General features: G+C 30.1%; 1 protein-coding gene across 1 annotated transcript; it reads right to left on the bottom strand.

Annotated features, from left to right (window-relative positions):
• Positions 1-27,488: 27,488 nt before the first annotated feature.
• On the bottom strand, positions 27,489-108,370 carry LOC126266267 (uncharacterized). The gene is made up of 5 exons (XM_049969938.1): positions 108,180-108,370; positions 99,922-100,063; positions 97,313-97,406; positions 54,557-54,595; positions 27,489-27,785 (listed from the first exon to the last, which is right to left on the bottom strand). Exons 1-5 carry the CDS (start codon positions 108,368-108,370, stop codon positions 27,718-27,720), a joined length of 534 nt encoding a protein of 177 aa, XP_049825895.1. The 3' UTR covers positions 27,489-27,717.
• Positions 108,371-127,814: the final 19,444 nt, after the last annotated feature.

Below are 127,814 nucleotides of genomic sequence, written 5' to 3'. Positions count from 1 at the left end.
AAATATTTCAAATTTGGAAAATAAGATACAAAAAAAATTCTGTTCACAATGCCACAACCAATTTGATTTTATATGTTTCTTTAGACCAGAGTATTTAATGAGTGGCAAAAATTTTGCGCAGTTCCATTTTATTAAACATAATTTAACAATTTAATTTAATTAAATTTAGAGAAACTATCACTGGTTTACTGAAAAACAAGTAAAATATTGAATTTCTTTTTTAGTTTATAATTTTGTTGTTTTCTTTTTAATTTAATTAAATTTAGTCAAATTATCACTGGTTTACTAAAAACCAAGTAAAATTTTGAATTTCTTTTTTAGTTTATAATTTTATACAAATTGTTTTCTTTTTAATTTAATTAAATTTAGTCAAATTATCACTGGTTTACTAAAAAACAAATAAAATTTTGAAATTTTTATTAGTTTATTTTTTTATACAAATTTTTTTCTTTTGTTTTATTATATATATTACCTCTTACAAGTTCATAAGTTCCTAATTCTGTGGTATGTTGTATTTAGTGACCTAAACCTAAATTTCATTGAACCATCTTTTTTCAGTTTATGCAAATTTAGTTTACAGTACTTCATTTGATAATTTCACGAAGTTACAGCAAGTTTTCGAAGGAGTTAGAAGTCCGTGGCGACAGCGATGTCATAACTGCAATGAAATAGAAGAAGGCTAAATAATATTTATACCATTTTATTCCCTTTTATATTTACTCAGTTTATTTATTATATCTTTTTATTAATTTAACAATCACCATTACACTACAAAATAAATAATACAGACATAGATTCATCAGTACTTTTATTACTTTTAAAGCTTTGTGTTTTTATGTTTTTTACCAATTAATTGAGGTAAACTAATGTGTCAGCAAGAAATAAACTTCGATATCTCCAAAACCATATATTGTGGATCCATATTGGTTTGCATACATTTTTTTGAATTTTAAAATAATTAGAATTTCTTAAGGTCTTGATTAAATAACTGATTTATGCAAAGTTAATTAAAAGTTAATTTTTAAGCGGTTAAGATTTATTAAGACTACTCTCTCTTAGATCTTTTTCTTTCTTACCTCTTTACAGCTTCGATTTCTCACATTTTAGTTAACTTTATGTGGTGGGTATTGGTTATCCTCCAACTTTGTGCGCCATCTAATGTTAAACTTCAAAATAAAATAACAATAAAGTAGGGGGACTCGAAAAAAGTTGTAACAATTGACAAAAGTAAGAGCCAAATCTATATTCTGCATTTATAGTTTACAGTAGTTCATGACTTCCTTCGTATGTCTAATCATGGAAAAGCCTATAAATATAAAAGGGGGTTGTGTCATGTGAGTGTTTTGTTTTGGGAAGCATAATTCCCATTGCTCAATGTGTATGGTGTTATCGAATATTTTTGGGGGGAGTGTTTCACATTTATTATAAATTATTTACGCATAAATGCATTTATTTGCCTTAATTACAATAATATATGGCACAAATATTTTTTCACAGAGATAAACATTTGTGATAGCTCAAAGGTGGGACCTTTGAGGTCTTTCAGATAATGAAACTCAATCTGACCAAGAAGATGAGGATGCAATAGAGGAGTTGCATAAAGAGAAAAACTCATTTCAAAATAGCCTCCATATTTCATCCCCTAAAAGTAAAATTTATTTGTCGCTAATTTTTTTAATTTCCTTTCGTATAATTAATGTTAAATAATAAAGCCAAACCGAAAATTAGGATTTTCTCATCCACACCGTAAGTAAACTGGTAGTACACGAACTAGAGGTAATTCAGATGATGATTTTCCATGCTATATAAGTTAGGTAAATTTGATCATGTGGGGGATGTCACTATAACTAGTCGAAACTTGATTACCGTACGCCACTGCGGACCTCCCACTGATCCCGATATGCTCTTAATATTGCTAATTGCAAATTCTCAGGCTTCGCGACTGGAGAAGTTCGCCGAGATGTCTGTACTAAATCAATATCTAGTTATATGTTTCAGTAGGTGGTAATTATTTACGCTGGACCAGATGCTGCATTTGACAGAAAATTTCTATACACTTCAAATTGAATCGTTACGTTTGAAATGCTAATTGCCTTTCACAAATCAATCAATCATTCTTGATAAACAATAAACCATGTACCATTAATTTTCTTACGTTCATTTGATGGCGGTGGTGTTACTTATGTCCATCAATTGTGTAAATTCGGACGAATTCATTGTGAACAATTAACGGAAGTGGATTATTAAGTAGTCCGGACCGTTCATTCTCTAGAAACACTAATTTGAAACGTTAATCAGGAGAATTTGGCCGTGAATGTTTGGTTTAGTTGGTGGTACAAAGCATCTGCACGGAACGGAACATAATGCAGTACTTTATTATTACCAGTATACCTAATTAATTTTAAAATATTCCAAACCCAAACAAAAAACCTGATTGTGCAGCGGCATTCATTTTGTATATCGATGCAGGGTGGTTCGGAGAGGGGTGGTGTTATTGGGGGGGCCGTGGCTGCAGCCGAGCTCAGCTAAGAGTTGCAATCACGTCTTGCAACATTAGGAATTCATTTGCATGCAATTTCCGACCGTATTCCCCATTACCATACGAATGCCGAGCTCATGCCACATACTAATCACGTGCGGTCTTAAAGTTTCGGCTTTCGATAGACGTATTGATTCGGATGGGGCGCCCCAAACGGGTTTACTCTGATGAGCTCCCGTCACGAACTGCATGCACATCTGAAACAAATTGTGCATGTGTACACTGCATCTACTTATGCATTACCACAGCAAATGGAGACTCATTTGCATTTGGTAACTTATCAACCAAATTATTTACTAAAAAATGCCATTTAATTTGTGGTGTGACCACATTTCTAACATCAAAGGAGACGAAAGTTATGAGCGTTTATTATTCACGCATTCCTTGAACAAAATTTCCAACAAATTCAAATAAACGGCTTGGCTAATTAATTTGAAAACTTTAAATAACCTTTATAATGTCGGCCGGAACAATGCGAACACCGGTCAAAGCATAAATTGAGATGAAATGAAGAAGACGATTGCAATTAGAGTTTTAGTGCAGTGATAGAAATGTACCTACTCGAACCAATCATTACGATTCCATTAACTCCGCTAACTACATCAAACATGCAATTCAGGGAAATTCCGCAAACACTTCATTAATTGGAATAGGAAGTCACACGAAAATAACCTTAAACCTCCGCTTTAATTCCTTTCTCAACACGGGATTTTTCGCAATTAATTCAAGGAGGATTAGTGAACTATTGACGCCGTCCGAATTAAATGACACTTGCGCCAATACCAAACAACGGAATTCAATATAGTTAATTGTTTAATCAGCCCATAACGAATAGTTTTTCAACAGGCGAAAACTTGTAACCGTCGACTAATTGCGTCAGAAAAGTGAGTGGCAATAAAAAGGAAAAGTCTCATGAACAGCAAGACGCCGGGTCTCGTGTGGTCAAACAGCTCACCACATCGTATTTCAGACGACTTTTCGTCGCTGCGCTTTCGCCTAAATTAATCATTTATGAATGTTGCTCTTCTCGCAAAGTTAAAAGGCCCAATCATAAAGTTATAGAAATTTTGGTCAGAACTTGTTTTTGGGTAGCTTAGTATAAATTATGTATTTCAATAAAGTTTTGCAGGATGAATGGTCTGGAATTATAAAAGGAAATTGCGTTTATTTTGGCTCGGGCGATGAATAGCGACAATATCCGGCGCCCGATTTTACCGGCCAAAGTAGTGATTAAGCTAAATATGTGTCGTTAAATAATTATATTTAAATTATTTTAATGTAATTTGTTTATGTAAGTTTAAACCTGAAACATTTATTTTACTGAATTTTTCTTCAATCACTATAATTATGTGTTTCCAAACACTTGTCAACTTCATTAACCTCACTTTTTATGAGTATAAAACGTCAAAAATAAAATCAGTTTTGGGTATATATTTATATATTTACTGTATATAAGACCACTGTCAATTTTTGGTTAATAATGAAATTTATCTCTGATTCATATTAGTGTCTTCAGATGATGACCGTTCCTTCAACATTTCCTGAATCTGCCATATCTTCAGCCGCGTATCCTGATTAGGAATCTCCTTGACACGTATTCTGCAACTTTTGGTAATATTGAACTTGTACTTATTACCGTTTTCCGGACGTTTGTTCAGCACCTCCGGATCATTGTTCATTATGGCAATAGCTTCGTAAATCGACGTGGCAACAATTCCTTCGCTAGACATCGTCTTAAAGTTTTCAATGAGTGCTTCTTCGTCTTCCGTGAATCGCTTCGGTTTTATCTGGAGTCCTTTGTCAGAATTTTCGTTCATCTCCAAGCCAGTCATATCGAAATATTCCTCATCGATTTCTGCATCGACGAATGGTCGATCTTCGGAATCGTCGCTGCGGTTGTATTTTGTAGCCAATTCGTCATACCCGGTGTCACCATCTTCCCAGCATGCATATTCGTCTTCCTGCTCCACGTGCTCTTTCACATATAGCCGTTCGGCAGGTTTCTCGTTTGCGTTCGCAATTCCTTCACCTTCGTTTTGTTCCATATTAAAAAGCTTTCATAAATTATATAATAGAATAAAAATTGCTTCAGAAAAAAAAATCTGACAAATAAATCTGCGTTTGACAAACTAAAGTGACGTTAAATTTACATGGCTATCATGATCTTCAATACAGTATAATTTTTACATTGTCACTAACACATTATCATAATATAAAACAAAGTTTCCACATTTTGATTTAAATATTTATGATCTCGTAAGTCAAAGTAAATTTAATAGATTCTTCTTCTGAATCTTTTAGTCCTTCTTCATTTTTAACTTATCTTCACAAGATATGATGATGATATTAAGGTTATGACCAACATGTTTAAAAAACAACATTTTTGGATCTTCAAATATATGATTAATTGTCGATCCTATCTCCCAATATTTTCATAGAATTCTCATAATTATTACTTTAATTATGGCTACCCATCCCGATACAAGGCTACTTAAATTACATTAAAATATTTTAAACTAAAAATATTTATGTTCTCCAAGAAACTAATCATTTTAATGATTATATTTCACGTTATGAATGTTCTCATTCATATTCAATGATTTTCTTTGAGAAAATCCATTTATCCTTCCAAAGAAATAATTGAGAAGTATTGCTAAATTTTTGTCTAATAATTTAATTTTAGAAATACACGCGGTAGATGACATTACACTCTAGAATCTTCAAAATGTCCATAAATTATCTCTCTTAGTCTCAATATCTTCCCAAAATAAATAATTTTTACTTCAACATTTTAATTATTACAACTTACTTCTTTTCTATAAATTAAAGAAGATTTGCATTTACTGATGACTATGTCTTTTTCTTTATTATTTTTGATTTCCTTCGGAGAAATGTTATCACAGAAAATGTTTTCTCGTCTCTAGGTTGTGTTATTTAAATGACGAACTGCCAAAGGGAGATTGACCAATTTATGCTTCCAAAGAAATTATTGAGAGATCCAACAATGTTTTTTTTTTAAATAAGAAACGGTGAATGAAATCACACTAGAATCTTTTTCTCATATTTCTTAATTTTTTTTTCTCATTTCTTTTTTTTTCTAATTTTTAGTTTCTTTTTCACTGTTCAGAGTTACTCAACTAAACATATCATAATAATTATTATTATAACCATGGCTACCCATCCCTTTAAAATGTTGTTTAAGGGTATATCAAAAGTATTCTCAACTAAAATCTATATTCCAGAGTTATTATGTTAACATGTTCTTGATACGTATTTGAACAATAAATTTTATCCATGTGTTGATGAAGTTTATTTAATGTTAGCGATTAAATTTACAACTTTTAATAGTCAATAAGACAATGAAACTTCCAAAAAAAACAATCTTACAGTCATTTTAGAAAGTATATTAGATGACATTAAATAACGAATTAAGGAATTAAATAGAGGATTATTATTAAATCACTTTTCACCAACATTCAGCATTGGCAAAGAGGATAAATTTTTCAAGAAATAATCCGACGTCGGTTTTGAACAATCTTAGATTTAAATAGCCGTAGCATCATTATCGCAACAGGCTGCACCGCTTCCCGAACATAATCCGGCCGGTCGGTGCACGGGCAAGCGAGCGAGCGAACCCGTGGCGGTGGCGGCGGCGGCGGCGTCGGCGTCAGGAACAAGAGCACGAGGCCCCCGAAACTCATGTATATTAATGACCAGAACTGTACCGGCAAATCTTATTGCGAGCGGTAAGCCGATACCAAGGGACCGCACCCGGTCCGACGGCCATCTTGCTTCCTCACCACCCCTCCGGCTTTCAGGATTTTCCGTCCTTTTCGTGCATCCTTGCCCCGTTCTCGTCGGTCACTCCTTCTGGGGGTGCCGGCACTAGGGACCGCGGCGGAGGAGCGCGCCAATATTAAATGCCGGTGCCCACACGGTCTTTTCCAGATAATTACCCTTTTTATAGCAATAGGTGTTGTAAATTGCTAAATATCTTTTAAAAATGCATAGTACTAAAATGAACAATTTTTATGTTTCTTATTATTTTAATTAAATATTTATAATTACTAAATTAAATAAATAAAAACAAAAAGTTAAATTCTTATTTAAAATTCTTTATTACTTTATTTCTTTAAATTTATAAAAATATATATTAAAATATGTGAAAATATAACGAACAAATTCGTTATTTTTTATTTGATATAATAACTTTGATTAATACAATTTATATTTAAATATTTAATAAGTTTTTGTAGTGTGTCCCCCTTCCTGATAACTCTTGAATAGATCAAATCGACTTCGAATAAAAAAATGTTGTCAATCTAATTAGATTTTGACATAATGTTGACTCGTGACAAATTGCACAGTGCCATATGGGCACTTCAACTATTTTTTTGATGGAATGAATTTTGTGATACTTGAAAGGTACTTTTATTCTCCATTCAAGGCTATTTTGGTTCTGGAGTATTTATTACAAAGAATTTCTACAAAAAATAGGTATAAGACAGTTTTAGTGTCTAGTTTGCTTCTGAATTATTTATTGCTTTACTGGGCATGATAAATAATGTTATGTATTAGAAGGTACATTAATGCAAAATGTTTTAAATACATTGAAATAAAAAATATGGTGTATATAAATACATTAATAAAAACTAGACAAGAATAAAAATTAAAAAAGTTAGGTTTAATAATTTCTATTCCTGTTAAAGTAAAATAAATTATATTTAATGTTTTATAATTAGTATATTAGTATAAATGGTGAATAGAAAATAATACAAGAAAGGAGAAAAAATTCAGGTCTTGATGTAATTAATAATTTATATATATTTTTTTAAGCAAATAAAAGAAATACAATTTTGATTTTGCTTATCTTAACTGTGATAAACAATTATAGTATCAATTATATAAAAAAATATTGATATCAGTATTAAATAAATAAAAAAAAATATTAAAAAATAAATATGTAGAAAATTAATCATTAGTAATTATAAAAGAAGTATTAATATAATACGTTTAAACTGTATTAAAAAGATAGTTTGAATGTGGTTTTTATAATTTATTTAGAAAATTTTATTTATTCATATAAATATAAAAAAGTATATTTAAGAATAATTATTGGAAAATAGATATGTAAATAATTAAATCAAATATTAAAACTGAATTTGACGTTTAATTGTAACATAATCTCTATTTTTCATTAAATATTTTATTCTTGTTGTATATTTATCTGAAACCAATAATATAAAAAAAAATAATATTTAAGCGTAAGTAATCGAAAATAAATATATAAATAATTAATATCACAAGTCGTAGTAATTATAAAAAAATATAATGCCTTTCTACTTTTGGTTTAATATTTGATTTGAGTATCCCATTTCTCTGAAACTCATGATCTGTACGATTCCATAATTGTCTGTCCTGTCCTCCCCAACAGGGTTTAGAGCCCCTTTACTTCTGTGGCCAACTGGTCTGCCCCTTCCTTGCTCTTGAGTCGATACTATGCAGAGCCTCGTTGTAAGAATCTGCCTGAAGAATCTGCCTCGGACTTATAGTTCGGTACAAACGAAAAGCGACCTTACGCCACCACCAAATAAGGACCAATGTCGTCTATTTAGGGGAGGGACGTATAACTTCAAGAACTCTTTCGGCTCCTGGCGAGGCCGTAATAGTTACGAATGGATCTAAATTTCCTCGAATTAAGTTAAATTAGTTTTAGGCCCTGTGAAAACATATTAGATCTGTATCTTGTAGAATTAATACCGGAGTGGAATTTTCAGGTTTGGCGTGGGGACCGGACGAAATTGGACGCATAAAAGTAAATAGCGGGGATCGGACGGATAGTTTTAATGCGTTATCGAAGCAAATGGTCCACTTATAACGCATTATTGTATGTATTATGATTTTTATGACGAGTTTTCAAAAGTTATAAAATTTTTTGGGTATGTTACAAAAGGAATTATTGATTCACATGCTATTAAAAGTAATTGCTGAGTAGAGAGACAGATAAAAAAAGATACTTTAAGAAATTTTTTACACTTTCAAATTAATACTAACGAAATAGTTATTTTCAATAAAACTTCTTCAGTCCGTGTTATTATTATTATTAAAATTCGTTTCACATCAAATTTTGGAAGCAGTTATTAAAAGGACAATTCGAACCAAATTTAATCATAAAAAATTGTGTATCAAAACGCAGTATAATAAATTTTAAACACACTGCTTTTTTGTCGGTTTTTCAGTTTTCCTCTATCGTTGTCGCCTCTACATAATTATTTTTCCAGACGTTATTGTACCTATTGGAACGAACATAATCATAATAATGGCCAAGCATTTTTTTTTCATATTTTTCCTAATAGTATACATGCGTAGGTGTAAACAAGAAAATTGTGTTAAAAATATCATCGATGATTATTGTTTCTTAATGGTAAAGTGCATTAATTATAATAAGATATATATACAAAATTTTAATTTTAATGTACAAGAAAATTAGTAAAAACACAAGTTTTCTAAATTTAAGCTTTAATCATTAAAAATACTTTATATTTTATTTAGAATAATTACACTACATTTTTTCATTTTTAAATAAATATTTTATACATAACTTAAAAAAATGTTCGGTACTCTTTGATCGTACATTTACAGGTATTACCATTGTGAGGCATACATTCAGTGAGAGCCATATCGACGATGATCGTTTGAAATTAACTCCTCTTGAATTAATAACCACAGTTCATTTAAATTTGTTGGTTTTTAGTGTTCAATGTTGTCCCATAAGTTTTCAATTGGCTTTAGATCTTTTAACCAATTTTAAACAACTTTAGACGCATGTTTTGGATCATTATTATGCATAAAAATCCATATAACTGATAAATTATCGGTGCTAAATTGTTTCATTTATCTCTTATGATATTTCTATACATTTCTATACATGGTTTATTTTACTAATAATTTTCTATAATGGTCCTATAACATGCCTAGAAAACTATTCCTCCACCGTGTTTCAAAGTTTTTATAGTCTCTCTATCTAAGGTCGAAACTTTTATTTGGAGGACGTCGAACGTATTGTTTTCCATCAGATTCATACTTTTCGCCAAAATTCTGGAGAATAATTAATATATTATGATTTTAGTCTTGTTTGAATATTCTTATTTATTACTAATTGTATACATTCTTGTAAGTTTCGTCCATTCAGCCCACGTATAATTATTGTACTAGAGACACATTAATATATTATGACTCAATTAATTATTTTTTTATTTGGCTGAAAGGCAAGAAAAGATTTCTTACACCGATTCTTCCAATTTGTCTGCCTATAAATTATATATAAATAAATACAAATATAATTTTTTTTTGTTAAGAGGTTTTCTTATTGTATTCTCAATTAAGTGTGTTGTTAATAGCCTAATAAACAATTTCTCCGGAGAATTTTAAGTTTTTAGCGATGTCATCAGTATTTATACCTTAAAGTTTCGCCTTCCCTGGAGTGCAGCGTTTCTTTCTTCCCATCTCAATTGTTTTGAAAATGTGTGAAAAAAAACATAAAATATTTTAATTTTTTTACTGACTTGGCAAAATTGCGATTAAATCCTTTTATAAAATATCTAACAAAATGTTTAATTTTAAATTTTGGCCACCACTGTATTTCAATACGCTCACAACTTTTTGAAAAATGGGTAGTTTATTTTATTCTTTTAAAAAAATCTTTATAGACTTGTTGTTTGTAAGTAAATATTGTAAAAATTCAGGAATGCAAATATTTCATTTTAATGGTGCAGAAACCCTTAAGACTAAAGCTTAAAAAGTTCCCCAACCAAGTGCAACCGTAAGATCAATAATTTTGATAGATCTTTATATCCATGTATGATGCCGTAATAGACAGGACGGAAAATGTACCAGACAAAACCGAATCGCAATTTGCAAAAGAGTCCGCACCGAACTATACGAAAATTCCTGGAGAAACCTAATTAGGCTCGAGCGCAACCTGAAGTTATTCGAACCCGAATCCAAGTAATTTGTAGTGATTTTAATTAGAGGAGAATATTAACAGTGTGTAGTAGTTTATAAACGATTCGCAGGACTCTATTCGGGGGGGCACGGCCGAGCTAAGCCAGATTTGCCGCAGCCAACCCGGTTGAGTGATGTAGACGACCCCTGAAATTCCTTTGCGACACCTAAAACCCCTCGTATTAATATACCACACAATCCTGGCAGCCGAGACCGATAGCACAAATTTACATGTCACTGTTATACCATCCCGGGCCGGGAGTTGCCTTACAGCCACGATCTTGATGCCCGCTGGAAGGAAATTACCTACGTGTCTGTACGTCGGACCAAACCAATGGCAAATGGGGTAATAAGTCACTTTTCATTTGCATCCGTAATTGAATATTAACCGGACTAAGTGCGTCCATCGAATGTTTATCAGATACGATATAGCTTAAGTGTTTGTCACTCACTTCGCCGTCGATATTCACTTGCCGCGTTAAACGATCTTTCCAGTCGGACGTTCCTTTCAAATTAATAAATGTTAATGGAGCGAAGAGCAAGGGCAAATCCACTAAACAATTTCTTATCTAATTAATTGTACGTACGGTTTGAATTGGTTTCTTTGTGGAGGAAAACGAGTGGTTGGTGGCTGTGCGGTCATTTAGACAGCAGATAGATAAAGACGGGGAAACGCACGGTGATCTAAAATTACACTTCCATTGAAATTATTCATGGCATCCAAAATCTATTGTATTCATATTAAATACATTTTCAATTGTTCTTTGGGTAATTAATGTTAATAAAACTAATAAGTAGAATAATGGAATGGAAGACTGAAAAATGATCCATATATAATCCTTTTACAGACAATTCATATTGGTAATTTGCTAAAGATTTATAAAATTGCTGGTAGAACGGCATAAAAAGGATTGTAAACAATTGCAAGATCATTAAAATTCGAATCATTGTGAGTGGGTAGGAGGCAGGAGGCAAAAGGACCGGAGCGGACCGACCGCGGCGGAGGAGAACATGCGGAGTAGTGTAGGATAGTGCAGATGAGTAATGGATATATTGGAACATAAAGGCTTAATTTCACAGGAGGGTTATTGTGTAATAAAGCATTGTTCTCCGGAGAAATGGATTACAATATTCCGACCTGTCTATGAACCCTGCCCGCTTCTTCTTCTTCCGCACGAGTTAAACTACTTCGGGGGCCGGCGGCCATTGTGGTAGGCTTCCGAGACATGTCAACGTCAAAACCATAATCGAAACGTTATCGGGAACCGTAAAACGTCCGTATCAGGTGCAACTGAAGCGATAAGTGTGTGATGATACTTTTATCGCTCGTTAAGTTATTGCATTAACTCACCAAGTGCCCTTTTATGACCATTCAAAGATAATGTGCTCTCAAATAATGTCGTAAAAATCACTATAAAAAGCTAATCCAGTTGATTATGTGATCAACGTTTATCCACTTGTGTTAATGAAAAGTGACAGAAGGAATAACGTTCATAATATAATTTACTAAAATGATTTCCTTCTTGCTTGAATAGAAAAACTTGAGAAAACTCTACTCAATATGTGCACGTTGCAGCTGCCGCCACTTTAAATGCACAATTTTATTATTGATTAAACATCGTCCAAAATAGAGTTTCTGAAATGGCACTATGCCTAGGCAACAAGAAGTTTGTGAGCTGTTCGTCGGGGCTTAAGTCGGGGGCGTTCAACATATAGTATTGATTAATATGCGGGGATAACAGTACGAAATTAATTAAAGGAGTTTGCAACCTTCATTAATAACCAGAAAGGAGTAACTCTTGTTCAACACCCGGCATGCCGCAGGGGTTGCCAACAGTGCCACGACTTCAAAATCCTAACCTCGCACCGATGTTACATTAATAACGTGTCACGAAACTTTCTTCTTTACTTAATCACGCTCGGAAATGTTCGGAACGTACAAAGTTGTTAATTGTTGAAAGTTTTTTATAAGAATATTTAACTCACCCTTTGATCACTTTGATGTTTCGTGTACGCAGTCACGACACAAGCACCGGTCAGTTCAATTATATTTGAGGTACTGAAGCTGGTACTGGATTATACGTGAGTGTAACCAGCATCCAAAAATGTTTCTCAAGATACTTCTTTTTGTAACCGGTTTCTAAGACTAAAGGTCATCTTGAACCGCTCTTGGTCAGTACTATTGAGCGACAGGTTGAATAAAGGGTGCATAATAATTAGGCTCAACTTCTTTCCCGTATATGTAAATAGTCCAAACTGGTTTATAAACTTAAATTTCAAATATTTTTCTCATATTAAACATTTTATTTTCAATCATATAATTATTTTCGTATTGTAATCCTCGTAACCCTATACAGAAAGACGTCATCTCTGTTTTTAACATAAAAAAAACGTCCCAAATGTAAACATGGCTCTAATTTATTGTGTTAATAATCCCACCTGTTTTATTAAAGTTAAATACTTGAAAGGAAAAAATAAATGTATATACAACGCATCCTCCTTTAGTTTTGCAGCTGCGGTTGGAGTCTCAGTAATTAACGCTGTGCTTTGCTTGAATTTGTGTTATCAACGCCTCTATGATAATTTACTATTTATTAACAAAATATTAACAATGTTAAATCACATATATTAAAATTTGATTTATGTTAAAACATGTGGTAGAACTTAATATCTTGTTACATATAATTAAATTTGAACAATAGTTATTAGTTTGTCGTATTGATATAAAAAAATGATGATTTGCTCTTTATATTCCCGTGTACCTGTTACTTACTCCATCAGTTTAAACTGAAGTTTAACTTCAGAAGTAACTGTTTGGAAGGAAAGAGAAAACTTATAATAGGACTAGATAAATGGACCTATACTGGTCATTCCAACGAATCTTTTTCTCAGAGATTCGAATTTTCCAGCATCCAGTAACCGTTCCCACTGGATTGACCTCTAACATATCTTATAACACGTTTTAAGGTGAGGGGTCATCTCCTGGCCACTTCTTCATTATTCATTCTTAAATTTCTTGCCACGCCGCATCAGGAGGGTGCATATTAATTAGATGTCGGTGTAACACACAAGGGACTTATCCTGGTGTATCGCTCCCTTAAGGGTTGAACGTTAGGTTATTCAATCTTCTTAATTTGAGACACAAAGACAAACATATACAAATAGAGTTTGCTCCGGACGAGGTATATTTGTTTAACTGTTTATCATTTGGAGTTTCAAGTATTTATCCACTTTGTGTGTTTGCTGTATAAGTGTAAAAAATTTAAATAATTTTCGGACAGGAAATACAGGTTGGTTGTATGCATAATAAACAGATTATTAACAGAATCTGCACGGCTTTAAATTATCCAAGATTGGGCAACAATGGCGCGGGATAATGGCGATATATTACCGCGAAACCGGCACAAACCACCGAGAGGATGATGGTCGAAAGAAAAGCAAAGAGGCGGCGGAAAGTGACCGATAAATAAACCGGTGAAAGGAGAGGAAACACCGCTGGAGACGAAACCGGCAAAGTCCAAGAGAATTCATTTCCTGATTTCATTTATACAAGAACCCATAACTGGCACGGGATTAAACTACTTTGTCTTTGTTGTAACTAACGACCGACGGTCGTGAACTTTTCGTGTATACTTAACTGAGTCCGTTTAAGTTTATTTCCATTTTCCACTCCCCATGCTTTTACAGAATTGCCGGCAATCGTTGGAATGGGTGGCAACGGCTTAATCAAATTTTCAACTTAATCAGACTAAACGCGTGTCCTCCGCAATCCACGTTAATAATAATTGCCCCGAATCATTTTATATTGGTTTTTAATACTGATTTAATTTTTTAACATTATTGTGTAATGTATATTTATCATTTATTTTATCAAGTGTATTTATTTAGTTTCGGCGTTTGTTCTAGACAGACGAAATTCATGACTATTACACAATTTAACTAATTTTCAGTTGGTAACAAGTAAAGTTTTCACGTCTTGTTTATCAGCGTTAGTATATTGTGAATCTGTTGACGTCTGAATAATAATCAAATACCTTGTCCAATCTACGAAATTAATTTAGTTTAATATAATAATTCTATCAAAGTTAATTAATTAATTTAATAGAAACTTTAGTTATAATATTAAAAATATAAAAATAATTTTTGTATGTATTTAGTTGTTATTTAACTGATTACTTTGATTTTTATACAAAAAAGTCGATTATTTTTCATTATTTTTATTTTCTAAAATTTACAAATATTTTTAAAAATCATCAATATTAAAATATGAATAATGATTTGGAGAAGTAAAAGCAATCGAGAGCGAAAGGTTTATCAATTTGCAATATTTATCATGAATTTTAATGTAAATTGTATGGAATTAGATTATCTGATATTGTGGTAGAAATTGTTCATTCTTACACACAAGATGTTCCATCTCAGACTGAAATTTTGCACTTTTTTGTATTTATAACTAGCTCAAAAGTTAGATAATAAAAGCTCTTAAAAATTTGTTTAGAGTATTTTTATGAAATAATGTTATTAAATTACTAAAAATATATTTTTTTTATTCGACTGTGAGAGTGCCCTTCCAGGAGTTATTTAATAATTATATTTGAAAATAAAATTTAAAAATAAAAAAAACATTAATGTTATAGGTAACTAGGTTTAAACAACAGTAAAAATAGCGATCAGCAATTTTATTAAATATTTTAATGTGTGTCTATAAAAATATATTTGAAATATTTTTTTCATACTGTTTTTAATTTTTACTATATATTTTGTAGTTTATTTAAATCAATATAACCTTGCAATCATTAATAACGCCGCAGTTTTTTGAAATTTTGTGGCCATGGAAAAACTTCAAATAATATTCTCATTGGAAAAGAATTAGAATTTTTTGATTGAACAATAAATACAAATATTATTATTTATATAAATTTTCTTTGTGTGCTAATGTTGGATGAATTTTAATTAAAATTAAACTGTAAATCTTGGATAATGACACCCAGTAACAGCGCTTATGCAAAGTACGTAGCATCGCTCCTCTCAACTAAGATGGGCTCCGGAGGGTCGGCGGAGAAGGAAGGAAGGGTTGTGCGGAGTGGGTGGCCGGGGGATGTGATGGCCGCTGACATGGGTAAGGGCGGCTCCTGATCTGTATTGATCCCGGCCCCAGGATGTAAGAAGCAACCCTTACATTACCCCTTGAAACCCGGTGTCGTCCTTTCGGGGGGCGCCGTCCGCCCGAACACAACATGCGGTAAAGGCCCAGATGAAATTATGCCTTGTAATTTAACTCGATTTGCCGTGCTTGGCTCTTAGGGCATTCCGCGATGAAAATCACTTAGATAAATTATAATTTAAGACCCGGGCCGGGCACCGCCATCTTTGAGATGGGCAAATCAAATTAGGATGGGAGCTGCGAAGGAGGAATGATTGTAATTAGGGATGAAGCTGTCCGGCACTTTGAAAATGACAAGTCATGCTTTTATATTAATCCGTGGCGATGCTTTCGAATAAGCCGAAAGCGATCTCCGATATTGTAAAGTTTTCGGAGTTTAAAGAACATTGAGAAACGTACGAACGAATTCCCTGAAACGTTGCCAGGGTATTTGCAGTAAATTCGCCGGTCTCTTTGTCTAATTACATTTTGTTACAATACAATAAAGGACGTTCCTACGCGAATTATATAAATATTTTATTAAACTGATCTCCTTTCATTTGTGATTCACATGTACACCTCGCCAGAATTGAGGTTCCTAACAATTAAACTAATTGCAATTTACGTTTGCGGCATAAGAAATTAATATCCTTGTAGTATGGAAGATATAAATCATGAAGTTGGTATTAGGGAATTACAATATCAAAGGCGATTCATCTAGGAATCCTCGTTGTAAGGGCTCCACAGATAACGGGCCCCAGAGCAAATATATTCAGACGGAACGTTCGTTCATTTGGGAATTTGAATATGTATTTCGAAATACAGTTTTGATCCCAAACGCACCCCGTCTAGTTTTGCACTATTGGTTACCCATTATCTAAATTCCGTTCCTCCCGTATTTAACAAGCGATTCTTATAGTAATTATATACTTAAAAAAATACCATATAAGGCATTTTATACGTATTCCTTCTATTTTCGTAACATTTTCATTTTCTACCCGATCTTAGTCTTTTAGGGCCTATCATGATTATAATTGAATAAACTTTCGATTAAAAATATTAAACTTGGAATTGATTTCATCGTCTGTAACTTAACTATTTTTCATGTGATTCAAACAAATTAAGTACCATTAGACACGTAATTTAATCATCTTTCTAACGAAATATTATTTATAAATTGGAATTGGCGTTCACATGGGATGATAGTTGTCTAAATTAATGGCTCAAATGAAAAATATGATAAGTCTCTAATTTTTTTATGTTTAATAGCATAATTTAAAAAGGTCTAGTGTATTTAAATTATTTGTTATAATTATTTGATTAATTAAGAAAAGTAATTTTAACAACTTTATCAAATGTCCGAGTGAAAAAAATTAATAATTAGAAAAATATAGTTGACAATTTTAATAATTTAGTTGAAACGATGGGCGAGAAATATAATCTGAACAATTAAAACTAAATAGGTATTTAAATGTGGAAAATAAAGTAAATGTAAAAAGTAAAATAAATTTAAATGTGTAAATAAAGGAAATAAAGATAGATTAAAGAACTATCAGATCTAGTAATATTATTAATTATATTATATACTATATTAATAAATAAATAAAATAGAACTAGAAAATTTTAAAATGAAAATATTAATTATTTATTCAATATAAATATAAATTGTATATGAATAAATATTCGAATATGTAAGTATATAAAGATTTGAATAAATATTCGTATATTCAAATATTTGACAAATTGAATATTCAGGATACATTGCTAATTGCGGTTAATTTAAAATTTATAATATTAGTCATGAGAGGATTTAATTAGTAGTATTAGTAGCCAACTATTCTAACATCGGAATAATCAAATAAACGGATTAAATTCTTTTATTGAATTTGTTAGAATGTTCTCTTTTGTGTTACTTCAAATGAAGCCCGAGTCCTAGTTTAAGCTTGCAATGAAAAGTTTATATTATTTTGTGTCTCCCAACATTTAATAATTAATAACAGTAAAAATAATATTTCACATGAATTTTTTGTTACAGTTTAATATATTGATGTTAAGTGAAAGTTCTCAATCATTTTTTATAAATATACTGAGCAATATATTTACAAAAACAAATAAAATAAATAATTAATTAATAATTTAATATAATTACTTAATTATCAATCGGAGTCATTGTTTAATATTTAACACCGAATGAAAACTCTCAAAACATTTTGTGAATTATATTTATTAATCTAGGTAGAACTATTCCTTCAAATAAATTTTGTGTATAGCTGAATATTCTGACACTCAATTATAATTTTCAATAATTTTTTATAAATTTATCTGCCAACATTTAAGTAATAATTATAAAACTGAAACAATGAAGAACGACTTCTTTTACTTAAGTGTTATTTTACATGAATTCCTCATTCACAGTTTAATACTCTAATACTAAATTAAAACTATCAATTATTTTTTATAAATACACCTTTCAACATGTACATCTCTTTCAATATAGTAAAAATGAAAAAACAATATTTTTCCCCTAAGTAAAACAATTATTTTAAATTATTTTTTACAACAACATTGAATAGTAAGAATAAAAAAATTAAACAAAAATATTATAGTTATATAATAGGTACAATAATAACAACAATAAAAAATAATATTTTTTTACTTTAGCGAATTTTCAGTCACAGTTTAATGCTTTGACATTCATTCAAAATTATCAACATATTTTTTTTAGATATACCTCTCAACATCTAATAAATAATAATCATAAAAAAAATTAAAAAATTATATTAACTACATCTAAAAAGTAAGAATGAAAAAATGAAACAATGAAAATGAATATTTTTATGTAAATACGATTGCCATCTCAAATTAATTCTTTAAATCTTTTTTTATAAATATATGTCTTAATATTTAATAAGTAATAGTATTATAAAAAATTGAAACAATAAAGAAATACATTGCTTTACTTAAATGTTATTTTAAATGAATTCATGAGTCACAGTTTAACACTATAAACATTTAGTAAGTAATAATAAAGAATAATATTTTTTTCCTCAGTAAAACAATTGTTTTAAATTATTTTTTATAACAACATCTAATAAATAAGAATAAAAAAATTATTTCAAATTAATTTTATTCCTGGACGTTAAATAACAATATTTTTTCATAAATATATTTGTCATCATCTTAGAAGTTATAATAAAAAATGAAACAATAAAAAATAATATTTTTTTACTTCAGTGTTATTTCAAATAAATTTTCAGTCGCAGTTTAATGTTCTGATATTCATTAAAAATTATCAATAATTTTTTATAAATATAAAAAATAAAAAAAAATATATATTAATAACATCTAAAAAGTAAGAGTAAAAAATGAAAAAATTAAAATTAATATTTTTTTCTAAATACGACCGTTATTTCTGATTAATCGTCTTATAGTTTAATATCTTGACAATCTTTTTTTATAAATATATGTCTCAATATCTATCTAATAATTCAAAAATGCGTAATTAAAAAGTATTAATATAAAATTATATTTATTACTGGAGATTAATTTTAGTGTAGATTATAGCTCTTTTAAGAAATTGTAATTAGACGCATAATAACACAAGAAAATATTTTATCAATTTTTTTTGTTTTGATTTAACTCAATGTAATGCGTTCACATTTTTATTGTTATCTACGCCACATGAAAATGTTAACATGTAGTAATAAAATAGATAAAACACAGCTAATATAAAACAAATATAGCCGATCAAAAGCAAATTTCCTCGGTGTATATTGGGCTTCGTTTCTTGGTTGTCACAAGCAACCGAGTATTGATTAAACATTAAGATGGCGGACGTAAGAGAGGCGAGAAGTCTTAGTCGGAACGGGGGTTACCCTTGTCCATTACAATAGTAATTAAATATATGCAAATGCATTCTAGGATTATCCCTGTTTATTCCCCTACGTCGACGACAATAAAACGATCCCACCCCTGCAATGTCTTTCTCACTCCAGTACACGGTACCCCCGAATCGAGCACGCGTTAAGAATAAGGGAAATTTAGTTAAGATTCGGCGTTTTGGATGTTTTAGGTTTACAGGTCGGGGGGGCCGGCCCCGACATCGGGGCGTTTATTGCATTAATGTATTTGATAATTTGTACGGCCCATTCCGTGCAGATGTAATAAAATCTTTTTAATAAACTTTATTGTTTTCGTCTGATTGTTCCCGTGGAAATTTATGGGTCCGCGTTTTGCGTCCGAGCCTAATTGTAAGATTATTAATGAACGTTTTATGCGAAGCATTTTTTTATCGCCTGCGACTTAACGCCTTTAAAATGCGACGGCGGCTTGATTAATTCGAATACGGTTTGTAACATTGTAACCGGACTTGTCCGGTCGTCTGTACGTAACAAAGAGCGCTTCACGTTTTTGAACCGTTGTCAATCCCGGTGAAAAACCGTATTCGACTCGGTTATTGCTTGAGTTATTTGTTGTCGTTTACTTTTATGGTTCCGGTATCCGCTATTATGCCGAACGTAGCGGCAAGGATAACGGACCTTCATTACGATAAGCTCGGTCGTCGAATGTGTTTATTGCGGGAGTCTTTTAAAAAACGCTTTAGTTTTAACGGTTACAATGTATATCCTTCTCATTACGTTTGCGGATTCATTATTCATATAAAGGAGGAACTTTATGTAAGGGTAGGAAAATAGCACTGATAAAGTCGGTGTGGGTCATTTGTTCTGTGATGTCCTGTTTATCAGCGAAATTAAAAGGATCGTCCGCCTTAATTCGAGGAGTCAAGAATTAGGACGTTCGAAAAAAAAGAATGATAAGGGGATTATAATTTAGATTTTCTCTCTAATCTCTTTTGTATTCCGTTCCCTTGTGTCCTGTTTTCAGTTTCAAGGAGCACTCCAAAAAAAAAAAACTATTGCTCGGCAGAATCCGTCATTGGTGTACGTCGGTATTATTTCTACATGTCGGCATTTGAAGTGGCCCGGTGGTAATCACACTAGTCATAGATGTCGTTAAAGCCAAGTTAGTAACCTGGATTAGCGACCTTGTCGTTATCTCGGCTTCCATTCCTGCCACTATAAAGTTTATTGAGTTAGATTAGCTATAGTTTACACACGTATCCCTTATCAGGGGCCGTTTGCTTAAATTACATATCGCTCCCGTTTCGGGCGCGCTGTGTCGTCTTTGTTTTGTCGGGCATTTTCGGGGGTGTTTTGCCGGGAGAAGAAAGGGTTCAGCTTAACTGTAAGGCGTCGGTAATTTTCGTCGGGGCGCAAGACATTATGTCCTGGATAATGCAAAAACACCAGCACCGGGCAAATGACAAAAACCGAGAGTAATTTACTTGAGAATATTCAATGGGGATGCCGACAAAAACATGTTTCCGGAATTTGTCATTTAATGCTTCTTGATTGTATTGCAAGGTGTAATTAAATACGTACAATTCCATTAAAATTTCAGTTGTATTTCATTATGATATAGAAACAAATCCTCAAAAGAATGAAGAAAAAAACATCCCCTAACAATTAGAAAATTATTTAAAATCAAAATATGTTAGTTATATTTATATGTGCTTATTATAATAAATATGAATATTTAAGGATTTTTATTTTTAATATTTTATTTATATAAAAAAAATATTATTGAATGAATTATTAAAATAATTAGGAAAATTTGAATATTTTTTAAATAATTATTATATTAATTTTAGAATCAAAATAAATATTTTTTATAAATTTTATATAGCATATACGGGATGAGCCAAATTGATTTATGTTGAAAACTGACTTAAGAGGCCAGAGGTTATTTATTTTTATTAAACGCTGATTGCTGCAAAGTATGTTACATTCTGATAGTGACACTTTTTTATATATTATTCTTATACTTATAATATAAATATACCTACTTAAAATATTTGGAGTAGTGTATAGTATGATAATATATTTTTAGCAAGCGATGAAAACATTCTACTGGCACAATTGTCTTTAAAAAGTTCAAACACCAACAAACTTTAGAAAAAAATATAAAATATGATATATTAAACTATCTATAGCTAAGGGATAACGATGTTTCTGGAGATAATTACTATTGCTGTATTAAAGAGGATATAATTAAAATTATTTTATTTATATTTTTAAAAACTATGTTCTATATTGAACAAACACGCAAAAATATATAATATCACACCTTATAGACGGCAATATTAAATAATTTGAAATTTAGCTAGAGATAATTTATACATTATAAATTATATATTTTTGGAAAGCTTGACTTTTTTACAACACTTTAAACTCAAATTCAAAAAATATTTGCAGTTGAAATAATAAAAAAAAATCCACACATTATTTCGAAAATTAAGAAGATATATTTTATTTGAAATAAATATTTCATATTATATAAAAATAAGCATGTAGAAAACTTTTACTGGTACTGTTACAATAAATAAATAAATATATTAATAAATAAATGAATAAAAAAATTGTCACACTTTTTGAAAATTTTCGGAATTGAAGGTTGTAAATATTTCAGAAACTGTCAGAGATATCTAAAACACTTGAGACAGCTTCCTGGTTTGCATATACTCATAAAAGCTACAAAAATCAAATTGTGATACCTTTTATGTAGTATTTAAAAAGTTAATTAATTAATTAAATTGAGTGTTTAACTATAACTTTACTCATAAAATTATTACACTGAACTATTTTAATTACCTTTGCTTAACATACAAATAAAATATAATTTAACATAATTCACTCACTCGCACTCGCACTCAAAACCACACGAACTCAAACTCAAAAAACTGAAACAAACTATCGTCGTAGAAAAAATCCGTACAACTAATATCGTGTAACTTTTGAATTCCAGGCGCAGCATCTCTCCCTTCTACTCACCTGTCACAATTTAGAAGAAGAAACCCGACACTCCTGTTTATACAATCATTTATGCAAATGAGCTTCTTACGGGTCCGATGCGGCATGTGAACGACCTGCGAAAGAATCAAGGGTCCAGCGTGCGGTCAAAGGTCGCGCGTCGGATGAAAAGGATATAAAAAGGCGACAGGTTCGGTCAGTGATGCTGTCCCGTGAGAAATCAACTTTCATCCCCATTAATCTATATCATCACTTTTATTTTATTAGTTTCTTTTAATTTTTCACTAAATTTTCTGATTTATCCTCTACTGAGTTTTTTATAAAAATATGTAATAAATATTTAATTTAAATAAACTGTTGGATGCCCATTTTAAGAAAAGATTAGAACAGGTTTTGGATTATTATTTTTTTTAATTAAAGGGAACGGTCATTTCCATTATTAAAGGACTTTTTGCAATAAATTTGTTGATTTAAAAATTTTTATATTTAATTTAGTTTGATTTGTCAATTTTAACTTTTTTAATTTGATTTTTTTTATTTAAAATATTTAAATATAATAATAAAATAATAATTTTTTTAATTTAATTGTTACTTTTAATTATAATTATTTAAATTTTGTAAATTAAAATTAATAATTCTAATTTATTAAATAATAATTAATTATTAATTAATAATAATTAATTAATAATTCTACTTTATTCTAAACTTAATAATTTTATTTTATTATTATTCTTTAAATTTAATGTTTAGTGTGTTTCTTAAATTTCATTTGTTTATATTTAATTTTAATTATGTATTAAATTTTTGTTAATTTAAATTATTAGTTATATTTTATTATTTAACTTATAAATTAATTTAGATTTGTTAAATTTTTTATTTTTTTTTTAATTGTAATTTTGTAATTTAATTTGTTAATTTGATTTTTAAAAATTTGTGAATTTAAATTATTAGTTTTATTTTTTTATTTAATTTATTAATTTTTTTTTGTTTCTTTTTATTTTAATTTAAATTTTCTCTAAAATTTTACTCATTATTTTTTTTATAATTTAATTAATAGTTTTAATTTGTAGTTTTTTAAAGTAATTTGATAATTTTAATTTTTAAGATAATTTTTTATTTTATTTATTATTTTTTTTTTAATTTTTAATAGTTTTTTTATATTTGATTTATTAATGTTACTTTATTAATTTTAATTACTTAATTTCATTTTTATTTTATTTTTAATTTTACTATTATTTTTTTTCAATTCAATTTGTTAATTTAAATTTTTAAATCAATAAATTTAACTAATATTATTTAAAATTTTAAATAAATAATCTTAACGTGTATATTAATTAATTAATTAATTAATTGGAATTATCCGAAATAATATACTATTAGAGATGTTAAAAACCTATATTATTGTAAATAATTTAATTGTTATCACTTAAAGCTGTGAATTAAAAAATAATACACTAAAAATAATCATTAATGCTACTTTATTATTTAAATATTTAAAATTTAAATTATCTACAATAAAAACTATTTTTTAATAATTTTGACAAATCCGAATAAGTTTATTAAAAAAATTAAATGCACTAATTAACAGGAAGGATTATGAAGTAATCAATCAATTATGATTAATAAACAATCTATATTAGTCTTTTATAAATTATTAAAATTAGTTCCTTAACAGAATATAATCAATATAAATTAATATTTCCAATAAATATTTTATTCAGTTACGCCACTGTGTTTTCTCAATACTCATTTTCTTTTATGTTGTTGAACTATTTTAGTTGAATTACTCTTCCAGCATTTCTCAAGAATCTGCAATGGACCAGTTATGCAAATGAGTAATTCGTAACGTTCATCCCCGTTCCGAGTTTAAAGGTCAGTAATGGGATAAAAAGGATAAAGGTGACAGGTTTGGTCAGTCGTCTAGATCAGAGATGCTGTCCCGTGAGAAAGTGATCCGTCGATCAAACGAACCCAAATTCGATTTCATTAATTAAAACGTCGGACATCCGCATTTACATAATTAATAATTAATAATTACCCTTACACAAGCTCAGTGTGATTATGTTAAAAAGTAATGAAAAAAAAATCGAATGCTTATGATTTCATAAAGTGATACGGCATCGAATATCGGCAATATCTCGCTTATAAACACGCGACTGCCATTAAATTTTAATTACAATTACAGTTAGAAACGTGCAGACCGACCATTAGTCCCAGAACGATCCCGGAACGGCGTCAAACATCGTTATTTTTGCGTATAACTTGGAATTTGATATCGGGAATGCAGTTACCAGTCGCAACGAGTATTCGCGCCGCAGTTATCGTTATTGTTATTTACGTAAACATTATTAAATTCTGCTAGTGCCATGCAATGTATTTTAACCCACTAGTCTAAATATTTGAATAGTTCTTACAGTTTGCAATGGGCTTGGGACCGGGGAACCAGTGAACGCGGATATGGAACGCTTTGGCGCTGTTTCAACAGCGTATAACGTCTCTGTGTGGCGGAGCCCTCGCCTTAACAGAAATTAAACGGTCCGTGTGTATTTCGCAACACGCCAACATTTTACGTAAAATTTTGCCGTTGTTCAAAGGCAAAAATCTGCGGGAACACACGTTCGTTTGAACCGACACACGAGCATGTTGTTCCGAACGAAACAAAACGTACAACAAATAAGCAATAATTGTATAATTTACATAGAGTTATCTGGCGTGTTTCGAATCAAGTTTTACGTGAAACGCGGAGCTTTGAAGCACCGGACCAAGTTCGGTGCTGTAATGTCCTGAGCAAAGGTCCTGAATGTAGATTACGCAGATAAAGAACACAACGGTTCGCTGCACCTAACAACCATTTCAGGCTTTATTCTTGTTAAGTAACGACATAGTTGAGGTTTTCAGTTGGTAATGATAAAGCGTCACCGTCTCGTGTTTCGTCGGGAAAACCGGGCGTCGTTCTGCCTAAACGATTCAAATGCTCGACACACATAAACATAAGATTGTTTGTGCGCCCTTTTAATTAAGGCTAGTCAGAAAGTTACCACTGGAAGATTTATCGAAACTCTAAAGGGAAATGACGCAATATTTAACCGGATAAATGTTTGCTTTTGTATGGGAAATTTCATGATTTGGGTTACCATTTAATGACACAGTCTACTTCAAATATATAAAAAAATACAATAGTTATAATAATAAAAGAAGAAACTTTTGTCATATACACAAAGAAGAGTGTTGTTAGTAGAATGATTTTTGTGAAGAAATTAATCTAGAATAATCCATTTCTTCTTGTTGTAATTTAAGAGCATAATTCTGTTTAATTTATTTGTTATTCTTATATTATTACAATATACATGTACTCCTTCGATCAGTGGTTTCAGGATATAAGAATAATATTCAGTGGATGAGTTTTACCTTATGAAAGATGTCAAAAATTTGATACTGTTTCAGAAAAATTGCCATTAATATCTCATTTATTCACCAGGATATGAAAAAATATTTTCTTATTTTTTTTTTTACTTTTTTAATAACAGAATAATTTGGTTCTAAACTTATTTATATATGGAATGTAATTTTTATTTTTATAACTTTATCTTTTTTTTTACTTATCTATTTAAAATATATCAGATTTAAATTTAACCATTGGTTAATCAATTCTGTCGAGTGATTGAAAATAAACTAAAGGCTTATCTTTTAAATTATTTAAGTTATTTAAGTTTTGAGTTTTTGAATTGAATTGAATTATTGACAATTAAATTAAAAAATAATATTCATTCCTTAATAAAAATCTTTTTCATATAAATTTAACTAAAATTAAAATTATTAGTCAAAAAAGGTTTTAAATTTCTAAGTCAACAAATAAATAATTTATAATATATACCATTAATTTTATTTCCCCAAAATTTGTGTCTGATTACCATATTAGAATAAAGTAATAAATTTAAGAATAAAATAAAAATATAAATATAATAATAATATAATAAATAATATAAATATTATTATATAATAATATAAATATATTTATTATAATAATATATTTATATATTATATAATAATATATTTATTATAATAAGCAAATAAGTGTATTTGTTCCAATTTTATAAAATATTATTTTTTTTCAGTATTGGTTGTAATAAACCACACTAAAGTAAAATTTATAAAAATTCATATATATATATATATATATATATATATATATATATATATATATATATATATATATATATATATATATATATATATATATATATATATTTGTATTACTTCTGAAAATATGTATATGAAGTATTTGAACACTATTTTTTGTTGTAAAATATTCTTATCAGATATCTAAAATTTTAAAAGCAAAATTTGTTAAAAAATAATTTATGAATACACCTAATATGAACCAAAAAAAGTTTGCGCAAACTTAATGTCAAAAGAATATAAAACGTTTAATTAAATAAAAACGTATTCTCGGGAGGGTGTGAAGTAATTTAAAACAGAAGTTTTAAAAAGCCCATTTATTTCAAATTAAAATTGCTTTTGCACTTAATTAAATAAAGCGAATATAACATTTTAAGCGAACTGTTTTGCTATGACGGATTCACTCTTTATTCCTGTGAAGCACTCCGCTCTGATTAGTTTCTTAGTTTTGGTAGCAATCAACATAACGAAGAATTTGACATGCAAATAAATACGGAGAGTTTTGATTTGTTGAATTATTCTAGTTTGTATTATTTAATTGATCAGTAAATAACAACAAATATTATGATTTAATATTTTAAGTTTAGCTTGTAAGCTTTAAAATTATTTAACTACGTATTTTCAAATAAAAGGAATTAAACACAACAAATAAAATATTTAAAAACATATATTTCTTACGTATAAGTTTGAATATAACATGTAATAAATAAAAGAAGAAACTTTAGCACAGACCACAACCAAATCTTCCCTCGATCAGTGCCATCTGTCCGCCGGCGGCCGAATCGGCAGAGCTTTCGGGTCGGATTCTTTGTCTCCTTTCGTTCCGTTGAACTTTTAAAAGCTTTTCAGCCGGGACACGAATCCCCCCACCACCGATCCGAAGCACGTGTTGCATTCACATCCTTCTTTTTGGCCGGTCCTCCCCATCACTTTCGGCCGCTTAAGGGGAATACAAGCGTCGCGACGCGTCGGCCCCGATCACGTCAGATTGGGAACGCGATCCCACGGACGTGGTTTCGATCCCGACATGTTTCTGCTTTCCTCGTCCGATCTGGAAAAATAAAATTCAATCAAGAATAAAAATTATTGGATCATATTGTAAATAACATTTAGTGTTGTAATTATACAACAAATTTATATGAATTGACAGGATTCGCTGAATATTTTTTATAACTAATTTACTAATATATAAATACTTAAATTATTATATTTTTTAAAATCACTTCTTCATTTATAAAAATTTTATAATTAAAATACGTCTTGAAGTATATATGATATGTATACAAAAAATATAATTTAAGATACTCCATTTTAATACAGTGAGTAACTTTATTATTACGATTATCATTTGTATTAACTAGAAATCTGAAATTAACAAAAAATTATGGAAGCTTTTAACAAATACGTTCAATAGAAATAATTATCTATAAGTATTAATTATTAATACTTTTAACCGCTGTTCAGCTAAGGACTGCAATTTATTTATTTATAAAACATGTTAATATTATTAAGCTGATAACAAAATGCAAATACTGAAAAATAAATTTAATATTTAAATTTACTAAACTTAATAAGGTCTGAAATACCAAATTTATTCTTCAGTATGAATTGCACCTTTTACAAGTTTGGTGAATGCGATATTTGAGCGCATCCACCAAAACTATTTACTTAAGTTTAAATTAACATTAAATTTACTAATGTTAACAAAAACATCAATATGTCATCAAAATAAGTTTTAATTAAGATTATAGGTAAAGTAAAATTAGTATAAAATGAAGTGTGTGTGCCAAATGAAAACCAATGTTTTTGTTGAATTGTTGAGCGACAATAAATATAAATATGTATTATTTTTGAAATGAAATTTTAAAATTATATAATTAATTTGATAAAGATAAACAAGTTTTATAATAACAATAATAGCATTTATTAAAATTTGATTGTTTAATTAATATGGTTTTGATTTTACGGTTTTCATACAATATACCTATTAATGTAAATGTTAAAATGTAACGCAGTATATAAACAATATCAATGGGGATAATTTTGATTTTTTATGGCCAAATTAATATCTCACATTATCTTTTAAAATTAATATAACCTGTTAAAAATTTATTATATACTTTTTAGATACGTGACATTGAAATCAAAAGCACATATTTAATATGAACATTAAGATTCATTTTGTAATTACATTTTGTAGTGGAATCTGGTGCATTTAAAATTTGGTGGTTGCAACGTAGGTTTTAATAGTCATGACCTCTTGTTACAAAGAGCATAGATTTTAAATTCGATTAAAGCCTTTTGGGTAAGCAGAACTATTAATTTATTTGCATTACCGGTAAATATAGCCTGTAGCCATCCATTGGCATTTCGAATGATTCGCATTTCCAAATCGTTTATTTCATTAAAATAATGACGTACATATAACAAATGTTACTGAAGAATAATTTTACAAGAAATCAACCGTAACATTAATTTTATACGGTTGAAAACTTTTAAAAGAAATATTTTGTTAGAAAAAAACTGAAAATTAATACATTAATGAGAATCCTAGTCATTAATGTAAATAAGATTGTTGCATCAACTTTATAAATTAGAATACTGACAGGGTGGTAAATTAATCCATAAATATGGATGACAGACTTCGGGGGGCAATATTTACATTAGATAATCTTCAGAGAAACGCCATTTTTAATTTAAATTATTCGTTTACACTTCAGATGCTTATCGACGTTTATTAATATTCCGCTGTAAATTTAACTCAATTTGTATGCCCTCTAAGAAGTTAAAAATAAAGTACATTATGTAATATTTTTTAAAATATTGTTGGGCTAATAAATGTATTTTCATAAAACAAAGACACATTTTTAATTCATTAGATTTTTTGAATAGTGTGTTTAAATATTAATTCGAGTTTTACTAAACAATCTGAACTGTAAAATGAATAATTCATGGATCCGTATGTCTGTAAGCGTCAGAACCTCCTCCATTTATTGAGGCTTAATTATTTAAAAACTTTGTTTCAAAAAGTTAAAGTGGTTTATGCAAATTTTATAGTTAAAAGTTAGTTATACGATAAAATTAAAGCTGCAGAACTAAATATAAATTGTATAATAGATCAATAAATATGTTGACAAAAATTAAAATTTGATGTGAACAAATAACAGCTAATTCAAATATACTTCATGCATATGATATGTCTGCGATGCATTTGTTTTTACAGAAGACTTTTGTCATTTATCTGAAAAATGGACTTTTAATGACTGCATAATTTGATATTAGTGAATGTGTGTGCCATTCTTAAATATGCAGTTCTGTTGATAAAATAATATTAATATTAAAGGTTTTTTCTGTGTATTTTATATTTTATTATGTAAATGTCATTGAATAAACGCCTACAAAAATTTTGTTATAATTGAAAACAGTTGTTTGAAAACATCACAGTTAACCATTTTACTGTTTTTGGTTATACATACATACAAAATAAATTTTTAAATCTTCTGAGGATTAAAAGTTACAAAATATCAATAGAGAATAATGTTTTCACATTTATAATATGTACATATATGTATGAATGTTTATAATATGTATGTACATAATTTCACAAATAATTGATTATACTGTTACCTATTTATTGTTGTTAATTAAATTACAAAATTAAAGCTTCGCCATTGTTCCACTAATAATAGGAAACCTTGTATTAAATTTAACCGTTGCTCTGGTCAGTTTTGTTAAAACCCCTTATTTAAAAAGGAGTTTTTTCCCAACCGCGATTTGATCTTATTAAAACAAGATCCAACTGAACCAAAACACCGCTCTTCTTGTTTCACTCTCGGCGACACTGTCGAAATTATTAGCGGCCCATTGTTACCACCCCTTTTTTGGTCGTTTTCCCTTATAGCGAATTTAATTCGAGGGATGAAAATCACGTAGGTAACCTTAATAGAATTACCGCGGTCCGTATGAAAAAAAAAACGGCATCCTTCTAGTTTGTTTTTGCATATTAAGTAGGGTAAGTGTGCATTATTGTGTTAACAGAATATTATTTTGTGGAGACCGAGCTCTAATTTGCATAGAGGTGGTCAGTTGACGGGCACGGATTTTGCAAAAATATAACGGCCAGGGGGATGAGGGTCGAACAGGTCCAGATGATCAACGTTAGACAATGGTGCAGCGGAGCTCTTTGATTGTGGAACTTGTTCTTCTGCAAAACGGTGTCGCGGCATCATCTCCGAAAGGGGTGAGCGAATAATGTTTTATTATTTTCGTATTCATTGTACATTTCGTTTTATATATTGGGACACGCTCTAGGTACATTTGGGTAACGCACAGACAGTTAAATATAATTTTTTGAATGGGAAATTTGTCTGAAAAAAAGGACATCCATTAAAATGTGTCTTTACTTTTATTTAATAGAAAGAAAAATTGTAAAAATATTACACATATATAAATGTTGAATGTAATAAAAAAAATAAATTTTTAAAATATATTTTTTCAAAAATATTTAAAACAAATAACAACAAATAATTTACACTTTTATGTTAATTTAATAGAAAATTGTAAGGAATAAATAAAAATAGTATTAAAAATTCAAAATTAATTCTTTAATTAATAAGAAATAAATACAAAAAAATAAAATTTTCGTAAACAAAACTGATTATGATTTTTTCCCAGACTAAGCGGTGAGAAATGTTAATCTTTTAAATTAAAACAGAGGGAGATAATTTAAAGGGGTCGTCGGTTTGTGATTTGCAAAATGTTCTGAGATGCAACGGCTATAAAATAGGTGGAGGGCGAAACAGGTCCAGACAATATCAACGTTAAACAGTCTCGTGATTATCAAACCTGTTCTTCTGCAAAATTGCGGCGTCTGAAAGGGGTCATACTTGCAGAGAAGCACGTACCGTTTGTTTCGGTTACAGGCATTTTTTCGATGGGGTTGCGAAATAAAAATCCGTGACGAGACTGCACCGTCCACTTTTGTTCGAATGCGATCATTTAACATTTATTATGCGGCCAACTTTTCTAAATATTTTTAATTGTATTTACGGAAATATGTTATTTAATTTAATATTTGCAGTCTACAGAGGATTTCACGTAGGTGCATAAGGTTTCACACTGAAAGAAATTTAAATTTAAAATCTGAATGAAAATAATATACATTTCAGTTTGAATAAAGTTGATAATATATTTAATATATGCCATTTGCATATATAAAATTGAATAATTTGTTTTCAAACAAATTTTGTAGCTTACCAAAGCCCACACCAGCTCCCGTCAGACCACTTTCAGATTTCTAATTCTAACGGTCTATTTAATTAGTGTTATAAGGAACAGTCAAAAGCTTTGATTATTTTAATCAGATCTAAAATTTAATTATCTGAGCGCCGCTGGATTTTGATGGCGAAATAAATGATGTAGTTAAAACGTTTGAGTTAATTAAAACGCGGGAGGTGAACGGTGTTTAAGTAAAAATTTATGAACGATACGAAAAAATTTACAAAACAAACCAGCAATTTCAAACAGATAAATTAAATCATATTAAGTAGACCAAATTAAAAAGGTTTCAATGATTCAATAAAAGACCTGTTACAAATTGTCACAAAAAATTTGAAAAAACCGTCAGTCAAAAGCATTTTTTTGATGGATTAACCAAAGTGAAAAAACATCGTTAATTAAGTGAGGCAATTTGGAGTGACATTATATTAATATTGTAATAATATTAAATACAGTCATAATTTTTACAAGCAATATTCCACACACCGTTTAAAATTGACGTTAAAAATTGATATGTTCTCTATTTAATTTGATTTTAAATAAATTAATTCATAAAATTGTTAAGCAAACGGCAATTAAATCATATTTCTACCGCACGCCATAATTTCTCTATTATTAAATTCAATTTTAGATTACCTACACATTATTTTGTAGTACTATTTCGAGTTTTGAATTGGATATATTAAAAAAGTTTTGCCAAGATTCGACAAAACACTTGTGTAAAATGTTATACAAATTTTTTAATAAAATATTTGTCTAACGGTATTTATTTAGTTCATTTTTAAATGGATTATTCAAAGTAAAAAAATAGTTCATAAAGTGGACCAATATTGAGCGATAATATTTTGATTTTGTATCAGTATTTGGTACTTGAAACAGTTGGCTGTTAAATCATATTTTTCACAATGATTTTTCAGCACAATACAATTTTTAGAAATCCAATTTATTTATTGAACTTTTTTCATTAAAATAGTGTCATAAAGCTTAACTATTTTTTATTATAATCCTTAAGACCATAATTAGTATATATTATATTATTATATTATATATATATATATATATATATATATATATATATATATATATATATATATATATATATATATATTATAAAAACTAAATGAAATGTAGGAAATTCATATATAGGGTAGTTTATTAAAATAATCTTGAATAAATTTGATTTTCATACAGTAAAAACGTTATTACTTTGAAGTTACAAAGGAAAATTGATAACAAACACATTGTAGTTCGTGTTCAATAAAAATATTTTATTTTATTATTATTATTATTATTGTATTTTTATTTGAAAGTAAAATTTTATAATCTTACATATTTCGACTTACCAGTCATTATCAGAGATTCTAGAATAATAAAAGGTCGAAAATAAAAATAAGTTATAAAAACACTTAATTAAATTATATATGTCAAAAGTTATATTATACATTATACAAACATCATGTTGGAGTATTTTAAATTGTATAAAACTCAATAAATAATAACTTTCTTCCTGTTAAATTTTAGTAACATTTTATGTGTTGTTTCAAATAATTGGAGACGTCATTAATAAATATCGAATGTTTTAAATCACATTTAAAACGTATTCAGTTATATTTTATTATTGATAATCTCGATAAATAATCAAGAAAATATAATAAATTTATTGTCTAGACTGGACTTTTCAGTTGAAATTTAAGTTTAATTTTAATATAGTCAGCCACCGTATTAAAAGTTTTGCACATTATCCTTTCGGAGATTATCTCTTTTTTTGCCCAAAACAGTGGTCGGTAGAATAAATTTTTAAGGAAATAAATTGCGTAATTATCAGTCGGGAAGAGGCTGCGAAACGGATTGCACAATTAAAATAATTGCGGGTCCGTTAAGCCGGTGGCCCGGGCCTTTTGGTTTGGCGTGTCTGCGACACAAAAACCGATAAAAATTCAATAAATCTTCGTCTTGGCGCAAAACACGGACAGAGCAAAAACCGGCGTCGAAATTAAAACTTACATAATCTATACGCATGAAGGCGCCCTTTAAGCTCGACCATTACAGAAAACAAAACGTATGTAAATTTAAAATAAGATCTAAAATGGCATAAAAGCAAGTTAATTATACAAGAGAATAGCTTTCACTCGTGCAGGGCCGTAGGGGAAAAGACCCCGTAAGTTGGCCGTGATAAAGCCGGGTTTTGTGTGAGGGCGCGGTCCCCTTTATATGGGTAAAGTTTTTAGTGCTGCCGCACAACTTTTGCGGCTTTGGACCCACCGGCCTAACTCCACCCACCGTTTTTAACCGGCACGACGGCCATTTTCACTTTGAATAAGTTAGTCTTCGTAACGGACCACACCCTGCACGCCCTGCCTCTACCACTGCCTCTGCCTCTATGCTCCGTACGCCGTGCTCTGCCTCTATGCCGGCACAAGCGACCGAGTGCCGCTGCCAAACTATCGCATTAAACCAACAATTTTTATAAACTGATTAGCATTAAATATGCAACAGTCTGCCCCGCCGTTATTTACTCTCAACTAGTCCGAAAACTACTGACATTCACTGAGCGTCATTTCCTTCCCAATTGCTGCCTCTATAAACTTTGATAAAACCGGTCGGGTTTTATCTTTTCATCATCTAGCACAATGGCTTGCACTCCATGATAAATTACTCTATTCGATGGCTTATTGGGGAACACGCGGAACAGTTTTAATTTTTTTTTTCTATAAACTCTACCTCACACAACACAACCTCAACGCTGATCCAATAAACTCAATTTTTAATGTTTCCTTTTCACACAACGTTTCTTTTCTAAATTTGGGTCTGTATTGTTTTGCGACATTGTTTAGATATCGAATAATAGTTTTGACCGTTCCATTTTGATTATTATTTTTCCAATTACAATTTGTTGTTTGGAAGGAAAATTGAGACCAATCACGCAAGTTCTCTCAAAGATCCTTCCACCTCCGGCACCTACGTTATGGTAAATCGAAATTTGTTCAAGCAACTCCAAACACTTGTCCTTTCCATCGTTACCGGCCATGGTTAACCTTGCCATTCGCATGTGTACACACCGAAAAGGGGGGTCGGGGAAAGATATTCCCCCTTACACATATGTACGTTATGAAAATGATGCGGTCAAAACTTTGCGATTTTTGAATATGTATAACGGCACAGCCAGTCTGAACTTCTAAGGGTATGTTTAATAATCACCGAGAGTTTCCCCCCTTTTCAAATGTCCACCGAAAGCCCGATCCATTCTCGATCCGGGAAGTTTCATTAAATAAATTAAATTCATAATTAAATATGGCCAAATTGTAATTAATGGAGAAATCTCATAACAGAAAATTAATTGATATCATTATCTTAAATTGAATTGAAATACGGACATACATTTTTATTGAGTAACGTTTAATACAAAAAAATTAAATTAATTATGGTGTTTTATAATTTTTTATCCAATATTTCACCCCTTTAAAACGTAATATAAATATTAAATGTTGTCGTCGATTGATTTAAGGAAGGCATCATTAAAATTTGTCATATTTACAATAAAATTAAGATATTTTTATATTAAATATATATATTTTCAGTGTTTACTGAAGGAATTAATAAAACTCGATGATAATTTTAAGAATTTATATTTTCGTTAATTATTTATCCTTTTATTGCTAAGTGAAAAATTGATTTCAATTTGAAAACGAAGGACAAAGATGAATGAATGACGGATTATTTGTCAATTAGTTGTTTATTCTATTCCATGTAGCCTTAAAGTTTCAACTTTATTAAATTGAAAGTAAATTGTAAAACGTTCCACAACAAAGTCGCTTTGTAAAATGTATGAACCTTAAAAATGTTCATCCGATCATAAAACGAATGCACAATTACGTCTGAAAAATTGTTGTAACATTGTCGTTAATAGACAAACAGACGCAATGTATTTTTGCCGTGGAAATTGTTATTATTTATCCATGGACAAAGCAACGTTTGAAAAATAGCCCCCGCACACACACATACACACACACAAACACATAGGACGGGCTAAAGTTGATAAATAGAGTAAGAAACGCGTTCTGGTCCGGGGTCGTAAATAACGAGCTTTGAATAATAAATGATAGGGTCATTATGAAACCTGTTATCAGTACACGGTGGGCTTTTGCAAAGAATTGCAAGTTTGGGAAGGGCAGTAAAAAATCAATTCGACCGACCATCGTGCACTGAGCATGCCCGGATCTTAAATAAAAACCATGGTGCTGTTTTTAACAGCCTTACAATTATACCGAGTTTACACGACACAAACACTTTTTCCATCCACATACTTTTTTTCTTTCATATGCTTAAACGGACCCTAATTATTGATAAAAATAATTCGGCTTTGCCGGTGTCAGGTTCAAAACTGTATTTGTCACACTTGAATCGTTTCGAATGATGAATGAATTTTAAATGATTTGGAAATACATGTAATATTATTTCCGCTGCATCGCAATGAATTTTATTAATTAGTTTATTCTTTTTAAGAGACGGGCATATCGTTTATTTGTTTTATTTCCGCTGTGTTTAATTGTTAATTGTTAGTTGTTAATATTAATGACAGGATATATTTGTGGTGTACTGTTTTTAGTTGTGATAAGAACATCAATTAAAGACGTCATTTTGAAACTATTTATTAATTATATTCATTATTTTTTATGAATTCAACAAGTAAATAATTATAATTATTGAATAAATAAAAACGCATTATATTTTTTACATTTTTATTTATAATTGATTGATACAATTAAATAAAATATTTTATTTTAAAATATGGGTTTTATATATTCATTAACTATCTACAAATTGTAGGAAATTATATTTAATTAGTATTAAAAATAATAAATAAGTAAGTATAAGACTTAAATTAATAAATAATAGATACAATAATAAAACATTGTTAATTTTAAAACGGGATTTGTTTTGTGAATTAAAATAATGCAGAAACGTTTAGAAAACATTCAATAGATTAAACACTTTTAAGAGTATGCATAATTACTGAAACATCAATTAAAGACAGCGTTATAAAAAGAATTTTTTTTCTTTTTTTTTTTACACATGCGTATAAAACAGACGCAATTTAAAAGTGAAATTCCCCACATACATAAAGCTCACACATAAATCTCATTTACCTCAAATCAATAGCCTGCGAAAGCTTGACAAACTAACGAACTGGCTGGGAGAAAAAAAAGTCCAAGGTATAGATTTTAAAATGAATTTACCCAAAAAAAAATCCTGCAGGTACATACGTAATATTACATGGACACGCTTTGGCACACGCATGATCATTTTATTTTTTTTTTTTGCACATGCGTAGAAAAATAAAACTCCGTAACGATTTTGGGGCGATGTTCCTTTGACATAACATGTCCGTCTACAAAAGCCATTTCGTAAACTGTACTAAGGAGGAAAACGACTGCACAGGCTCGAGCTTCGCTCTCGCACGCACGTTCGTCGTATTAAATATGGAGACGATTCGTCATCAATTAACGTGCACAACTTCGAACGGCTTTTGCGTAACAGCTTTATCGATCGATTTTATGAACAAATTAAGTAGACGTTTTAGAAACAACAACACAGCAACATTTTATGATAGAACGAACAAATTAAAGGAACGGTATTGGATTGGTAAAGAGCTAACTGTGTAACGTGTACGTACCCTGTTGACAGATGACTGTCAAAAAAAGAAGGGCGGGGGTGCGAGAGACGAACCCGCGGCGTCTTGACTTTCCGTCGGCCCGATCGTCACCTTCACCGCTCACTTCGATCACTCCCACGGGGCACTAGACATAACGTGGATATATCAGAGTGTGGTTCAAACAACATTGAAGAATCAATCGTTACATTTGTAAACAGGGTTGTCACGTGCCCCCCTACCCCAGACTGGAAAGTGCCCCGTCCCATTTGGTTATTGGCTCATTGCTATCATTGATTGAGTATTATTGTTTTGGAATGCGCGTTTTTAAAACTCTGAACAAACATGCATATCCAGAGCTCGTATGTGTGAGTGTGTGACGTATTGATGTTGTTTTGTTTTTCAGGATTCACTTTTTTATTCCGGCTGAATATTTGTAATGTACTGGTCTATTCTGCGTTCGCGTGTTCCGCGTGTTGCTTGTTTTTACAGGAGATGATTTTGTTGTTGTAATTATTGAACTTTATTGGATTAATTAATTTTTGTTTTTGTTTGTCGGCTGGTTTGATCAAAACAAACACGGAATAATTGAGAGATGCGTACTTAAAATAAACTTTTTCAATGGACGTTATTAATTGAAAATCCCTAAGATATGACACAACTAATGTTGCAATCAAATCGATATTTTTAAACAATATGTTAATTGTTGTATGTAGGTGCCCGTATTTAATTTTTTTCATGCGAAAAATAACCTTATTTCCTTTATTTTAAACACCACTTATACACTGTATCACAAAATTATGGAAAATTTAGTAAAATTTGTTTATTTTTTTTTTTTTAATTTAAACAGCCTCCATATTAAATTATTACGTTTAACACTATAGACATATGGTATCCTAAAATGTTCACCAATTTTGTTCGTTAATCAGAAAAAACTAAACATTAACATTTGTAATGTTAAAACAATTAGTTTTGTACTTCGAACATTATTTTACGGTTTACGATTACTTTTTAAAATCTTAAAAATAACCAACAGCAAAGCGACTAAATGTGACACAATCGGCGATTTCAAATGTGAAAGAACACCTGGACAGGGACGAAAAAAATAACGTCACCACACAAGACCGATATTTAAGAATCCAATCCTTAGACAAAGGTTTGTAAGCAGTACTTTACTGCAGCAACAGTTTTCATTGATTTATAATGTAAGAATAAGCCAGGACATCATAAGGAGAAGACTAAATAAATACAATATAATCCCGTACCGTGCTGTAACACGTCCCAGCATACAGAAACACATTGTAGGGATCGACTGAATTTCACAAGAATACCTTCATTGGGAAGAAGCTGAGTGGAGCAATTTATTGTTTAGTGATAAGTCTAGGTTTTATTTAAATAGATCATTGTAGAAAAGTATATAGATGACCAAAAGAATGTTACGCTCAATGAAATATAGTTGAAACTCTTACTTTTGGTGGAGGATCAGTAATGGTTTAGTTTACAGGCACATACAGAACTGGTTATCATTGCTGGTAGAAGTTTAACGGGTCATAGGTATATAAGGAAAAACCTAGAACCTCTTATTGTACCCTTTGCTTCATTTATTGGCGAAGAGTTTATTTTTATACATGACAATGCTCGACTTCACACTGCGAGAATTTTCAGAGGCTACCTTGACGAGGTAGACATTCCGCTAATGGGCAGATAGAAGTCCGAACTTACATCCGATTGAACATCTATGGGCCAAGATGGAAAGACAAATAAGACCACTTCATTCACCACCAAATAATTTTAGCCAAGTAAAGGAAAATATCATAGAAATTTGGGAGGGCATTGATGAGGATGTCTTAAGAACATCAATTTTATGTATGAGGCGACGTTATCAAAAGGTTATTAACGCACGTGGTGGAAATACTCCATATTAGTGTAAATAAACTAAACTTGTTAAAATTTTATTATATTTAATTATTTATCTAATAGCGTTTTATTCCTTTCTTTTTCAATAAATATTCATACATTTTCTTTAAAACTGTATCCTTAATTTATTAAAAAAATAATAATATAAGAAAAGTAACGTATTTATTTCATTTTTGCTTATTTTTAAATGTATTATTATAATTTTTCGGCGCCGTGTATTATTAATAAAACAATAGAAGTAATTTTACATTTCGAAAAATATACTTAGATATGATATTTATTGAAGAAGATCAATGAATTGGACAGGATAAATTTGAACATAGTAATTTATTTATTATTTTGAAAACAATTTATCTAACAATTTGCAAATGAAATTAAATCCACGTTTGATCAGCTTATTTCAATGTTCCTTGGATTGTGAGTTTTGGAAAAACATTTTTTTATTTTCCAATTGTAAATTTATTGCTTTAGGCATTTTTAAATTCAATTTTTACCATAAAATTTTCAACGGAAATCTACAAAACACAACACAAAAATTAAACTACATTTAAATATCATTAAAAAGTTTTATTTAACAAAGCCTATTCATGATAATTTTGTATTTTGCAATAAGACAAAATATCAGTTCTTTCCTTTTTAAACCCACTTTGGTTTTGCTCTTTTATTCGAAAATTAACATTGTTAATAAAATTAGCTTCAAAAATATTTTATGATGTAACTGCATACGTTAATGTAACCATCAAAACAAAAAAAAAAAAAACAAAAATTCTGGTTGTGTACTAATTAATTCAATTTGTGAATTGAAATTTTTGTATTTAAATTGATTTGAAAGGCAGCAACTGCACAATAATTATTCGTTAATAAAAAATTATTAAAACAGAGATGAAATACATGTGTTTTATTTTGATGAACATTTCCAGCACACGTATTTTATGTATATTTAAATCTTTAATACATCGTCTCCAAAAAGTGTCCACAATTCAGTTCAGCGACCAAAGAAAAACATTGAATTTCCATCGAAAACAGTCGATAGGGAACGAAAACAATGGAATTATCTTACGAAGAGAAAAATCCTTAATGAATACTTAACTGATCCATTAATCCGATCGGGTACCGAAAGTTGAAACTACCCGTATTAGAGGAATCGGTCCGCAGACGCTAATAAGGTCCGAGAATCGGGGCTTTAATCTGAATTAGCGAAAACAGTCTTTAACAAAGGTCGCCTCGGACGGAATCCTCGAGAAAAGCGACGATCCTGGCAAAAACCTGCAAAGCCGTTTAATCAAAAGATAACAGCTTCTGCTTAAACCTGCATCACTGCTAATTCTTCCAATCTGATGGTATACGTAAAGGGATTTCCCGTTTAATTGCAGTCTTGTGTCTTTAATCTGTTCATTGATTCAGGTTTTTTTTTTATCGGCGGTTATTTAGATTAATTCCGGGAGCGTGAATAAATAGGGTTCAGGCTAATTTTAATTTGAAAATAAACAACTCTTTATGTGGAGTTATCAAAAGTGTCGGATCTCTCAGGATAACCAATAATTGCAAAAATTTGCTTTGAATCTTTCGAACTCGACTGATGAAGGGATTTATCCTTGCAGGTTTCCTTTTATGGAAATGTAAACTTGTGTTGTTTTATCGAAACCAACATTGGTTGTTTCACTGCATATTATAAACAATAATCCATAAAAAGCCGAAACCACTGGCCACATTGTTGAATTTGAAATGGACGTGTGATAAGGCGGGATTGATCATAATTCAAGTATCGCAACACGTACCATTTGGCGGCTTCCGTTCTTGAAAACGCCGAACAAACATAAAGGGATTACGGAGCGCTTAATGCAACATACCTGACCTATGCAACAAAAGCGATTTATTGGTGAATTTATTTTTAAATAGCCCGCTTTAGTTGAGTCCGACACATACACATATTTTTATTTTTTTTTATTTTTCGGGGGAAACATACCGTTTCATTTGTAGGCATTCTGCAATACAAATCACAAATCCGATGGCCAGGATCTACCTGGATTATCGTCAGTTATGACCAGGCACGAACCAGCGATATCGACAGAAGCCATGGGCCGATATTGGTGGCGTTGGACCACCCATTCCTCCATGCCTCCATTGCGCTCCATTAAATCACTTTATTAATTTATATTCATACGCCATGCCGGGGGGTTTTAACGTAAATATTATAGTTTTTAGTTTAATTAGCAAGTTTATAAATTAAATTCATCCCCACCACCACGCCGTTTTACATTCGCTGCGGTCTTCAATTCAGAATTGCCAATTACACACGTATTAAGTTTGAATCGTGGGGATTACACGATTCCATTTGTTCTGTTTACTTCTAAATAACGCGTTGTGAACGCGCACCATCTCGTGATTGTTTTGTCGGCGTCAGAGAGCTCTTAATTATTTTGTTTAGTAAACAGGTATCAGCATGTTTTCCTTGGATAAGATAATTAATAGTATTCTTGTTGTTTACTGTAACAAAACAGGATTGATTTGGAATTACAATTCAATAAAGAAAAATATTCTTAAGTTCTTAATCTTTAACTTTTCTATAAGTTTAAATAAGCTTACGATGATTCAGGTAATATATAAAAATACCCAAATAATAATTAAATAATTGACATATTTATTAATTAGTTTTATGTAAAGTAGGATGTAAATTAAACCACAATTTGTTAAAATCATATAATTTATTAAATATATTAAGATCAAACAATATTCTAAATTATTATTAATATAAGAATTAACAGAAACAACATTAAAAAAATTGTAGCGTCAGTCTTAACTGTTAATTTAGAGTTAATTAACTTTGGGATTACTCTAATTTATCAGTACAACATTTACACAAAGTTCTAACAATATTACTATTAAATAACTGTTCATTAGGCATAAAAAAAGTCATATTTGAAAACTAAGCCTACTATTGATCACTGGATATTGCTAAAGAGGCGTTTTTCAACTTTGGAGACCTCTAATTATTCTACTTTTGTAGCTACTGTCCCGAGCAAAATTAAATTAAATAAGTAAAAAATTTATAAAATATTATATGCTTTATAATTTTTAACTGTTTAGTAAATTTATTACTTTTACACACATCACGCTGTATATTAAGATACATGTGTTTGAAATAAATACTAGAAGAAAAAGGATCAAAATTAGAGCACCATAAAAATCTGTAGTTAATGTGTCTAGAAGAGCTAGAAAACGACCAACAATGCCAATAAAAAAATTGTACAACTTCAAGAAAACTTTTGCAAGTGCAGTTGAAATTAAGAAGGCACTAGAAGATGTTGAGATGATTTTCTGTACATACAATTCATCTTCGTCTGAGGCAAAACAACTTTCTTGAAAACCTGTTAAAAAATTCTTCGTTTCAGACAGACTCACAGACAAACTTTCATAATTTTGACTATGAATATGTAAACTGCACCATTACTAAGTGGTATACGGTGCTGTTTTCTGGATTAAAGTATATTTAACTGTATAATTCGTTGGGTGAAGCATCCAAAGAACAAGAGGTTCGATCCAAAGTATGCAGTGGTTACAATTAGACGTGGTGCTGGTTGTGGCATGGTTTGGAGATGCTTTTCTGGTATTAAAGTTGGCCAAATGTATTAAGAAAAATTAATGGAATAATATATAGGTATCAATTTATGAACATCCTCAGTAACACGATGATTATGTATAAAAGCATGTCAATTATATGGCGCTTTCAGCATGATAATGATCCCAAACGTATGGATCTCAACGTTCCTGATTTCAAAGGTAATAATGAAACAGTTTTGAAATGATGGACATAGTCCAGATCTTAAATCCCCCAGAAAAAGTTAGAATATCTGAAGAATCCCATAATATAATTGTAAAACCATAACCTTATCGACCCTATGAGAAATAGATTATAAAGTTATAAAAGTTATACTTGAAATTAATTGAGCTCACCCCTTTTATATATATTTTCTTAAAAATTTATTTTAATTATAAATGAAATTCATAATTTATGTGTAAAATTTTATACATTGTGTGTTTTATTCTTGACATAAAAAAATTGTTTAAATTATTATTATTAACAAAATAATTATATGATAAAGTTGTTTCTCTGATTTTGCTCGATACCGTATGTTCTTTTGTTTTAGGAATGTCGAAGGCTCTTATTCGAATACATTTGTAATAATTTATAAAAAGAAACAATTACAAATGTAAATATTTATTTTCTTAAAAATAAAAAATAATTTACAATGTTTAAGAGTTTTTATTATTGCCTGTCAACAATAAAACCAGATTTTATTCCTGAAAATAAAATTATTGTATACAATATAAATATTATTTAATGGATATGTTCAAATCACATATACTTTGAATCCTTGAACAGTCATTAATGTGCAATAACCATATTAGAATTTTATACACATAATTATTAAATGTATAAACATAAATGTATGTATATAAAATTAAATATTTGTTTTCTTAAAACATCTAAAAAATAACTTGCAAAGTACAATATTTTTTATTATTGCCCTCCATCAGTAAACCATATCTTATTACTGAAAATAAAAGTATTCAATATAAATATTGTTTAATGGATATGTGAATATCAATATTTGAATTTTATATACATAATTAATAAATGTATAAACATATAGACGTACATTGAAATTACAAGTTTAAACATTTATTTTCTTAAAACATAAAAAATAACTTGCAAAATACATATTTTTTTATTATTTCCCTTCCTCTGTAAAGCCACTTATTCCTGAAAATAAAAATATTGTGTGTAATCTAGATATTATTTAATAAGTTTAAATCACATATATTTTGAGAAACAGTTATTCATGTATAATAAAAATATTTGAATTTTAAACACATACTTGTTAAATATATATGTATGCATATATACATAACTGCATATTGCAGTTTAAATAAACTAACTTACGTGTTTATAGAATGTTTAAAAACACTTTTATTTGACTTATTTCTTTTCATTCATGTAGAATTATCGTTTTACTGGTTGTCATTATGAAAATAAAAAATAGCATATTTAAAGATGGATCTGCATGTTCGTGTAATTGCTCATGTGTATTAGTATTTTTGATTTATTTCCTTTATTTTTCACAAAAGTTGACTCGATCGATCACAACAACAATTCTGTATTTATGCACTCGTTTGCATACATGTTAATAGTACACCTGTTTTACATGAACTCTGTATATTTTGTAATTACAGCTTAAATTGTGTGTATGATAGATTTTAGTTTGTGTTTTTCATATCGTTTAGTCATGCTGTTTGTCCATTGTATAATATTGCTAGATTATAATTAATGAATTCAGTAATAATTTTAAATCGGACATAATTTACGGTGTTAAGATATTTGAGACAGTGTTCGGAACAACTTTCACTTTTAACATAATCCGACAGGTCCGTATCAGAATCTATAACTGATTTGCATAGATCCATCGTATATCTCGCCAAATATCTAGATTAATTAATCAATCACTTAAACTAACGCTCTTGATTATACCTCTGTAACTAAGTCGACGATCAAAGCAACACATTGTAATTATGGAACAACAATACGATTGTCAAGGCATTGTTAAATTCGACACAGTTTTACATCAAGGAATGTTTCTTTGTTGGTTAAAAAATATAATTTCAGCGAGACGATTTTTAATTATATTAAAATTTTAATTGATCATAACAAAAATAAACTGTTGTTGTTCGTATAAAAGTATAAAACGGGACTTGAATATCTCACTAAATGTCTACATCCAATGTTTAATATAAACCGACACTCCGATCTTTGATGCTCACATATTCGAAAACCAGATACAGCTTTATCTCCGCCTAAATCTCTGTTGGCATGTCAAATTTTACGATACATAAAGGCACTCCTTCTTCATTTGTATGGAAAGCATTCAAAATAATAACTCAAATAATGAAAATTAGGCTTTTTAACTGGGGTCCTTTCGTCGGCTAAAGCCACCGCCTTTGTAGACTGGAACGGATCACGTTAAAAAAAAAAAGAGAGAAACGGGGAAAAAAGCGAAATTGACAGGAAAAGAAATGACAGAAAATAATTCGTTATGAATAAATGATCTTTTTCTACAGATTATCTCTGATGGGCCCCGTGCAAATGTGAATTCCTGAACAAACACATGAAAAAAAAAAAAATGATACGGTAAATGTTTAAAAATGTGGTGCATGCTCGACCCACGGAACATAAATTCATCAAGAAATTTACCGAAAATTTAATGACGAATTGGGGTTTTCCGATTACAATAACATTTTGAATAATGAAAAGGAGAATAAATGGGGGTTTAATAATGTTTATAATTATAATTTGTTAATATCTAAATTGTATTCCAAAATAATTTTAAATATAAATTTATATACAAACTAAATTAGATTAATGATAATATTTACTTAAAAACATAATTATGTAGTTGCAATTTAAATTTGCTATTCGATTAATTTTTAATTTCATCATCTAACAATACGTACTTTGTAAATTCGATAAGTTTCACATTCGGTTAAGAACACTTTAAAATTTATACATGTCTGTCAAAACATTTCGGCGTCTCTCTTTGTTTTGTGTCTGTTCGTACGGCCATAAAATTTTGTCTAAATTAATATATTTTATACACATTTCTTTCAGCTCACTGTGGTCGTTAGAGTTAATAAAACGTGTTCATAAAAACATACGTACATTCTTTTTGCGTGTCGTCTTTTAACAAAATTATTTGTATTTTACACATTTCCACTTTAATTATAACGCAACCATTGCGAAATATACCATGCTTATTTTAATTAGCATGTACAAAAACAATTTTGACAAAAAACGCCTTTTTAATTAATTGCTTTTTAATAAAGCGCCGCCGCCATGTTTAAAAGAACAAATGATTGCCTCTGAGGAATCCGTTGGTGGTGTGTGTGTGTGTGGGTAAAAAAGAAGATTTCATTGAGTGCAAATCCACCGCTAAACTTTATAATTATTTTTTTGCAACGATCGTGCGGATCGATAATAGTGTATCAGAGTCTGAGTTTACACGTGAATTCGTTTATATTTGGTTGCTTTATTTAGTAAGATAGATTATTCGGTTGATGCGTTTTATTGTTTAATTTGTCTGATGTAAATGGAATGCGGTTTGAAGTTAAATACATAATTTCTTTGCGCCTTGTTTTATTTGGTGAAAAGGAAAAAATATATTTTACACCCTTCCGTTTTAATTAAAGTGTTTACATAAAGCTTTAAAATTGCTAAAAGTAATTTATTCCTTTTAGCAAGATAAAGTTTTATTGTGCCATATTAAAGAATGTATTAACATAAAAAGAAGCTTTTGTAGTGTAATTTATCCTTTGAATTGTATAAAAGGGTCCCGGCAAGTAATTTTAAACAAAAATGGTAGTATTTTGCATAAAACCGCTATAATTCCGGGCATTTCCTGATATTTCCATGCCGGCTGTGCTGAAAGTCCAGACCAATTAACGAAAATATTCCTTTATGCTAATAGGTCTGAGCATAATAGCCTTAAAACTTTATATTCTGCAGCATAATGAAAAGTCCTTAACATTTTACTCTTCCGAAAATATTTATTCTAGCCCGCAAATTTATGGCATCCAAAAATAATGTTTGCTCTCGCATCTCTCTGTTTGCCTCTAGAGGGAGTTGCGAGCATTTTTTCAGAGTTTTCAGCCAATGAAAAGTTTCAGTAGACACGCCCCGTTATCCGGCATCGCTTTTTACCGCTGTCTCTTTTGGCGTATTTTTTAAATGTTCTGCTTAGGACACTGTAAAAAATATGAGAGTAATTTAATACCCCCGGCCGCTGTTTAAACAAACTGGAAACCGCGTTTGCACAACTTTAAAAAGTATGCCCGAAAAACCCGAAACGCGAAAAATTGCTCCTCATTACCTAGCGAATAGTTTCGGCAACAAGAAATTCGATTGCTTTGACCGCACCCCCGCGCCACGCGGCCACCCCGCCGGTCCGCACATTGTTTCCGAACACGATCAATTCTACGAGGCGCTCCGATTTATATCTGTGCGAATTTTTGCGAAATAAATTGCGGACACGTTTTATGTGTCTTCTGTTTTAAGATCAACGTTTTCTTTCATATTAACATAAGTAATAATAATACCTAATAATATATATAAAGATAAAGAGTCAGAAATGTCAGAATATATTTTTAATAATTAACAAATTATGCCTCAAATAATTTCTATATTTCCTCCAAATTGGTGACAGATTTAAATCACGTTAATTTTAATAATATTTAATTTTAAATAATCATTTTTTAGTTTAAATAAAATATATGTAATGTTTTATTAACTTTTTAAATTATTAAATCTCTGAATAGTGAAAGTGAATCATTTAATAATAAATACGTTTTAATATTAGAAAGTTATTTAAATTTTTTTGATGACTTATGAATTATCTGTTTTTTATTTACATAAATTATTGATTGACTCTTCAGATATGTGATAAAATAGCTATTTTGGAGGGAGCTTTTTAGAGTATTTTATTTTTATAAACAAACCCAATATATTATCGGAAAATAAGAATAACAGATCATTTTAAAAATGCAATACAATTTTTCGTTAAACTAGAAAATAGTTGGGTCTTAGAAAATTACAATAATTGTTATATATTCTTTAAATAAGTAAATTCAATTTACTTATTTGTATATTTAGTTTAATACATGGGTAAAATTTAGTTATGATAGTTAATTATTTTTTCTCAAATGTTATAGATTGATAAATATTTTAATATTGGATGCAATTATTTAAAGTTTAATACATATAAACCGGAGATAAAATAATTGTACTGCTCATCAGCCAGATAGATGGTTTATGAGAAGAGGTAAAAATGGCGTTTGAAAGTGTACTTCAGCGGTGTTTTATTACTTATTGTTAGATACTGTGATACCGGTCGGTCGGTCGGTAAGTGCGTTTCGTTCCATGCAAATTGTTTGAAACATGAAACGTAATGGTCGATGAAATTCTTCGCAAAACAGGCACGGGTGCATAATTGAAGTATTCGCGAAAACATTTTGCAGCTTCGCCCTCGTGTACGGTGACTCAGATACAGAGTGGCGTTTTCCTTTTTTTATTATTATCATTCTCCCGTATGTGTGTGTGTGCGCTTATCAATTGGCCACTGTTTATCTTACATCGTGCAACAACGATTAACGTAACCATTCCGTTGAAATATTGACCCCATTTCGTAGCTAGCAAATACGTTTCCTATACATATTTAATGGCCGCCCATACTTCCCTGGCAAGCTCCGGCGTTGCTTTTTAATGTATTCCGCACTTGCTCATTCTACACGGCATCTCCCTCGCATAATTTGCATCGCCCTGTATCTCCGCACCACGCTTCGAGCACGAGGCAGAAGGATGAGGAGTAGGAGGTTAGGTGGCCATTTTCCCCCTTAGTTGGGTGGCAACATCCCCCACACGGGTCTTTAGTGTGAGGGCTCGGGGACCCTTGATGGATGACCTCGGGGCTTGGGAGTTTGCGGCGGCCCCGGCCTCGGCGCATTCTACCCCGAAAAATTTCATTACAAACTTTGCTTATAATACTTAAGGTACGGCTCCTTTGAGATGGGATTCTAATTTGACATGAGGAACGGGTCGGAGACTCGTTATGGCAAAAGAGTTTTGTTGCCAGCACGACTGCCTTTTTTATTTTATTTTTTATTTTTTTCGTTCTACTTGTTTTTTCCACTTTGTGGCTGATGGAAAAAACGTAATTACATTTTTCATCGTGTAATTATATATTATAAAGTTTGTAATAGGCGTAATGCTGGAAAGTTTTCTACAATTAAATTTGATATCATCTCTTATTATTTCCATATTTTAAACCTCATTATGTGTTTCTCTCTGCTTAGAAACTTTTACACTTCCATCATCCTTTTATTACTTTTTTATTACTGCCAAAGTTAATGTTTGAATTTTATTACTTCGATTTAACTAAAGTAAACAACGGAAATGTTATTAAAGAAATCACATAAATATATGAACTCAACAAATTAATATTATTATAAGTTTTTATTGTTAAAATCATTGAAATTCAATTTCTATAATAATTTGTTGGCATGTTTACTTTTTCTTGTAAATAAATATTGATTAGGCAGTTTTAAGATCATTTAGACATATTATCGTTGGATAAAAATTTGAAATCAATGTGTATAATTTTAATATTATTATTTGCTGAAGATGCATGTAGGTAAAATCCAAAAACTTAATAATTTTGATATTTACTTTTGAGTTTTACATAAATTAAATAAATAATTTAGTACTTTTACTGACAATTTCAATAAATAAAACTTTCTTGTTGTGGTTTCTATTGTTCATTTACAGTAATTTGGAAACATCTAACTGAATTATTAGTTTAAAAACCACTTAAACAATGTTACTAATGATGTTTGTCGAAGACATTATCCCGGCTACAGTTCTAAATAATTGCCAAGATTAAAAAACATCCCCCAATTGAATTTTTTTCCATTTCCCTTTGCATGGGCGGGTAATGTGGCCCGGTCTCTCCAAGTAATTTTGTCGGGTTTCTATTAAATTTTTTCATCAATTGTACCATCTAAAACCGACGGCCGACCATTCAGACTTTAATTTGGGATTCACTTATTGTCACCCAAATTTCTCTTCGCACGGTACAGCAGGCAAAAACGGAACAATAACATTTTTTATGGCGAACTCGTTGTGCCTTCAACCACCACGATATTTTATTGTCGGGCTTAAAGTACATTATCAAAGAGGGCCCCATTCAAATTAAGTGAATTTATTCTAACCAATTGCGAATGAGTTCTGAAAAGAGGTAGCCTGAAACGGAGCGTGAGGAAGTGGTCGAAGTCCAGCCCTGGTTCAATTTCGCGAGGCTATTAACTTGCTCTATAGACATTGTTAATGTAAATGTATCTTTGGGGCATTGACAGTGACCAATTGCCTCATTCTAGCTAAAAATTCATTATCCCTCGCGAAATTGGAAACTCCTAACTACTTCACGTTCGCCCAGATAAATTGTTCCATTGTAGTCTTTAATTAATACTCGAACGGATCCAATTTGAGAAAAGCGTATTATTTCGCATTAAATTAATTATAATTAGAAATTCGAATCGGGAGATGGTGAAAAAGGTGTCTGGCATGAACGGTTCATTTCGTCTATTAATTTATATCAATTTTTGAGATCGCTGACAAAAAAACGGACAAAACGGATTCAGCACTTAAAGTTGAGACCTGGAAATAGATTTATATCAATCGTTTTAGTTTTATTCCTTTTCTTTTTCAATACTGATCTACTCTTTTGCATTGTTCGAATTGATTACTTACAAACCTTTGCTTTGATAAAAAAATATATTATTTTGTACGTGTACCTCTATTTTTATTAATTCGATTTCTGTTAACAATTAAATTATTCATTTTTATTAAAAAAATATTTATTTAGGACCTAGGTTTGAAGAATTATTAGTCTTAGAAGTCTTAATACGTGTTAACAATTTAAAATATATTTTTTTATATTTTAAATACTAATTTCGCCCATTGTCTCCAACAAATATTTGTAAATTATTATTAAAAATGTATCTATCTATTATTATTAAAAATGTGTTAAAGATTTTTATTATTTTCAGTTACTAAGAAACTAATCTAGAATAAAGTTGTAAAAATATAAAAGTCAGAAATAACAGAACATTTTTAAATTATATAACATCAAATTATGCCTCAAATAATTTCTATATTTCTGCCAAATTGGTGACATATTTAAATCAAGTTAATTTTAATAGTATCTAATTCTAAATCATTATTTTTTAATTTAAAGAAAAATATGTAATTTCTATAAGGATTATTAAATTGCCATTCACATATTATATATTTTCTGTGAGTTGTTTTATAAACAACTAAATGATTTTTTGCCTAAAACTTAAAATATTGTAAAAAATTAATACATATTTTTAGTAAAAACCAACCTCAAAATATCCAAAATTATTCAGCAAAAATAGTCTGAAAATATACCACTTATTTTGCAATTATGGTGGAGGGTTTCAATGGGGTTAATTTACATAACATTTAATTCTAAAATATTTTTGAAAATTACAACAAAAAACATATTTCAGGGTGGAGAACTTGAGCCTTTTGTAACGGACACAATCGAATTGATATAAAGGTTCTCAGAATTTTACAAAATTAATATATTCCCTGGATTATTGTTTTATTAATGACTGAAGGAGATTTTTTGCCGAAGACCGCAGACTGAAATCTGAAATTCTTGGTCTAGGAACAGTCGCTCAGTCCAACGGAATAGCGCAAAAATAATTTATTTAAGCTTCGCAGGGAAGACAGTAATGTGTGGACAACAGAGGAAAATGTAATTAATATTACATAGGACCGTATTATACTAAATATGCTGATCTCATGGTTTAATAAAATCGCGGGCCGTCGGAAAAATGAAGCGACAGGACGTCCGACGGTAGCGAGAGCGACGCTCGTAAAAATACGGGGAAAAAAAATAATAAAAATAAAAATGCCGCTGCACAATCAATCGATAAAAAAACGAACAAAGCGTCTGGCACCCAAATAAAAACGTATATGTTATAATTTTTTATATATCGACCTACATTAAATCGCAAACAATGAAAACAAAACCGGCATTAATAAAAAATGTTTTATTTTTACTTTTTTATTTTAATTGAATTTGGTAGTGAAAGTGTGTCACTAAAATAAAATGGGGAAAAAATGTCGGCCATTCGGCGCATTATTGGAATTGAATTATAAGAATCGTTTCACTTTTTAAATGTCATTCATACCACATGTCGAAATTAATTTATAAACATATATTACAATTGATTTTCGTTATTAAAAAATGAAAGTGACGTAGTACATTTCCATTGACCAATTAAATTTTTATCTATTTTATTTTTAATTGATTAATAAATTATGAGGTTTGTTTTATAAATTGTACTATATTTTTAAATGGATTTACTGCAGCCGGTCATTGACTCAACATCATATGATTTTATATTTTATATTACAGATGCTTTTGACTTGTCTGACATTGATTTTATCAATTTTATTATTTGTAATTATGCCGATCATTTATTTAATTTAGTGAACACCTATATATTTCATGTTTTACATCGTGTTTATATTAAATACAAGTTTAATATGCACAATTGCTCATTTTACTTTTTAATTAATATTTTTCACACTAAACTTAGAAATTTTAATGTTTATTAATAATCTCTGAATTATTAGCTGTATTAAATAGGTGATTAGTTAAGTATGTTAATGTTCACTAATACATAATTAGTAGAGCTTTTGAACAATATCGAAATTAATTGAATTGATTTTATTTATATGAATTCTATTTTTCATTCATTCACTATTTTTATTATATTAAATATTTTAATAATGAATAATAGATAATAAAACTTATTTTTTGTACATATATACATACGTTTATTCAAAATTGTAACCTTATTTCTAAAATTTTTGGGTATGAGTATTTGTGTAAACACATTATATGTATGGAATTTTCTAATAGTATCTAAATTAAATGGTTCAATTCTATTTTCTATTAATTTTAAAAAACAATTATCACAATTTCCATTATCTTAAATATTTTTAAAAAATATTAAACAAGAATGAGTAACAGTCTAGAAGTTGTTTGTGTATATTGTTCAAAAAATTAATTTTTGTACGCACATTTAATCAAAATTGAAATTCATTAAAAATAGTTAACAAGATTCTTGAATCAAGAATTAATAATTGATGTTCACTGATGTGAGATATACTATCTATATAATTGGTAAAGCTTTTGTCGAATATTTAAATTAAATGATATAGTTATTCGTTAGTTATAACAAACAATTTTCACAATTTTTATTACATTGAATATTAAAAAAAAGTAAAACAAGACATATTATTAATAAAGATAAATAAAATTGAATAATTTATTTGATTGATTGATTATTTTTTGTATAAATACACGTATATTTATTCATTGAAAAAATTTAGAGAATTCTTTATTAAAAAATTAATTATTAATATTCACTGATGTAAGATACACTACATTGGTTGTAAAGATGCAACAATGCAATTTTTATTATACTGAAATATTAAAAAAATCACACAAGAAATTTTATTAATAAAATTAAATAAAATTGAATAATGGTTAGCCTGGATTTTTGACTGTATATATACATATATATTTATTCAAAATTGGAACCCATTAAAAATTTTTCCAATATTCTTGAATCGAGAATTAATAATTAATGTTCACTGATTCACTAGATACATAATTGGGGAAGCTTTTGATGAATATTTAAATTAAATAATTCAATTTTATTTTCTGTTAATCATAAGAAATAATTCTCACAATTTATATTATATTGAATATTTTATAAAATAATAGACAATTGAATAATAGATAGATCGTGTATATAGTTCAAAAAATGATTTTTTTATACATATATACACATATTTAGTCGCACATTCAGAAATTTCCAATTAATGTTGGTAAAGCTTTTGAGGAATATCTGAATTAAATGATTCACTTTTAAATTGTAAAAATCAATTTTCATAATTTTTTAAAAAATATCAGACAAGAAATTTTAATAAATTTAAAAAGATTTAATATATATACAGCATTTCATAATTAGTAAAACTTTTGAAGAATATGTAAATTAAATGATTTATTTATTTTTAAATATTTTTGTGAAATATCTGACTGAATTTTATTTAATACATAAAATAATAACAAATAATTTTCTTTGTATATATAGTTCACGTATTTATTTAAAATTGGAACCCACTAGAATATTTTCAAATTTCGTGAATTAAAAACTAACAAGGAAACTGTATGTCTTTATAAATAATAATGACATTATTTGCACAGGAATTTGGACAATATTTCAATGAATAAGTTTAAATTGTACATAAAAAATTGTAAATAACTTACCCATTAAATAATATCGACGTCCTATTTTAACAACGTCAACTGAAACAAAGAAAAATAGATTAATTTAAAACTAAAACTTATAATCCGTCTAATAATTGCATTAGCAGCGGAATACATATTATGTTTTAAAGAGAATGCGAACCAATTTTAATATGCACAATAAAAAACGTAAATTTTCGCGTCCCCTTTTGCATTCTCTCTAAACCGACTGTGTAAAAAGTGATACATTGTTATAAAATATTGCGAGATACGGAAGACAAAAAGCATACGCCGCACATAACTTTAGCTGTTTTATTTTCGGATTAAGTGACCGCTTTGTTAGATACAAAGTTGTATTACAAACAATGTAGCCCTGAAATATTTTTAAATTAAAATAATAACAAAAAAAAAACAATATAGTTTAGAGCAATATCAGAGGTTCAGACCGTAAAGCAACATTCGCATTTTATGCGCCTTCCCGAGCGGGGGGACGTGGATGGGGGGGGATTATAGGAGTAATTTAAATTCAGCTAAGGCGAAGAGACGTGTTATTTTTCACATTTTACACAGATTAAAGCAATATTTTACGGGGTTCGCTAGCAAAATTAAAGTTTTTCAGGGTTTTTCATTTCCCGGGCAGAACGTGCAGAAACTGGCCTTATCTCGTAATGTGAATTTATGCAGCGCATTTTGTCGCATTTAAAAAGTTTTATTTGTTATTTATGGTTCAGGATGCGGCACTAGCTTAGTTTTAATTCGGGAATAAGTGTTCGGTCCGCGAATACGGATCCGGGATGTGTGTTGGATTCATTAAAATGTGGCGGCAGTAAGCGAAAATGTATAAATATGTATGTTATAAATGCGGGTGTCCCACGTGACGCACGGCCAAATCGCAATTTCCATCTTAAACGCACTTAGGAAAACTACTAATTGTATTTTATTTTTTCATTTTTTCTTTTTTTTTTGGAAATCCATAACGGCAGTTTCTACGTTAAACGATAAGGCTCGAAATGGGTAATCGATTAAACCGTTAATCGTTATATCTAACGGTGAACGGAGAAATTTTCAGGTTGTGGACAATTCAGTTTGTGCTAAGGTTGCAAATCACTTGTACCTTATTGCCATAATAGCTTGCGCTGAATTATTGTGTAGCAACTGACTATTTTAATTAATTGTCTAATACGGCGTATTCCAGTGGGACTCTGAATAGGATCGATTTTCATTCTAAGGCTATTAAGTTTTAAATTCCGGAGTACCGACGCAAACAACTACATACGTTTAGAAATAACAAACATACTACACGTGATTGTATTGAATGATAGAACACAAATGGGTCAATATATGTATAAATGCATAATTCAATCTAGAAGTTGTTATTAAATTTATGGAAATCAAAGGGTAGATAATGATTTTTAATTAATACGAGCTCAATGAAATATCTTTTTATAAATTACATATTTTAACGTTTGTTTATTTTATTCATCACATAAACATTTTTTGTAAATAAACGTAAATTTTTTAATTCATATGAATAATATTACCTTTAATTAATTGTAACTTTCATTATATATGTAGTATATATTTAATGTATTAAAAAAGTACAATTTAATCATAAAGTAAATTTATAGTTGATAAATAAAATGTATAAACATATATACAATGTATATTATACATTTCATTTAGAAAATCTGTTAACAGTTTTATAAATTCATTTATTCCATAACAAATAATAAATATTCAATTCTTCAATTATCTGGAACAATCTTTTTAGAAGTGTTTAAAGCATAATAGCGGCTACAATTGTTAAATAAAATATGATAAAATTATTAAAATAATTTTAATTTATATGTTACAATAAATGTATAATTATTACACACTTTTTGTACACATGTATATTGGTCAATTATAAATATATGGATACGTTTAATTTGAAGAAAAAAAATATGAAAATACTTCTATGATATTATTTTCGATAATTGGTAGATATTTATATGTTTTTGTTATAATTATAAATTGTCTGTTTATATACATAAAAATAGTATTTCATTTTCGTCGTTTGTATATTTTTTATGTTTATATTTATGTAGTCTACCGTATATTATTTTGTGTGAAAATAAATAATAAGAAATGACTAAGAATGATTATATTAATAAAAAATGTACTAATTTGGAAGATTTATTAATTGGTTTTAGGGAATCAAAATATTAATAATCACTAGACACATGAATAATTCCTTTTATGGTTTCGAAATAAGGGAAAATAACAAGATAATCGTTTAAGAGAGAAAGTGTCAAAAGTATTCGAAATTAATTGATTGGGAGTTACGGCGGCGGCGGCTGCGGCGGCGGCCGTGACGACGATGACGACGTAGTGCGGCGGCCGATGCCAAAGCGATCCGGCATAATTCGAAAATTGGGAGTTCAATTAAAAATTTAGTGAACCAAACGGAGCAACAAAGCTGTAAATAAGAACGGACAAAGAGTTGAAAATCCTCTAGAAAACAGATCTAAAGCCCCGCGTTTAAACATGGGCAAGCCGCAAAAAGTGAGCCGTGCCATCAATCCTACTTTCCGCAAAAACCGGCTCCGGCAAAAAACAGGCTAAAACTACATTTCAGGCAGCCATTGGAACACCCATGTATTTTTAAAGCGGGATCAAGAGAGCTTTTTAAGCTTGCTCCCCACTCGAAAAAACACAAGTCGAAGCGCCGCCCCCTTTACCTCGCAGCTGCGCCATTGGCTGGAAAAAGTTTGCAGCCCGCATCTCATTAAGGAGACTTTGGAATTTTACCGTGCTCGAAACTCGACCCTATAAATCAAGCCGGTCATGGGGATGGGAAAGCTCCAAAGCCCGCGGTTTGAGCTGTAAGGGTCACAGTTGTGCACGGGGGATATCATTAATAGTGAACGATGGTCCTCAGATATACGGGGATATCGGGCCAGGAAGTCTTGAAAACTGAGAAAAATTGGTTTGCACTTGGTTTATATTCTACCCGGAAATTTATTGCCAATTACGGGTCGTGTATCATATTTTTTTATGGACGGGGTTTTATTGTCAAGATGAAGTGCCGCCGCTCGCGATTTATACACTCATTTCTCTTTTTAATGCCCTCTTGAACTTCTACTGACACCCAATACCGCATCGATCGACGACACGCAGCTCTTTGATTTATTTATTGCCTCTCCACTTTCTCGTTCCTACACTTTTTAATCTTCTCGCGCTCTTAAATTATCCTTTCGATCGTTTAACATGTACGCGTACATACTTCCTACGGCAACCTTTAAAAATATTTAATTAGTTAATACTTATCTAAGGATAACATTCGTACAAATAAACAACGTCAGACAAGTGTCAGTTATCAATTTATTTCTGTAGAACTGAGATATCGATAATGTTGTGATATTGCACATTACATTACAATTATGATCAGCTCTGCAGTTATTAAATTTTTTAATTAACATTTGTTTATTGTTTTTTAGTTACTGGCTAATTAATTGGTTGTTTAATAAAAAGAGTGCAACTGAAAATAAACAAGCATTTTCAAATTAGGTGATAAAGATCCTAACATACATAAAATTATCAAAATTATTTAATATTAATTGTGATGTACAAATAGTACGAAAGCTTTTAAACTCTTCTCCTAACAACTAATTATTTTGTTTAGAAAAGACGTCCGAATTTTTTATAATTAGTCAAATAAATTTGGATATGTTTTCCAATTGTTCTCCATGAATGGACAACAAAAAATTCAAACAGCTCTTATCATTTTTACCTCTGTTGAACAATTTTAGTAAAAACTCACATTTTATTGATGATGCTTTGAAAACAAAAAAAAAAAAAAAAAACTTGCCAAATTTGTCTCTATTTTTCACTGCAGAATATTCGAAATCACTTTTATTTACTGAATTAAAAATTTACAATTTTAATCGTTACATTTTTAAGTTTTAAACCATATTTTTTGCGAATCAAACAAAACAGTTCCCAATTTTTTTTTGTAAATGTAAAAGAATAAAACACAGCTTTTTTATAGAAGAGTCTTTTATATTTTTATAAAAACATTTTTGTCACAGGGAAACTATGTGTTACAATGTGGACGAACCTTGTGTGAATTAGAAAACCAATAATTGTATTTGGTTTATTATTGTACTCGTTAATTCCATTATTATTTAACAACAGGAATGGTTTTGTTTAATCTGGAATTTTTAAATTTTAATAACATCAAAATTAGAAGAACTAATATTCACGAAATCATGTCATAAGATTGAAATTTTAGTTATGTATTGTTAGAAGGATTAAAAATGGGTTTTACGCAGGGTACAATCATCTACATATTAAACTTTGCTTTGCTAATGAAGTAGGCAATTTTAACCAGCTTTTGTAGCTTTTATGCTTGTTTCTATTTCTTTACCATATTTTTCCTGTAAATAATGAATTTTTGGTAAAACAACACATGTTTTGCACATGTTTTCTTCGGCCTTGAATGATGAGGTGACACTGGAGAATAAGTTAAGGACAACAAATTTAACTTAATTTATTTTATTGTAAAAGAAGCTCATTCAAGTATATTATAATTGTTTATTGTTTATGTCTATATAGAATTGTTTATATAAAACTATTGGATTGATGAATGATGTTAGAATTAGAGTAAGAATATCGAAAGGACATTTTTATTTAATTTTAATGAAAACAAAGCACAAAACCCAGACAGGCCTAATTATTTTATACGTACAATGGAATAGTGCAGACCATAAGCATGTATCTCACGGGAAGTAAACAATTGCCATTGTTTGCAGTGATCCGGGGCCTCGACTTATATAAATTCGGTGCAATATATTGCAGCGAGCCAGAATTGCATTTTGCCTCTGGTAGGGCACTGGACATATTTTTTGCATTGTTCAGCTCCGGGCTATAAATAATGGAACTCTTTAACAAAGTGCGCCGACCAACCGAAAAAGGCCCGATGTATCTGATGCGATCTCGCTCTGACGCCCGGCATTAGTATGCGGCACAGGGACACTGGCAAATTATTTTACAAGTTTCTATGTATTTGGAAAAATGTCAGATGCAGCGTTATGACAGACCATAATTAAAAGTGCTAAAAGTTATCGGCCCACCATCATGTCGGTAATTCTCGTAAGTTGTGTCCGGCCGCTTCTTTGTTCTCTTTACTGCTAATTTCGTTTTTATTGTCTCACCGTAAATTATTTCGGAAATTTACTTTTTTTTCACCCATTCGATTTTTATCGAATCGTTCGACTATTCCGATTTAACGCCAGATCGTTCGGTAATGGCCAGTCAAACTTTTATCTCCCATCTTATGTGGGCATCAGCATAAAAATTTTAAACGTCCAAAAAAAAAACTAGTAAACATCATTATTTACTAGTTTGTGTGAAGGAATTTTAATAAAAATATATTAAAAATTGGGTATGATATAATGTGATAAATAAATTACGTTATTACAAATTCCCTACGTAGCTTAATCAAGTGAAAAAAAGAAAGATTTTTATAACAAAAGGATGCTTCAGTGGTTGCTATATACAGTGAGGTGGTGGAATGTTCCCTCTGATAATTATTATAAGCACAACCAACAATTCTGAAGTAAACGTGGTACTTCTATTATGTAAATGTTGACTTCTATTACCCATTTTTTTTTTTTTTAAAATATCGAGTTTTTTAGAAATAAACTCTGAATAACTTTTTGAAGGTTTTCTAACACATTAAATATATCTCTAACTACTCAATTTTATCCAGGCATTGAATAGAAAATACCCTTTCGAAAAAAGTTAATGCTCATTTGGTATCTGGCAATTTGGTATATGTCAAAGTTTTTATTCAAGGAGGATATCTTACCATGACTATTCATGACACCACTGTATTTTTAAATGAGATAAAACAATATAAGCATGAAAATACGTACTTATAGACAAAATGTCCTGTTATTTGGCCCAAAACTAAAATCTACAGGGTAATTTTCAAACAAATTTCATTAAAAAATATATTCATATTCATAATTCTGAAAAAATATTAATTATACTATACTTACTTATATTAACGTAATTGAAAATTTTATCTGTAAAATTTTATATATTAAGTGTATCGACAAAAGTGGTCATCTACTTTTTGTATACAGTATTCAATTATCTACAGTGTAACCCATTTGTAAGTGGGGACTCTCATAAAATTAGTATTTTGTTCGATTTTAACAAACTTTTTTTCAATTGTAAAGCATGAAAATATGTACTTATAGACAAAATGTTCTGCTCATTTGAAAGTGGAAGACCCTTTTTTGTCCGATTTTAACAAAATTTTTTCCAATTGTAAATCATGAAAATATGTACTTATAGGCAAAAGTCCTCTTTTTTGCCCCAAACTAAAACTTACAGGGTAATTTTCTAAGCATGAAAATTTACGAAATCATGCAAGCAAAAACAAATTTCATTAAAAATATATCCATATTCATAATTCTGAAGAAAAAAAAAAAATATTAAATGTATCGACAGAAGTAGTAGTTAGTTTTAACAAACTTTTTTTCCAATTGTAAAGCATGAAAATATGTACTTTTAGACAAAATGTCCTGTTTTTTTCCAAAACTAAAACCTACAGGGTAATTTTTTAAGCAAAAAAATATACGAAATCATACAAGTAAAAACAAATTTCATTAAAAATATATCCATATTCATAATTCTGAAATAGTTACTAATTATACTATACTATAGTAATACTCTTAAAACTTATTATTTTTAATTTTCCACGGATTTATGAATATGCATAATTCTTTTAAGAAATGTGGTATATACCCATTTTAGAAGGTGCTTAATCTAGTGCTGTTATATTTTCTGTAAAAATATTATTAGTATGATTTCTACAATTTCCATGTCTATAATTGGTAATTTACCCAGTTAAATTTCATTTTTGGGTCAAGAATGTGACATTTTGCCGATGAATTTATATTTTCATGCTTTACAATTGAAAAAGAAATGTCAGAACCGTACAGAAAATACAACTTTTATGTTTTTATGTCTATCATAAAATCTGATCAATTTTTTATTTTAATTTCAAAAATATCCTTTATGTTATATTATTAATATCTAACATTAATTAATAATATTTTTTTTATATAATTGTAAATAAGCTACAAACAGAAAATAAAATTTTTCAGCAAGATTTTTATCCTATTTCTGTATTTTCTATTTTATTTGGTGAAGGCATACTGTTTTAATTTATATCCCAATTATTAGTATCAAAAAGTTAAAGTGGAAAGAACGAGTTAAAGAGTAACAAGAATAAAAAAATAATTTGATACACTTGTACGTTAGTACATTAATTATATTATTAAGAGTTATTTATTCGAAAGGTCCCATCCAAACAACGTACATAATTTCAACACAGTGATATATTAGCAAAACGAGTGGGCAGAACAAAAAGTTAAAGCTTTTAAAACACATCGAACGCGTCGGTTTGTTTGTTAAACTTCTAACGAGACGTTTCTTTATTCTCTGTATAATTCCGTCGTCCACTGGGAACGTGCACAAATGCTTAGTGCAAATGCGTTGTTAAAATGGAGCGGGCAGTAGGTGGATAAAATGGCCGGAACGGGGGTGGTGTTGCGAAAGCGACGTCGGGGGGCTTCGTTTTCCAGACACTGGTCCGGCTTTGAACTCGATGGTCTAATTAAAGTCGAATGCCCCTTTTTAAATAGTAGTTTATTTGACGTAAGGAGTCCAAAAAAGGTGGCCCGCAGTTTCATTTCCGTTTGTCCATTTTAAATTAGCTGTTAGAACGTGCGTGCTTTAGTGGTTTTAATTAATTTTCGCTAAAATATGACATACAAGTTTTTGCGCGTTTATATGAACTGGATTTTATTAAAATGGAGTATTCGTAGCATGAACGAATTCAGTTACGATGGACACGTAAACAGATTCTATTGTTTATTTGTTTTAATTAAATTAGGAAATTTCGTTTTCCTACATATTACTAATTCGTACATGTACATAATTAATGTTGTTAGGCACTGATTTTAATTCATTATAATTTATTTTATTTTTAGACATTACATTTAATTGATGCTTTCATTATTTAACTTTTATGTTTAACTCTATTGAAATGAACACAATTCAAAATACTTTATTTGATTAAATATACTCTTTGATTGGTTTTATGTAATATTAATTTATGATGATTTTAAACATATATGTATAATTTAAAAAACTATGTCAATTTAAAGAGTTACGCAATGTAGTAATATCATTATAGCAATACAAATTATTGGAAATTTCATGCAAAAATGCTTACATAAGTGGGATTTTAACAAGGTTCCTCTTCCACTCGCCTATTGGTATCTCCAAATTATAAGCTAAAACTTTCTTTATTTTTATTCAATTGTTTACACTAACTACATTGAATTGTTTATGCAGCTTTACATATTAATTTATGACTTCATTTTGTGATAATTTTTTAATGTAAACAATTTAATACGTTTCTTAGTTTCGTTTTAAAATCATAGAACAATATGAGATTAATAATTAAATTAGTTTTTGCATTTTTATTGTTCGTTTGGTTTAAACATTTTTAAAATATAAATTTTAAAGAAATATTTCGAGTCTATTAATTACCTAGCGATAATATTTATTTTATGTGTGATTTAAATTAATGAATTATTTTCAAAATTAATGTTATTAGAGTACGTAAAAGAAAAAAAATAATAAATTCGTGTATTAATATATTTAAAACAATTGTTGGAAATTGTAATATAAAAGAGACAATTAATTTATATTATTTTAAATTAGGAAGAGGGCATTTTGCTCTTATTGTTTTATTTTATGTAAAATCCTGCAAGTTTCAACTTTAGATCATCATCAGGAACTAAGTTATACTCTCTTATAATAATATTTGTTAGTACTAAAAGTTAACAAATTTGTCATTTAAATAATATCCATTTAAAATATATAATTATATCTAATAAAAGCATGCCTACTATTTCTTTTTAGGAATATAGTCAATCAATACAGTAGATAATCATAAAAATGTAACTAATTACTAACAAATTAACAATTATCTCCCTTTTATTGTGTGCAGTGACTTCAAATGAGAAAAAAAGAAGGAAAACATAATTGATGTTTATTCTTGTAAATGATCTATCTAGTTGTATAATAAACCAATGAAAATATGCTTATGGCAACATAAAAAAGTTTATCAAATACTCGAATCGTTAATCCCAGATGAGTTGGAACAATTTAAACCGTTTATTAATTATTGCGCTGCATTAAAGGAATAATGTAATTAAGTATAGATTTCAATTAAAAATGAATCAAACACTGTCAATAAAAATATTGTGTGTTTAATGTTTCTCTTATATTGTTGACTGTGAAATTTCCACCTCATAAATTGCCGGAAAAAAAATGTTTATGGTACATATTAAATAAACATTAATTAGGGAGGCAATCGTCCAGTCAACCGGGGCGCCCTCTCTTTTATCGCACGAATAAGCCGGTTGGACGGCGCGGCGTATAGATGGCGCGGCCGGTGAGACTGCACCGGAGCGACCGTGGCGTCCGGACGCGTCCGGAGCGTCCGGAAAACGTGGGATCGCGAACAGTTGGCCGCTCTTTCAGCATTAGAGGAATACATTCTCTCTCTGAATTTGATTCATTAGGGTTTTTGTCTCGACGGGAAATGTAATTTTTCATTCGTCCCATTCGAATAGTTTTTTGTGTTGGTATTTTGAATATTTAGTTTAGCAAATCGACTCCTTTCTATTATTCATTTGTAATCTACGAGAATGTACACTAAACGATTATTTATGGAAAATGTGACTCTGTTAACGACTTTTTTTTTAAATGTTAAAGTTAATTTAGATAGTTAAACTAGATAAAAAGTTATCTAACAAATTAGCATATATTTCAATGATTTCATTCCTTTTTCCTATATTTAACTTGACGTATCACTTGAATGATACTGATCATAAATTTATTTCAATTATTTTATTTTCTTTTCCCGATATTTAACTTATTAGTGTATATTGAGTACAAAATAGTTTGTATTATTAAGTAACTTAACATTTTATCATTTACAGTTACGTACGTAAAACTCATAAAGACACGAACAACACTTTCCTTATTGTACACTATTTCTAAATTAATATATGTATTTTTTGTTGTTATTAAATTGTTTACCTGTATTTCAGGAATTTCAATAAAAACAACTCGAAAAATAAAAATGTATGAATTTTATTAGTGAGGAAAACATAAAAAAAGAAAAAAAGAAAAAGTTTCAAAGTGGTCATACTTAAATATAAATTAAATTAAATCTTAAATCAACTACATAAATTAATTTAAAAAAGTGCAGTGATTGTTTGAATTTTTTCATAATTTTTTATACTAAAATATATAAAATATTTAAGTATTTTTTTTTCAAGAAGGTTTTAATGTGCACAATGAGAATGTAAAAAATCCCCCTATGATTACTTTTGAATGAATATGCGGATCTCGAATAAAAACAATAACTAAATTTTACCATGAAAATGACATATGCCAAATTGTCCAGTACCATATGGGCATTAGCAGCCATTTTTAATGGCTATTATGTGCTGGTTAAAATCCAGTGAGTGAATATAGAGTGATTCATTTAATATTAGATAAACAATATTCCCACAAAAAATAAATATTAAAGGTATTTAATTTTACAATATTTACTTAACACAAAACAAACAAAATTATAAATTCTTAATTGTTTTAATAATAATAATAACTAGGGGGGACTAAATAAGTGAAAATATTTATTGTTTAAATAATATACGATATTGCATAACTGTAAAATTTATTATTTTTATGACATTATATTTTTATAATCACATTGTATTATTATTATATAATATAAATTATATGGTTTGATATTTAATACATTTAGTGTCAGATGAAGCCAAAAAATTAATTTATTAAAAAACAGATATTCATTAAATTGTATCAAATAATCAAATCAAATTCCATGTAGATTGGGAACATTTGATATGGGATTTTTTCGATGTCGAAATTCTGTCCTATTTAAAAGTTATTAGGGGGACTCTGTATAACCTCTCTGTATCTAGTTTGAAGTAAATATGAGAGAATATTTATTGTTTATATAAAATATTTATAAATCAATGGGAATAAATATATTTAATTATACAATTGTGAAATTTTTATTTTTTCTGACGTTATATTTTCATAATTGCTTATACTATAATTATTACTGATTTGATATTATTTTTGACACTTATTACATTCTACTGTGACAAATTCAAAAAATCATTTATTAGAGGTATTGATTAAACTGAATAAAATGATCTTTTGCATGGAAATTTTGTTTTTAGTTAGTTTAACAACATTTTTCGTGGTTTTTGTTCAAATTTGAAATCTTGTCCCATTCAAAAATAATTAAATAACTTTTTACGATCTCCCTTTATTAAAATTAAATATAAATATAAAATATAAATTTATCGTTTATATAATATCTCATATTTATAAATTTATGTAACAAATGTAATTCATTATTTTTTTGACATTTATATTTTCATAACTGGATAATCCTATTATTATTATTATTACATAAAATCATGTATGTGGTTTGTTATTATTTTGGATATTCATTATATTTTACAGAGACATACAAAAAATAATTAATTAGATAATAGGTGTTGATTAAATTGAACCGAACGAGAATGTTTTATTTTTTTTTTTCGGCATATAAATTGCGTAGGTGCACGTTGACTTCGTGCCTTTGGAAAAACCGCTGTCCGTCCCCAACGCGATATCCGTTGGTCTGTTCGCGGTCATAGATCACCCTCTTGTTCGGTGCGATAAAAAAGTCAAAAATTCTAAAACCGTATTAGAGCGGCATCGGCGGATAATTGGGCCCCGTGAAATTGCACAACGTACAAACACCGCGATACGACTTGTAATAGAATTTTTGGATGCCGCCGTGTTTACTTTTTAATTTTTAATTCGACCCGATCTTTATTGGGGGGTCGTTATAGTGTGTGTGTGTTTTTTTTTTCCGATTTTTTCTTTTTTTTTTGTCGATCGATGTTGTGGGGTTTTGTTTTTTTTTGTTGTTGGTTTGTTTGTTTTTTCATTAAAAATCCATTTTAATTGTCGTTCGGACGGAAACAATTTTCAAATTAGGCCTCGGGTTTAGTTTTTGGGGTGCAATTATGGAAGATTACGGATTTGAGTGTCGGCAGCGAGAACTGTCAACCCGGTTCGGATGGATGGTGAAACAAATTTCGTTTCTGGAAATTATTCATTCCGTACGGACTTATAAATAATAATCTATCGATAATTGTGAGGATATTTACACACGTATTCCCAGACAATTCGGGTTCAAGGATGGAGGAAGGTGAAAAGCAATAAAAGCACAACAAGAAGCAAAAGTTTATTAATAAGCGTTCTATAAGCTGTTAGTTAATAAAACTACGTTGTAAGCTCAGCTTTATTCAATACATTAGCAGTTGCACGACTTCGGAAAGTCTCACTGTAAGCATTTTACTACTTAGCCTGTAACAAAAAAAGCGATATAGGTACCACAACTCAACCAGATCTACCACTACATCTACATCTACATGTTCAGTCTAACTACTGCTACAACAAAAGGTTATCAGAAGGGGGCGCAACATAAAAACATTTTTTCCGTGGTTTTTTCAGTTTTTAATTTTTTCGTAATTTTTCAAGAAAGCCCCAAGATAGACAGCAGCTGAATGTCTTAGATAACGAAAAGCATTCGCATCGCTGTCGAAGACGGCGGCGGCGTCGGAGTCGGCGGCGTCGGCGGCGGTGGCGTAATAAAAATAAAAGCGCATGCGTTATTAAAGTTTGTCTAACGATCCGCGCACGCAATAGGTGGCGCTATGCGCAAGATTTTAAGAAAAATGCACTCTGTCGCAACAGTACAGTCGCGTTATAAGTTCGACCGTGTCCTTAAATGCTTTTCCACGATGGCCACATATACTGACCGTAAATGTACGCGGCGCCGTCCATTTACGACCGGTTCGTAACGTCACAACCTTAAAGTCGCTTTAGTGCAAAACTTTATTATTTAACCATTACGCTCGACAATAAAACCGACACGGGGTTACAAATACGTAGCCGTTACGGTAAAAAGCTTCGCCGATTAATTTTTCCTGTGCACCCGCCGTCAAAAAACAAAAACAAAACGAAAAAAAAAAAAAAACATTTTTGAATTTGAATGTAAGACAGAGATTTAATGAGGGCAGGATTTAAATTTGCACAGTTATGAAAGGACGGGCGTCGGTGCACAAATTGCAGTCCATCTTTCTTGCGTCGGCTCATTTAACATTTACTGCAAGAACGAAACGGAAAATAATTAAATGAAAGTCGGCGTAATGAAAACGTATGAAAAGCACAGTAGTCTTGGAATAAATAATAAAAGAACCAGCCAGAAGTGCAGATAAAGGAAGATAATAAAAATTCATAAACGCAGGGTTATAAAGTCCCGCGAGCATTCAACATTCTAAGTAATTATTCTGGGTCTGATGAGAAGAGAGGAGCTTTTATTTTTTTTATTATTTTTTTTTTTTTTAATTTTTTTGTTTTTGTATTTTTACACTGGACGCAGTTAATAAGGGAGGCGAAACAGGAGCGGAGCATCCGCATTGAATTTTTAGGGATGATTAATTTTAAGTCGTGTGTCAAAGTTGGTTGTTTTTGGGTACGCGGCGAATTTGCGGTCGATCTCAGACCAGCGACCTGGATTTAATTAAAAGAATCACAGTTTTTGATTTTTTAATTCGCAATCTCTAGTGTTTCGGCAAAAATTTAATTGGACAGGGCCAGTGATTAGAAATAATTTATTAATACCTAAATTACTAATTCATTTCTATTGGCTACAAGCAAATAAATAGATATATCAATATAAAAAATATATAAATATTGGTTTTAAAAAATAAACAACACAATTGTCGTTTATATAAATTATTATAATGAAACATAAATAAATAAGTTCTTATAGTTTATTATTTTTAAAAACACAAACACCCTCATTTAAAACTATTAAAAAGTTTGATACTTTTTAGCGTTTTAATAGTTTTAAATGAGTGTAATATTATTTAATTTGTGGCAAAAACAAATAATTTAAAGTGCAAAAACATTTCCACGCCACTGGAAATTATCTGCTCTTAAAGAAAATTTCAATTATTTTTATGCGGAAGCGCTACATAAAATATCAGGACGAAGATGAAGGGAATGCGAAGTTCATGTTTTATTCAAGAGGTTTTTCAAAGGAATTCTTGAATCTGCGAGTTTTTAAGTATTCTTTTAAAACGGAGATAGGCAAAAAAGAAAAACATGTTCTAGCTTTAACTTTACGCTCTAAGGTTTACTGCCTACAGTAAAAATGTTGAAATTAAAACGATTAAATCGCCAGCACTTCAAGTACCTACTTGCAATTTTAAATTCGTTATAAATAATAAAATCAGTTTTTATGAAAATTTTTAATAAAAATTGCCTGAATATTTCAAATTATTTATGCAGGCTGGTTTTATTTATGTGGCACTAAATGAAAACTATTAGAAATTAAAAAATAATAAATATTATAAAAAAAGCTATAATAAAAACTACAATAAATCATTTTTTTAATATACCTTCAAGCAAATTTAGTAATTTAAATATGTGAAAATGCGTTCATTAAAATAATAATTAAAATAATTAAATCGTCGTTCTGTAATTACTTACCTGTAATTTTAATTTGTTAACAATTCGAATTAGTTCAGTTAATACAAAAAATTTGAATATTAATTTTATAAAAAATAGAATATTATAAAATTATTTTTTCTTCTCAAAATATATTTTTGAATGGTAGTATAAATACAATTTCAAATATGTGAAAATGCATTTTTCCAAGCTGTAATAATAAATAAAACAAGTAAATTACTTTTAAATTTAGTTACATTGTAAATAATAGTGTTTTATAATTTTTACAAAAAAAAAAAATATATAAAATCAATTCAAATTGTACTGCTAAATGCAGAAAAGTTTTGTTTTTAAAGCTAATATTTAAAATTGTAGTAGTTGATAAAATGAGGTAATAATAATAATAAATATTACAAAAACTATAATAAACACCATAAATATTTTTTTATTGTTCAATTACGAATTTAATTAAAATAATAAATAAAATAAAACAATTAAATCCGTAGGTGCACTGTTAATAATTTAGTTATAATCATTGAACTTCTAAATTTTTCCAAAAAATTTACTGTATAATTCAAATTGCTCTTGTTATTCATAAATTTTTTATTTATTGTGCTTATTATTAAAATATTAGACACAAAAACTGTAATAAATACCATAAAATTAAATTTTTTTTCTAGAAATCCGTTATTGAAAGAAATTTTAAAGTATAAATTTAATAAAGTAGTTAATAACTAGTTCGCAATTACCTTTTAATTTTAATTTTTTTATAAATAATATTTGCACTATACAGAAATGTTCGTTTATATATTAGAAGAGTGTGTAAAATATTTTTCATAAACAATTTGTAAACTACATTTCGACTTTAGTATGCAAAAAAAATGTTTATAAATATTTTATGCCTAGGAAAATATATAAATTTGTTGTTTTTTATTAATGAAGAACAGATTATATAAATATCATTTTGAATCATCTTATATATTCAGATACAAGCATAGATTTGATAGAATCACATCCATTGAATATGATTTTCTATTTCAGTGATTCAAACTACATGTATCGCATTCATAGCTGTAAAATATAGTGTATATAATACATTCGTCCGAAGCGGGCATTTCGTATCTTGTAAGTATTGATTATGTCGTAATTTTGCAGAAGGGTTTCAGAAATTTATGGTCGTTTCCTAACGTTCCACAATACGACTGAACAACCCCCTTTGCGCCCCAAAACCCCTCCGTTTCGGAGCTGTGCCTAGGCAAATGTCAGGAGCAATTAAAATTAATATGTCTTAACTTTTCGCAACAGACTGTACCGTTCACTACTATCAAAGAAAGTTTTGCGAGCTCGCAAAACCCGAGGGTGGCGAGAGAAGGGTCGGCTCCGGTCTCGGGCAAAGTAATAAGTTGGGATAGTTACCAGACTGTACACCTCTATGTATATGAACCTTTCTGCAGGGACTCGGGGACCCCCGAGGGGCGGAAGGGGGCCGGTCGGGGTGGCCGCCGAAACTTGTAAATGCAAACTAAGCACAAGGAGGGGGGTAATGGCTACTAATGATCAGAAGGGTCCACGAATATCGCCCTTATTATACCCGATAAGATATATTGCCTGGGCTCGGTGACAAATTCACTATTTCGAAATTTTAGGGGAAACCGACGCCAAATTATTTTTGTGCGAAGCACCGCAAACCGGCCGGCGATGTCCTAATTATGTTTTACATTTTTTCGAACGTATTAATTACCATCGGAAGTCATAACTGATGTGGCCGACATGGAAAAACCGTCAAACGTTAAGGTAATGGTCCGATTAGAGTGATGTGTGATCGAAGGTTGGCGGCGCTTCGATAAATATCTTGAAGCATTTCACATCAGATGGTGCCGGTCACCAATAAAACAAACAATGTCGGAGTCCAATCGCAGGATGCGTCGTCTCATTGAGGCATTATTATTTTTATTTTTTAACGTTTTTTTTTTTCGGGTTTTAATAAAACAAAACAACAGAACCGGGGGGCTTGCACACGTACGTTAATAGAATAGAAAGTTGCGGCAGTGACACAAAACAGGTGGAATCGGTGCGGCTAGGAGGAAAATGGTGAAAATCGGGCAGCGGCCAAGCCAGTTCGGACGCTGTAGCGGTGTAATTCTCCGAGAGGCAATAGTCCCTAGTTATCCTGTAAAATTACTGCATGCTCCCGGAAACTAGTATTACCAGCCGCTCCTTTTCCACCGGCGACCGAAAATATCCCGAAATATCATCAAAAGTAACTACCGACCGTACAATAAATGTTGGAATAAACACGAACCCTGAATATATGTTCTATGGTCGGGGAAGAAAGTATTGAGCACTGAAAAATGGAAGTAATTAATTATTCAAGGATATCTGCGTTCCTTTGTTACTCGAAGACAATCGCCATTGTTATTTCAAAGCCTAGTACAAACAATTACAGATAATTGGGACTCTTTTATGTAAAGAGATGTTTATTTTTATGTGTTTGGTTTTAGTTATTTTGTAAATTCGTCCTGAAGATTGCTTTATTATGGCCGGCCCACCGACATCGGAGCCGCATTATTCCATACATCTCTAACTTTTGTGATTTCCGCTTCGTGTACCTTTTTTTCTTCTTCTCGTTTTTTAATTTTTTGTTTTTACTTTTTGTTATTTTTTGGCCACCGGTGAAACAGTGATTTTTTTTTTGCTGGTATTGATTTTTAACGCATGCCGTTTCACTATTTCATGCACTGTTTATGAATTTTTGAAGCTTTGTTGTCTGTAAGAATTGCATTTTCCGCTCATTTTACTTTTGTTTCTGAAACATGTTGTTTGTGCGCTTTTAAAATACTGTTAGGGGATCCCTTACAATGGTAAATATCCTCGAACAACTCCAATATTATCCTTTTTATGCAGGCCGGAATGTGTAATGTCAGTTTTATTCGAAAAACAACTTTTATAGTTTTTTGCCAGTATCGAAAGAATGTTGCCGACTGCAATACGTCGATGACTAAAGTTGGATGTAAAAATTACTTATTCATATCATGCAAAAATTTACAATTAGTGTTTAATTACAATTATAATTACAGGAATTATGACTCATGGACACTTTTAACATTTTTTTTTCTAATTAAAATGGTAGTCATTTTTGTGCAACTGGTTTCTTTTATTTTATTTGTCGCTATTTTAGTCAGCCTTTGCTTTTTATTTTTAATGAATGATTATTTTCATTATACGAGTATATATTTTATTATTTTAGAATAAGACGTATATAATGAGAGTTATAAATTGTAGAAGTTATAATGTTATGTTAAAAACTAATAAAACCAATCAATAAAATATTCGTGATAAATTAATTTTTTTTTAAATATTTTTATATATTGCGAATAATTTTGGATAAATTATTTGCTTCATCCAAATACATATTAAAAATTTGACAAATCAGTCAATATTATGTTTTAAACGAATAATTATTTTATTTCAAATAGATTTTTCGTGAATACAAAAATTATAATATTAAAATTTTGACATAACAATCAATAAAATATTCAAGATTAATAAGAATTTTATCAACATAATAAACTTTTTAACTAATAATTGTTTTAAATAAATTTTTTATATTATATATTAAAATATTGTACATACAATGAAACTTATATTACTTATTATAAATAAATATGATATTAAAAATTGGACGTGTGTCAATAAGTTATTCGAAATTAATTACAGTTTGTAATAATATTCTTGTCTTTTTAACGGATAATTGTTTTAAATTGAAATGGATTTTTTGTTTTATTAATATGCATATAAATATTTAATATTATAAATATAAAATAATAAATATTCGTCACTTTATTATTTGGCGTTTTTCAAAATATTCATGTCTGTTTAATAAATATTTATTTTAATTTTAAATTATTATTAAATATTATAATTAAATATTATAATTAATAATTAAAATATTCGACATTAATTTGATTTTTAGTAAAATATTATTGTGTCTTTAATAAGTATTTTAATTTTATATAATTTTTTTTGTTTTAATAAAATACATATAATAAAATTTATTCATTCGAGAAAAATATAATATTAAAAATTTGACAAAACAAATATTAAAATATTCGACATTAATTTGATTTTTATCCGAATATTGTGTTTTGAATGAATCTTAATTTTAAATAAATTTTTTGTTTTATTAATATGCGTATAATGATTTTATGTATTTATGTAAATAAACGAAATTAATTGGAGTTTTTTCCAAATATTCTTGTCATTTTAATGAATAATTATTTTAATTTTAAATAGGTTTTATTTTAATAAAACACACATAATGAAATTTATATATTATATATATAATATATATTCCAAAAAAATATACTATTAAAAATTTGACAAAACAAACATTAAAATATTCGACATTAATTTAATTATTATTAAAATATTATTGTCTTCTTAATGAATAATTCTTTTGATTTTAAATATATTTATTAAAATGCATATATATATATATATATATATATATATATATATATATATATATATATAATAAAATTTATGTATTCCATAAAAATGATTTTAAAAATTTGACAAATATTCGAGAGCTTTTTAGAACATTTTTGTTTTTTAATAGCATTCCCTAAAAATATAACACTAAAAATTGACGAAACCATCAATAAATTATTCGATATTAATTATATTTTTATCAAAATATTCTTGTTAATTTAATAAATAATTATTTTAATTTTAGACACTACTAACTTACTAATTTATCAAATAATCTGCTCATTGTCAGTTTAAAATATTAATTATAAAATGGTGTACAGTAATTTATTTTAAATAGCATAATTAAAATATTCATTTACTGTAATTAATTACTAAAAGTTTATTTAGAAATTATTAATTTATTATAATAAAAACGGTTTAACAATTGATAATTATAATATTAACGAACTCGTGCTTAGAATATTAATTTAATAGTGCTTTTAGAAAATATTTAATTAATATATGATATATAATAAAATGCAAAATTAAATATAATTGATTTTAGAATTGCTAGAATTCTTTTAAACTGTATACATATTATTACTTGTGTGGTAATAAAAAGATAATAAATAAAAATAAATGCTGAATTAATAAATATTTCAGAAAACAAAACCATTTATATCAAAACTGGAAATAAGTAGGATTAACTGACATCGCCAGCTCGACAGAGCATATTAATTAAAGTAAGTAGAGAGCAATAATTTTAAAAAGTACAAATTTAATTAAGTCCGCAGGTATAATAGAATAGTATATAAAATAATAAAATCCGCCTGCCTTAATTATGTTTATAAATAACGGGAGAGAAAGTAGAGAACAAAAGCAGGCGAATTAACGACGGCAAAGCTGGAAAGCGCGCCGTAAAAAAATCTTTAGCTCCGCACGCCGGAAAAGTTTTACGCTCAGCCGATGCCCCCTTCCCGCCCCCGACCGCGGCTCGATCCCACCACGCTTTCGCATCTTTTTCCGTTCTCCGCAACTTTTCCGTACGACACCGGAGAAAAGAATCGGACGGATATCCCGCGGTGCCGCAACAAAGGAACGCGCTCTACATCGACGCGGCATAGGGTCGAATTTCGCTAGTCTCCTTGTAAATATTAAGGAGTGGTTTTGCTATCCCGGCCAAGCCAAAGCTTGCTGTCTTGCAGGAGCAGGAGCTAGCTGTATTGATCAGAGAACGAAGAGGGTGGATGGGGGTCGGTGGGGGGCCGGTAGCGAGGATCCTAAGGGTGGTCGAGGAAAGGACAAGGGTGTGCTGCGGTCTTAGTCCCTGCCCGATCACCCCTCCCGCACCGCCGACCGCACCGACTTGACCCCAACGGAATACGGCGGAGAGAGATCCAACGACGACGCTTCGACCCGAACGGCGACGCGTACGTTACCTACCCCCCGAAAACCTCTTATGCCTTATCGGCACCGACGTGTTTCATCACTTATTTGTGGGATAGAATTCGCCGAAATCGCTTCGAAAGTAAGCGAATATTGAATATTTTACAGGACTTTTCGCAAGAAAAATTCCTAGAGTTATTAGATCAAATTGGTTACTTCTTTAATTTGCTGTGGTTAGTTACACACACCTAACAGAAATCGAATTACCAATTTATAGGAAAAAAAATTACGATGACATTTACATTGACTGTAACGTTGTGAGCATACATTTTTTATTTAAAGTTTAAAAGGTATTTATTATGTTTGTTCATGATTTCAAAGATACATAACCAACTAACTGCATTTAACCGTTGATAAAATATTCCTTTTTAAATGTTGTTTTTCAATATGTTTTTAATCACTAATAAAAGATCTGTATGGTTTTTATGCTACTTATAATAGCAATAAATATTTTAAAATAACTTCATAATTTAATTGATTTAATATTAAAATTTTTACGTTTTGTCAATAAAATAAACAAAATTAATTGAAGTTTTTTCAATAATATAATAATTATCTTAATTTTAAATAGGTTTTATTTTAGTAATAATAACATTTTTATATTCCAGAAAAATATATTATTAAAAATTTGACAAAATAAATAATAAAATATTTGACATTAATTTGATTTTTATCAAAATATTATTGTATTCTTAATGAATAATTATTTTAATTTTAAATACTTTTTTTTTAATTCAATTGAGAAAGAAGACTTTATTTAAATTCATATTTTTTTTTACTTTTTTTATCACTTTTTCTTTTAATAAAAATAAAATTAGCATGTTTTTAGATTACTTACTATTTATAAAACTAATCATTTATTTATTCGTAATGTAAACAAATAATTATTAAAATCTTGATGATGAATGATTTGTTTAGAAAAATGTTTTTAAATAATAATTATAAATCAAATATTTTTGTTATTTATTAATTAATACTATTTAAATTTTGATTAAATTCTCTTTAATTAAAAAGTAGATTAACTTAATTTTAGACTAATTAATGTATAAAACTAGTTCGATATTCATATTCTAAAGAAATAATTGTTAAAATTTTATGAATTATTTAGAATAATACTAAAAACTAATTATTATTATTTCATTATACACAATATTCAATAAAATTTAACGAATATAAAATAATTAGTTATTAATTATCATTTAAATATATTTGCTTTTAAGAAATACCATTAATATTGAAAGAAAATTAATATTTAAAACAGACTTTTTATGTTTTATATGTATTTATCACATTCTATTTTAATAAATTTATATATTACAGCGAGTTTCACTAATTATATATCAATTGTTATTAATTACAATTTAAATATACTTGCTATTAATAAATGCCATTAAAAGTAAAATAAAATTAATATTTAAAATAGACTGTTAATGTTTTTTATATCTGTTTCACTTTCCCTTTTAATAAAAATTGGATTAACTTACTTTTAGACTAATTACTGTAAATCTAGTCTGATATTCGTAAAGTAAACAAATAATTATTAAAATCTTTCGAATTGATAAAAATTAATTATTTTTTTATACATAATATCTCATAACATATAATTATTTTATATCAATACATAAAATTTAACGAATATAATTAGTCATCGAAAAAATACACAATTATATTTTTAAATTATTAATTTGTTATTATTTTTATATTAGACGTAAAAAACCAACTTTGTCATTTAAAGACAAAATGAAGAACAGAAATTATGGCCGAAAAAACGATGCAAGGAAACAAACAGAGGGGGGTTAATAAAAATAACATTGTGTAAAATTGTCGGGGGAAAAAAATTTTTGCGGAGCCGGGTACCGGGAGAATGCAATAATACCGGAAGGTGAATCCGGCTTCGCATTTGTATCGCACCCGGGGCCGGTTTCACAACCAAACAGTCTTAATGTCCGTTTGACAAAGGATAATATTTCAGGAGATCGCATAACAAAGGACACAAAAAGCGTCCAATGAAAAAAGCCAATGTTCGGTGCATATAAAAAGCCGTATCTATATCAGTGGCACGGCTAGTGAGGATATCCAAACCGCCGAATGGGCGAACGGGCACCGCAGCTTTAAAAACCAGGCCACTTTTACACCTCCCATTTTTCACATGCGCGCAACCAAAACGGCTTGCAATCTGTTTTTAAATGCGATATCATCTTTAAGCGATTTAACACGTACCAAAAACTCCGGTGGATATTGCTTATGACTTGTAGTGGCATTACGGTCCACGGCCCGGCTCTCCCTGCCCAGCCTCTTTTACACGCCACGTCGGACGCCGTTTTTTTTTCGTTTTGTTTATTATCGTTCGCCATTTTTTTTTTTTTTTCATTTTATTTTTTTTTATTTTTCGGGGACAGCAACAACCATTACCTGACGCATTGTGCCCGGCCTTTGGAAAGGAAATCATAATTTCACATTAATGCAACCATTACAAACAGTGAATTGTGCGACGGTTATTTATAGTTTTTTATTGCAAATGAATCGGGTTTTTAATTCGATTTTAATTATAGTACGGAAAACTTGGGAACAGTGATTTTCGGTTGTTTTGGGTGGCGCACGATAAATCAGTCAGGACACACCATAAACGACGGGCCAGCGGGACATCCATCACCGGCGCATCCACCAACGTTTCAACAACTATTTCTCTAATATTCTATTATCTTTATATGCATTATTTCTAAACTATCGCTTGCAACAATTCTTCAGTTTTTTAACATATTTTGTCACAAATTTATTCGTTAAAATATAATAAATATAATTATATAAAAGGACTGATATATTTTTTAATATTGATGAGTCTGTTTTCAAATAATTTTATTGACATAAAGAATTAAAAATGTCTCTCATACTACAATAGTTATTGTATTAATAATGTAATTATATTTATAAAAGTAATCCAATACTCATAAAAAAAATAAATAAATATTAAAATTTTAATAATTTTTTTGGGAAACATTCTTAAATAAATTGTGTTCTTGTAATTAAAAAACTAATCAAAATCAATTTTAAAGCCTCTACTTATAAATCTAATCCTATATTCATTAAAAATAATATTATTAAAATCATATGAATTATTTTGAAAAAAAAGCATTATTAAAATTAAATTAATATTTATTATTTGTAATAAAAATGAGATTAATTTAATTTTAGGCTATTTATTATTCATAAAAGTAATCCACTACTCAAAAACAAAATAAATAAATATTAAAGTTTTATGAATTGTTTTGAGAAACATTCTTGAATAAATTAATTGTGTTTCTATAATTAAAATATAATCAAAATCTATTTTTAAGCTACTGCCAAATGATTATTAAAATCTGATGAATTGTTTAAAACAAACATTATTGAAATTATTAGAAAATTAATATTTATCATTCTTATTAAAAATATATATTAAATTAGTTTCGGGCTACTTATTATTCATAAACCTAATTCAACATTCTTAAAGAGAATAATTAAGTATTAAAATGTTATTAATTATGTTAGGAAATATTCTCAAATAAACTAATTATTTTTCTACAATTAAGAAATTAATCAAAATCTATTAGAAAAACATTAAATAAAATATTTGTGAATTAAATATGTTATTCTAAGTAAAATATTACATATGAATTTAATAGTACAACAAATAAAATAATAGTCTTGTTAAAATATAGAATTTAATCGAAAAGTCTAACTTATCGAATGCCGTTGGTATTGACCACATTTCCTATTAAAAAAGTTCGATGAACAAGCGCCACATTTCAGAACAAAACGCCGGTCAGTGCTAAAAAGAGTTAATAAGAAATCCGAGTTTAATACAACTCATAAAACCATGACGCACGCAACACCGTAGACTAGAAATTTTAATTGAAAACTAAAATTAATTTTGAGTAAATAAGCTTCATACAAAAACAAATAAATAACACACGTCCGAACATAAATTTAAAACATTAATTGCACTTACTTTGTATAATCCATTGTTTAAATACAGAACATTGGCTTTTGTAACTGTTTTGCTACATAAAATATTAATTTGTCAGCAGCAATGTTCGAGAATATTACAATATATTATTTGTTTAGTAATTCATTACGTAAGTACAAACAACTTTCATGTTTTATGCCAAAAGCACAAATTTAATATATGTATGTATTTAGTTATTATTTTGGTTACAACAAATTCTGACTGGAGATGTGTTCGTTGTGCTGCGTTTAAATTGTCTGCCAATAGCGCTCCTAAATAAAATAATTGCCGTACAGAAATTTACGTAATTACGGCAAATTAACGCCACTAAAGTACCAATGTAGTAAGTTTTGTTAGATTTTTCGTTTTACATTTTGTTTCTACATTTACTTATGGACATATGAAAAATGTGCAGATGATCGAAAAATCGATTTGATGGAATTTTAGTATATAATGGGTATTTTTTTTTAGCTGCAATATTTTTAATAACGAGGTTTTTATATTCGATTTTACGTAGCGGATACAATTATACACCGGCCTTTATTTTGCAGTTTTATTTTAAGGTTAATTAATTTGTTTTTTATGCATGGGTGAGATCCGCAGAACAATTATTCAAACATCATTCTTACCTACTATGATTTTATTATGTTATGCTAACAAAAGGATTATTTAATAAACTTGCTTAGACAAGATTAATTTATGTTAATATATTTATGCGTTTTAGAATATTAAAATTTATTTGGAAAATTATGATTCACGTAAAAACTTATTTTGGATATTAAATATCAAAGGTGATATTAGACAAGTAATGTAAAATTTAAATAGTTACTTCTGAATTATTTTTAAATATCGAAAAATGTTACAATAAAATATTCATATTTCAAAGTTTTGAATCTTAATTTTATATAGCACTAATTAATTAGACAATTAATTTATTGTTGAACAATTTAGACTTACAAATTTTTAATAAATAATAAACATAAATGACATAAAAATTTTGTATATATATTTTATAGATTATACAGACATTTAATTTTTACAACTTAATAAATTTATTAAAAATGTGTGTAATAAAAAAAATTATATCCTTACATTATCTAGTAATCTATAACTATTATTTCAATTTACACAGTTGTGAATTAACTGCTAACCATTGACTAAACATTACTAATGACATATTTTTAGACGAACAATGCAAAATTGAAAAAGTGGTTTCTATTAAATTATTTTTAAATAACGGAAAATGTTACGATAAAGTATTCATATTTTTAAATTTTAAATCGTAATTTTATATAACACATAATAATTAGATAATTGATTTTTTGTTGAACAATTTTGGTATACAAATTTTTTATAAATAAAAAATAATTAATAATAAAGTTATAAATGACATAAAATTTTTGTATTTGAATGTATTTTATAGATTATACATATACACATTTTATATAGATTATAGACAACTTAACAAGTAAAAATGTGTGAGAAAAGTTATATTTTTACATTATCTAGTAATCTGGAACTGTTACTCCAACTTTCACAATTCTATATTAATTAACTATTAACCAAATATTACTAATGAAATAAATTATTTGACAAATACTTCAAAATTTAAACAATGATTTCTAATTAAGTTATTTTTAAATATCGAAAAATGTTAGAATAATATATTCATATTTCTAAATTTATGATCGTAGTTTTTAGATAAAATTTAATTAATTATTTGTAAAATTGATTTATAGTTCTATACTTTTGACAGATAGATATTTAACTTTTTTACATCTTATCAAATTTATTAAAAATGTGTGTAATAGAAAAATTATATCCTTATATTATCTAGTAACCTAGAACTGTTATAAAAACTTACATAGTTGTGTGTTAATTGCCAGCTAAACTTTATCAATGAAATAAATTACATAAATATTAATTATGCAGATTATGTATAATAAAGATTAATAAATCGGACAGTTGGCAATTTTTAATTTCTTACAAACGAAATAATTGTTGAATGTGAATACTAACTGCAATTGATTGAATGATGGTATTAAATGGGTAAATTATAGATATTATTGAATCGGTTATAAATGAATAAAATTTTCAACATTTTAATTATTTCAATTTGTTGTACTTAATTTATATAAATGTGTAAAACATATAAGTTATAGTAAACGGTTGCAGCCAATAATTATATGATAAATAAACGCATCCGGGGCCAGTCATAGCTGAAAAAAGAAATTATGTTAATGATATGATAAAAATGAACAGCGATGGAACGAATTTTGTGTTAGTTGCATCGATGTTATTGAATAGCCCATGTATTTGAATAGTTGATTGTAGTTTATAAAATAGTGTGTATCACGAATATGGTATAATACGAGAACAACATTTCGGCAGCATAAAAATGTTGTCTGTCAATTAGGCTTTTTTGATCCGGCAAAAATATAAAAATAATAATGAAATTTATCTAAAATAATTCCGAGGAAAAAAGCGTAAATCATTCAATTTAAGCAATTAACCAAGTAAAAATGGAAAAATGTTTTTATAGCGCATAGCAAATAAAAAGTCCTGCAGCGCATAAAAAATAATTTCGCGTACAAACACACACACACGCACAAGTATATTCTGTCCGCGGTGGCATGGTATGAGGTGGCTTTCATTTAATATTTCAATATGGAATAGACATCGTTAATATTAACATGGCTATGCAGGCAGGCGGGCAGGCACACAGGAGGCAGGGTTCGGCGCTGAATAAAGCCGTGACGCTCGAAATGCATATATATGCCGCTGCTGAGTTTTTGCGAATTGCACACACGCAGGAGAGTAAGGTTTGGTTGGTAGCCCTGATGTGAACCAGGGCCAGGTGGGTTGCATTGCGCTGCAGTCATTTTGACTACATTATTGAGGAGGCGAATTATTTAATCGCTTTTGCAGACAAACCACATTAATATTGAAAACGAGTTTTATTTGTTTCCGCCAGCTGGATCTGTCCTTTACGGCGATGCCGCCCTCCACGTCGCCCGCCGCCTTTCTCTTTCGCCCCGCATTTTTACTTATTATTTTCTTTTCAGTCCCTTCTGCTTTTTTTTTCATTTTGATCGTGCACCTTCATCGATTCCTCTTCATCCGGTGTTGAGTGTCCGTTAGCCACGAATGCACGTCGAGGTCCGAGCTTCAAACTGCACGGTGCAACAGTTTCCACACCACTTTGTTGCAACGTGCACGGACATAAAATGAAAAAAGTTCAGCCTCCTCGGTGATCGATAAAACATCTACCTCTTGGCTTTCGGCCACAACTCTAATTTATATTTGTTATATTATTGATATTCTAGAGGCAACAAAGATGAATGGGTATGTATGTTTTTGTTTCCGCACGTCGTTTTTTCGGTGTAGGTCGTTAAGAACTGGAGACGGGTTATTGTTCTATTTATAACGAGCCGCATTGTAACCGAATAGTTTTTACCTCAGAATGAATAGAAATACACATTGCCAAAGAATATTGTTCTGACTGTTTGAAATTTTCACGAGCATAAATACATAATTATTATTGTTATATGTATAAAGCAGTTAATTCTATTATTTGATTGTAAATATCAAACTGGAATATCTAACCGAAATATTAATACTAATGTATTAATATTTAGCATTTTGAACTTGGAGAAATTAATTTAATGATTTGCCCTTTTGCAAACGAATTATAAGCGAGACAAAACAAGTTTTTGGTTGACCGAAAACGTGATTGTACGATTAAAACTACCGCTATGAAGAAAATGTAGGGAAGTCAAAAGTTGTGATCTAATTGCCACCGCCCCGAAATTAGTGTACCAATAAATTTACATATTCTATTTGGGAAGCTGGAAACAATATATTCCTGTAAATAAGTTTAGACGTGATTCATTAAACTTTGCGACATGGTCGTTAGATAATGCGGCCGATACTAAAACGATATTTCCAAGCTAGTGGTCCTTTTTGCTGGCATGCAGAGAGGCAGAGGCAGAGGCTGAGGGTTGGTTCGGGGGTGGTGTGGGTTAAGGGGCTGGCGGCAGCATTTCTAATCTATTCTGTACACATTCGCCGGCTTAGGTTCCCTGACGGAAACTACCAACTCTACTGGAGCTTTGTAACATAATACCACAATTCTAATAATAGCTAAAGCGAATACTAGACATATTTTAGAGGAGTGGTGCGGTTTATAGCCCACTCCCAGTAACGCGGTTCCCGTTCGACTAATGGGGAAGTTTCTTCAACTTCGCAGTGCTTGATGCAATATGTTCCTGCTCTCCAGCCTCGCATAACAGATAACTTCTGAATTATTTGCAATTACTGACATTTCCACGCATTTGCATTTCCAAATAGTTTTCAGGGGATGCTCTCTCTGTGGCTCCCTTATCTAGCACCAGATTACACAACATTTATTGTCCGTCTAATATATTGAATAATAAAGTTCTCATATCTACCGATTAATGAAGTTAAAACTTGGACATCCTATCCGGCATCACTCGCTCTAATAACTGTAACCGAAATACTTTATAACGATTACTAAATTACCTATAACTTTTCCCTGTCATTATTAATGTTGGATTTAAAATAATCAATATATTCCTCTTTAGGCAAAATGTTAAATGAAGCTACGTGAAATTTTTAATTAAAACGCGATCATAGCATTTTTACATTTATTATTCATCTGTATGGATTCTGTTTTTTAAATATATACATACCTACAATGTGTCGTCCGGAAAATAGTTTTACATAAATTAGTTTCCGTTAAGGGTGTAATGACGTTAATAAATACTATAGTTTATATTTAATTACGTATGTACAACAAATGTTGTGTGTGTAGTATTTTATTAAAATATCAAGCAATTAAAAACGTTTATTTATTCTGGTGATTAACTTATTGTTAATTGGTAACAGGCATATTAATTAAATAATTAACTAATAATTTTATTAGCAGTAAAAATATGTAATAAAATAATAAAACAAAATTAACATGTAAAAAAATATATGTGAATATAGATAATAGATTTTTACTGTAAATTAATAGTTTTACAAGTAAAAACTGTTACGATTCTGGCTAGTTAATTAATAAATTAATTACATTATAATTTTAACCATAAATTTGATATAATTATTTATATGTATTTCATAATAATAGATACGTATAAAATTTATAACTGAATAAGTTTATCATATTTTTAATTTCCTTCTGTTAAACAATAACGATTAATTTGCACATTTATAAATGTCGACCAAACTCGTATCTGTAGACTGAAGATAAGTGATTGCAAAAATTCATGTTCGTGTTTTGTTAAATACTGATGACGTGGTTTACAAATATTTGTAAGAGTATTTATGGTTTATAAACGTGTGATATTTTGATAACCAATTAGTCCAGTTTTGCAGAAAATAAAACCGAATAAACTTATATTTTCGTATTTGTATAAAAATCGTTTTTCGTCATTTTTTAAAATAATTTTTTTTTCGAAAAAATGACAGACATTTTTTCGGCGGCGTCGGCGTTCGGAAGAAGAAAATCAAGAATGGTGGCTGGCAGCCGGATAGGCAGACAAACTGATAGACAGACACACAGACAGACAGAGCCGGTGAGCAGAGTGTGCAGAGAGCGGAGTGGTGCGGCTGCAGATTGGAGCGGAGCGATCGTTGAAGACTGCTCGATAGCGGAGCACAGAGCCATAGAGCCATAGAGAGCCGTAGAGCCGTAGAGATCGAGCGAGCGGCAACGGCAACGGCAATCGGCAAAAGTGTTAGAGAAGGGCGACTAGATTATGCGGGGTCACAGAGGGGAAGTAAGAGTCGTCGTCGAGTTGATTCTATGTGGGAGTAGTAGCGAGAGCCGTAAGACAAAAAGAGATAAAACGGCATGCGCGGTATCCAGACCCTCCCTGTTCTGCATCGATCGTCTCCGAGCAAAATGGCTCCAGGATCTGAAACCGAACTGGAAAATCACTAAGGACGCGCCGGCACACGTTCAACGCGGAAAACTCGACTTTATTGGACATGTTTTTAGGGTCGACGCGTCGCTGAAAAATTACGAGGTTTGCTGAAAATTCACAAGGAGCATTTTCGTTTAACTCCGCACCCGGCTCGTGTGCATTTTTCTGTTCAAATAGCCCGTACGTACAGTTTCGACTGGGGGGTGAGTTTAGCCCGCATAAAAACTATCTCTCAAAGCCAAGCGTCACTGAAAAATATGTGTACTTTGACGTAAATTAATGTGCGTAGCGTAAATTCAACTATTCTACAATAATTTTACATGAACGCAGAGATTAGGGGCCTAATTAAAGGACGAAAACCCAGGGCTTTTTGCTAATGAGTTGACTTGTTCGATTTTGATTATCCCCTTTCATACGCGTCAAAGACTTCGTTACATTGATTCATTATAGACCAAACATCGTCAACCTAAACCTTCTGCCCACATCTCACTTTTTAAGTGCCCGTTATTGATTATTTATTATTCTAATTAATCGCTTTTAACATCGATTCATACTATTTCGTACACTCAAAATACACTTTTATTTTATCAACACATATCAACATTTTTCCACTCTATTCTTCAATATTTTTCACGTTCTTTTTTACCAAATCATTTCTTATCTTCATCTACATCTTTTAAAATCAATTTAATATTTTCTTTGCTATTTAATTTATATTAAATTTTGTTTTATATAAATGTTTTTGAGTAAAAAAAGACTACAATTAATTTTCAGAATTTAAATGTTGCAATGAATAATTTCTTGAAGTTTACAAATAGATAATAAAAAGATCACATAATAACACGTTGTATCATATTTTACAATAATATATAGACATTAACAGACTGTGAAATGTCAACTGAACTAATACCGACTCAGTATTACTGAGAACATACCGTCCTTGGATTGTGTATACACATATCAATTGAATACGGTATTAATTGTTGAATTGAATGGACGGACACAGCATAAAAAAGTTATTATTGGTGTTTGCGAGCAGTGTATAGACTTGACACATTTACAATCGAAGGGATCGAAATTTCCAAACGGAAACTACCAATAATTCGCGTGCGAGGTTAAAAATGTGGGTCTCAGTGAAAGAAAAAGTATTTTCATAAGTTGTGTTTTTTGCTTAGTTTCTGTGTCCCGCAGTCTTTTTAGTTAGTGAAAATCCCCTTTTCTGTCTCTACTTCCCCATTCTCCATCGTTTTTCCCACAGACCCTCTTTGTTTGCCAGTCATTAATGCAAAACTGTCTCTCTTCTTTGCAGACCGTTCTCCCTCCCATCACTTACCGATGTTCCGTCTCTCTCGCGTCAAGTTTTTATGCAAATTCCGTAATCCTCTGTCTCTGTTACTCATCCCCCACGGCTTTATACTGCATGGAACATACATATTCCCTCGTCTGACACATGTTTTTTCATCTGTCGTCTCGCTCTGTTATCTGGATGGTGGCCGTAGCCTCGCTCTTTTCCGCAGAAGGAACCCGAATCGGCCGTCCCACTCGGCCCCACGCAGCTTCTCTCTTCGGTATTATTACAATATGCAAATTTCGCTGAATTTGTCGTGTTTATGCAAAAATATTTGAGTTTTTAGTCCCGTTTATGTGGCATACAAATAAATGTTTTTGTTTGGGAATTCGCGAATTAAGAAAATTAATTTTGTTGACTTTGCGCTTCCACTCTCTCCTGAAAGAAACACCGGACAATTTAATTGCCGGCTAACTTCATTTGCGAAAGAGTAAAGTGCTTTTTAATGTGCGAATAACTATTTTATATACAAAGCACTCACGTACCAGGTAATTTCGTACCTTCTAGCTCTACGAAAATGTCTTTATAACTAATGTAATTTTTGCAATTTAATTTCTTCCGTAAATTTTATTCCAATTAGTATTTTACGTAAACTTCATTATATCTATGCCTAAAACAAGCTCTCCATTTAGATAATTCACAAAAGAATTAACTTTTAAGCTAAATGAGTTTTTATTCAAAATTTCATTGCTTAATTTAACGTATTCTTAAACAAATATGTATTATGTACGTATTTTTATTAAAAGTAAAACTGCAAATTCGGATGGCCAAATACGAAGATATAACAATGTACAAAAACTAAAGGGAATTATTAAAAATGCCACAGTAAGTACTATTGATTAGTAGCTTTGGCTGTAAATATGTATTTTTCATTACATAAATGTAAAAAAAAATATTCACATTTTTAGAGATCACATAAAAACGTACAGTGAATAATTATTGGTACCCTACGACTACTTCCCGCGCTATTTATTAAACAATTTTAATTGGCAACAATATGTTTGTTTAAAAAAATATAATTTTATTTTATTTCTACATAGTTATATCTTCGAAATCCAAAAATTATTGGTACTAAATTCTTTAAATTGATCAAAAAACATACTATTGTTCATTAGTTTTATTTAATTATATATTAACTGAATAATAAATAATATTTGCTGATGAAAAATGTTGTTGAAAATTAAAACTTTTTTGTGATTTGGTTCTTTTTTCTATATTTTATTGGTTATTTATGTTAAGTTATATCATATCAACTGAATAGTAAATAATACTTGCTAGCAAAAAAATATTGATGGAAAATTAAAGATTATTGTAATTTAATACATTTTTACATTTGTAATAATTTATAACAAATTTGATAACGATAAAATGTTGCTAAAAGATTACAGTTTTTAAGTTTTTTTTTGAGAATACAATTAAAAATTATAATTTTATTCTATTTAATTATATTTTTTAGCTAATTAATGGTAAATTATATCATAGTAACTGAATAATACATAATTTTTGAATAAATGTTGCTGAAGAACTAGATTTTTTTTAATAAAGTACAATTTTTGAGATTACTCATTTGTAATGTAATAAATTATATCACAAAAAGCAAAAAAAAATTGTTAAAGAAATCATAATTAATACACCATTTTCTATATTTTATTGTTTATTTATGATAAATTAAATAAGAACAACTGAATAATAAAGAATATTTTACTGGCAAAAAATGTTTAAATATTAAAGATTTTTTGGTTAACACATTTTTGAAAATGACTTTGTAATAAATTATATCATAAAATAGATAAAATTTTCTACCAAAAAAGATATCATAAAAACAAAATAATAAATAAAATTTGTTAACAATAAATGTTGCTGAATAATTAAAGTTTTTTTAATGTGCTACAATTTTTAGAAACTTCATCGCTTATTTGTAATAAATTATATCATAACATCCGGATAAAAAACAGAAATTTTAAGCTGGTATATTTCTTCTAGATTGAACTGATTATTCATGATAAATTATATCATAACAACTGAGTATTGAATAAAATTTATTAGTAAGTTGACAAAGATTTTTATGTAGTACTTTTTTAAAAACTAAATTGCTTATTTGTAATAAATCATATTATAACAGAATAATAAATAAAATTTACTGGCAAAAATTTAAATAATATTAATAAGGGATGCATTTTTAACAGCAGTATATCTTCAGCTAAAATCAATAAAGCATATTAAGTTTTTCAATAAAATATAGCAGTAGCCGTAATGTAATATCCTGTAATTATGAGCATCAGATAGATAAATTTAAATTCCACAATTAACTGGTTAATAAATTGTTTTATTAAAAAGATACAATTTAAAAATCTGAATATTGTATTAATTGAGGCTTGATTTTCATTATTTGCAATGTAATGAACAACTGTAACGGTGCAAAGAACAATTACAACGAAAATATTACACTAATTAAATAATGTCCTCCATTATTTATAAACATGCCACTAATTTTGTTTTGTTTATTATTATTTACATATATTGTATATTAAAATGCTATAATTTTATAGGAATTAAACAATTTGTTCATTTGCATTTTTGCATGTAATTATAAACACATTGTTGCGAAAAGTGTGAATGATAGGAAGTCGATTGAATACGTTTTTCGGTGAGGGCATCAGTTCGTAGGGCAGAAGTCACATAATATAATAAAAAGTGGGGGAATATGGAGATGTTTCACGTTTTTTTCTATTTTATTTTTTTGCGCCAGTTACTTAATTAAACATATAAATTATTCAGTGTCCAAATATTAGCCGTTAATTTATCTCCCGACCGAACACGTCCCATTTTCAATTGTGCCCGACTAATGAGAAAAACCGGCGTGCGGAGCGCGAAAAGAAAAGAACAAACCGGACGCGGCGTGTGCCGGCGGAGTTCGAGGGCACAAAAATCAGAAGTTTGCTCTATGATTTGCACGGTGCAGATGAAAATAGAATGGGGGGGTTCTTTGAACTCCGGGCCGGGCGATTGTTCGACGCTAAACCTCTCATTCACAAATTATTAATCGAACTGACCTTGACATTTTTCCGGGACCGGGAACGAGTCGAAACTCTTTTCCGCCGTTTCAGCCGATACGCGCGCAGCATCGGATCCCAATAAACGGAACGACGCCGCGATACCGTCCCCCGGTTACTTGTGGATCACGTTCAGTTTCGATGCCGTTCTGCCGACGCGAAAGAAAAAAATAATAAAAATAAAAAACAAAACAAAACACGCAACACACTCCCCCTCCCACCCCCCGAAATTGGCCCAGGTAAGTGCTAATATATCAATAATGTTTTCTACTGTCACCGATTAAATTTATGATTTATGCGTGGCTTTTCAAAAGCCGCGCGCCCAAAAAGCCTGATGGGCTATTAGTAACGGACGTCATATGCATAGTCCGCGAAATATTGTTTTCGTAAAGCCCTACGAAATATATTTATCAATCAACGTGGGCAGCTCCAATGACAGTTATTAGTTGAAATGCAAAATCTCCGCCTCAAAACTTCAATAATGCCGATTTGGGGAAAAAAGCGACCTTCGGTTATTTGAATAATGGGACCAACTAAAACTGTACAAATGGCAAACAAGTACTACAAAGTACTGGCATAAATCTAACTATCAGTTCATGCCAATATTTTTCCGTTGATAGGTGTCGATAGTTCATGATTATCAATTTTTTTTAGCTGAATCGTAATTCAAAAAATATTTAAAAAATATACTCTATAACTCCCAAGATTCTGGCAACTAGTTTATGCCAATATTTTTCCGTTGATAGGTATTAATTAATTAATAGTTCTTCATTATCAATTGTTTTAGCTGAATCGTTTTTGTTAAAAAGTGTACCCTATAACACCCAAGATTCTGGCAACTAGAATAACAGTTCATGCCAATATTTTTCCGTTGATATGTATTGATAGTTCATCATTATAATTTTTTTAGCTGAATCGTTTTAATTTAAAAAAATACTCTATAACTCCCAAAATTCTGCCAACTAGAATAACTATCAGTTCATGTCAATATTTTTCCGTTGATATGTATTGATAGCTCATTATCAATTTTTTTAGCTGAATTATTTTAGTTAAAAAATATACTCTATAACTCCCAAGATTCTGGCAACTAGAATAATTATCAGTTTATGCCAATATTTTTCCATTGATAGGTATTAATAGTTCTTCATTATCATTATTTTTAGCTAAATCGTTAAAGTAGTAAAAAAACTCATAACTCCCAAAATTCGGTCAAATAGAATAACTATCAGTTCATGCCAATATTTTTCCCTTGATAAGTATCGATAGTTCATCATTATTATTTTTTTAGCTGAATCGTTTTAGTTAAAAAATATACTCTATAACTATCACTAAATGCCAATATTTTTCCGTTGATAGTTGATAAGTTAATTATTATCAATTTTGTTAGCCGACTCGTAGTTAAAAAATGTACTCTATAACTCCCAAGATTCTGGCAAGCAGAATAACTATCAGTTCATGCCAATATTTTTCCGTTGAGAGGAACTGCTCCTCATTATCATTTTTTATCAGAATCATTTTAGTTAAAAAATATACTTTATAACCCAAAATTCGAATAACAACTATAAGTATAGTAATGTTAATATTTTTAGTTGGTAAATATTGATAGTTCATCTTTATCAATTTTTTCCGCCGAAACGTGCCAATTTAAAAAATTCACCTCACGACATTCAAGATAGTGGCAGTAAGTAAATTCCCGAATCAATTACAATACGACCGCCCGCCCGCCGCAGGTTTACCAGACATCAATTAATTGCGCAAATTAATAATCCGGACGGTATCCGTTGGCAATCGAAGGCGGCATGTTATCTAGGTTCGGCACCGGAGTCTGTTTGCATGAAACTAACAGAGTGCAAATATCTGGAATGAGTGCCGTTGATGGTGAAGTCGGACATGTTCATTATTGATCAGCGTTGTTGGCCTATGCCTTATCCTACGTCGCGACGGCCACGATCCGGGCGTCCATTTTGTACAAGTGCCGGGGCGCCCCTGCCGCGATCCGCGCTTTTCGGGAACGGCCACGCATCGATATTAAAGCGTGACGCTGTCTCCGTCGCTCTTGCCAACCCCTTTAAAAACCGATTTTATTTATAAATTTTCTTTACAGTTTTTGTTGTGTTATAACTTTTATTTTACGTTTCGTCTGTCGGAAACAATTAGCACAAGATATTCGTAATAAATTTTAATTTTAGAATGAAAAATAAGATTTTTAAGTAAATTTAAATTTTTGTATTCTACTTTCAAATATTGGTTTTCTGGTGTTTGAAAATTTCGTAATTGAATAAACTATCTATTAAAAATTATTTATTTGTTGTTTAAAAATGAAATAAATGAAAAATATAGTAATTCTGAAGTAAATCTGAACGGCAATCTTTGTTTTTTCTGTCACAACGTTTTCAAAATTTTTATGACGATGGTACGCTAAGCCTTAAAATGTGTATAATTGAAAGGACTACCAAATAAAATGTGAAACTTGGAATAGTCCAATTATTTGTTGTTGGAAAAATAATAGACGAAAAATCCTCAAAAATTGTGCGCATTTTGATCTTTCATCAGCCGTAATTGAGCTATTTTTCATCTGATCGAAACAAATTGAGTACCGTTGGACATGTAATTTAATCACCTTTCTAACGAAATATAATTTATCTCAGTCGGGATTGCCGATTACTGTGGACGATTCGGTGAATGTACCAAATGAAAAAAATGTGTGTTTTTTGTAAACATTAAAATTGCCTTAAACAAATAAAAGTTGCTATATTTTTCCTGTAAATTTGTCCTTAAAATTAAATAAAAGATTTTCATCATCAAAATATAAATCTAAAATAATATAATTAAATTGTTAAAATAATAAATAAAAGATTTTAATAATAAATGTTTTCATTAAAAATAATTAAATTTTTGTTACTTAAGAAATTTAAGGTTTACATATTATTATGTTATTCATCAAATTCATTCATTAAAATTTAATATGTTTTTTATTATTAACTTTTTCAGTATTTTTTTCAAGAATACTACTGAAAGTTAATATAAATAGTTTACATGCGATAAATTTATTAATAAACCCAAACCTCATGTTAACAATTAGTAATAAACTAATAACTGGGTACATTTATTATATGATTTTGTGCTGTGCATACTTTACAAATACGTTTTAAGAGTTTATTCCTTAATAACATGCATTTTAGTAAGTTGTTAAACTCAAAATCATCGATATCAATGCTTATGGATTTTTATTGAAAGTTATCGACATCTTTAAAGTGGAACAGTTTTAATAAATAAATAATTTTAATCCCAAATAACCATGTGAATTAGTCCAAAAATACGCCATCATTAAATCTGACGTGATACAATTTTTAAAACCAGATTCATGTTTGCAATCTTTGCATATTTTCGTACACAAACGTAATCGCATTGTAAAAATTTGTATGCCTCGGTGTAAAATTCTATAGGTTCGTTACGTTGTGCATAATTAAACCCTTCGTCTTTCAGAAAATATCCCCCCGCAAGTAAAAGCCAATTCAGAAAATGGCTCGCATATTGTCCCGGCTAAATTATTCCGAAAGTCTTCTCGTTCAATTTCCGCTTATCGCACACTTTAAACAAAGTTCTACGATTACAAAGTGTAGGCAGGAAAGGGTTGGTCCGCGATGCTTCTGGAAATAATTAATTTTCGGGGGACGAAGGAAAAACAATTAATTAAGAAATGGGGTCGCCGGATAGGGGGGTGGATGGAAGAAATTAACAGAATGGCGGACGGACTGGAACGCTACAATATATTTGTTCGAAATGAAATTTGCTAGGAAGGGTCTTATTGAATTAGATGGTTTTAATTTAAAGAACATTTTGTAATTACCAACTATTTATACAACAATTAAGAAGAAAATAGGTACACATAAATGTGTCTAGGCCTTCTAAATAAAGTGAAATTTCAAACAGAACAAAACTTTTTTATTATATTACTACCATTAAGAAAAAAATTGGATATTTGTTGTAGATACGATTCTTTATCAAGTTTAAAAAAGAAGAGAAGAGTATAAAATAAGAACAACACACAATAAATAAACAAAAATGTAGTAGTCCATGTTCCGTTATAAAATTTCACCATTGTTTTTGCCACCAAAAATCCCAAAAATAAAATAAAAAACTCACATCACATATAAAAAAAAATAATCTCGATCAAAGAGAAACAAAAATCACACAAAAAATCACAGAAAATCAAATCAAGAACAACGTTTCAATTAACCGATCCCAAAAACGGTCCACATCATCGACGATTCCGACCTTTTTCGATTGCGGACCTTGTGATACTAAATTAATAAAATCCAGACGAATGATCTGTATAAGAAATGAAAACACTTAACCGGTTCATCTTGAGCTGCTGCAACTGTCTCCCTCTAGCCCACAGCTCAGACGGGTGCAAGGACTAGGTCCGTCTCGCTCGGACCCTCCTGTCCAAGAAGGTGGTCAGCGGAGATGCTGCAAGTTACGGGGAAGTGCACGATCAAGGGGTGGTCAGCGTGTGAATCGGACACAGGTTGATCTATTATTCTTTTTATATGTAGATTGTATGTTTAATTCAGGAATATAGATAAAAGGTAATTTGAATTAATTTCGGTGGAATCATGAGAAAAGTTTCTCCGGACCTGGGATGTCGGCATTGTCATACTAATGATTAATCAAGGACACAGATGTGAGGATTTGACTACTTAGAGCTGTGAGATTATTCCGGATACTTTTAGGCCGATGTGACCACTCTCAAATTGTGGCTTGAAATGACGAGGGACTAAAAGGGTTGCCAATATTCCAGACTACATAAACAATAGATCGGGTGAATTAATAAATTTTGTGACAAAAAAAATTTATTTGCAAAATTCAACAATGTCGAAATTTGCTAGTGACGCTTAATTATAATTTAACAATACCCTCGGTTTTCTTTATTTCACGAGCACAATTCAAAATTAACATTCATGTCGACATGATGATCAATGCGCTTTGAAGCTATTAAAAAAACTAGCGGCTGTAGATCAAAGATACGCACAGCTCGACTGATTTGCGACTGAAATTACTATTTACAAAACGCTGTCCGATGTTTGTTGTTAATAAATAATTTTATTTGCCGACCGATATTTCGTTCTCACTTATTTTATATTCTATGGTTATCAGTTTAATTTGAATAAACAGAACTCGTGTGGCAAGTGTATTCCCAGACTTTTTGCAAATGACGGGATAATAAATATGGTTCGATTGATTAATTAAATGCTACAATAACGGTCAATTTAGGGAAATTTTAAGGAAAACCTTTTACATATACCCCCTTGTCTCGTTCCAGTCCAATTGGAAGTTGATTATTTACATGATATAATAATTGTTCTAGTACAGAACAAAGAATTAAGAATGCCACAACGTTTCAAAATCCTTTTCTATCATTTTCCACACAATGTATAACAAATTGCTATTTTATTATTTTGTTATTATCAAAATAAAATGGTATGTTACAGTTTCAGTAATAATAACCTCAAAAACATGAAATGAAAGGCTTTACATGAATATTTCATGTTAATAACTGCCTAGAACGAAATTCTATAGCGCTTTTAATGATTTACCCAGCGCCGTACCACTTAAAACGCTTCGTTATCGTTATTTTCTTAAAAGTCCCCTTGCAACCGAACAGTGTTATCTTTCAACTGAAACAGTCCCTTTGTGGCCGGCCCTGCATAATTTATGCATTCGAGGCTCTCCCTTATTCTCGGGCACATCAGCAGAATTTCCAAAGTTTTAATTATGAACGCAAAATTTAGAGATATTACTTGGGCGAGAGATTTAATCAAAATTCCGGTTGGAATAACTTCACGTAATCTGAAAGGCGTCCCTTGTCTGTTACAGGCGGCCCCAATGGGGAAGTTTCCCGTCTACAATGGACAGGAGAAGTTGGAGGGACGACGGATACGATTCTCCCTTATTTCTGAAGGAAGGTAGGGTTGGAATTGCCGTTGCGGTCTAGAGGCGAAGAATTTTACTGGGAATTGGGTAAGGGTAAGTTGGACCAAATTTCATATTCCTACGGTGTTTTATTCAAATGAAAGCGCCCTGCATTTTATTAAAATGCGAAATGTTAATTGCGCCCGCATTATGTTTAATGTAAATTTACGAATGACAAGCGCCAAAGAAAACAATTTTGTAAATGGTTGTAAGGTAATTAAATTATAAATAATTAAATTTAATTTATTATGGCTATTTGAAAATATAAACATTTTATAGTGACATACCTATAATTGATTATGTGAATGCTAAATCGATACAGGTAGCCACTCAATTAATACTATCTACTGTAAGTTAATGATAATTGTGGTTTTCCTAAATATTAATGTATGTAATATTATGTCTCTATAATAAAATGATACTAATACATAATACTACCTACAAGTTAATGAAGATTATGATTTTCATTAAATATTATTTATCCCTCCATCCACCACATATATGTTTTATATTATTCATCATTAATTTTGTGTTATTTTTTTGTGTCTTGGAATAATTATAGTCTTATTCATGATACAGTTGAACTTGTGCATCTTATGACAATGGGACTGTTGTAATTTACGAAGCAAAGTAAAGGTAATTACAACAATTATAATTGTCTATACAAGTAGGTAGATCTGTATCAGATTCTTCTGTATTACAAGTTAATGATGATTATGATATCTAACCCACCATCCTAAAAAATGAGATACGTTTATTATATTTTTATAATATTTATTAATATTTACAATATATCGTAAAACAAAATATATACATAATTTCTAAGTTCTGAAATTCAGTTTTCAGTATCACATAAATTCATCAGATTTATACACGCCCTTTTCACCCCAACATATCGGGCATTTTCGATGCTAGCCACTTCCGGAGTTCTCCCATCTACCAACTTCTTAAGCCTCAGTCGGTTGCCCTCACAGACGGCTCGTCTTATGCACTCGTGTACGTCCATCTTTCCATACTTGTTTGTGTTAGGATTTTCAGCTATGGAAATGGCCACCTTCAAGATCTTCAATTCGGCGTATCTGGTGTGTGGATTGCAATGTCTTACCACCTCCGTGTCCTTCAACAGGGCCTTTAGTTTTTCAACTTTTGGAATATGTTTCGTCTTGGAGGGCTTAATTGTCTTTTTTAGAGTCTTTGCTTTTTCTATGTTGCTCCTTCTGTCCGTCTGCGGATTGACTTTTTTATTAGTACATTTTTTATCGGTCGTGCTTCTTGGGGCCATTGTGCGTATAATTTTGTGGCTATGGAACTGTGATTAAACGCAACAATGATGTCAATTTATGTGGGTCACAGGTAATATTATTACCTATGAACATTTAGCTTTGAAAGTGCAATGAAACGAATCAAACTATAAATATATACCTACGAGAATTAATACCCGTCCATCGAATGTGTTAACGAATTAGAGAAAAATTGATCAAATGTGTGAATAATTATTTTGATTTAGGATTAAAAAATAATGCTGATAATAATAATCACGCATTATGAATCGGGAAAGAGGTTAATGGCTGTAACATAATGAAATAAAGATAGATGTTTTCGCATCGAGCTCATTGGAAGTGTGTTGTTTCCAGGATCAATCATCCGCATTGTTTGTGTCGGGTTGAATTTTGTGCAGCGTAGCATCGGGCATGGTGCACCGTCTCGTGTTGTGCACATTTAAAGCATCAAGTACGATAGTTAAAATCCCAAACGAATGCACATACAGCCTAAAAGTCGATACGGTCACATAGCGGCGGGGCCCGCCATTGGCCGAGCTCACGGTCCACGTGACTCAAATATTCAGTTAAAACCACAAATTCTACTTACCAGAACCGTTGCCGTAACCTTTTGCACGGCACTCGTGCAATTTTCCCTCGTCTCGCTCGTCGGGTCCTTTATCCTCGCCTCCTGCGCCCGCCACCTGCGATGCGTTTTTTAATTAAATTATGACTTTTTGTAGCATTAGGTTAGGTCAAGATACAGCCGTTTTATGTTCCTTTTGCTCGCCGCCCGCCCGTTTATGATCTCTATTTAACTCAATTGTTTTTCTCTGTTATTTTATGCGGCACTTTATTATTGCGACGCTAAGTTTATTTTAAACCGATGTAATTTGGCCGAATGAGGCGGCACTTTATTTTCGGGACACTCACAGTTATTAATATCATATATTTATTTATTTATTATTATTATTATCATTATTTTTTTTTGGAACTATCAACGCTATATTGTCAATTATTTCCCCATTCATTGTTCTCAAATTCAATTATTGTCATAAATACAAAGAGTCAAATGAACATAAAATTTTTTATTGTTCATAACTGAAAATATTTTCAACCGTGATCCAAACAATTTTAATATTAAAAATATATAGCGGTATAAAAAAAAATAAGTAAAATTCACAAATAATTCAGCCGGATGTTTAAAACACATTTTGAGTGGGGTAACTTGGATTATTAATTAATTCCCTTTTATTTTATTAGACATTTATTAAAAATGATATTAAATAATACAAACATGATGACGAGTTGTTAGTATTTTGCCACAAAAAAACTCAATGTCTTAAAATTATGCTATAAATATTTGATATGATATTTATTTTTGAAAATAAATTATATGTAATATAAACATATTGACAACTTTTTGTTACTTTGTCACTAACTTTTTGGAATATTTTACTATTTATTAATTTGTTTAAAAAATAAGTAGAAAGAGTTTTATAAAATTATAAGGTTATAAATTATGGAAACACCACAGTCAGCTTTTTAATTATATTTCAATTTTAATAAATAAAAGCTCAAAAGATAAACAATAAAAAACTCAATACGGACCTTAAAAAAGTCTAGTAAGGACGCCACTAAATTTTTATTTTCTTAGAATCTTTTATTTATTTCATGTTTAATTATTAAAAATTAATTTTAAATATGTTGACAACTTTTAATACTTTTCCACTGACTTATTTTCAAAATCCTGAAATTTTTTGAAATATTTTACTATTCATTACTGATTTATTAAATTGTTTAAAATATAAGTAGAAAAGCGTTTTATGAAGTTATATATTAAGTGTTAGAAATGATGGAAACATAGAAGTCGGCCTATTAATTATATTTCAATTTTAATAAATAAAAGCTCAAAAGATATACAATAAAAAATTCAACACGGGCCTAGTCTAGTAAAATACTGAAACTTTTTAGAATATTTTAATATTTATAACTGAATTTGTTTAAAAAATAAGTAGAAATGAGTTTTATGAAGTCAGAAACGTTAGAAATGTTGGAATCACTACATTAATTTTTTAATTATATTTCAAAAGATAGACAATAAAAAACGGGCCCTAAAAAAGTCTAGTAAGTACGCCCCTGAATTTTCATTTTCTTAGAATACTTTAGTTCTATTTAATATTTAAAAATAAATTATAAATAATACAAATATGTTGACAACTTTTAATATTTTGCCATTGATTTATTTTCAACTTTTTGGAATGTTTTATTATATTATTTTTTACAAATTGGTTAACTTAACTTTATAGAAATAAGTAGAAGAAGTCCCAGAATATACACTAAGTGTGAGAAATGATGAAAGTACTTTAGAAATTTACTTAATTATAGTTAAACAATAAAAAACCCAATGTGTGTATTAAAAAGTTCTATAAATTACATTATTGAATTGAATTTCTAAATCCTTTCATATTCATAAAATGTCAAAAAAAAGTAGATAATATAATGGCTTATGAGATCTCTCAATTAGTTAGTCTATCTTAATAGTGAAACTTGAACAAATAAGTGGTACTTTAATATCACTAAATAATTATTTGATATTTTCAGATGTATTTTTCGATAACTTAATTGAATTGAAAAAATAAATTCTTAAGAAAATATTAATGTTTACATGTTTCTATTCATTGAAGAATTTTTTTCATAAAAAATATGATTCTACAATTTTTGGCTAATGAAGATCTCAAACGAATATTACATGATTTTCCTGCCTGAAATGTGTCACTCTGTAGGTAAAATACTTAATATAATACAAGCTAAACATTTGGAGATTTTTTTATATATACAAACATTTGTAATACATTCGTTATTTAACTGTATGTTTTACTTTGTCCTAACACGTTATTTATGTGCTATAAATATTTTGTTTAAGTTTCAACATCAAATCAATCCATATCAAAAGAAATATTTATTTCAAATAATACTCTAAAAGGCATCTTTACATCAATTCAATTTAATTAAAAACCCACATTTTTTCCCTATTATATTAAAATAGTATTATATTAGGAGATACATACGAGCAAACTTGTTTCTCCCCTATCTTAAACGACTCTTGCCGCAAACGTGGTCACTAACGTTTGTGGCCTTTACTGTTTATTGTACCAATTACCGAGACACACACGGAAAACAATGGTAAAACAAGATTACCGATGACCTCCTGTTTACCTGGCGTCTTGACTTGGGCGAGAACACTGTGTCCCATTGACTCGGCGGACACTTCAGCCGAAATACAAACACACAAACACTGGGGCACTGTGGCCGTATGAACAGGCCGCGGCCGTATAACACTATAACAGTCCGATCAAGCCTGCAGATTAGGTATGGGCTCATTAACACCTCATTATACTACATGACAGCAATCATGTGATTGCTCTGTTATTGTTGCGATCCATTTCATAATTATTATTCAAATATATTTTGAAATTAACTAACTGGTTAATGCGAGCCAATTAGTTAACTAATTGTCCGGCGGTGGGGGTTCATGGGGGCAACGAAAGCGAGAGTGTTGCGGATGATGACCGTTCAAAGATCAATTCAGTTTCGATCAAGTGGAAGCTCTTCAATTATATTGTGGCGTGATTGGTAACACGTTTTTTATTTATTTTTACGTTTTACACCACTTATTCTCGAAAACGTCGTCGTCCAAATATCTTTAATGCGTATTAAAATTTATCAATAAAAAAAAAAAATAAAACTTTTGATGGTGCTAAAGTGATCGATCGTGTCACAGGCAAGTAGGTGAATTTCCCTAAAAAAATATTTCTATAAAATATTGACATCATAAATTAATTTTACATTTAACAGGCCTTTCATGATCAAGAGTGGATTTTCCTAGTTGGTGTTTTTGTCGTTTGAAAAAATGCAAATATACTTCATAATTCAATGCCGGCTAAAATGGCAGTCACTACATCTTGACAGGTTTCATAGTGCTGAAAATGCTGCAGCCAACGATAAAAAAATGATCGACGTTTATGAATATATATAAAAAACAACGCGGGCTAATTTTTATTTCGGGTGCGCCGTGGTTTCACACGTTTGAAAATGGGTTGGCCGCTGAAACCGAAAAACTGGCCACAACTTGTCCGTCTTACAACTAAAAAAAAAGGGAAACAGAAATTAATCCGTCAAAGAATCCACGTAAACAGTTGTAAATCGATTCACCTGTTTTTTTATTATTTTAACTGGACAAATCACATGTCAAATTTTGTTACGATACTTTAATTACGACACTAAATTGATGTAAATTGCGAAAACTGAATTAATGAATGGAATCCGTTAACACTCAAATACAATTCGATAACCAACATTTTTTGTTTACAAATAAAAATTATATTTCATTCACCATTTTCTATCCTTTTCAATATTTAAACCGACCGTTTCGAATCATTTAAAAGTTTATTAAAATTAATGTAAATGCTGATATTAAAATTATCGTTGACCCGATTGAAAAATATGAATAAAATGTATGAATGCCGCATAAAAATGGTGATTGAATTAATAAAATAATAAAAGTGAAATTATTGTATCATATGGATTTGTTAATATTTTAATTGATATAAATTATGAAGGAAAACTGAAACAAATGTGAAAGTTGTTTTATGATTTTTTATTCATTTATCGCGTGTGAAAGCATTTAATATTGAATGTTTTTAAATTTTAAATAAATTTAAAAAATACATCAATATGTTATGATACGTTTTAACACATTTTATATTTAATTGCTTTATATCCAACACTTCATTTATTAAATTCGTTTAAAGCGCTTAACAAATTATCAGCCGTTATTTATACATATTCAATATTAAACGACTTTTATTTTAATTAGCCGCAACATTAATGGAATTAAGAATGTACCGTTAGATGGCAATTTAATTCGAATAGGCGAACGCGTTTAAGGAACACGATAATTTTCAGTTATCTAGACGGAGTTTGCAAAATGCAATTTTCAAAACTAACGGCACGTTATTAATGAAAAATAATGGCCCATCAGACGGGGGCATGTACATCATTAAATTTGATGGAAGGCCAGTTAAACGCTTCCCAGACACCATCAGCTAAACGGAAAGAGGTTTCAGTAATATAAATATATTTTCTGCACACGAAGTACTGTGTTTAAATTTTGCTTAGTGGCTAAACTGCACGTTATTAGTTTCGAATCGTAATTATTTAAGGACACGCCGAGGCGGAAAATAGTTATTAATAAGTGATCCAATTAAGGTCACAGTGTCGATAAAACTGTGTTGCGAACGAGCAGATCAATCGGTAATTGGAAAAAATACAAATCGAAGAAACAAAAGGACCCCGTGACAAATTGTGAAACAAGCTTCGATTATTTGCAAGGGAAGATGGAACATAATCCGGCCGACTTTTTTTCAACCAGAATTAATTTCCGGAGAGAAAAAAGTAATCCGATATAGTAAATGCCATCGAAAATCCAGTGTAACCGTCGATAATAAAATCTAAAAGAATCCATAATTGGATTATTGCAAACAAGCGCCCTCTTTCAATTATGCTTGAATCCGTTGCGAAAACAACTTAAAACAAGTCTCTTTTGTTAGTTCTTTTTTTTATTATTTCAGAATATCGACAGATCGCTCGATGAATTAAGTGAGAGTGATTTTTTTTTGTTTACGAAATTTGTTTTCGTTTTACGTTTCGTCTGCCATTCGCCGGCTTCATCTACCTACCACGATCAGTTACGAGATAAGCTAGTCGAATAGCGATTGTTTCATGTTATTAGTGCCCTATTGGCATTGATTTGTCTCAATTATGGGTTAAGTGGTCTTCATATATATTATATACACAAATCAGCATATACATTATGGTACCAAATGCGTTGTCTATTTATGTGTTTGTTCCGCGTAATTAGTTCATCGACGCTTTGGATGGATCACAACATATTTAACTGGCGTTTGTTTTTGTAATGTCAATTTTTATTATATTTTATTTTATTATAATATCATAAAGTTTTTATATGTCTATCACATTAGGGAACTTCAGTATTGATCCTACTTACTACAACTACTTCTATCATGGAGTTTGAGATTTTGTATTTTTCTGTTTTATTGATGTATTGTAGTGGATTTTCCTTCAAGATTTGATTTAGTAAGATTTGATATGCATATAATACAACAGGAAGAAGTTCTTTATTTAAGCTTGATTGTGCTTTTTGATTATTTGTTGTTTTCGACCCACTTAATACAATGGAGGAATTTTCTTAATAATTTTCCTAAACTGTTCAATGATGATGGTTTGTTCATCGAGTGTTTTGCTTAATTGTCAGCGTTTTCATTAGCATAGCTATATGAAATGATGTCAATAAGAATTTTACTGTCTTATTGTGTAATTGATTTATTAACCATTACATTTTTGTTAATAATGGATTTGTTGTAATGATTTTCGTAATTCCTTATTTTCTAGGTTTTTGTTCAAACTTTAGTACATTATAACAAGCCTAAATGTTTATTAAGATTGTTGGAATAAATAATCTTTATCCTCTTTAAAAATAGCAGGTCCTGCTCCAATTTTGATTTTAAGGCATCTATATAAAATAATTTATATTCCTGACTCTTCTATACGCTTTTTGTACTTTGTTAGAACCTTGATACATAGTGATGTAGGAATGTACAACCATGCAGCTTCATATACTACATTGTGAATTAGTGATTGAAATACAGTGGCAGTCATAAATTTGGAAACGTTTAATTTTTCAGTAACACAAGTTAATAAAGATATCTAGGCTCCCCAAAATTAATACATCTACACAATTTGTTTATAAATAATGTTCTTATAATAAATACAAAATAAAAAACAATTTATTTATTTATTTATTTTAATAAATTTTATTTTACATTGGCCAAAAATTTAGAAACCTTTTATTAATTTTAATCATTTATCATAAAAAGTATTTCTTATTAGTATCTAGTTGCAACGCTTTTTGCCTTGATTTGAACTACATGAAACATACTAAATTGGCACACACAAGTGCTTTCCAAAGTTTATCCTTTTTAAGATATTTTATTGTCGTATTTGTCTGGATGCTCCCACAGGTTTTTTATGGGATTCAAATCTGGACTCTGTGGGGGCCACTTAATAATGGTAACGGAATTCTGTTCAAACCAGTGGAATAGTTAGGATTCTTATCTTATTGGAATCTCCACTGTAATGGCATTTTTCATTCTGCATGTGGAAGCATCGTATTCATACTGCCTACCATCACTTCCAAATATGTTAAACTTTCTTTCGACAATTCTTAAAACAGTTTTCTATTTTTCATCAGAATAATTAATATAATTTTGTACAATTGCGCCGTTCTATTTTTTTAAGTCGATGATTTTTTGACAGCAATTCCATCTGTCTGTGGCTTACATTTAATTTTATTGTCTACATTAGTAGTACATTTTTTGGGCCTTCCGAGATTCTGTACATTAATTGTTGAACTCGTGACGTTATATTTTTTAATGAGTTTATTAACAGTTCCTTTGGGTATATTCAACAGACTTGAAATTTTGTCTCATACCCGAATTTACAGCTCAATCTGTTTATTTTCCGTACAATAATTTTTACCCTTTGTAATAATTGAATAAAAGTAATCGAAAACCACAGAATAGGAGAAAATTTGATAAACGTAAAAAAGTTTTCATTTCTATGGCAAAGTAAAAAAACATAGAGAATATATATATGTATACAGTCTGTTGTTTTAAATCAAATCAAATCAGTTTCAAGCATTTTAACCATTTTAATTATTTTTGTAATTAATTTATTTAAAAATATAAAATGTTTTCAAACTTATGGTCTCCATTGTATATGAATTGACAGTAAATTTTCTTAAGGCGAAAGGTTGCTAATTTTCGTTTTTCTTCATTTTGATGTGCAACTTCGTGTATATATTTGAAGTAACTTCGTACCATAAGATTTGCGAGGGGTTTCTAAAATATCACTTGAGAAAGGAGACTCGGAAGTTTTATTCTAAGAGCTGTATTATGTATTACTGTTACCTTTTAAACGTGTTTAGTATTGCCATTATATAGCTTATGTTACTGTAATTAATTTTACAATAATTGCTAGTTAAAGTAAGTTTTTTTTATCGGACCCCCATTTTTGATTTGTTAGTATTAGCTAGTAAATAGCTGTTTGGCAATCGTTTACAGGTTTTCGTAGCAACATATTGGAGTTAGGAAGAAGAGAACGATGAATATGTTAAAATAATATATGCAAAGAACATCATTATAATCACGTTATGAATCGGCGAACCTTATCGAATACAAAATGAAATTTAATTAAAGTAGGTTTACCCAAGTATTTCAGCTGTTTGTAATGGAATTGGTAATGTTCGCGTTAAATAAATACGCTGAATACACGGGGAAATAATGCGAAAAGTTTGCTGAAGCTCTTTTTTAGAAATAATATTTGAATAAAGTTTCTGCGCATTAGCTATAGTATGCAAATTCGTCGGATTGTGTTTAGAACGTGCGGAACTATTTTCAAATTAAATTTCATAAATGTTCGTGTGTTTTAATAAGAGCACCTTTATCTTGAATTGCATTGTAGTTGGTAAAACTATAAATACCAGAAACTAATAACGAGATAAAATTACTCGAATATTCGTTCATTGTGGCGCAATGGAGCACAAACAAGTTCTGGTTTGAAGGAAAGTTTTCCTGATATAAAACAGTAATGAAGGCTGTATCGCTCCTATATAGCGGCTAATGCCATTGCAATCCTTGGAGAGATAATTAAAGTCTGTCGCCAGCTAACGAAGCTAAACATACACATTCATCACTCCGCCTCCGTCCCCATGGCGCCCTTGCCCGCCCCCTACCGATCCCCACTGTCTTCAGCGCCCGTATAATTATACACCGCGTGTGTGTATGTGTGTGTTTGTGTGTGTCGCTGTATGTGTGTGTGTGTTTACCCAATGAGATTAGACGATCATGTCAGGATTTAAAGAAGATCAATTGTTTTGCAACGCTTCGAAAACAACGGCCGAATCTAATTAAGTGGGCCGTGGACAAAGAAAAACAGGAAATTGAAAAGGATTCCAGCTCCGAGCCAGACGAAAAGTTACACGACCCTGGGGAAAACGCACCCGATATTATAAATAAAGAACTTAATTAAAATTAACACTTGAAGATACTGTGAAAAGTTATTTGACTTTTTATCAAAACCGACAACATGAATACGCCTCCCTTTTAATTCGATAAAGGAATATCTATTAAATGAAACTAGAAATGACACATTAATTAAGCATCCTTCCCTATATTGTTACATATTCATTCATACATTTGAAAAAAATGATAATAGACCATGTCAATAAAAGAGTGTGATACAGCAAATTCAAAAAGTAGAAAAAAATTGTTTTGTCGAAAAACTGAACGAAATTAGATATTTTTAATTTCCTTTTGTGAAATAATGCACCGCAAACTCCATCGGCAGACTTCCTTGTTGTAATTGAACACAATTCAAACACCGTGCATAAAACATTAAATAGTCGACCGTCAAGCTTTGCCGCGTTACATCCTGTATAATTAAGCAACGGTTTAACTTAGAACGAAATGATGGACGCGGTTAAAATGAAATCCGAGGTACAGTATTAAATTTCATCGATTAATAATTTCGTGACAATGTTACAAGCGAATTTATATGACTAATACAATACTGTGTGTGATATTTTAATGTTGCTCGGTGACGATCGTTGTGCTGTCACTGATGAATCTTTGATAAGTTCATCGTTCAGGACAACTGATAGGAACAGACGTTTTCTTGTACGTGGTCATTAATTTATTAAAATAACGTCTTGTTAAACTAACATTTCAGTATTATAATTGAAATCGTCATTTTTATTGTTGACAATATTAAGGACAATCGAAAATAGCCGCTTGAGTTCCCTTTTTCATAGTAATGGTAGAAGTGTGTCGAACAATAGATTCCTAAACGGGACGCCAAAAAAAAGAATTAACCTCTGACACGCGAACCCAGATTATATTTCTGGCCATCCTTTTGGGGTCGAATGCGCAGGCAACCTTTAACAGGTTCACAAAAAATTGTAACAAGGGGTACTTTTTAAGAGTATTTAACTTTTGAATACAAATGACACAGTGCTTGATGGATTTGATAAATTTACACCTAATTAAATGTATGTGATTAAAATTATATTAATTGTACATGTCAAGAATTGATCAAATTCTTCAAATATAGCCTTTAAAAAATAATGGGTCAACATATTTTAGAACCTCTTGACTTCCTTATTTATCATTTACAAATTTCCTTCATTCGTTTTACCAATACACAGTAGTAGCCATAATTATAGCAAATTGTTAAAATATACGAAAAATATGAGCTGTACTACTTGAATTGGACGCCTGTATCTATAATACCTATTATATTTTATATTTTTGTCTCCACTGTGCAACTGGTCAATCTAATTTTATTCTTTAAAAAAATGAGTACACTATACTTTATGGTCTTTCATTGGTCTCTGTTTGCTATTTGATTATTATAATTATTTAATCATTCATCGAAATAAAACTGTACAAAATAAAAACTTCGGAAATAATAAAATCGAGAAAAAAACAAGAAAATATTGCGGCTAAATATCGTTTCCCATATTAGTAAAAAATTCAGAAAAATTGGTCAAATGGTAGCTATGAAAAAATTTCTATGAGTTCGAAAATCGATAACTGGATAAAAAAAACGAAAAACAATCCAATCTTATTGTCAACTGAAATTAAAGCCATCCTGAAGGAAATGGGACTTGCTAAAATTACTTCAAGGATTGTGAAAGGATTGTTACTGAACGGGGTTGGTTTGATTCCAGAGTTGAAAAAAAACTGATTTCGACTAAATATGTGTCCAATTTTGACTTGTACATAGTCTTCAGTTACGAGTTTAAATTTAATTTATAAAAAAATGATGGTTCTGCTTATGTTAAACATTCCACAGAGATAAAACTATACAAAAAGATTGTTATACTCACAGTGAAACAAGGTTCCAGTATAATAATACCCTTAGACTGATTTATGTACAGGGATATATTAAACAACAATTTGCTTCCATATATAGAAGAAATGATGTCTTTAATAAATGTGTTTCAACATGAAAACGATCCCAAACACAAATCCAAAATTCTAAAAGATTTGCCCATGCTAATTACCCTATAGAAAATATGGAGAAACACTTTTTTTAACGAAATTCGATAAATTTAAATGAACTCATCACGGAAATTCAAGAAGCTTGAAGGAATGTAGACTTCAGGTTTATTCGGAAGACTAAAAAACAAAAAGGATATTATACAAAGAGTTAACGTTGAATTAAATAGTATAGATTTAATCATTAAAAATTCCTTTCAAAATTCATTAGTTACTTTTTAAACAATTGAAGATCATAAAAAACGGTAGTAAAACGGGCTTCGCGGTGGTTATTACCTGACGGTCAGCAAGTTGGTGTGCCCCCTAATATTTGACAAATAATCCGACACTATCCAGTTATCTCGTTGCGGGACCCTTTGAATGGCATTTGGAAACACGTGTCCGGTAAGTACGCGTTCGTGTGCCACGAACAATATTCCTAAACGGGCAGCGGACTCGGTTCTAACCTTTGACACGCAGAAAGCCATTGTGCGTATTCTATACCTGTACGGGACGGTGAAAAAAGGTCAAGATCGCACGAGCGAGGTGAATTTTGAAGGACAACACATCACTTTTTAATATACAACGTTTTAATAAATGTTCATATTTATGACAAAATGTTTTGTCGTAGAGGATGATATTTCGGAGAACAATATATTTGTTCTCACAGTAAGTATATTTTTTGTCATTACCTTTTTAAATCTAGTCTATTTCGAGAAGTCGCAAATAATTCAGCAGAAGCGCAGCAACTTTCTCTTTGTTGGCTTTAGAATGAGAAATAATCAGACTGAATTTAATTAAAAAATCAAACAGAGATGCTTAAACATAATTAACTTATTGAATGAAATTCATTCGGAATGTATCTTAAATACGAAATTCAACATTATAATTTTTGTTAAACGATAAAATTAAAACCAATTGCTAGATTATAGTTAAATTTTTTGTAGTTAGATTTGACATTTACATAATATATCTTAAATTCACAGACGGGTTACTTGAGATCACACGCTTTTGTGGATGTTGCATAGTGACCAAACCTGTTCGTTCGGAAACGTTAGACGATGTCCATCTGAATAAAGGGGTTGCGCTCGTGAGAACAACTTGGATTTCACTTGCAGTATTAAGATTATGTGTATATATTTAGGGTGTTCTATTTGATATTCAAATAGCGCGTATAATTTCCTTAGGATTTGTCCGAGCTTGTGATGGTAAAGTTCGTTAGGTTGAATTCCATTAAGGAATTTGAGGGACGAATGCTAGTTTTTGTCGATCTTATGTTTTATACATTAGATTGTAAATTAATGGAACAGCTGTTGCTATACTGTTAGAGTATTTACTTTCCCAAGAAAGTAACTGATTTTATTATTTCAGCGGCGCAGGACGTCGATAACGACACTAACGGTATTTGATGAATATTAAGTAGAAGCAAGCTGTGGTCATCCAGGAATCAGTAAATAATACATACAAGGAACACAATATTTAATGACATTACATCCAGGGGTAGCTAAACAATTAATTTTTTAATTGTTTTAGTTTTATCAACATTTTATATTATTTAAATGTGGTTTAACAAGTTACATTAATGTTCGAATAATGCAATATTATATAAATATTTCAATAGAATTTGTATAAATTAATAAATAACAAGGAAGTTATTGTGAAATAATCATCATCGTCATGTTTCGGTATGACCCGGTGCCGAATAATGGAGTAAAACACGTAATCCGCACGTCGACGACGACAAAATAGTCCCAATATAAAAAGCCCCTTTTGATGAAACATCCCAAAATATCGTGATGTTCGGCCATTAATTAAAAACGTCGTTTGGCAGCAATTAGCTAGATGAAACCCTCAAAGCAGCAGCGACTCTTCAACCGGACTGCATTTGACATCCAAGAGTGCCGCGAATCCTGGTGATTAATGAGAGGGACAATTGCCCATCGTCGGAGCCCCACCGTCCGCACCAGCCTACTGGACGTTCGGGCGCTAAGAAGAAGGGGTTGAGTCATAACGCTTCGATTCATTAGCGACATTTTATATTTTGTAAATAGAGACTAATGCGTGTAGACTGCTACTAAGTGTACGTTGTAGGCTATGTTTGACGGACGAATGAGTAAATACAGATTTTTATTAATTAACGTCATTTAAAAGGTTTCTAAGAACTCATTGAATGCGACCACTAACGAACCGTGCCGCGGCTTTTAACCACCTGTATTGTGTTTCGTTTGAATATCAGACTGAGACAGATAAATATAGACCAAGATTGATGCGTTTGTCTAGTTTTAATTACAAAAAGCTGCGATGGGTTAATAGTTTTAATTTGATTTACTCAATTGCCTTCAATTAAAAGTTTGACGTGTCCGTTGTTTACGAACATTATAAATATTTTTGTGTCGCAAGACACCCAATACATAACCACAACTGGGCATTGGCACAACATCATTCTCATGCCGGTATAAAATGGAAGGAGCACCGAACAACGAGAGCAACGAGTTTATGGAAGAGTACAGAGAGTATATGGCTTAAACAAATAGATCGCAAGTTAGATTAAACGCAGAAAATTCTGCTCGATAAAGCCGGCCACCGTCCAACGGCCACCGCCCCTCCGTCGACCCCTAACACCCTTAGGAGCGCTAATATTCCCCACTATGGCAGCCAACATTTGCACGAAATGAGAACTCGAGATGAGTTCGATTAAAACAATGAAAACCCCCGGCGCACTCCCGCCACACCTAACACTAGTTCAGCTTAGTTAAAATGTGGAGGATTAGAAGTTGGCTTAATAATACAGAGAAAATTGAGGCTCAATGCAAATAAACCTTGATGGAAAGTTTGCCTTCTATTATTCCCTAAATTACTTCTATGCTTGTTTTGCTATCTCGAATACATCGCCGCTTTCCACGACGGCCAACGCAATATAAATAATAAAACGGATGCTAAATTAGATATAATATACCATCGGCACTATTATAACTTTCCTCATCTATTTCGTACCATATTTTCATCCACCTTTAATTAAATACACGGTTACATCGATTTGACGCTTATTTATTTTAAGAGTAAAGAACATGATGCTGTTGATAATGTTTGATCAATTAGAAAGTTTATTTTAAAAAATATCGTTGACTCTTAAAAATGTATTAAGTAAAACTATTTATTTTACTACATTTTATTTTTTTGTTAAACTTAAGTGTATAACTTTTTATACTGTTATCTTTTGTTCTTTTATAATTTCTTTATATACAATTTAGTAATTTTAACTCACTATTTTTTTTTATTAATTCATTGATACATGTTTAATTTGGAAAGTATAAATAAATTTAAATTTTTTAGAATGTGACAATATGATGACAATTTTTATTATTATTTTATTGTTTTGTATTTTGTTCATCGTCAGATGTTTACTAACTTCGTTATCGAGATACAAGTTTTAGGCATTTATAAAATCTACAAGCGAGACTAATTTAATTTTAATTCTATTAAATATTTGGTTCATAATTCACTCGTAAATTATAATTTCAACAACATAATAAAATAATTCAAAGGTGTGAACATATTATTATATAAACATCACAATTATCTTTTAAATTAAAAACACTTTCTATAAGCAAAGTAAATGGCGCAAATGCTCTTCATAAATTTACGCCATACTAAATTTTTAAAGAAGAACATTATTTTCTTCAATCTTTATCATCTTATCTTATTTATATATTTTCTAATTAATAACAAAATTTAAATTCTAGTTATTTAATTTTAAAAAACCTTTTATCTCTTTTAAATATAAAATTAAAATTTAAAAAATATTAAATAAAAACAGATTTTTAAATTAAATATTAATATATTTAAAAAAAGAGAAATTTGGCTTTGTGTATTTTTTTACCCTACAACAAAAAAAACATAAATCATAAATTTAATTGGAATAATATCAAGATGTGTGTTATATTCTATTCCTAATTATCAATTAACCACAATACAATTTTTGTTAATATGTTTAATATATATCTTTTATGTTACAATGGAATATATAAATATTCATTAATATTTTAAAAGCAATTTTAGCCATTTTTTATAAATCTATGAATGTTTGAACAATGTAAATAAATCTGTATAATATAAAGAATATCAGTATATGTTATTCCAAAAATTTTTAAAATATATTTTTAATGTAAACTTACAAAATTTGCATTAATTAATTGAAATAATTTAGTAATTTTACTTATTTTGAGGTATTAATAATAAGTATTGTTTATGTATTATTAAAATCAAATTGAAACTTCTAAGATAAATGTTCATTACATTTTTTTATTCATTTTGTGCCTATTAGCACTTCTCACTTAGTATGAAAGATAATGTTTATGTTAATTAGTGTTTTTTTTATAGAAATATTTCCCATCAAATACGTGTGTGGTTATATTTTATCGTATATAAATGTAAAAATTTAAATTCTGCTTATTATCATTGTAATGTAAATTGAATATATAATTATTTTACATTAATAATTCAAGTACTTTCAAAATGCACATCTATTAACATAAAAGGAAATTTAACAAAACCTACACTTTTTTATTTAATTAACATCAATTTGCGGTCGGTATAAAATTATGGTTGTAGTACATTTCCGTGTAAATTAACTTTTTACTTTTGAATATTGAAAATATGTAATTAAAATTAACAATTCTATGAATATTCTAAACATTTGTGTATAATCATAATTTCGAAGCCGATGGAAAATTTATCGATACTTCATTAATGATATGCTAAATGAACAACAAAAACTAATTTGGAATTTTGTTTTAATGGAAATTGATTTTTGCTGCACCCTAATTAGATCTCTGTAGTAATGCAGGTATTTAGTTAAGCAATATTAATGAGCAGCCACGTACAGAGACACACACAAAACTGTGTGCAAAATATTAATTACCGCAAGTCACCAAATAAAACAAACTTCGAATAATTACAGGCATGATATTTTAGACGAAAAACTTGATGAGTGGAAATATCAGTTGTGTTGCTGTAGTTTGAACACATGTTTCAGTAAAAGCAGATAATTGCCTTCTATTTCAGTCAGGCTACAAGCAGCATGTGTAGGATATGTCTCTAATAACTAGATAAATGTCTATCGTTGCGACTTTGACAGTTGGTAGTAATGCAGCACATCGGGGCAAAGTATGGATCCGCGCCAGTCCGAAAATTTATTAGGTATATGGTTCTCATTGAATAGCGTCTATTCGGATGATGATTATTTTGTCGTCCCTTTGAATCGATTTTTCATAATTGGAAATGCAGTCCACTGAATATAACAGATATTATCAATCAACGCAAAAAGTCTTTCTTTAGGTATTCACATACACATACTTATATGTATGTGAATACATATATATTATTTTTAATAATTTTATTACATAACAGACCATCAATACATTTTTCTCTAATATATATTGATTAACTTTCTTCATCGCATTTTATGAAATACAACATTTGACCATCTCAGAAATCTTTACCAAAAATTTTTTAATATTCGAAGAATCTCGATATTTACATTTTAAATAAAAAAACATGAGTAGAATGATTCTACTTCAGTTTTTCTCTAGACTGTAATACAACTGTAGCAAATAATGTTAAAAATCAAATCCACTAGTAATTAATTAAATATGTAAAAACCGGATTTTTTAATTAAATCAATTAGTAATTAATTAATCATGTAAACACCGGATTTCTCTCTTACCATTAATATATTAGATATTATTAGCTTTATTATTTCTATTTTCTATTTTAACTTTCGAAGTGTCTGAGTGTATACATTTTAAATAAAAAAATTATACAATCAATTAATAATTAATTAATTATGTAAAATCGTTTTTTTTTTCATACCATTGATAATTTAGATACTTTTTATTCTCTATTACTTCTAATTTCTTTATTAACTTTCGAAGTGAACTTCAATCTTTCACATAGTTACAATTATAGTAAATAATTCAAAAATCATATATTAATGAGGTAATAATAATATACGTATTTTAATATAAGTAAAAATGACAATTTTACATTTCCTTGTCGTCCTTTTTCGATGGCGGACCGTGAGCACAACATATCCAACTTTTCCCCTAGTAACAAGGAATATTTGAGAACCCCATTCGTAATCCCCTTAGGGTAGCACTAGTTCCGAATAATTTATTCGGCGGTCCCGTGGCGCTGCTTGTCGGATGCACATCGGGTCGGGCTTCCGTTCTCTAGCTTTCGCTATTAGTTAATAGAGGGCTCTATAAGAGTCCCGTTCCAAGTATCCAGTCTGAGTTGCACTGATGCACTCGTCGCACTCATATCTACGACTGGATAATTGCCGCATTTTTATTTTCGCATCCTTTGATTTTAATATATAAAATTGTGCATTCAAAAAAAAAATTCCTTATTAAAAGAGTATGTGGAAATTTACCTCCAATTAAATTCAAATTAATTAATTCATTAATTAAAATTTAAAAGTCGAGACGGAAATGTTAATAAATTGATTATAAAATGTTCACGTCATGAAAAAAACTCATTTATTAATTTACACGTGTAAAAATGTCGACTGTTTGTAAATATTTAAATGATGTTTAATAAAATGTATATATATATATATATATATATATATATATATATATATATATATATATATATATATATATATATTAATACAGAAAACGTATATATTAATACAGAAAAGAAAAGGCATGATCGGCGCGAAAATGAGGGAACGAGTTTAACAACTCACCCTTTTGATTCAATTTAAATTGCGCACGTATAAAGTTAAGATTAATGTGCGGGGCCATAACACAAAAACCCTTTTTTTTATTTTATTTAAAAGAAATTACTCTTTTTAAGTACGTGTCGGCCGTGGTGGTCATTTCTTTCTAATTTTCGTAAAAGGGTGACATTAATTTTAAAGCGCCGGACGTTTTAATCTTGGAAAGAACGTTTCGGCCTGGACACTAGGAAACGGATTTTAAGAGCTTTTTGTACCTATATATTTCTTTCTTTTGTTAGCAATTCTAAAATGGTTTACAACGGAAACGGATTAATAGCGTTTTTAAGTAGTACTCTAAAAGCTCCAATTTTAATAGTCAGATTGACCCCCATTATATAACATCTTTAAAAAGCGTTGCGTCAGCAATAAAAAAAAACTCGACGCTTACTTGAAATTTCATAAGTTGCAACACAGCAAATCAAAACATCACAATTTCGACACGTTAACAGTTACACACTTGAATGGTAGATATAAAAACTCAATCCGAATTTTATGGTAAGAATAACGTCTACATTATTCGAAAATACATTACTATTTTATAGGAGCGACAAATAAGAATAAATATCAAACCTATATAGTCAAGTATTTGTAGAAAAGGCAAATTTTATAGTGAGTCTGCCTGAATAAAAAAGAAATTAACTTTGTTATAGTAGCCAATAAACTATAAAAGTTGAGTGGTTTCATCTTATATTGTGGGTCTTTACGTCTTGAATTAACGACAGAACAGGGGTGTCCGTGCAGTCTTATTTATCGCCTCTATTGTTCTGTAATTTGAAGGGATTTAGATAACTCTTCACACTTAATATGAATACAATCTTTCTTATATGAACTATATGAATGTGCAAATATTTTTATATTGCATTAAAAACCGGCGCATCCACCATTTAAATTACATCCAGTCAGACGCTAATGTTACTCAGTATCACGTAATAAATATATTTCAGTACGGGATTTATTGTTTTAAAATAAAACATAAATAGAAGGCACCGTGTTTCGTTTTTATATGTGCCACCCCTGATTTAATGTAAGCAATGAAATGCAAAAGCCATTATGTGAGGTTAAATGTTAAGGTATCAATCTTAGAGCACATTGTAAAGATTTTATGATTATGCCTACAACTCGTAAATGCTGCTAAACAAAATCGATCCCATATATTCCCGATTTATGGGTGGCAATTTAATGGCAAATAAATAAAATATTATTCGAAGTAAACCGAGATTGTCTACAAATAACACCTTTTTTGTAATAAAATTAATTGCTAAAGTGACGCAAGATACACAGGTATCAATTACAAATCCAATTCGTCATTAGTCCCGAAATTAAATGCCAATAACTGTTAGGGAGTCCTCGACAATCCCGAGTGCATATTAATTCGCCAGACCCATAATAATAATAGCGAATTAGACGATGGGATTAGTGCACCAGTCCGTGGAATAACCAAAGATTAAGATAAGAAGTTGTAGCATTCTCCTTCCGACCCAAGACAACTTCTTGTGTTATCTTAAGTGACCAAGCTTATATAACTAACGGAGTTAGGCCCACTCACACCGTAATTGCTCTTATTGTCGCAACCTATCTCAACGTTTCTCTCCACTATTAGATATGCGGCGGATACAGGCTGAAGTGGACTGCCGCTAATCTTGATTTAAAGTGTGCCAGGATGTTTCAAGTCAATTATTCTGATGAAACCTCGACAAATTACGCAAACAACTCAATAACTGATTTGCAATTTAATTGTGACCGTCTAATAAATATTATTTTATTTTAAATAAAGGAGGTGAACAAGTATGGTGGATGCGCAGGTTTTGCTTATTTTAATATTTTCGTAGTTTTATCAGCGGTGATAAATATAATGATTTAAGTCGGACTTAAATTACGTTATAGCCGGAGCCAAGTTTATTTAAACAAACCGGCTGTCGACCTCACGATTAAACAAATTTATCTCTTTAATGACACATCGCACAGACTGCAATAAAAATCTAACTCGTGTAAGTGGTGTTATCGATGTTAGCAGGTGTTATTAAGCTGCGATGTATTTTTTTATGTGCAGATAAGAGATAAGACCAGAAACACGTAAAGCATTAAGGCATGTAGACCGCTGAAAGAGTATGTGTTTAGTATCTAGAGCAAATATTTTGCGGCCATATGGCTATATCGCATCGTTATCTTATATGGTAAATGTGTATAGTCTCCCCTTGAAAACTATGAGTCACTAACTGGCGAAAGTAGGTTGACTGGTGCCCGATGATTTTTAATTGATTATTCCATCAGACCTGGAATTATTTAATTACTTCTTTGAAACAACTTTGCTCTGAAATTATACTTCATCGAAAGTCGGCGTTAAAAGAAACAATCACCGCAGAAAAAGTCAGTTATTAAAACAAGCTAATCAGAATGTTAAGAGCTTAAAATCTGTCGTGCATTTTTCTCTCGCTCAAATACTTAAATACTTTTTAATTAAAGCTACTTTCCGAGCGTATCGAGTCTTAGAGTCAACCCTTTCCAGTCTCCGCTCCTACTTGTACGTTAATCCTTTCGTATTTCTTACAGAGAACCAGAAAGTAAAGATGCTTAATAGAGAATTAACGAAGACAGGCCGTTATGAAAAGATAAAAGTGCTTATTAGTTCTTTTTCCTCCGTAATTATGTCCGTTATTAACCCTTCTGTAACTAAGCCTGTGCACACACTCACTACGCAATGAGAAATAAGTTTTTTAGATTTGCCTGGTGGCTCATTGTCTGATGAAAATCGATCGAGCAACGATTAACTTCTACCTCGTGACTTTTTTTCTTGTTTCCGGATTATTCGATGAGAGTGATAAACATAACACAGTCATGACTTCGACCAGTAATGGAAAGATAGTCAACTAATTCGAGGAAGCAGTTGTTTGTAAGTAAATAGAAACTTGAAATGTTGATACAGTGATCAAAAGGCAATTTACATTAGACAAGGGGAATTACAGAACTAAGTTATCCCAGCATCGAATTATATGGAGGCAGCATTTACAACACGGATATACAGATTTTACCATCTTAATTGATGATAGATAAGCTAAGAAAGGGGTTGAAGTGACCAAGTCCTACGGCACTTTCTGACCGCTCAAGCGAACATGTGAATAGCAGTGATTAGACTGGGGTCCGGAACAACTTTAGTGTACACTATGAGTAAGTTGGCAGCCCTTGTTATTGGAACTAATAAGCGCCGCGAGCGACATTGTTTGCCCGGTCAGGGTGACCACTCCTGAAATTATCAGCAACTTTCTTCAAAAATTCCGTAACTGATATAAAGTTCCTGGAAACTCTTTCTTGGTAAAACTCGCCGGGAAACTTACGTTCCCGTGAGGTTTCTTCGCCCAAGGCCACTGTTTATGTACCCCTAAATATTCAGTTTAGTTCCAAACAAAAATATTTTGCTCTAATCTATAGATAAAATCTTTTTTCATTTCGAAGAAATTTTTTCAAAATTTATAATAACTAATTGAAGCTTGAAACATTATTTTATTATAGAAATAAATCATTTTTAATCAAGAATTTACTAATTAAATAAAATTAAATTTCAATTTATAACAAAATAGAATGTGATGATTTCTACTATGAAGTTAATTGTTGTCTTTAATTGATTTTTCGTGATATCCCCAATAGTTTTCAAACAAATGACGAGGATCTATGTCCAAATATGTATTTCTATTATTTAAAATTGAATCATTATCAATTCACTTAACGAGAAACATTGTAAAACAGACATCGTTCCTTTCGCAAACACAGAAGAGAAATTAACAGCTATTAACTTAGCAATTTATACTCTTAAGAAAAATAATTAATTGATCTGTTGGGGATGTGTGTGTAAGTTAGTGGGTAAATAGGAAGCGTACTAGGTACGCGATAACTAAACAAAAGGGGAATATTTGCTTATGCTATCTAATAAAGATCGTGGAATTTGCACCAGTGGTGTTTTCTAACGACCTATTTGCAATTCGTGAGCTCATCACCTTTTCATATGGAACGCATGGATAGGGTTTCTCCGCCAGCGTATTACACTGGGGGTAATTAATGCCGATAAGAGTGTACGGTTTTAAATATCTTATTATTGGTTGTATTTATTTAGCGGATTATATTTGTTTTTAACGTTTATTTTACTTATTACGTGGACTAAAAAAGTAATGATGAACGTACATCTGAGACGTATTGGTTTGTAAAAATAAATTTTATATAAAATGTATAATTATATCAGTATATCATATTAATGTGTGTTGGTGTGTTTTAGTGTCTGCTTCGTTGTGTATAATCGAAATGCACCTGTTGCTCCATAAGATCATTCAATCTGTTAAACTATTGGAATCAATAGTGAAGTAATAACCATAATCTAATAAATTTATTATTCAGCTTGTTATTCGTGCTAATGCTAACAATAGAGGGATTGAAAGCTTAGAAGTAAGCTTTATCTATTATTTTTGAATTCTCATTATTATAATTGTGTATTTTTTTAAAGTCGCATCCGTTTGACACACTTCAATAAAATTTATATTTATGCTCTGATTTTGACTCTTTGTAATTACAGGATGTAAAATATTTTGCATAATATAATAGATAAGTGTCATATTTTTGTATTTAATAAATTTATATAATAATCATCAATACGGAAAAACACATTTTTCATATTTTTTTTCTAAACAAACATGGAATCAAATAAAATATCAACAATTATTAAAAGTGATTTATTTTTATCATTAACTATTGTTGTATCATATATTTTTAGAAAAACAACACATTTGTTTTTTTGGAAAATTTAAAAAAAAAATATAATTTTTTATATAAAATAAATCTGAATACAACTTTTATAATTAATGTATATTAAATGTCATGAAAAATACTAAATAATCAGTTGAAACCAGATTGAAAAATACATTTCTCTTATATACACTATCGCTCATAGCAACTTTAGAAATTTATAATTGTTTTGATAAAAGTGTACATTTTTTATCCATATTATTATCAACTATGCGGTATGTTTGTTAACAACAATATGGCAATATAATTGTTTATTAGTGCGTTTAGTTAGGTATTTATTAATATTTGAAAAAAATCAAGGGTCAAAAATAGAGCAACTATAAAATAAAACTATACATACATTTGGCCTTCCTTTATTTTGTATCTAGTAACATATCCATTATTGTTAATAACTTTTAAACACCTTTTTTTCATGGATTTCAGTAGTTTTTCAATATAATTTTTCGATATTTCTTTCCACTGATTTTGAACTTCCTACAGTTAGAGTTGATTCAAATTTGAAAGTTTGTTTGCGTGAATTTTCCGGTCAATTTCATCCCATATGTTTTCAACGGGATTGAGGTCTAGACTTCGTGTTGGTCAACACATTACACGTACTCCTTGAGAAGCGAACCATTCTTTAACTAACTTAGATGTGTGTTTCATATTGTTAACGTGCTGGAAGGTCTTCCTTAAACTCATATTCTCTTAGGCAAATAGAAGCATATGATTCTCCAAAATGTCACTATAGACGAAACGATTCACTATCCCGTCTATTTTAGTCAGTGTCATGCCAAACCCATGAAACATTTGAATAATTGGAATCGACTTTCATCGGAAAACAGAATTGTTTTCCATTGCCCATCTATCCACATGTTCTCTTGCAAAAAGTAACGGCACCCCAGCTTCTTTTAGTCTTAGTTTTATAGTACTCACCGACACACTGATTTAGTTTATTTCTTGATTTATGCGGGATGCTGATAAAAGGGTCGCAAATGGTAAGTATTTTCTGCCTCTTTTGGCAACTGCTTCCAGTGTATTCCTTCTGTTAAAATAGAAAAACGTCATCAAAATGATCGATTTGTTTAAATCTAAATTGACTGCAATTTCACTCTGCTCTTCACCATTCCGGACCTTATCTATAATTTGTTGTATCGATACATGGATACGTTTTTAGCTTTAAGGAACGATGTCGAACACATGAATAATTTATAAAATGAACTGTATTATAATAGTATCACATTTTTTTAGAAAAACCAACACCAACAACCGACCAATACTTTAAGGAACGAAAATTACAAAAATCGTTTTTATAATATTTCCTATAAAATTTGAATACACCACTAAACACCACCTTTTATAATGAATGTAGACTAAAAGTTACAAATTATACTAAATAATCAGTTGAAAATAAAACTGAAAAATATATTTCTCTTATATACAGTAGTGATCATTATTATAAAAACTTTTTAAAATGTTAAATATTTTAGCCATAACTCTTTTATTTAATGGGAACTCTTAAAAGAATATTAATTTAGTATTGTTTTTATATAAAAGTATTATTCTATAAAATATTACATATATTTTTCTAAATTGAACTAACTAACTAATTTTGAAAGGGATCTTTAATGATTAAATCTGTGTTATTTATAGGGTTGATTGACATTCGACACCTGACCAGTTTCTCTAAATATTTTAATAATACTAGAAACGATCGACTTATTCAATCATAAACTTTTAACCATCTCTTCTTGTTTCTCGTGATCCTGGTAACGTTGAATTATAATGTTTCTTACATTTTCACTTCGACCAATTACAATAAGTAAAAGACCGCTAACCGATTTAAATTAAAAAGTAAAGTAAAAATTTGTTATAATTTTATTCATCGAAAAAAAAATAGTACTCAATTTTTTAATTATTAAAATTAGATAACTATAGTGGACACAACAACAAAAGAAAAACCAACACGGAGCACTCTTTAAGGAACGAAAATCGTAAAAATCATCATGCCAAAAATTTCGAAAAAGTTATTTATTTTTGTCATTTAACTATTGTTATTATAACATACTTGTAAAATAATCTAATACGATTTAAGTATGCAATGGAATGTCCCTGTTGAACAGAACTGCATACATAATAAAGAGAGAATGCGAACGATCTGTCTCGCGTTAATATTTCGTCCGGTCCGACCTCCGATTCATTGAATTAGATGGCCCATAAACGTCGGGCATATATTTTTTTTTGTTTGTTCACATTTCTGATTTACCTCAACATTGATTTCAGCTAATAAATAAGGGTGAAAAGTGATTTTCGCCGTTGTTCCGTCCCGACAGACAAATTAAATAACCATAGAATTGTACGTGATCGTCCCGATATTCAGTCGATCAATTAATATTCGAGAAAAATTAAATAAGCACGGGAACAAAAAAGTAAATTAACTTATACGAAGTGTGTGGATAGCAAGTGATGCCGTTGACACGACATTTCAATTATGCCGATTTTGGCGATTTTAGATATGTAAATGTTAGCTCACGATCGTGGACGTAAAATTTGCATACCGGGCCACCGGAGTTAAAAAATTCTTTGTGTACTGAATTTTTATATCATCGCCTGAAACACACGAGATACCACATTTTGATTCCGCCATTAGTTCCACGGATACGACGGATTTATAATTAAAACAATGACCCACAACCTAACCGTGTAAGGCTGCGACAAAACAAAAATATCAGTTTAGACATTTACACCAATATTAGTGGCTGAGGACGCAAAAACGTTATCGATTGCCGAAATGCAACCTTGAACTGTAACACTCGTAATAACACCATAACGAGTCCGCTCAGTTCCTTCCGATGGATTTTTCTTGTAGGACAGCGACGTCCTGGCGAGATCTTACGGTTCAATGCCACGCGAGCCCTTTGTTTCAATCCCGGCCAACTTTAATCTTGCCTGGAAGTTATTCGGTTTAATTATCCAGTCACGACGAATAATTTGTCTTGAAATTAAGATTAATAGTGCCAAACAGGCGACTGGCTTGTTTATTAAGAAGAGTGGACGGTGGTCAGTAAGATGTCAGTCGGCGATCCAGTGTCAGCACAATATTGTGCAAGGGATAATTATTCTTGATGCAGCTAAATTACTTGTTGGACGGATAAAGTGAATTTAATTGCACTGGGGGCGACAAGCGCCCAATTCCAAAATCAATAATTTTAGGTGAAAACAAGCCATATTTTAATCATTCAGGAACGCTGTTCCGTAGATATTCATTCGATTATTTCTGTTATTTCAATATTATTTTTCGTCTTTTCTGTAAGGAACATCTGAGACGAGAAGAGAAGAATTTACTGTCTTCTACAATCAATGATGTCTAAGCAAATGGTAAATAATTAATACATTTAATTGACAGACATATTCATCAAACATAAAAATATACTAGATGGCTCATCTAAAAACACGTCAAGTTTGTTTGTGAGAGGGACAACTCTTGACTCAAAGCAAAACCTTCAACTCCCTAAGTGAGGGTGTCTTCCCCTACATTTTTTCAAATGGTATGGGGGTCAAAGGATTTTTAATTCCCACTGCTTAGTTTTTTGAAAATCGATTCACTCGTTTACAAAATTATAGGGCTTTGGAATACCAACAATACATTTGAGGAAAAATTCAAAAATCGTTTTAATATGTTTTTCGGTCTAGTATTCTTTCATCATGAATAATTTAATGAGTCGCCACAATTGTCGTTACTGAGCTGATCACAATCCAAGAATTTTACACAAACCACCCACACAAGAGCCCCAAAAATTAAATGTATCAGCTGGTATTTATAGAAACTCCGTTGTAGGTTCTTTTTTCCTTGAAAGAAATTTAACAGACGACATGTATTTGGATGTAGTACAAAATGCCATCGACACGGCTCTGACATATATTAAGGAGAATCATCCTGAACACAAACTCACTTTCTGAAAAGACGTTTTCAGGACTCTGGATAAGAGCTTTACTTTTTTGTGTGAATACATAAGAAACACAGTTTAAAGCACACCACTTGACATATTGGAAAATCTGCAAAAACGAGTTTGAGTGTTTACTTGATGAATACGGCACATTTTAAGTAAAATTAAATATACTTTTGAATTTTTCATCAATCGTATTGTTAGTATTTTCTAAACAAGTGGATCGATTTTTAAGAACAGAACAGCAATCTATAAGAATTATTAAATTTTTAATAAGATATCGTTTAACCCCTGATCCTATTTAAAAGATTAGCAGAAGACTCCCCACTTAGGGGTTGTAGGTTTTACTATGATTTTTGCCTCAAAAATTGCCTTCCTGACAAACAAATTTGATCTACTTTTTATTTTGGCCATCTTTTCCAGCCTGTAATGCCTTCATGTACGTTTTAGTTGACCCACACTGTATTATCCAAATGGTAAAATAATTTTATTAAATTCATTATTGATCCATTAATATTTCTCAAAATATTTAATTTATAAAATACTACATAAATAAATCTAACTTACAATTAGTCAATGTTTTTTATATTTATGTTCAATTAATATTTTTCGTTCTATTAGTATAATATGCCCTAAGAAAACACCCAGAACGCATTAAAATATTTTTACCTATTGAAATAAGAACTGATTAAAATTTGAAGTCAATCGGAAAACATAACACACGAAAAGTTTAACATGCCTGGAGTACGGAGAAGAAATAATTTTAACCAATTAAACGAGTTTGTAATACGATGTTGGCAGTCATGGGGTGAAGAGGATAGAAGAGGTAGAGCAAAAGGTTTTGGAAGACCCAGATATACCACAGAGCCACGTCAACACAGATTATTAATCCTAAGGTACAGGATGAGTTCAACATGGATGATTGCCGATGAATTTTTTGCCGATGAAGGTATGGTAATTGGTATTTGATTTGTTTACCTCCGTATAAGGTCTTTTGGCCGCCTTGTTACCTCTAACTGCAAACCATAGATGCAACGTAATGACTGATGTATAGAACTTCAACAGTGGGATGAGAAATGGAATCACATTGTATTTAGTGATAAATCACGCTTTTGCTTCGTCATGCACGAACCACATCATCCATTAGAGGCAATATGACGCCCCAACGATATGTAGATGATATTTTGGAACCATATCGTCTTCCTTACATGAGAAGAGATCTCGGACTAATTTTTCAGCAAGATAAAGCCCGTCCACATATTGCCAGGAATACATTAAACTTCCTAGAAGCCTCCCATGTGAATTTACTGTATTGACCACCCAGATCTAAAGACCTTTCCCCAATCGAACATGTGTGGAATACGATGGGGCGACGCTTAAGAAATTTACACCGCCCTCCACGGATTTAATGAACTAGACGTCATTCAGTTTGCTTGGGATGAGACACCACAAGAAAATGTCGATAATCTCATTAGATCGATGTCACGACGCGTCAATGATGTCTTGATCAAAGAGAATGTCCGACCCATTATTAGCTTCTGACTCTTTATGCTTTAAGATTTTTGTTTAATTTTTTAATCAATGATTATTTTGTAATAGGTTAATATTTTTCTGAAAAATTGTATTATTAAAACTTAAAGTTACACTAATATGAAAATGTAATTAATCAAAGAACCCTTAGCAAATATTAGGACCCAAAATGATACCTAGTATGTTTCTGATTCTATTTTAATTGGATAAGTCAGTCAATTAGTTGAAAACTGCAATAAAAATAAAAAATACCTATGTATTTTTAGTCAGTAAATCAGCTAAATATTTACTGAAGGCTAAATTTAAATTTCATATGACATATGTTTGCATTTTCGTATAAAATAAAACATTCTTTTTAACTGGATTAAACCACAATTTGAATTTTGTTTATCTCCGATTTTTTATGTTGAAATAGATGTTTCATTTTAATCAAATTGAGAAGGAGCTTTTAAAATTATATGGACAAACATACACATTCTAAGATAATTATTAAGCTGTGCTTTTCATTAGATTAACATTTGTACATAGAAACAAAGTACGTAAGTAGATAGCAAGATAGCCCCCGTATAGAAAGTGTGGCTTAAATTAAAATCCTTTACTCCTGTGGTAATTGAACGTCAGTTTTTGACTTGTCCCATTAAGAAGGGTCTGTGGCGGGACTAACAAGTCCAATTGAATCGGATCTAAGACGGGCACGGGATTGATGTCCAGTCGTCGGGAGAGCAAGTCTTTACCGATGCATTTGCATTGAATTAGGCGAGGCGGTCGGATTTAGCGGGAGTAATTCCCGTTGCATATATTAGCAAGCAGGAGCGTGTAACGATGGTCAGTCTGGCTAGCTTACTGTAACGTTACATCCATATAGTCGAATGTCCATGTCACTCGTAGTTTGTCACTGGGTCCCACTTATTGCGTATTAGGCGTCCGGCGGAGATTTAATTGCCGCGCCCCGTAAATCTGCGGGATTACCTACACTTTGATTACATTTCGAATAAAAATTCTGGAACGGGCGTTACGTCGGACAGAAAGGATTGCCCAATCCGGGATATCAATTAAGCTGATGATATTGATAAGCTAATTCGATACAAGCGGCACAGTTTTGGCGTTTCAGCTGTTCCAACAGGAAACCAATGAATATGACAGTAACTTAATCATTTATTCGGTTAATTTCCTTGCCACCAATTAATCTCTGTTTCGATGATCGCTCCTCACTTGCCGGTGTTAAAATATTAATCATATGCCGTTGTAAGCAAATATCTAGCGTGTTCCGATGAAATATTCGCTAATTATACAAGTCAATATAAATTATTAACTAAATTCACCACGGTGACTACGGGCAGTATAAATAAAATAAATAATAATATATTTTAAAGAAGTTTTACAGTTTCGAAACTCGCCGTCGCAAATATAAAAGTTTTAAAACACGACGTCCCACAACAAATTTAATTCAATGCACACAGACGAATAAATATTTAAATTTTTACTCGAATCAAAGTTATATTATATCATAATTTCTCTGAAAAATCTCACATTGTGTACACATTGCGACAAATGAATTTAAAAAAATTAAATATAGTGTTGTCGTAGAAGGCGAGTAATAAAACAAAAATTGTCAAGCAAATTTGAAATTTTTAAGCTAATAACGCCACAAAGGCAATACTGTCGAATGAGTAAAAATATTTGTGCGTCTAATTAGCATAATAAAACTAAATATAAAAGGGTACATCAATTAGTGAATTATGTTTTATTAATTTTGTCTGGAGTTTAAATGAAGTTACAATTGCGGTGAAACGTGGAATAATTATAATAACGCTCTGTCTTCACTCACTTAATTAACGACCGTTTCGCTCCTCTTCTGACGATTAATTTTCATTTAAAGCTCATACGGCGAATTAATGTTACTCATGCAATGTTCTTAAATTATTCTCGCCATCCTTAATAACAAATTTCCCTATTGCCTTTTTATGTATTAGGTTAATTAATTTTTTTTTATTATTATTAGCATAATTTTTGCGGCACCTCGGAATCGTAACGTTTTCAACGGCAAAAAAGATTTATCACCAAGACTAAAATAAGATCTAGCGGTCATTTGGTATATGTATAAAATATGCAAATTCGAAATTGTGAATTAGGGTGGACGAACTAAGCAAGCAATTTATGTGGACAAAGGGGTTGAAAGACATTAGATAGGGGAGAAAATCTATACTTAATTCCACTTCCACGCACTGCATTGTCACCCCAGATCGTTTAGTTAAAAACTCTCAGATGGTCAAGCACTGTCCTTTTTTAAAACTAACTTATGAACTAAAACTTACAGAATTATACAACGCTTAATGGCCTTTTTACATGAAACGGGGGAAATATATTGTTCTGTGCGGCAGTTCTGAAACACATAAAATGTACAAAGTGAACATAAATCTGAAATTCAACAGTAAATTGGGAGTTGACGTAATAAAATAAAATTGCCATTCAGCAAGAATGTGACTAATCTTATTTTTTTTAGCCTTTGTGCATGTACTTTGCAAACGGAGTTTATTTGTAAATAAGTTTTAAAATACAATATGTAGCTGTAACTTTTATGCACATGTAGCTGCGTTCATTACAACATTATGAAAGATGAAAAAATTGTAATGATGAGATTTTTATATGAGTGAACAATGCCGTATTTGATGTAAACAAATGACAAACGAATGTTTTATTATAAAAAATATTTGCTTCGATTGTTTTCTAAATTACAGTTTATTACCGGTGTTTTTCACTTTGTATTTTAGTCAAGGAACGACACATACCTTTTTGTTTATTAACACTTGATCGGTCGCAGGATTTCGATTGATAAAATCGTTCGCAACGTGCAGATGTGCACACAATTGCAGGATAAAGTTTCGCAAATAATGTTAAATTTCG

Source organism: Aethina tumida, chromosome 1, assembly GCF_024364675.1.
Source record: "Aethina tumida isolate Nest 87 chromosome 1, icAetTumi1.1, whole genome shotgun sequence".
Taxonomy (NCBI): domain Eukaryota; kingdom Metazoa; phylum Arthropoda; class Insecta; order Coleoptera; family Nitidulidae; genus Aethina; species Aethina tumida.
The sequence above is the reverse complement of the archived record's forward strand: the minus strand, read 5'-3'. Positions and strand labels throughout refer to the sequence as shown.

What these genes read in the sequence shown, in the direction of transcription:
- LOC126266267 (XM_049969938.1), bottom strand. Translation starts at nt 108,370, where the DNA reads ATGGCTTTCTGCGTGTCAAAGGTTAGAACCGAGTCCGCTGCCCGTTTA. An exon ending in ACCAACTTGCTGACCGTCAG is followed by an intron (nt 100,064 to 108,179) that starts GTAATAACCACC and finishes CCTAATCTGCAG; the next exon opens with GCTTGATCGGACTGTTATAG. An exon ending in ACGTCGATATTATTTAATGG is followed by an intron (nt 27,786 to 54,556) that starts GTAAGTTATTTA and finishes TTATTTTTCCAG; the next exon opens with ATCGGACGAGGAAAGCAGAA.